At 42.2% G+C, this 118,950-nt stretch overlaps 2 protein-coding genes across 2 annotated transcripts in view; both read left to right on the forward strand.

Moving 5' to 3' along the window:
• Positions 1-1,858, forward strand: part of PHB1 (prohibitin 1) — a 9,067-nt gene extending 7,209 nt beyond the window's left edge. The window contains exons 6-7 of the mRNA XM_090291367.1: positions 93-188; positions 1,501-1,858. Coding sequence (XP_090147493.1) covers positions 93-188; positions 1,501-1,713 — 309 coding nt within the window. The 3' untranslated portion in view covers positions 1,714-1,858. The remainder of the gene's footprint in view (positions 1-92; positions 189-1,500) is intronic.
• A 29,292-nt stretch (positions 1,859-31,150) lies between these two features.
• On the forward strand, positions 31,151-111,175 carry ZNF652 (zinc finger protein 652). The gene is made up of 6 exons (XM_090291314.1): positions 31,151-31,271; positions 89,303-90,457; positions 93,164-93,311; positions 93,674-93,789; positions 94,230-94,374; positions 105,222-111,175. The coding sequence occupies exons 2-6, from the start codon at positions 89,558-89,560 to the stop codon at positions 105,731-105,733; spliced, it is 1,821 nt and encodes a 606-aa protein (XP_090147440.1). The 5' UTR covers positions 31,151-31,271; positions 89,303-89,557; the 3' UTR covers positions 105,734-111,175.
• The last annotated feature ends 7,775 nt before the right edge of the window (positions 111,176-118,950 follow it).

Consider the following 118,950-nt stretch of genomic DNA (forward strand, 5'->3'; position numbering starts at 1 on the left):
CGGCCTCGTCCTTCCAGCGGCTGTGGGGGCCGTGCAGCCACGCTGTCTAAGCAATTACACTGCCTCATCTTGCGCTCCCTCCTTCCCTTTAGACTCATCTGACCTTCGGGAAGGAGTTCACAGAAGCGGTAGAAGCCAAACAGGTGGCCCAGCAGGAAGCAGAGAGGGCCAGATTTGTGGTGGAAAAGGTGAGCGTTCAACCAGATGGCAAGAGCCCCTCTTCCCTTTCTCCTGGGCTCAGGCTCCCCATTTGCTGGGTGGCCTGGAAATTCATCATCTGTCATCTCTTCTTCCGGGATCATTGGAAGGGGGTTGATGGGATTGTACTGCTGCAATTGGTTCCAGAGCCCTTGGGGGCTAGTCAGGGATATGTGAAGTTACATTCCTAAATCACTGAAGGCTCATTTTCCCCCCACTTCCCCAAGATCAAAAACACTCCTACAAATAAAAGCGTTTCTCCTAGAATATTTTCAGCTTCACTTAGGAGTCATTTTTAACCATAGTTACACAGTGAACGCTGACAGCAAAAAGGATCAGATGTTGCGCCAGATGCGCTATCGTCACTGGATTTTTTCAAACATTAAATCCATCCAGATGTGTCAGAGTGTGATGGGGCACAATATATCTCATAACAGCCCAGTCTTCCTGGTCTCTGTGAAGTGCATTTATTTCTTGGTATCCCCTTCATCCCACCACTACTTCTCTTGAGTTAGTATTCTAATCCAAGACCCCTTAGTCCTTAAAATCAGGAAAAGAGGGATATATGTGTGGCCAGCATTTAATTTTAGGGACTGGTAACTGTACAACCAGGAACTTATTTTGCTTTATATAAACTCCAACCCCTGGAGCCTGGAACACGTCCAGGACTGTGTCTGGGGATACTAGGTGCTCAATAAACATTTGTTGAGTGAACAGTCACAGAGCTTAGCAGCTTCAAAATTGTATTAATTTTATTGGCTTGTTACTGTACTCCTCCCACACTTGTGAAGGTCATGCATTACAGATAGATGTTGTCCTATTGATACGAGTGTGGAAAGCCTAGAAGATCTTGTTCTGGGTGCCTGGGTTCCTCGCTGGCAACCACTGTATCTCACAGACAACTCGAGGGAGTGTCACCCACTTTGACTTGAGACTAGAGGGAGAGATGAGTCTGAGGATTGATTCCACCTTTCTCGCCTGTTTTTCTTGGCCTGGGAAGCTCCTGGCTCAGAGTAGGGTGGCCAGACTAGGTTGCTATTAATATTAATGGAGACTTTAAAACAAGACAGCTATTTTGCAGCCGGCAGAATGTATCCCTGCTGTGATGAGGAGTGGGTGGTGCAGGACAGGAGTGGATTGGGTGGATGGACAGTGCTCGTTGACCCCATCCAGAGGAGGAGGCAAATTCCCAGAGTTCCTTCCTGAACCAATGAAGGTTCCTAACCTGGACCTTTGAGGCTGTTGCCTGCCTCCAGTGCCCTGAGGTGTGATCTTGGTCTCTCTCCACCTCTGATGTCTTAGGCCGAGCAGCAGAAGAAGGCGGCCATCATCTCTGCTGAGGGCGATTCCAAGGCTGCAGAGCTGATCGCCAACTCACTTGCTAGTGCAGGCGACGGCCTGATTGAGCTGCGCAAACTGGAAGCCGCAGAGGACATCGCGTACCAGCTCTCTCGCTCTCGGAACATCACCTACCTGCCCACTGGGCAGTCAGTGCTCCTCCAGCTGCCCCAGTGAGGCCTGTCCCCCCGCCCCTCCTCAGGCCATGGGAGCCACAGCTGCAAGGGTTCTTAACATCGCCTTCCTTCTGTCCCCACCCCACAATCACTGTGCAATTTCATGATTGGCTTAAAGTGAAGGAAATAAAAGTAAAATTACTTCAGATCACTAATTACTCTTATCAGATGAAACTCTTCATTCTTTTCATTTCCATCCACTTTTTTACCCACCTCCCTACCAAAAATTGCGAAGTGCCTACGCACCAGCTTGACTGGTCTTTGGGGCCTCGGCGCTGGTAATTGGCAGAAGGAAGGCAGGGTCGTGTGTGTGATCGGCTGGGGAGCACAGCTGTAGGCCTGAGTAGGAGCCTCCAGCCCTACATTTATTCAAGATGTGAAGAAGATGGCACACAGCTCAACCGAGAACACAGGCCACCATTTCTGCCAGCAGTTCTTGCACAGACCCAGCTGAAGAGAGGGGCTGTGAGGGCCAGAGAGGAAGTGGTCGGTCTTACCATAAGGCTGATTCTAACTGGGGCCAGCAGATGCAGGTGTGTACAAACGGCATAGCTTGAAGAATCTGCCCCTGTGAAGGTGGGTGGGCTAGATTTGCTGCCCCCCAAGGGTCCTAAAACTGGAATGGACTTGGATAGTGAGAGGAGGCCTGGACGGAGATGTGAGTCCTGTGAAGACTTCCTCTCCACCCCCCACCTTGGTGTCTCTCAGAATACTCAGCGGAATTCCATCTTGAAGGATTGCATCCTGCCGGGGCTAAACACGCCTGCCAAGGACGTGCATCCTGCGTTCCTGGCTCTCCTCTGAGACTGCCCTTCTGGAGGGCTCTGCGCCTGTGCTTTGAAGGAAGCGACCATGGGAAGAAAAATGTGTGTAAACTGCTGTCAATAAATGACACCCAGACCTTCCAGCTCAGTCTCCTGGGTTTGTTTCCTTGTGGGAGCCATGGGATCTGAACAGAGCGTTCTAGCAGTTTTTGCGTGCACATTTGTATTGCCAGCTGGGACAAAATCTCCAGCAAGGCAGAAAATGCTTGAGTTTCAGAACGCACATTGTGCTGTGCTCCAGATGCATCCGCAGTGAGAGGTGAACCGCAGCGGCATTAGGTGAGGTTTGTCATGAGATGGGTTCTCAGTAGGTGCCGGGCTGTGAAGGGCCGTTACCTCTCTGTGGCTTTCGTACCACTACTGACCGAGAGTCATAAAACTGACAGGGGAGTGACTGACGTAAGATACGTGTGTGTGACAGCCCCCAGCGTCCTCTAGTTTGATTTTTATATACATGAGATGGCTTAGGGTGCTCTGCTGTGGATCTATATTGCTTATTCTTTGCTTTGATGTAAAAATGACTTGACATCTGAGAGGGCCAAGCTTGTGCATTTGGGGTGGTGGGGAGGGAAAGCAGAACTAGGACTGAGGTGAGCCATGCCGATCACCCACCTCGGGTCCCTTCAGGAACAAAGCAGAATCGATGTGCAGTGAGCGCTCACACTGACTGCATTAACTTCTGCTCTCAGTTGAATCCCTGGGCCCAGCACCTGACCAAGGTGAGAGGTCTCTGACCTCAATTCTGCGTTTCCTCTCCCAAGTGATAGGGCCAGCTGTCAGCTGAGAAAGGCAGGGACAATGCACAGATTTGGGGTGGGTCTGGGGACTGAGTTCTCCCATCCCTGCACCCCGCTCTCTTCCCGGGGCCTCTCAGCAGGGATAGAAGCCCTTCCCATACCCCCCCACCCCCCCAACACACACACACAAGTGTTCACTGGGCTCCTGACCCTCGACTGAACCTCAAACCTCCCACCAAAGCTTCATTCTTCTAGATACTCCCACCAGCCTCCTATCGAGCCCAGCTCCCTACCACCTCCTGGCATCATTTTTCTCAGGATCTCTCTTTTGTGTTTTTGCCATAAGAATAGCAAGGCCTGCAAATGATGAGGTGCCTGGACTCAAAACGCATTTAAGACTGGAGCAGAAAGAGCGTAATTCCTAAATAGGTTCCAGGCCAGCTTCCACTCTGCAGCTCTTCTTTCCTGCTGTTTCCAGCTTTGGACACTCTTTGGAGGGAGGGCAGGAGGCTCCTCGCTTCCCCAGGACCATTTTAAAGAGCAATTGTGTTTCTTGCATTTGACTGGGAGATTGGATTTCATGCTCCAGGTGTCCGCAAGGGAGCCCTTCACAGCTTCTAACTTCCTTCTAGAAGCCTCAGGTCAGTCCTTTTGCAGGCAGGCCGGGCTCCTGCTGGTTTTGCTGTTAGTCTCCCTGCCATGGCTTGTGCCAGTGGCGGCCTGGGGGCCTCCTCTGCCTTGACTTCCGCAAAGTTGTAATCCTTTTCACAAATGTACAAGGGCTGGTAACTGGCTGCCTGGCCCCAGAGTTCCCTAATGGCCTCTGGGTTTCTCCAGAAGCGGCCACAATGGGCCTTTTTTTATCAGCTCGGGATTCTCTGGGCTGTGGATCAAAAGCCATGTTCTGTCCTGGCCAGGGACAGGGCAGAGCAGGGAGTGTCTTCCTCTCTCCTTCATTCAGGCTGAATGGTTCCCTTGTTCAGGCATCAAGGGGTCACTTACTAAGAAGGCAGTGGACCCTGGACAGGGAGGGGAGAGAAAACCCTCAAACAGTCACCTTTCTCCTGCCTTCTAGTTTTACACAAATTCTGCCAGTGTGGACCAATGAGGGAGAAGTTGCATTATGGTCATAGCCAGGTGGGTTATCTGAAAGAGGGAGACAACGGAGTGTTAGTCAAATCCTGATGTAGCAAATGCTATTCTAATAGGACATTCCAGCAATCAGCAGGGATATGCAGATAGGACCTCTCTTGACCTTCGCCATCCTCCAGTAATTGTGGATAAAACCTGGGTGAGACGTTGCAGGAGGTTCTAGCTGGTTTCTCCACCTTTCCTTGGCCTGTGCATCCTGCTGCAAGCTTTGTTTTCCTAAAGCAGGTCACGTTCTCTCCCTCCTGAACCCTCTTCTGTCGATCCTCCTTGCTTGCTTAGTAAAGTACAAATGTCTTGTCCTGGCACTTGAGACCCCCTATGTTCTGGCCACTAACTTTCTAGTCCCACTTCACATCTTACTGCTTGGCTTCACAAGCCTTTGTGATGGCTCCCACAGCGTGGGGACTGTTGTTTGAAAATGCAGGTGGAAAGGGGCTGTGGCTACTGGCACTAGGTAAGAGGGGGAGGCTACAAGACCCCCTTTGTGTGGCCCAGACTCATACAAGAAAAAATTACTCCAGAAGTGATGCCAATCACACTCCTGCTGAAAAGATGCACCGAGATGAGTTCCTTGCTGCTGTCTGCACACCCCTCGTGCTCTCACTGCCCCCGCCTCCCTTGCTGTCACTCCATCCTGAACAGCCCTTCCGCCATGCTTCACAGTCAGATGTCCCCTATCCTTTGACCCCTAGCTCAAATTCTTTCTCGTCCACAAAACTTCCACTGCTGTCCCCTGCTCCCATCAATTACCTCTCACGTGCCTGACCTCCTTGTCCACATTCCCATGAGGCATTTAGCACATTCTTCATTGGGTTCCTTCATCTGCTCTACATTCTGGAGTGCAAGGCGCTTACATGATTTGGTGTTCATTTCCCTTCCCTCTGCTTCCCCTTAACAAGCCAAACACGCCTGGCTCTTGATGGGAATTACTGGACGTGTATCGAATGGATGGACAGTGAGGGACTGAGGTTAGAAATGCGGCTGGAAGTCAAGGCGCTTGTGCTCTGCCACGCCATTACATTAAGTTACCTCAGGCTACACCGAATCGGGGTTCTCTAGGCCCAGCAGGCCAGCCCTCTACTAGTGTCCTGCCCCAACCCTGTTCTCGTCACTCTCTCTTCATATGGCCTCTGTGTGTGGACTGTCCCCTCACTGTCACCTGCCCACAGCTCGCTCCTGCTTCAGTCTGGAACATCACTCATCTCCTCCCCACCCTTTTTAAAAAATTATTTTTCAGGGATACCTCACATACCATATTAGGTTAGCTTCACGTGTACAACATAGCAATTAAACATTTATATACCTTACAAAGTGATCACCCCGATAAGTCTAGCGCCCATCTGGCACCACACAGAGTTATTACAATCTCCCCTCCCTTTTTCAATCCCTGTCCCTCTCCCCATCCCAAGCCCAACATAGAATCCCCCTTCTCCAGGAATTTACCTTTGGCTGAACTCTTCCTAGCTTTTCTTGCGTATGTCTCCCTTTACAAAAAGGACATTGGCTCTGGGTCCGGCAACACTGGGGCTGAGAAGTGAACAAAAAAGGAGTGCTGAGGCCTGGCCCGGCCGGCGGAGGCTGGGCAGCTTTGGCAAGGCCCAGAGGCACTGGCTGCAGAAGGGATAGAAATGTACCGGGCTTGGGGAAACCAGTTTATAGTTGAAAGAGAATGCCTTTGCATAGGACACTGGGTGGTTAGGGAGGAGGGTGCCTTTCCAGCACCTTCCTGTTGAGCTGCCTCGGAACAGGGGTGAAGCTGCAAGTACACAGCTACTCTGGGGGAGCTTAAAGCTGCTGTCATCTTTGGAGGACAGGAGAGACCCCCGGACTAGCCAGAAAAGCCGTGACTGAGGAAAGGCTTGGACTGTAAGTTTGGCTGAGTGAGCTGCAAACATATCCCACTACTTTTTTTTTTAAACCTTCACCTGAGGATATACTTATTGATTTTAGAGAGAGAGGAAGAGAGAGAGAAAGAGAGAGAAACATCAGTCGGTTGCCTCCCGTACACGCTCCAACCAGGGATTGTACCTGCAACCTAGTCATGTGCCCTGACTGGGGATCAGACTCGCAGCTGTACCAGACAACACTCCAACCAACTGAGCCACCCGGCCAGGGCTCCTACCACTTGTTTTTATATAGCTCACAAGCTAACAATGGTTGTTACCCTTTTAAATGATTGGGGAAAAAAATTTTTTTAAAGAATAATATTTCATGACCCATGAAAATTATATGAAATTCAAACTTCAGTGCCCATAAGTAAAGTTTGTTGGAACAGAGCCATGCCCTATGCATTACAGCAGCAGAGTTGACTACAGAGACCATGTGGCCTGCAAAGCCCAGTGTTTACTACCTGTGCCTTCATGGGAAAGTTTGCAGACCCCTGACTCAGGGGACTAGATAGCCTTGCAGAAGAAGGGGAAGAGCCCTGGACTTTGGAAGTCTCTAACACCAAAGAGGGCTGGAAGCTTTAAGTCAGATACTGTGTAATCGTCACCAGAGTCCTTGATTGTGTCCGGGCTGCAGTGATCTGGGAAGCAGGGCCCCACTGAGGCCCTGCATTTATAACAGATTTATATGACAGCTGCCATCCTCAGTGGCTTGCACATGTTTCTGAGCTAGGCAGAAGGTGGAGATCGAGGTAGTAAACAGGTGGGAATTAGGAAGGAAGGACCCTGTAGTCCCCTCGGGTCTGAGGGTCTTCAGGCCTCGGGTAAGACCACTCCCCACACCACCCCCACTCCTCTGCCCTCCAGGAAGAGTTGGTGCTGGACTGCCCTTCCAAAGCCAGGGGAGCCCACAGCAAGAAAGTGGGCCCAGTGCAGTGATGACTCCCTGAAACCAGGGCCTCTGGGAGCTTGAGCCCCTGGGCTGAGGAGTCTCTTGGTTACAACTGCATCTACCCTGGAGATGGATGGAGACCCCAGAAGAACCTATAGATGCTCCTCATTGTGGGTTGTGCTAAGTCTGATCTGTACCAAGCATTTGAGAACAGACGAGCTTGCCATCTTTGGCTAGCTGCTGCTGCTTTTCCTTGCTCGCCTGTGCCAGCCTCTCCGTGTGAGATGCCACTTCCCTCTTCTGTCCCCTCCTCCAGATCCTGCCCAACACTCACTTCCTTCAGGACTCCTTTCCTGTCTAACCCCACCCCCACTGAACGCACAGCAGCACAGAGCTGAGCAGCAGGCTTTCAGATCCTTAGGAAAAACCCCTTCATTTGGGTAAGGAGGGCGAGGAGACGTGCCCAACGTCCCCCAGGAAGCGGGTGGCAACACCAGGGGTGGCATCCTGGTCTCCAGCCTCTGTTGTGCTGCTTCCGTCCCATCTCCGGCTCCTGACTGCTTTATATCTAGGGCTCCTTGTCCTGTAAATCCCTCCTTTGCACACACAGGTGGGCAGGTGCCTGCGTGATCTTCAGTCCTTCTTGAGCAGCCTTTTGTCCCCAGCTAGACTGTAACAGGCAGGTCGGTCACGCCAGTGAATCCCAGGACTCCTCGCTGACTCTGGGGGGCTTCAAGTTGCGCTGGACCTCCCAGATTTCTTGCTCCACAAGGCAGCTCAGTTTAGTGGGAACGATGTGGGTTCTAGAATTAGAAAGACTTGGATTTGGATTCTGACTCTGCCCCCTGCTACCACTGGCTTAGAAGACCTTGAATTACTTAAATATTTCAAACATCTTTTTTTCCTTCTTCTCAAAAAACAAAACAAAACAAAACCTAGGGATACAAATAACCATATTGCCATGTTGTTGAGAAGTGAATGAGATGACAGATATGAAAGTGCTTACACAGGACTTAGCACTTAGGTGCTGCAAATATTCTCACCCACCTCCCTATTATGTCCCAGAAGCTGCCTGCCTCTCCCCAGCGTCAGGGGCCAGGATCTCCTGAAAAGCAGTTAGCATCTGTGTACCCTTAACACCAGGCCAGCTATTGAGAAGGGGCATAGGGACCATCATGCATCCAAACCTGGTTTGATTCAAACAAGAAGATGCAGGAGGGGTGGTGCTCCGGGGTCGCCCTCCTCAGGACCCAGGATGTCTTGAGGTAGGTAGCTTGACCTGGCACCCAGTAAGCTGTGTTGGGTCATTATTTGAGGTCGAGGGTACAGATTGGCTAGACAAATTCCAAAGTGTTTTTTATTCGTACAAGAGATGCGTGCTTTAGCTTTTGTTATGTCACTATTTACACAAGTCCCTTTACATCTCTAGGTCTCTGGTTCCCCATCCTTTCACAGAGCGGGTAAGTCTATCAGCTGTTTGCCAGTGGAGCCTGGAGGAGTCGGGGGTGGGCCCAGTGGGGAATCCCCCCTTCCCCTGCCACAGCCAGAGCAGTAGTGAGTTTATCAGTCTTACACAAGGACCTTAGTCACAGCTGTCATTTGAAGGAAGGGTTCCCTGGCTGCAAAAGTTTGGCATCCTCTGTCTTGAGAGCTGTTCTCAAAAGTTCCTTTTCTCTCTCAAGTCTGTTTCAGACCAAGCCCTGCAAGGCTGTGGCCTCTCTCCTCCACTAGATGGCAGCAACCCGCCCGCTGCTGCAGGTGCCAGGCTATGTCAACAAGTACAGGATGTTCGGACAAAAGATCCCAGAGAAGTGACAGGAGGGCATTAGCGCCAACTCTGAGGATCACAGGTCGAGGTGACCCTCTGCGGTGACTTTCTGATCTAGAACTCCTTGGGCATCTGTGGCTGTAAATACACCAACTGTCCTGTCCCAGGCACCAGCCAAAGTGGTGCTACCCGTCCTGCTGCCCAGGAGAGCGCCGCCCCGCTCAGCTTTAACTCTTCCTTAACCCAGGGTGCTGGATACCCAGCTTTGGCGACCTGAGGTCAGTGTGTGCAGCTCGCCCACTTGTTAATGAATTAATAAGACACAGAGGGGACTTCAGACTCTCCTCCTGAAGCCCCAGGAGTTTTCTTCTAATTTCTTAAAACACCCACAAGGAGCAAAATTAAATGTGAGAGGCTGACAAGCATTTGTGGGAGGCTTGACCTTGCATCTTGTGAATGGTCTTGATGAATGAACAGACCCAAGAGGACAAGTGTTGTGTACACATGTTGGTCCAGTCATTCATCCAGCAATTACAGAGTACCTACTGTGTGCAGTCCTGGGCTATATGCTTCAGGGGATTAGAAGATGAATCAAATGCAGGTCCTTTATAAAAAGACTGATAGAACTTAGTCCAAATGACAGGGGATCAGGCCATGCGTATTGAAGTACATTATGTTTTCCTTTTTCCTTCAGATTTCTGTTCCTTATTGTTTGGTTCAAATTGAAGCTTAAATGATGAGGCCATGCAATGGGGGAAGAAACAGAGCAAGGAGTGGTTGGAAGGAAACCAGAGGCAGCTCAAATGTTTGCCATTAGGAATCCACAAACTGGTGTGTAGATTTGGTTATTCTGTCTGTTCCCAATGTGTACAGATCTTAAAACCAAGCATTTTTCCCTCTTCTTCTATCAATTTTCCTGGAGAATATGTGATCCTCACTCTACCCTGCTTCATCTTGCAAACACCCACTGCCTGATTCTTTAAATTGCCTTAAAAATAATACTTAGTGATCAAATACCTTTTTCTCTTGTAAATAATAGAGACATGTGAATAGAACAGAATGAACAATAATGTCATTGCTCACAGGTGATATTTTAAAAATATATAAATATCACTAAAAAATGCAAACAGTACAAAAAGATAAATAATGCAAAGTGAAAGCCTTCTTGCCACTTTTCTCCAAAAAGTTCCTCTGCCCCAAATTAACCACTGTTAGGTTGCTTAAATTTCCTTCCAGGAGAAAGTCATGCACTCAGCAGTACATACAATGCTAAGCATCTATAAACGTGTTTTCTGCTGTTCTGATTATCAACACAAATGGGATCACATGTTCTGTGCCTTGCTGTATTCCCTGATCCAGATATCTTGGACATGTCACCACAGTGGAACATACAAACCCCCCCCCCCATTCTTGTTAATGGCTACATCCTCTTTTCTGCTATGGATCTGTCATATTTTGTTGTCACCAGTAGGCTTTTGCACACTTGGTGGTTTTCATGCACTTTGCTGTTGCAAACAAAACCACAACGCATGCTGCCCGATTGTTAAAAGGGCCCAGTGATCTCTGCATGAGATTTCCCTACAGCGCAAAATGGTTGGGCCCAGGGGTCTAGGAAATAACCTTTGGGGTGGTGAGATGGCAATGTTTGAGCCCCCAGAGCTGCACAGAAGCTTCCTTTTGTGAATGTGTGACTGACTTTTGGGGGGAAGTCGTTACTCCTCCTCCTGTCCCTGCCAAGCTGGCGTGGCTGCTACCAGGCTAGCCACCCAAGCATGGCTGCCCTGAGATGGAGTCCTGTGCCTCCTAGCTGGCTGAGGGCTTGCTGAGTTGGTGGACGGGCTCCCTGTGGCGCTTGCCTCAGACCAGCGTTGCTCTGATTAGCTAGTGTTCAGGGCTGCAGGGTGCCGCTCTGAGATTCACAAACAAACAGGAAGCCAGTCCACTTCCTCCTTGCTGAGGCTGGTCCTCCCATCCTTGTAGCCCAGATAGCCCAGGACTCACAAGGCGGCTTCCTGGCAGAGGTGGCAGGGGAATTCTGGGTCCCACAGTCAGGATAGGCTCCCCAGCTCTGTGTACCTATTTGCCCAGCAGGGACCGCCTTCCTTACAATCTAAGTTCAGTTCAGATCTCTCCCCTTGGGGAAACCTGTTCTGATAAACCCCACCCTGAGTGGAGCCCCATTTCTCCTTTGGTTCTGAGATGGGGTTCTGAACATGTAAGCAGCTCTCTGGGTGTTTGTGGTGGGAGACTGTTTTCTCCCTGAGCAGCATTGACATTTTCTTCTGCCTTTTCTCCTGCCTTTTCTCAGTACCCACCCAGCAGGTTGCTCTCCACTCCTGGGAACACCCGATAAATACTTGTACACTGAATGACTGACCAACTCCAAAAGGAGCGCCAGGCGACAAGGGAGATGGAACAGGGTTGCAGTCACAGCTCACGGTGGGGCCACAAAGCATTGCTATTTGGAACCATGGGGTAGCTGAACAAGGAGGGAGTGGCGGGGACAGTTATGGGTGTGAAGCAGAGGCGTGTCTGGGGTGGAGGCTGGAGATGAGAGTTACAAAATATTCTGTCTAGTCAACAAGTCCTGAAGGTCCCCTAGGCCCCATGGAAAATCAGGTTCTTGCTTTTCAATCAATAATCAGTTAGTTACTCTATACATTACCCAGGGGGTGCCCGTTTTTAAGGAATTAGATTTTTAAAAAACACAGCCAACATAGAAACAACGCTGAGTGTCTGTAACCTTGTGCGGTGACTCAGAGTGTGCAGCAGGAGACCTGGGCCTGGGGCGATCGTTAAGACTATCAATTACTTTAGAGAACGTGGCCCAGCAGCCTGCAGTGAGTCACTGTCAGTTGCTTGAAAAAAAAAAAAAAAAAAAAAAAAAACCCCACACAAAACCTCTTATATCAACTTGTTTAGTTGCCACTGTTCTCTCTTGAAAGAAAGCTGGGCAAAGAAACCAAACTTAAGAAAAAAATAGTCATAATTCCAGAACCCTAAAAGCCCAGTTATCTCTCCTTTGCAGTTGCCTGGGCCTCAAACAAAAGTTTCTCTGTTAAACACCTGGGTGCAGAGGAGCGTGAGCCTCGTGGGGTTGGCCACCAATAGGTGAGGGCAGAGCAGAGAACCACGGGGCCAGCCTGAAGGCTGAGGAGGCTGCATGGGAGCAGAAAGGGCCTCCTGGGAGCAGAGGCCTTGGGGAAGTTTAGGAGGGCAGGGAGGAGGTGCTGAGCTCTCGGAGCTGCATCTCCAAAGCTGAGGGAAGACAGTGCAGACCACCAGCAAACGGCAATTCTGTAAGGCCCCTAATGCTCCACAGGGCATCGATGACATGGGCTGCACCGGCGGACCGAGAGAGGAGCCTGGTGGCTGTTCCAGGGACGTGTGAGGTTCCAGAGCTCCTTGATCTCCACCTAGTTCCAGTCTCCATAGCATCACCCAGTGTGAGGGGGGGGGGGGGGTGGCAGGGGGGGGTGTTCAGCTCCCTATGTGCCCTGTGCAGTTTCCAGAGCTTCAGCCCACAGGAGCTGTAGGGTATGTACTCCAGAAGCAAGAAGGGACAGCTTAATAGAGACGGGGAAGGGTGAGGTCGAGGCTGGGCCCAGCAGGGAGACACAAATTGTGGCCTCCAAGGCTGGCCAGACGCTCCCAGCCCTCCCAGCGCACAAGCAGCCCCACCCAGTACTAACTGGACAGTGAGAGGTGAGTGGAGACCTCAGGTTAAAAATACCCAGTTTTGCTGTAAAGAGAAAGAACAGGAAGGAAGTGTGGGGAGGCAAAGGCAGAATAGACAAAAGCCCCAGAAAGGAGAATGAGGTGATAGTCATGGCCTGAAGCTGATCAGGTAGAACAGGTAGGGGATGTCCTCCAGGTGCCTGAGGGGCTGGTGGGCAGGGGATGGGGTCGTGGGCATGGTTCAGGCAGGCCCTCCCAGAGAAATAAATGACTTGGACCCCCTCAGACCAGAATTCTGGTCGCCTCAATGAACTTTGGCCCAGGAATGAAGTGGGCAGTCAGAGGGCCTCCCCCAAGGACAGTGGGGTACAGGTGACCGGAGGGGAGCCTGCCATGCCTGTCATTCTCTCAGTGGGGTGAAAGCCTCCTGAGCCAGCAGGCCCTCAGCCCTGGGCAGGGTGGAAAGATGTTTAGCTGGTCTCGGGAACAGTGGCCACACTTGTGATGGAAAGGGAGGACAGAGAGAAGGCTGAATGAGGTGGCATAGCACTGACTATGTCGTAGAGGTTACAATCAGGGCTCTGGGTCCAGGATGCAGAGTGTAACTCCTGACTGTCACTTCTAGCTGCATGACCTTGGACCATCACACAACTTCTGTGCTTCAGTTTCCTCATCTGTAAAATGGAGATGCCAGTAGTGCTGACCTCAGGGTGTTGTGGTGAGAATTAAGTAAGCTGACATATCCAATAGCTGTTTCCTAGACATTGCCTTTTAAGTGTTAGCTATTGGGGGTGGAACAGGGGTGATGGGTGGGAAGGAGGTTCCTAAAACCTTATCCCAATGGAACAACCCTTCACAGAGAGCCCGCCACCACGCCAGACTAGGAGGGCACAGAGAAAGGAGGCTGTAGAGAGAAACAAAACATGGACTCAAGTGTTTAGGAACCGATATCTTACGGAGGATACCAACAACTAAACAATCACATTTCAGCATAACATAAGAGAGTTTCATACCAAGTGCCAGGCTGCCGAGAGATGGAGTAACTTTCTCTGCCTTCAGTGTTTGAAGGTGCCAGGCAAACTGGTCTTGGGGTTAAGTCATATAATCCAGCAGGCCGAGAAGGGAAACCACGAAAAGCTATCCAAGTAAGAGGGAGCATGGTACTCAAGGTGGTGGCTCCTGGTGGTTGGCTGGGGGTGACCAGTTTGGAAGGGTGAGTAGGCCCGGCCTGGCAACACTCCGTCAAGAGTTCTGACCTTACCCTGTAGGCATGAGGCCAATAGAGAGACTAGGCAGGGGAGACCCAAATCAGACTTGCGTACTGGAAAGATTTATCTGGCAAAATGTGGAGGGGAAATGAGAGTGGAAGAGATTGGTGGCAGGGAGCCCACCTGGCTACATGGCCCAGCAACGGTCAGGGCCAGAGATGACAGGAGGACCCTTAGAAAGTGGACTAATTTGGAAAAATGACAAGGAGGAAGGTGCAAGACTGACTGTGGGTTCCAGTCTGGGTACATGAGCATGTAGTGGTGTCTAGATGGAAACAGGGAATGCAGGCGAGAAGGAGGCTTTGCAAGGTGGGTTTTAGAGGTGAGCTTGAGGTGGCTGAGACAGCCAGGAGGGCCCTGGAAATCTTAGAAATGGTAGGTGCAGTGACGGAAATAAGGGGCCGCTGCAGAGGACTCCCTTCCGGTGAGTCAAGAAAGCTTTCTATTATTTTAATACGTGGATGGACACCGAGTCGTGGGCCATGTGTGACCTGTAGTGTCTCCTGGGAGAGTCACTGAAGAGTAGCAGAGGAGCTGACCGGGCTCCCTCACACTTCTGGGTATGGCTAGGAAGCTGCAAAGTGTCACAGTGCGCATTGCCCGGTTAGATGACATAACGGACTATATTATCTGACTTGACCTAAATTCACCTTTACAAAATGAACAAGGGGGCTAAGAAGATCCCTGCATAGAAAACTGCAGCTGCGGGTCACCCAAATTAGGAGCATGAGCACACATGAAAATAGCAAAGCTGGTGCTTCTCACGTGAGCTCTTTGTCAGCCTCATCTTGAGGTTAAAGCAGTGAAAGTCTGATCAGATCTCACATGAAGACGGCCACAAACTTTTTTTGTAATTTGTAATGATCAAGACGACTATTTGAAATGTGAACTTGCACTTCTGTTGTTCTTTAAAATAAACCTCACCCTGAATATACATTGTGCTTGAGATACTAATGGCGTAGGCCATGGACACAATTTGTAAATAATTGAACGTATGTTAAGGGTACACGCTAAAAGGTTATTACCGATGAGATGTAACTGCTTAGTATGGGAGTTTTCATCTCACACAGGATTTGATTTGGGCAAAAATTCTTCAGTCACCGGTTCTGGGTCACAGGGAAGGAACTGGTTTTTACTTTATCAGTTCTACACATCTGAAATACCACATATTGCATTTACCTCGTAGAACAAAGGATGCTTGTATTTTAGAATGTGGCCTTAATGGCTCCCTTCTCTTTCGTCGCCTTGGTTCTTCCCTTCCTTCTGGAAATGAGGAAATGACTAGTTGAGCTCCCTGGAGAAAGGTATTGAGTAAATACAAGGCGTTACCGAAGTTATTGTTACTATTATTAAAAACATTATTAGGCAGCAGTGGTGAACGCTGCTCCAAGGGGTTCCCATAACCAACCACGTGAGTGGTTTCTAAGTACATCCAACCACCCATCTCTTACCCTACAGGAATCCAGGGGCCTTCTGGGGTATGGTTCCTATGGGCCATGGAGGCTGCTGGGGCTTAGACCAACTGAAGCCTCCAATGGGTGGGATTTCCATTCTCTGAGGAGGATAGAGCTCACCTCTGCTAGACAGAGCCCAAGGTCAGACTGGATCAGCCGGCTGGCTAAGAACATTCCACATGTCAGCCAGGAGCCAACGCCATGGAGCAAACTAACACCTTCCCCGGAGACTTGGTTACTTTCGCCCACTGCAGAGGAAGCTGGGGGGAACATACACACATAAACTTTTACATTAAAATAATTAATTTTACTTTTTCAAAGCACATTTATGTGGAGAAGTTAATAGGATGGGATGCTGATTTGCTACAATTTCGGTCCAATGCTTCTTTATTGAGCATGTGCCCTGTGTGCCAGGCGCCTTACTAGGCACCACAGGGACACCAAGATGAACAAGACCTCACAGCATGCTGGTGACGCAGCAGGCAGGTGTGCACATAACCACCGCACAGGGTGGGACAGGGGCTTGAGTGGTCCAGACAAAGAGAAGCCATCATTCTCAGGTGGCGGGGGGGGGGGGGGGGTCAGGCATACTCATGGAGGTGATGACCTCTGGCCTGGGCCTTGGAGGCTGGGAGAGTGTGGCCAGGTGGAGATGGAGGAAATGACGGTCCAGAAGCAGCCCCGGGATGGGAGAGCATGGGATGGAATACACATGGCCACCAGTGAGAAGGTGCTTCCAGAGGCATCTAGAAGGTGAAGAAGAGGAGCAGAGCTTGAAAGGTAGATTAGAACAGACTTTATACAGCCACATGCTGGGTTCTGAGGTCTGGAGTTTATCTTCAATGAGCGATGGGGAGCCTTGAAAAGTGTAGGGGCAGGTGAGGCAGTGAACCAGAGCAGTTAGAAACGAAACTTACTCAGGGTGCTATGATGAGTTAGTTTGTGGTCCAGCCAGGACCTGGCACAGGCAAAGCTCCTGGACCTCACACTGGCCAGACAGAGATGGGTCTGTGGGAAAGCGCTCCAGGCCAGGGGCGGGCAGCCTGCTTCTCTGGGAAAGCCAGGAGCCCGAGTCTTCAGGTTGTCAGAGTCCTACCTTGCTGTTGGCTCAGGCCTAGCTGAGCCAAATCTTCCCATGGAACCTAGGTGGTAGACAGACTGCAGTTCTGGAAGCCCAGATGGGTTGGGCTGGGAATGGCAGAGTGTGGGATCACAGCAATAAAAGGAAGGGAGAGGAGCCCTTGGAGAGTCCTGGGGGGTGAGGCGCAGGGCGTGGGGCCTTGCATTCCTGGATGGTTAAGACGCCGAGGCTGATGATTATCATTATTATTCCTGCTCTGGCTTCGCTGAGCTTTCATCCAGCAGGACCCTGCCTTGCTGGCCTGGCGTCACCAACTAGCAAGGCCTCCTGGGGTGGGGTGGGGTGGGGCGGGCGGCTCCTGGCAGCAAGGGAACACAACGTGACTGGGTGTCTTCCCCAGTTTGCTCAGGAGACTTCTGAGCACTGAGCAACTTCCTAACCCTGGAAGCACAGGCAGAATTTCTCAAGGGGGAAACTGAGGCACCAAGCCAGGGAATTATTTGATCAATGTCCTGTGAGAGAGATCCCCCTCCCTCCCCGGCCACCCCCTATTCACCAGGCCATGCTTATCCTTCCCCAATTGGGGCAGATCTTGTCGGCCTGGAGGGGAGCCAGGGAAGGTGTGGATTCTAGAAGAGAGAACTGGGCTGGGGCAGGAGAGCAGAGCTGGTACCCTCCTTGCCAGCCGCTGCGGGCACCATGAGGTCAGGTTTCTGGTTTTGCGTCTCTCTGGAGGGTCCTGCCTTCTGGGTGGATCTTCCCCAAGCTCCCGTGGGAGGCCAATGTCACAGACGTGCAAAGAGCCCAGCTTTCTTGTGTCAGAGGCCACACTCAGCATCCCAGAGAGAAAGAGCCCGGGTCTCATAAAGATGGGCCAGGCCCAGAGACAGAAGGCCAGACAAGGGCTCAGAGACAGGGAAAGGTGTGTGTGTGTGTATGTGTGTGTGCACAATTGCTAACACCAGGCTTCCAGCAATGACAGGTCTCTGCCTGCCAAGATGAGAGCAAAGAGAAATTCCAGAAGGAAAGGTGAATGACAACCTGCTGACTGGATGGGGGGCTCAGTGGAATCCTACAGAATGCATGGATCGTGTCTGGCAGTGGGAACCCCAAGGAGAAAGGAAGGAGTGGCCTGACCGGCTGCAGACTGAGACCCAGCCTGTAGGTGCTAGAGTCCTACCTGGCTGTCCACCTAGAGAAGAGCAATCTTTGGGAACGTCTTTTGGCAGGAAGCGGGGGTGGGACGTCACAGAAGAGTAGGCTGAGGAAGTTGGAGCGGACAAAGCAGTAAACAGAACTTCAGGGGCCTCCATAAGCTCTCACATCCTCAATAGCTCCCGGAGCTGGCCTACCAGCCAAGCCAGGCATTCATTTATCAAACGTTTATTAAGCAGCTACTATACGCAAGGCCCTCTGCTTGGAGCTGTGGGTATAGATACACAAGACATGGCCTCTGCTCTCAGGAGGAAAAGCAACTTTCCTTTTTTTTTTTTTGCTTCACCTTCACTCCACACAATACACCACCAGAATCCTGAGGTGTCTTCTTCCTCCCTGGCCCTGTTTGGCGGTGACTATACTGTCCCCTGCTTCGGTTCCCACCACCAACTCTGTAAATTCACACAGAAGCAACACGCCCTAGAATTCTTGTTGCTTTCCTGAAGTCCACCCAGCTGAAATATTCAGCCTTCAGCCTCTAAAGTCATCTCTTGAGCTTACCTCTGTGATCAGGCTACTCCAAGACACACCGTTCTTCAGTGGCCCCACCATCTTCTGAATCAAATACAGCCTGTAAGGCCCCTGCACGTTGGCCTTTGCTTACTGGTGACCTGAAGGACCTGCTGTGGCTCCATGTTGCTTATCAGATGGCATCTGAACTTTTGGGCTATTTTCCCAGGCCCTCCTGCTGCGTTTCTGGCTCTTACTATTGCTACCCAAAGTGTCCCTTCCCATCCCCAGCATACCAACGTTTTATAACGTAATTCTACATCTGAACAAGGGTTAAGATCTCTTTTAAGGGGATCACTTCCATGTTTATAGTTGATTTATTCAACAAGTATTTCATCAAGAGCTGCTGTGTACCAGGTCCTGTGACAGGTACTGAGTCTGCTCTGATGGTGACTAGAACAGACATGCCGCCTGCCCCAGGGCAGCCTGTGAACTAGCAGGCAGGACAGACACGAATAACAAAAATAGAATGAGGTGTATGGTCGGACTGGATGACCATCTGGGGTTCCTGAGAGTCTGGGCACTTCTGCTAAAGCCTCATAGATCTTTTTCACTTCCTGCCTTCATTCTTCACAGAGCAAAGTGTGCCTTGCCAGGGAGGAACAGAGAATGTTCCAACAGGATGTCCACCCAAAAGACACCAGCCCCCAATCTGTTCTCCCTGGATGAATTCGGCCTCCTAGGGAAGTGACACAGGAAGCAGGCACGGACTTAAGAGCCTGATAATTCCACATACAAACAAACCCTTTGGGCAATGATGTTGAGAAAGGGCACTTCACCGTTTCACTGTGTTGGAAACAACAGGTCTTGCAACCTTGCCAGAAGCAGCCACCATGTTGGGCATGAAATCCACTTCTCTGTCCTCTGATGGCATTGCCCATGACAGGTCCCTTGTCCTCCCATGTCTCCTTTTAAAACTCGTCCATGGATGAAGGCTCTAACACCTCATGCAATTGTTGGAGGCTGAGTCAATGTTTTAACCACTATAATTGTTAGAAAACTCCTCCAACTGTCTAACCAAGATGAGACACTGTGAATTCCACCCTCTTGCTCGTCCACCGCCGCCTGCAGAAAAATTATCAAGTATTCCCTACTCTGAATACTCCTGAAAGATTTCTATAAAGCTGAAATAAGAAAAGGCCTTTGGATCTGATGTCCCTCATTCTCTCTAAATGTCAACATACCATACGGAAATTTTTTTAGAGAATGTGATGCAGGAGAGGGAAGAAGACAGAGCTCCAACATGCTGGAATGCAGCTTCCTGGGGGTGACATTTGTGGTTGTGGAACTGGAATGGGTCCCAAGAATGCTGGGGGAGGGCTTGGGAGGGGAGCTGGTCTTCCAAAATGCAGAGGTAAAGTGTTCCTTTTTAGGTGTACCTGGTAAAAGTGAAAGTGGCTTGAGCTCTAAAATGAGAATGGCATTAGAGAAATAAAGTTTTCAAAGGTCACTGCCCTTTGAAAGTTTGTGGGAGTTTCCTATATCAAGGGGGAAATCACTGTATCAGACGGAATGAGTTTCTCTCTGCCTTTCTCTCTTCTTCCCTCCAGCCTCCTTTCTTCCCTTCCTTCCTTCCTTTTTTCCTTCCTCTCCTTTCCCCCCTCCAAAATCTAAAACAGCAAGTCCCTACAGAAGGATATCTTTGTGTCCCTGCTGTAAAGCCACCACTTGAACACCTTCCTTTTCTCCCTTCCAGCCTCAATTCTACCACCCTTACAAGTTGAGCTCAAGTCTAACATCTTCCATGTGCCCCTTCCCATCTGGTCAATCTCTGGTTGAACCCTCCTTTCCCTTAATTCCATTAAACTCTGTGGCTTGGTATGATTACACAGTGTCTCGTGTTCCCCAATGGGTTCATGTGTATGCACCTGGTCTCCTCAACCAGGCTGTAAACTTCCAGAGGGCTGAGCCATTCTCTATATTTTGGAGTCCCTGTGCACACTGGACACAGGGCTGAGGATATAATAGGCCTTTATAGAGACCTTTATTGGCCTTTCACTTCTCATTAAACATCAGAAGTGTAATAAACGTGAATAAGCCTTTATTTGTGTGGAGTAACCATCTTATACAACATCAGATAATTCCTACGAGAAAGAACCCTGTATCTGAGGTGTCTGTGGGAGAGCCCTCGGGGTGAGCTGGGAGCTTGGAAGGCACATCTGACTCAGTATCATGAAACTCGATTACATGAGTGCAGGGACTTGGTGGGGAGGGGCTCTTCCGTCAAGACGATCCCAACATCAGTGTGCACATTAGAGAGAAACTATGTGTCTGAAGTATGTGGAAAAGCTTCCCCTAAGATCTTCATCAACAACACCAAAGAATTCACCCTAAAGAGCAGTGTAGACGCAGGGATACAATGGGGTGTGAGGTGGGGACATGGCTCCTGTCTTTGTGAAGCACATGAAATATGTTCCCAGTTGAAAATTTGAGACTTGGAGAGGAAGCATTATATACCGTGGGTACAATTGGAATATTAGAGAACTCTGATTAGTGCTTTTTTTCTTTTTTGGACTTGAAATACTTCCATATTTGATCTCCTGTGTCATCAGCTCTCACTAGGGAAGGGAATGGGAGGGGAGGGGGGATTTCTCCAATGCTTCTTATGGATGGAGAAATGGGCTGGAGGAGCCGTGTCACTGGTGGAGGGCACACTGAAAATAAAGATAAGAACTCTCGTCTCTAGGGACCTTTATTTGATGTGCCAGGGACCATGTGTGCCAGGGAGACCAAAGTTCTTAATGGAGGTTCTGTGCCCGCAAATGGCTTATAGTTCAGGGAGGGAACAGATGTGTCCTTAAAATATGGAGCTGCTTTAACAGGAGTGCAAATGCAGTAGAAGCATGGGAAAGGAGCCCTAAGTTTCTCGGGAGAAAGCAGAAAAGGCTTCACAGAGGAGGTATTGTTTGAGCTGAGAGGTAAAAAGGATGAGGATTTTTGCCAGACAAACAAGTGAGGAGAGGGTGTTCAGGTGGAACAGCACATGAAAAAGCATGGAAATAAGAGAGGGTATGGCCTGATAAGGACCCTGGAGTTCAGTGGGTCAAGCATAGGGGGTGGGGCCACTTAGGCAGAGAGCATAGTCTTTTGCATGCATTGCAAAGCAGTCCAGACTTCCCTTTAGGCAATGGGGATTTAGTTTCCTAATGCTGCTGTAACATATTGCCACAAATTTAGTGGCTTAAAACAACACAGATTTATTCTCTTAGAGTTCTGGAGGTCAGAAGTTTCACTGAGCCAAAATCAAGGTGTTGGCAGGTTGCGTTTTTTCTGGAGACTCTAGGAAAGAGTCAATTCTTTGTCTATTCCAGTTTCTAAAGGCTGCCCACATTCCTTGGCTCCTGTCCTTCACCCAGTGTCAAAGCTAGCAATCATATTCTGATCTCTAATGTTCCTGCCTCCTTCCTCTAAGGACCTTTGTGATCACATATGACCCATCAGATAATCCAGGTAGAGTCTGAATCTCAAGATCCTTAATCCCATCTGCAAAGTCCCTTTTGCCATGTAAAGTAACACATTCACAGGTTCCAGGGATTAGGATATGAGCATCTTCAGGGTGGCCATTATTCTGCCTACCACAGGAGCCACTGAGAACTGTGCCTAGGAGAGCGGTGGGACAGAATTGGAATGTTAGGTAGTAGAGCATTTATGGTTAAAGGAGCAGGCTTAGGAGTCTGACTACCTGAGTTCAATCCTAAATCTGCCATGTAAGGGTTATGTGACCTTGTGTCATTTCCTACTTCAGTTTTCTCTGCCTTCGTTTTCTCACCTATAAAATGGGACCATCTACTTCAAAGGGTAGTTGTAAGGATTACCTGAGATAATAGAGGTGCAATACTTAGGACAGAAAGAGCACTCAATCAGTTGGTAATGTCTTGGTGCTCAGTACATGCTAAGAACAGTGACTTGATCAGGAAAAAGACATTTGCAGTCAATGTCATGCAAAGCAGAACCTAGCTTCTTAGAGGACCAATTTCCAAAGGGTCTTTCACACAGAAGGAAGGAGGTACTCACACCAGGGAATTCTCTGGCAGTGAGGAAACATGCACCCCTCTGAATGGCACCATAGTGCCCAGCAGAGCACTCACCTTCTTCCTCTCTGTTGGCATACAGAACTGAGGGACATGAGCTGCCCCCATCTATTCCCATCTGGTCTATAGTGGGATTGTCTAGGTGTTGGGTAAAAAGTAGCTGATGTTTTGTCTTAAGCTTTCTTCCCAGAGATCTCCGAAACAACTATTTAGTTGGACATGGAACCAATTAAAGACTTGGTGACATCTCACCCATGCACTTAGTGCGATGATGAGTGTGTTTACCGGAGGCTGTGGGCACCGGGGTCTGGTTTCTTGCTTCCCTAATACATCTAGGACCATCTTCTCTGTCGCCATTGAACCTGAAGCTATCAAAGTATTTCTCGCCTTCCTATTGCATTTTTACCTCAGGAGCTCCAAAGGAATAGACATGAATCTCCTAGTGGTTTACTTGAAAGTAGTGTTGCCAGATAAAATACAGAACATCGAGTTAAATTTGAATTTCAGATAAACAGTGAGTAACTCTAGTATGTTTCAAATGTCACGATATGTTTAGTACTACTTTGTTAACCAGATTATTTGATTAACCAGAACACTCCATTCCCCAGCTTCACCATGTAAACTTTACCGTATTTTCCCTGATGTAATCTACAAGGCAGATTGTTATTCAAGATCTGAAAACTCCAATACTTCTTACAGGCAACTTTCTTTGGATAGTAGTAACACAGGGAAGGCAGGCAGGCTCTGGTTCTAGAGAAGTAATGAAAGTCAGAAAAATGAGGTTCAGTCCCCTTATTTCACTGTCATGAATGGTGATGGCTCTTCAGTTGTGACATAGATTTTTCTGCTGCCCAGCTCTAAGATTCGAACAAGCGCAGGATTTCACCTGCCCCCTTCATTAATGGGGAGCATTAACCCTTCTACTCCCTGACCTAAGGACCACCAGGGTACCCATCTGTTTAAGTATATTGAAATTTTTTGTTAAAAAAAAAGGGGGGGGAGGGAGATGCTGGGTGGAGGGGAGTAAAGGGGAGAAAAGTGGAACTATTGTAAAATATAATCAATAAAGAAAAGCTGGGGAAAAAAAAGGTGCTATACAACAAATCAACAAACGACAAGTGCTGGAGAGGATGTGGAGAAACGGGAACCCTAGTTCACTGTTGGTGGGAATGCAGACTGGTGCAGCCACTATGGGAGACAGTATGGCGTTTCTTCAAAAACTAAAAATGGAACTGCCTTTTGATCCAGCAATTCCACTGCTAGGATTATACTCGAAGAATCCTGAAACACCAGTTCAAAAGAACCTGTGCACCCCTATGTTCATAGCAGCGCTGTTTACAATAGCCAAGTGCTGGAAACAACCTAAGTGCCCAGCTGTAGATGAGTGGATCAAAAAACTGTGGTACATTTACACGATGGAATACTACGTAGCAGAAAGAAAGAAGGAACTCCTGCCATTTGCGACAACATGGATGGAACTAGAGAGAATTATGATTAGCAAAATAAGCCAGGCAATGAAAGACAAATATCATATGATATCACCTGATACAGGAGACTAATGAATAACACAAACAAACAAGCAAAATTGAACCAAAAGCACAGAAACAAGGAGCGGACTAACAGTGACAAGGGGGGAGGGGAGAGGGAGAGAAGGGGGGTAAGAAGGGGAAGAGTCTAGTCAAAGAACATGTATAAATGACCCATGGACATGGACAACTGGGTGGGGACTGACTGTGGGAGAAGGGGGGGCAGGGTGCGGGGAAGCAATGGGGAAAGAAGTGGGACAACTGTAATAGAAAAACAAACACACACAAATTTTTAGTGGGGGGAAAAAGTGAAAGCAAAATAAATTAATAAATGAGCCAGCAAATTCCCCCACCCCCCTCAAGAAAAAAAAAGGGCTATACAATGCACCTTTGTCTTTGATCTTGACTAAGATAATGATGAAGATTTTCATCATGTTTAGGATGCAGATGACAGTGTGATTTTAGATTGAATGTGTAAAATTTGTAGTAACTACTGTTATAGGAAACACAAACGAAAGAAGAGGGGAAATCTGCAAGGCCAGTAACTGTTGGCACTAAGGTTCACTCAAGACTTCTCTCCTGGCCAGTGTGGCTCAGCTGGTTAGAGTGGTGTCTCATAAATGGCAAGGCTATGGGTTCGAGTCCCAGTCAGGGCAAATGCCTGGGTTGTGGGCTCAGTCCCTGGTCAGGGTGCATGCAGGAGGCAACCAATCGATGTTTCTGATCTTTCTGATTGATGTTTTGCTCTTGCATCAATGTTTCCCACCCTCTCTCTCTCTTCCTCTCTTCCCCACTCTCTAAAATCATTAAACTTGTGCTCGGGTGAGGATTAAAAAAAAAGACTTTGGCTCCCAGGCTCCATCCCTGTGACTCCCCCATTCTAGAATGACCCTCCTCTTTTTACTTCCCTGGAGCCCTCCCTCTAAATTTCCCTTGTTGGTCTGTGGAGGGTAGATAGAAACCTGAAGTCCATCAATCTACCTTGTTTGCAGGCCAAGGTTCAATCCTTCCAGTTAGAGCTCTGTGAAGATGGTCACTTCCAGGCCACTTCACGGTCATCTCCAGGCTACTCTTTGATGCAGCATATTGTTCAATCTGGTGCTCTCAGATGGGACTTGAGTTTTCACAAAGAAGTTGTGTATTTTATCTGAACTTACCCCTTTTAAGCACTATTTCAGACACTCTAAATGCAAAAGACTGTAACAGTTTATGAAGCCCAAAGGAACCCTTTATCACTCTGTAAGTGAACTAAACCGACCAGCCAATAGCAGCAGGTGGAACTGCACAAGGATTGCCTGTCCTTTTGCACTTCCACTACTTCTAGAAAAAGGTGGCCCTCAGGGGCCTGGGGAATTAATGACTTAATGCCTACAAAGCTCTAGAAACAACTTACTGCAGATAAGGTCTCATTATCGTTAATTGTTATTATTGTTGTTATTGTTCTTAAACCAACTCCTATGAAAAGCTGCCACAGCTCTGTTAATGACCTCAGGTCAGGGTTTAATTAATACCTTCTCTGAATGCCAGAGGCCCCAGGCACCATGTTGCCGCCCCCACATCCACATCCCATTTCCTTTGAGTTCCTCCCACAGGGTCCTATCTGCCCCTGAATCAGAAGATTCTCAGTTTCTACCTGAATGGCTCCATCATTCTTTCCTCCTGCTACCAGCTCTGGCTCCTCCTGTTCCAGACCCCAGCTCTGCACCTTCCTCCTCCATTTGCTCCCCCTCCCCCACCATCTCACTTCATTTGACTCTGCCTCCCGTTTTCTGCAGTTTCCTAGCCCCACCCAACACATCTTTTGGTGCTCAAACAGTTCTCAAAGCCAAGCCTTTTGGGGGGTCATGGAAGCTAAGAGAGGGTTCCTTGAACCCCACCCTTTTCCCTTTCAGTCCCCACTTCCTGTGCCACATCCCAGGTCTCCCATTCCCACCTTCGTGAGAACGTGGGGATTGTTCTTCAGGTGGTGAGGCCGGTTGGGTGGGTTGGCTGGCTTAGGGTTACGCAGTCTGGCACTAACACACAGCCCCGTGCAACTGCCTTCTTTAATTAATTAACTCCAATTTTTACAAAGCCATCTTTTCAATTGGACCTCAGCACATTCCTGTGGGGCCTATGTCGCATCAATTACAAACAACAATTAAAGTTGCTGCCTAATAGAATCTGTGAGCCTCTCTAAAAGTCAGACACAATGCGGGCCTGACTACCTTAGAGCACTCTGCTGTAGACAGACCCTGAGGTGGAATCCCCCAGGTAAGGAAGTGGGCTGCAAAGTTTCACTTGGACACAGGAGGATATTCACCTGCCGGGTCCCTGCCCTCAGCTGCCCACATCCTCTATGCCTTTGCTTTACTAGCCAGGAAGCTAAGCTGTTGCAGGTGGTGTGGTGGCCTCACTTCGCTAGTACCAATGTCCCTCAAATTCCAAAGTCTACCTCCTCACTGTCCTGACTGGCCATTTTATATGGATAAAGATGAATCTCAGGCCCTGTAACAATAGGATGGAGACCGAGTTGATTGCTTTTCTATCAATAGTGATGGTATATGCAGGGTTAACTGATGCTTTTGCAGTGGTTAGGAATTAGAAAAATTGTTGAAGATATTTCTTAATGGTCTGTGATTTCCACCTCATGTGACACTTGATAGGTGCTTCAGGAAAGCTGATAGAATGTTGAAGAGAAAGAGGGGAGAGGGCATACAGTGCAGCTACAAATATTTTCCAATGTGCAAAGCAAGCAGGCAGAGTTGGGACTGGCCTCAAACATTAGCCTCCTTAACATTGTCCTTTCTACCCAACTGGAATTAGAAAACATTTGTAAACCAGGAAAACATGGATTTCCTTATCTATTTAACTCATTTATTTATTGGCATGAGTTGACTAGGAATCGCTTTGTCCTTTTATGTTTGCTGGAATCATGGCTGTCTGTTGGAGTACAAACTTCCAGAGAGCAGAGACCACACCTGTTCAATTTGCCTTGTATGGTGTCCAGCAAAGGGCTGCAGTACAGTGTGACACAGAAGTCCTGGACTTGGACCCTGGAGATCCAGGTTTTAGTTCTGGCCGTGTGACCCTTAAAATCCGGAAGAGTCCAGACCTCACCCTGGCTGGTGTGGCTCAGTGGATTGAACACAGGCCTGTGGACCGAAAGGCTGCCAGTTCAATTTCCAGTTAGGGCACATGCCTGAGTTGCAGGCCAGGTACCCAGTTGGGGCGGGAGAGAGGCAACCAATCTCTCACACATCATGTTTCTCTCCCTCTTTTTCTCTTTCCTTTCCCCTCTCTCTAAAAATAAATAAATAAAATCTTCTAAAAACAAAATCTGGACTTCGTTTCATTCTGTGGAAAATAAATAGTGGGAGCAAACTTTTGTGCCCTTCCTACGTCCTAGAATTGAGGGAAGGATTAAATGAGGTAACATGGAAGAAAGAGTTGTAGAAATTGTCATATAAATAGGGTTTAAAAAAATTATAAGATGCATTTTGATGATAAGGATACCAGAATAATCAAAATCCCAACTCTGAGATGCTTCAAACAGTGAAGCTGATGTACGGAGACACAGCTATAGGGAGCTGTGAACCAAACGACAGGCCCAGGTCATGTTACAGCTAACACTGAGTTTGAGACTCCAGTGACACTGACTATCCCAATAGCCTCCCTAGGTCTGTCCCCAAGGTGAAACAGCTGCAGTCACGGAGCTGGCCTTTTAGTGCATCCTCTTTTTTTCTTCTAGGGCATTCTGGCATTTACTTCAACTTTTCACTAGAATTCAAGTGGGGGTGATGGGAGGTGAGGTGCACCGAGTGAAGGCTATATCCTCTAAGACGTATACATATGCATGCATGAGTGCCCGTATGCATCCAAGCCCCATGATAGAAAAGCCAGAAGTCCAGCTTTCTGAGCTGTCTCTAAACACTGTCACTTGGAGAAATGAGAAAAAGTGAATGAAAAAGCAGAGTCCAGAACAGCTTGATCCATTTTGTAAAAGGGGCAATTTCCTGTAAGAAGGGCTTAGAGATGAGAATTGAGTAGTAATTCTTAGGAAAGGAATGGAGTTATAAGATATTAATGAACATAGTCAGCTTTCTAGAGTAAAATCCTAGGTATCCAATCTGGAAGTCTCTAAGAGCCATATAATCCCCTCTTTTTACAAAGCTGAAAAGGTGAAGTGATTGAGCAAAGGTCACAACACTAAAGTATGGGAGCCGAAGAGACCATGACCAGGGCTCTGGCTCCGAGTCCGGTGTGCTTGGACAGGACTATATTAGTTCAAGCACAGGCAGGATGCCACAGCCACGGCCCCTATATAAGTACAGGTGGCAAGAACTGACTAGGGGTACATCCTTGGAAACTTGGGGAGCAAAGAAATGCAGTGAACAGGAAGCTTGTACCAAGCCATCCAGCTCACTCTACGGAAACCAGATTGCTCTGCTGCTGTTTAAATGAAATCTTTGAAGGTTTTCAGAACTGTCAAAGTGTATAGAACTTTTTATTAAAACTTTTTAATTAAAAAAAAATGGGTTCTGCTGGTTTCTGACCACTGCTTTAATAAGAATGTTAGTGAAGAACTCTACCCAAGGCCAGGAAACCAGAATGACAGAAGCCTGATCTTGCAATAATGCCAGGTGTAGGTGCTAAATGTTGTCTGCCGTGACTGCTAAGCTGCAGTGCCAGCAGGTGAGGAAGGGAGGCATTGAAACTAGTAGTCTAAGAGCAGATGCCCTCTTCTTTTGACATGTGAAGTGATGACACTGGTTGGCAGCCCCTTTCATTTGGTACATTCATGAAGCAGAGGAGTTAAGAGAGAGCAAGGGCCCTGGCTATGAGGCTTGGTTGGTTGGAGCGTTGTTCTGTACACCGAAAGGTTGCAGGTTCGATCCCCAGTTGGGGCACATACAGGAGGCAACTGATGTCTCTCTGTCTCTGTCTCTCTCTTCAGACTCTCTCTAAAATCAATAAGCATATCCTCAGGTGAAGGTTTTTTTTTAAAAAGAAAGAAGCTCAACCTATATTCACACTACAACTTAAAAAAAAGAGAGAGAGCGAGAGCAGAGGAACTGGGATTTCCTTACTAGCCCTGAGGTCCAAGGCCTTCCAAGTCACTAAGGTTTCAGATACACAGGGACAAGTCCCCAGGGTCTTGGAGAGGTAGAAGGGGGAAAAAAATTGAATAAAGAAAATGTAGATATAGAACTGAATATTAGAATCACTCTCCATCAAATGCTAAGGCTACCTGTTCTTACCCTACGGGAATATGTAGCAGTTTTTCAGAGTGGGCCTGTCAAACCCTCTGAAAGAACAGTACACTGGAAGTCGCAAACTGGATCTTGTTCTGACTCCATTGTTTACTGGACTGGGTGACTTTGGCTGAGCTATTAAACATTCCTTGGCCTGACTTTTCTTCACTGGGAATAATACCTGTCCTGCCTGCCTCACAGGGTTGCTGGAAGATCTGATGAGATAATGAACCTAACTTCCCTGAAAAAAACATAAAAGCACTTCTCAAACAGAAGGTAATAATGTTACCGTTTTGATTACTAGGAGCGCTTCAGAGGGTTGGCCTGTGGGTGGAGAGTTAGAGACTGGAAAGTCACCTTGTTTCTTTAGCTATCATTCTGCACCCCTCCTCTTCCAAGCAGGATAGCCCTGTGGGAAAGAGATCAAGTGTCCTAGAAGCCAAGCTAGACATCTGTCAGATGTTCTGGGCTCACCAGCCCCCACAGATGCCAAGTTCTTTCTTGCATTGGATCAAAGTCTTTCCTTTTACTACTCATGCTTATTTCTTCCTGTTCCGCTTGAAGATTTTCTCTACCTGCTGAAACATGGTATCATTTTTAGTGTTTATCCACTATTGAAGAACATGACCTAAAGTTGCCAAATTACCATCCCTGGCGTCTGAAGTCCAAGTGTAATAAAAACCAAGCATCTGTTTTTGGAGGGGACCTTGAATTCCCTTGTTTATAAAGTTTCGATCTCATCTCTAATATTGTCCCAGACTCAGGTCATTTTTACATCCTACAAAAAAATTTTTTTTTGGTAGAGAGTGCTATTTTGGGGAGAAGTGGCTGCATCTGTATTAAAAATGTGTAGAGAGGTCAGCCTTAGTGCAAGAACATTTGTTAAGTGTGCTTTTAATAACAGAAGGAGGATCAGGAGTTGCAATTAGGATAAGATTTGGAAAACATCAAGGAAGTTTGGATTATGGCAACACAAGGTCATCCAGATCCTTCAAGTTGCTGTCTTGGATCTTCTCCGCCCTTACCTCCTTCATTCCCTCTCTCGGTAGTCTAAACACTTTCAATTATGGACACCCTCTCTTGGCTCTGAACTTGGATAAATGCTACCTCGTTAGCTAAGAGTACCATTAATTATATTACTGATTAAAAGCTAATTAGTCATAATGCTGTAATACTTATAATGGAGGCTTCCTTTCTTGCAGCAGCTCTATGTCTCAAGCGAACACATCCCCTTCCCTATTCCTGGCCACAGAACAAGCGCCGGCTCTCAAATTGTTTTTCAGACCACTGTGGAAATCTCTAAATTTCTCCAGTTTTTATTAGCTGTCTCATTTATCTGGCCAATGGCCACACTGCTTATATTCTGCCTTCTTTATTTCTGTCCTCTGTCACTCACACAGCCCTCCTTTAACAAGGAGGCCACAGTCAAGATTTTTTTTTACTTTATTTCATGAACCAAAAGCTCTTTTACTTCTAAATCTCACTTGGGCCCACTTTTCTACTTCGGTCCCCCTTGCTTCACTTCACCTTTGCCTAATCCTAACCCGCCCCCTATTTCGTAGAGCCCCCACAACCCCTGCCCAAGTCTCCCTCCCACTCGACAGTTTGGCTTCCTTTCAGCAACCACGCCCCCAGACCCAGAGAGAGCGGTGCGCACGCGCAGTCCACGCCTTTACCTGTGCGCTCGGGAGTGGGCGGAGTGGGGGAGGGCGGGGGTGGAGCGGGACTCGGCGGTTATCTGGACGGCGGAGCGCTCACAAAGTGGCAGGAGGGAGAAAAGGTGCACTAGGGCCAGCCCCAGGGGCTGCGCATGCGCCCGCCGCGCCCAGTGGCCGGGATGCCAGGGGGGCGGGCGGAGGGAGGTGTCGGGATCCCTGTAGGGTGGGGGGGGCGGCGAGGGAAGGGGCCGCGGGCGCGCGCGCGCGCGCTCTCGTCGCCGCTCTCCCTTCCTCCCTGCCCCCTTCTCCGCACACACATCCACACGCGCACACCCCCTCCCCTGCCTCCCTCCCCGCGCGCCGCCCGCCCCGCCAGCCCCGCTCGCCCTCGCGCGCTCGGAAGGGAGTCGCGAGACGTCGGAGCGGCGGCCACGTAGCGCTGCGGCGGCGGCGGCGGCGGCAGCGGCAGCGGCCGAGGCCGGGTCTGCGGAGCGGCCCTGAGGACAGACGTTGGGCGGGGGGGGAGGGGCCGGCCCGGCCGGCGGCTGTTACTCGAGCACCGCGGCTACAGGCCCCCAGCCGCAGGATGGACCGCCGAGGCAGCGGTCGGGGCGGCGGAGGCGGAGGCGGCGGCGGCCGGCCCGGGTGAGTAGGGGCCCCAGCCCCCCCACGCACACACCACATCGCGGCTTCACCTCTTGAATCCGCCCGCTTGGCCAGCGGGGGCTCTGAGCGCCGGGTTAACCCTTCGCAGAGGCAACTGCGTGCACTAGGCCGGAGCAGCCCCCATCCTGCCGGGAGGCCCGGAGAGCTGCGCTCTTCTGGCTCCGCGCTTGGGCCGAAGGCGCCTGCTACTGCCCCTCCGCTCCCTCCCTCCCGGACCCAGGTTGGGCTGCAGTTTTACAGTCTGCTGGCCCCGAGGCCCGAGGGGAGGCTGGGTCTTCACGGGTTAGCGGGCCAAGGGGAGGTTCGCACTAGTCTTCCTGCGAACGTTCTCCTGCCCAGCAGCTGGTGGCTTGCACCCACTGCCTCCCCCGCCCTGCGGTTGCGCCCAAACCTCCAACCCCCAGGGAGGATTGTGCCGCCCAAGATAAAATGCATCTAGTATACAGCCGCCCAACACTCACCCCAGAGGGTAATGCAGACCTTTCTCCAACCCCCACTTCTTCCTCCCCTCCAATCAGGCTCTACTAAAGACTCTTAGATTGGAGACATTGAAGGTAGTGACACCCCTGTTACATGGGCACATAGCATGTTCATTGTCGAAGGATGTCTCCTGTAGAAATGAAAAATGCCCCTGCCTCACCCTCCAATTCTGCCTTGACAATTTAAGATCCCATATGCTCTTTGAAGGGGGCCAGTCTTTGATCACATCTAGTGCATCCCTCCCCCACAACACACACGCACCACACTCTTCCTGATTGCCGAGCAGCCACTGTCATCGGGATCCATTGTCAGGAATGGCTTGTGCCAGTCAAAGGAATGTGCTTTTGCCTTTGGAGAAGGGTGATTTCCTCCACCATGTTCCTGCCTGAGTCTGTCTTTGATTGTCCCCATGCTCCAGCATCATTATTATAGTGTTTCGCTTATATGCATCTCCCGTAGACCCTCAGTGATATCTGAGTGATGCTTTTTCCCGGTGAATCAGATACATATAGTGTGTGGGAATTTCTTTTATGTTGTTGTAATGTTTAACATCTACCATTAAGGCATAGTAAGTAAGTAAGGTAATATTTTGTGAAGAATGTGTATTTTTTTCCCCAGAGATGACCAGGCCGGTATTGTTCTGGGAATGGTAACTAGCACATGCTTTGTTGACAACATGTGTGTGCTTAGGGAATGAAAAGCTGCTGTGGTTGGCATGTGTGAGTGTGTTGTGCTGAATGCAGGTGATGTTCCCATGTAAAGCTGATTTGAGAGTGGTGAGCTGCACTGTGATCCTCAGAGCTGGCAGGCGGCTTGGTTGTTTGTATCAGGACTCTGCACATGTATTCAGATAGATACTACTTCTAGTATAATTTTGTTTAGGAATGTTTACTGCTGAGTTTTAGTGAACCTGAAAATGTCTGTTTCAGTGGTTCTTAACCTTTCTTTGGGACCATCGAAGCCTTTGGGGCCCTCTTAATGAAATAGATAATTTTGCATGTAATTACAGTCATCTTGAAGCTGGTCCTGGGACCTCAGGTTAAGATCTGTATTATGCAAAAGTGAAAGGAATTTGAGTTTTGTGCGTTTTTTTTTGTTTGTTTGTTTTTCTCAAGGTTTGGCATTACTTTGGTCCCGAGCAATAAGCAACAAAGCAGATTATACACTCGTATGTGTCTTTCCATGTATTGTGAGAGTTTCAGAAAAAGTTAAAACTGGAGTCAAAATAATTTGTCTAAATTTGACCAGCTGATAATGTATGTTCCTTGCCCTTTAACTGAAAGTAGCAGATTTCAACAGTGAGGTCAGTGGTCTGTTTTATGATGCCTGTCCATAATCTTTCTGTGTTGGTTGAGGTTGATCTGATCTCTTCAAAGAAGGCTCTATCATTCCTATAATAGAGCACCTGCTCCATGAAGATGTTTTCAACTTTATTAAATATGATTTTATGTCTTTATGCAGGGTGACATTGCCATCAGAATCATTCGTTTTTAAATTTTGTTTTAATGGAAGGATTTTAATTGTAGTTAGGGAGCTCAGCCTCCATGTTTAAAATAATAGAACTAGGGATGAATGTTTTGATCATTCTATCAATAAGCAAGGGACAAATGTCAACTACTCTTGCTTAAATCACTCTGTACCGAGACTCTGCATTTTGAGCCAAGACATTTATTCTAGCTTTGTGATAGTGTTGTGATGGACAATAACGTTATAAAAGCAGTCTCCAGCTCTCGAGGAGCTTATAATTCTGACAATATTTTTCACTTAAAGAATCATTTTCGCCCTAACTGGTGTGGCTCAGTGGGTTGAGTATCATCACAAAAGCAAAAGGTAGCTGGTTGGATTCCTGGTCAGGGCACATGCCTGGGTTGCAGATTTGGTCCCTGGTTGGGGTGTGGTTGGGTGCATATGAGGAGCAGCCGATCGATGTTTCTCTCCCTGTCTTCCTCCCTTCCCCTCTCTCTAAAAATAAGTAAACAACCTTTTAAAAAATCCTTTGAGACCTTAATATTTTTTGTACTTCAGGGGTTCTGAGAAGCTAAGGAATTCATGTTATGAACAGCTTTTTGCAAGGAAACAGAGCCTTGGAATTTTGCATAGAAACTGTTCCACATACCTGAAAAGTAGCATTTATTCTAATAATTATGCAGTGTACCCTAAGAAGTTTGAAAGCATGCTGAGATTGCAAATATCGCATTTTTTATTACCTAATAAACATGCTTGAAGTGGCTTATATTACAGGTTTTAATTTTTGTTCATGTCATGCGTCAAGTTTTACTGTCAGAAGTTATTTGTCTATCCCAAACCCAAACCATTTCAAAGTTGCAAATATGTCACTTTTCTTTGTCAGCATAGTATAGTGACAGCTCATTAAAATCTCTGGACTCAGTGCTTCCTTGATTTTTAATATGGCAGAACCTCTTCTAACCAGTCACTTACCTAGTTAAACACTCACACACCACCGAGCAGCTGATCACATAACACGTATAGCTGTGAGAACAGCATTCTCTCTGCCAGAATCCGAGCTGGGAAGCTGGGAAACAATTGCATAGCAGTGCAACACTTAAGGAGTAGTGGTGCCAGCAGCTCCCTCATTAATACAAACAGCTTGCTTTAGTTTCTTCAACACTTTTCTTCAGACACCCTTCCCTTAGGAGGTTTCAGATCAGCAGCTCCTACTGAAGGGAAACAGCACCTACGTTCTGCAACTGTGGCCTCAAGATCTGATTCGTGACACCCAGAGCTGTTTTCATTTCTGCTCTAAGTATGGGAAATAATCTTGTAGTGTGGTAAGAAAATACTTTTCAAGCCTGTAGAAAAAAAAGTTGATTAGTAATGCTACTGATGTGATTTTGTTTTTCGTGTCTGAAGCCTATAGAAGAAGTAAACTGTAAAAGTGAACTGTTAAAAAGCCCTTTTCTAAAGAGTTTTAGATAATTAGACAAAAAATGTGGATATACGCTCAATTTTCTTTTCCTTTGTTCTGAAGTCAGTTGAGAGACAGCCAACAATACAACAAAAATACCCTGTGGAATGTCTTGTATTTTGAAACATAGCCTTTAGAACTGGTTATCCTAAAGGAGATGACTGCATTTCCGTGCTGGGTCTTGTGCTATGCTTTTAGGTATGATAATTTTCTCATCTATTTGTCATCGTTTCTGTCAGTTAGCACTTGAATTTACTTGGATGGAGGTGAACAGGTGTTGTAGTTTGTGACTTCCGCTGAAAGAGGAGCAAGGAGATGCTTCTTTGGAGCCAGGCAGAACTGGGTGTGAATCGCAGCTCCACCATTTACTGGCTTTATGGCCTTGGGCAAGTCACCTTGACCTCTCAGGTCTGTGTCCTCATCAGCAGAACGGAATTTGTTATGAGGGTAAGAGAGAGGTAATGCATACAGACTTCTAGCAGAGTTCCTGGAACTCGTACTAAGGGAGTAATTCAGGACTCAATAAATGGTAGGACACGTTGATGCAGAGCGTAACTATGGATCATTTTGGCTTATAAGATTTAGAAGTCTGGTGCTTCAATCTGCATACTTTCATTTGTGCAGATTTGGGGTGAAAAAAATTGCAAATATTTATCTTGGAGCATACTTAAGCCTTGCAGGTGCAGTGCGCTTATTGGACCTTTGATTAGTTGCTCTATGACTGGCTGCACTTGGTGGAGACTATAAAACTTTGCTCCAAATTCTACAGTATTACCCACAGGCTGTGCTTGTTTTAAGCCTATTCAGAGTTTATATGGTAAAAGGGGTGTTTCAGGACATTAATGTATCTCAATGAGTTCTGTGTCCAGAATCGAATCACATGCAAAGCCTTGTGCAGATCTTCATGGTTAACACAAGCCATAAATTAGTGCTTGGTAGAATCAGTGAAGGCATCAGATGCTTAATTTAGTTAATCTATTTGTTTATCTTTGATTTTTACAAACACTTAATTATGAGCATTTTTCTCAAAGAATTCCTATTGCTCTTCTGAGGTTTTGATTATAAACTGTTATTAGTGGTAGCTCTAGGTTTGAGAGCCTTAGGCATTTCTGCTTTGGTGGGAGAAGGAAAGAGAAGTTAAGTCTCTTTACCTATCAATCTTATCAGCTCTCCACCTTTAGGCCTATTCCTACAGATTGTGTGTGTGGTTCCTAGCCTTGTTTTTAGCCAAAAAGGCCACTTTATGGTAAACTATGACATCATCTTTTTCTTTTTTTAAACAGTTTAAGAGATTGATTACTTTGAAAAGTAGATTCAAGGGCATAGTTAAGAGTTTTATTCAGTGCACAGAGCTTTAAAAATAGGATATCTTGGGTTCTATAGAAATAAATTATTCTGTCATTTTTGCAGAATATTATTGTGTTAAGTCTGTGAGCCCACAAGAGTTACCTAGAGACTTCTCAGGTAAATTAGACACATCAGTGATACAGCAAGATTTTCCTCAAGGGAGTCTGCTAATCCTTATTTTCATTTATTATTGAGCTACTTCTAGGGGTTTGCCCATCAGTGGAATCAGTCACTAGTATTGGATTGCTGATAAAGGACTGGCAAATAATGATCTTAGCCTCTCTCACCTTAGATTTTGCAGAACACTTAAAAAAATTTAATCTTGGCTAGAATGTTTAATAATAACAGCACTTATGCTGTGTGAACCCAGACTAGGTAAACAGATAAAATTTAGATGATTGAGCTACATATTTTTTCTCAACTAAAATACATTTTGTATGTAAACTTTTTCTTGGGAGGAAGGGTGCTATTTTTTTTTTTAAAGAATTTATTTATTTATTTTTTAGAAAGAGAAAAGGGGAGGGAGAAAGAGGGAGAGAAACATTGTTGTGTGAGAGCTACATCGATTGGTTGCCACTGGTATGCCCCCATCTGGGGACCTGGCCCACAACCCAGGCATGTGTCCTGACTGGGAATTGAACCTGTGACCTTTTGGTTTGCAGGCCACCGCTCAGTCCACTGAGCCACACCAGCCAGGGCAGGGGGCTATTTTTTTAACTATTATTTTTTCTGATTTATTTGAGTAAAGCGACCTAGTAGATAGCTAGATGCTTCTGTCAGCTTATTGATAAACCAATGAGTGTGTGGTGAGAAGGGATTGTTAGAAAAGAAGAGAAATGGAAATGTTGCAGAGAATGACTCTGTAGCCTGAGTTTTTGGTTCACTATGCATGTGGCATCAGAGGGTTATGACTCTTACCTGGATTTCATAAAGTTATATAGTGTTGGGTGATTCCTTTTTGTCTTTGATGTTAGTGAAAAATAGCCTTTAACCTATTTATACTATTCAGCTTTGAAAATTTGATCTAGTTTTTGGGATTCAATGGGATATAACTTCTTAATTACACTGTGTGACTTACAAAATGAGATTTATAACTAGAACCTCATGAACTGTTTTCACCCTTTTGAATGTATCATTTTTATGTATCTAAAGTAATATAAGTGACCTATGAACATTGAAACACGTTGTAAAGTGTGTGTGTTTGTTTTTTGAGAGGGTGGTGAGGAGCTTGTTGGTGATCTCCATTAAATGGATAAATCTTTTTTTTTTTTTCCCCCCAATTCCTCTTAAGAATAACCCAGAGGCTTGGAGACTTTTCCTATATTAACGTAGTATTAGAGCCAACTGGAGTTTGAATGTCCTCCTTGTAACAAGTCCTTGCTTCCTTCCTTCCTTCCTTCCTTCCTTCCTTACTCCCGCCCCCCTTGCATATAAAGTAACTTAAATTAATTCAGCAAAAGTTTGGAAAAAACTTAAGTGCCCATCAGTATAGAATTGGTTAAATAAATTAGGGTATATTCATGAAATAGAACAAATTTTATATAGCTGCAAAAAGAATGAAACTTCCTTTTTTCAATCCTCATCCGAGGACAGGCTTACTGATTTTTAGAGTGGGGAAGGGAAACATCGATGTGAGAGAGAAACATCAACCTATTGCCTCTCACTCACGCCCCAATGGGTACTGAACCAGAAACCCAGGCATGTGCCCTGAACCGTGACCCTTCAGTTTACTGGATGTCGCTCCAGCCAACTCAGCCACACTGGCTAGGGCTTAGGAAACTATGTATTGCTATGGAAAATCTCAAAACTGTATTGTTAATGAAAGTAACAAGGCATGTAACAGTAGATAGAAGGCATTACTGTTTGTATACAAGTTTGGGTGGGAGAGTGATTATATTTGGGGATTTCCTACATGTTATAAAATAACTCTAGAAAACTAATAGTCCATTTTATAAAAAAAACAGTATTGATTGTCAGTTGGGGAAGTGAACTGGATTACTGAGGGAACTGGATTGGAGGGAGATGCTTTGCTGTATTATTAATTTTTTAAGTAAAATTTTAATTGAAGTCAACAATAACAGAAAAGTAGGGAAATTATAGGTATATATAGAAAAATCATAGAATCTTTTCTGTGTAATCAGCAGATTACACAGATTATTCCTAGAACAAGAAATAGATTAGCATTCTAGAAGCCTCTCCTGTCCTCTCCCAGTGACTCCTCTCCCAAAGGTTGCCACTGTTCTGAGTTCTGTCATCAAATACTACTTTTGCTTGTTTTTTGAGTTTCATATAAGTGGAATACAATCTGTACTACTCACTTGTGTATGCCTTCCTTAGCTCAAAATTATGTTTATAAAATTACCCTTTGTGTAACAATAGTTTATTCTCATATTCCATTATATGCATATAATTATGATTTATTTGTACATTCTACCATTGATGGACATTCAGATGTTTCTGGTTTGGGCTAGTGTGGATAATGTTGCTCTATTTACTATGTATTCTACTGTAATTAAGACTTGAATTAATTCACATGAATGTATACCTATTAAATTTTTTTTTTTTAATTTTAGAAGTGTTACCCATTTGATCCATAGGAGAGTTGTAATGTCCTATTTTAAATTAAATATTAAGATATTTAATGGGGTAAAATAATTTCAAAACATTTTTTTTTTTTACATTCTGAAACACCTGGCTTGTATTTTCACAATATCGAGAGTTCCCAAGCCACTCTAAGAGAAAACTGTATTCTTTTTTCCTTAAATAAAGAAGCGTTAAGTATGATGGAAAATGTCTTAAAAACTACTACAACTCTTGAAAGATTTGTTTTTGTACTGCTGGTTTTACTTTCTCATTTCATAGTATTGAAGTCACAGTCCTTCCTGAATTGCTAATTATTAAAAATATGTTTTACTTAATGTAATTCTTATAACTGCTGAATATTTAAATTTTGGAAACCCAAGGTTTTAAACAAATAGCAACATGAAAAAGTTAAATATAGTTAACCTTGTTTTCAATATTTAGAAATTTAGTTGGTGGCATATAATTGTATGTACCCATGTACTTTATTACTTTATTTATTTATTTTTTATCCTCACTTGAGGACATTTTTTTCATTTCTTTTAGAGAGAGAGAGAGAGAGAGAGAGAGAGAAACATTGATTGGTTGCCTCCCATACGTGCCCTGACCAGAGATCGAACTCGCAAGCTTTTGTCTTACAGGATGACGCTCTAACCAACTAAGCACAAGCCAGGGCATGTACACTTCTGTGTACTTTAATAACTGCTGAGGCATCATCATTTCTATTAAAAACTGCATTTGATTATTTTTTCTCCAAATATGAAAATAATGATTAAAGTATAAACCTATAAAGCAGTGGTTCTCATCCAAGGGCAGTTTTGCCTCTGGAAGCCATTTGGTAATGTCTGGATACATCTTTGATTGTCACAAGTGGTGCTGGGCATGTGCTATTGGCATCTGGTGGGTAGAGGCCAGCTATGTTGCTAAATATCCTACAGTGCGCAGGACAGCCTCTAGCAGCAAAGAATTATCTGTTCTAAAATGTCAACTGTGCTGAGGTTGAGAAACCCAGGCATGTGCCCTTGTCACTGAACTGATGCTACTAGGCAGGTAGCAACTGTAGCACTTTGTTAGATTTAGTATATGAAACTCATGTTTAGTTTATCTAGTCTAGAGAAGAAATAAGCTAGGTAATTTTCTAAATAATAATAGAATTTTAAATATGAAGACTCATTTTAGTGTAAGTTTTAGTGGACAAGTCATCTTTTTCTTAATAGGCTATCTATAGTGTCCTAGTGGGTAAAGCCAGCCTATCTTGGAATATACCTGTTTTCTAAAAGGTTATTCACAAAGAGAAAATGAAAAGTCTTCATATGTATTCCACAGCAAAGACTTTTAGGGGTGTAATTTTTTTTCAAAAGCAGATACATGTTTACTTTTATGGCTGTTTGACAAAATATTTTTAAAGTTTATATCATATGGTAATTAAAAAAATTTAATATTGCTAAGAGAAAATGTTTAACCTAAATTTGGAAAATAGATATATAGTAGAAAAATTATCTAATTTCAAATGGTAGTTTCTTATCACGTTGTAATAAAGAATATTACACTTCTGCATCTATTCTAACTTGTAAGCTATTATCACAAAATCCAAAAGATTACTTTGCCTTCCAGTTTCTCCTCAACCTTTTTGTCACCTCAAATTGAGAGTTAGGTTTTTTTCTTTTCTTTAAAGATGGCTTATGTCTCTAAGGCCAGTTGGTAACACTGAGCACTAAGAGATATGTCCACAAATACCAACTGTTGTAGGCTTGGACTGTTCTAAATCTAGAACTGTTGTTTATTTATTTCTCTATAGCACTGTTTCTCAACCTTTTTGACTGTGATCCACAGTAAGAAGCATTGCGTGAGTGTCCATGTGTACTCAGTCACATTCATACCCCTAACCACACCTGAAACAAAAGTTTCATGGAACAGTGCTTCCCCTTACTATCTGTGAGGTGAGCTTTTTAAAAGTATTAGTCTATTTCATTTTTTTTAGTTGGGTTGGGATAGGCAACCTGAAAATCACTGGTCTATATAGTGCTTAACAAAAAGTTTTTTCTTGAAGTAGATGCTGAGCAAATTATTACTAGATTAAAAGGGGGTAGGCAGAAGTGATAAAATTGATGCTTAGAAGCATGAGGTTGAAGTAAAAAGCTAAGAAATGTGGAATAAAGAAAATCATATTTATGACCTTACTCCATATAGAGGGATAATTCTTTTTATTTATTTATTTACTTTTAGAAAGGGGGGAGGGAGGGAGAAAGAGGGAGAGAAACATGCGAGAGATACATCATTGGTTGCCTCTTGCACGCCCCCAACTGGAGACCTGGCCCGCAACCCTGACATGTGCCCTGACTGGGAATGGAACCAGTGACCTTTTGATTCACAGGCCGGAGCTCAATCCACTAAGCCACACCAGCCAGGGCTAGAAGGATAATTTTTGAAGAACTAAAACTCTGGAAGGGTTACGATTGAATCTTCATTTTGCCTAGCATTTAAGCTATAGTCTTTCTAAGAGGTAGTACACCTACTACGTATTGCTTCATATAGACATGTGCGCGCGCGCACACACACACACACACTGCCTACCTTTAGGCAGAACTGAGAGGATTAATAAATATGTAGAAAGAGATTTTTAAATCTCTATAGTATAACCTCTTTTATCACAGAGTCTGGTTTAAAGAATAATTTACTTGTATAGAATGGTTACAGAATAAAAACATAGCAATAACACAGTAGTGAATGTTTATTTCTTGGTGAAAATCAGACTATGGGCTTGGACTATGTTTCAGGGACCACTCTACCAGAAAAGCAATCATCAGAACCTGGTTCTTCAGAAGGACAAAATTTAAAAGTTCCTTGGTTCGAGTTGTCTTTCATTTCTGTACCCAAAATTATTATATTCTGCATATATGTCTGCATTTTTATTTATTTATTGAACAAGCCTTTATCATTTAATCCTCATATAACCCTTTGAGGTACATATTATTTTCCCATTTTGCCAGCAGGGAAATTGAGACAAAGTAAGGTTATGTAATTTGCCAAGCTGAATGTGTACTTTTCTTGGTGTGAGGTTTTGTAAGAAAAAACCATTAAATAATTTTATTTTGCTAATTGAAAAGTTTATTTCAAAAAACAGAATTACCCTGACTGATATATCTCAGTTGGTTGGGTGTTGTCCCACAAGGTGAAAGGTTGCCAGTTTGATTCTGGTCAGGGCACATGCCTGGGATGCAGGTTCAGTCCCTGGTTGGGGCATGTGTGAGAGAGGCAACCGATTGATGTTTCTCTGTCACATCGATGTTTCTCTCCCTCTTTCTCCCTCCCTCCCCTCTCTCTAAAAAATAAATAAAATCTTTTTAAAAAATTTTAAATTCATAACTATTCTGGCTTTTAGAAACCAGAGACTGAGTAGGTAATTTGTTTTAATTTTTAAATTAATGTACAGTAAAATTGACATTTTTATGTGCATATCAGTACATGTGTAGATTCATGTAACTACCACCAGTCAGGATACAGAACAGTTCCATCATTCAAAACCACTCCTCCTGTGGTTCCTTTGCATTCATACTCTTCCCCCCTCTACCCCTGGCAGCCATTGTCCACCACTATAATTTGGTCTTTTGGAGACTGTTATGTAAATGGCATCATACAGCATCTAATCTTTTGAGACTAAACCTCTTTTACTCATCACACTCCCTTTGAGATTCATCTAAGTTTTCATGTGTATCAGCAGCTTGTTCCTTTTTATTGCCAAGTAATATTCCATTGTGTGGCTGTACCACAGATTGCTTATCCATTCACCAGTTGAAGGATATTTGGATTATTTCCAGATTTTGGTGATTATGAACAGCGACACTATAAACATTTATGAGCAGAGTTTAGGGTGAATCTTAAGTTTTCATTTCTCTAGAGTAAATACTTAGGAGTGGAATTGCTGGCTTATAGGGTGTGCATGTTTATAAGGAACTGCCAGACCGTTTTCCAGAATGAGTGTGCTCTTTTGCATTACCACCAAAAACATGAAAGTTCCAGTTGTCGGCACTTGATATTGTCAATATTTTTAATAGGTAAATAAGAATAATTCAGTTTGAGCCTTATGACTAGAATCTGGGTGGTAGGCTCAGCTCTGCCATTGACTTAGCTGTTGACCTTAGAGGAGCCATTTCACTTTCCTGAGCCTCTTGTCCCCCCCACCCCCGCTTATATAATAGAGAAAATTGAATACATTGTAAGTTCTCTTTCAGTTCCCAAATTCATTGATAGGGAAAGAGCCTTGGCAAGAGGACAGATTTGTGTTTTCTCATGAAAAAAAAAAACAACAGACATTATTGACTGATCTTCTCAGCTGAAGTACAAACACTATATCAGTATATATAATTATACATAGAATCCATATGAGATCATTTGATTTATAACTATAGTTTTTCTTTTGGAGCTAAACATAATAATACTGTGATGGTATGTGTCATATCTGTAAGCTAAAATTATATAGCTGATGCCATAGTTAACATTGACCTATAGTCTGGCTAATGTCTGATGTTTTAATAACTATTTTTTCACTTTCTGGGGTTATAGTTTATAGTAAGTTTAATAGAAAATATTTTGCCTTTTTTTGTCATGAATAAGGGCTCACTTTTTAAAAAATTACATATTCCGGTACTTGTCCTTAATTTCTTATTTGATTGAATGTGAGACAAATTGCTTCTGTGTAGCACTTAAAAAGAATAACTTTATTATTTTTCTAAAAAACTACACATGTTTATTTAAAGCTATTTAAGGATTACAGAAAAGTGTAAAGAAAATAAAGTACCTCTTTTTTCACCTTTACCTCTCCCTATCCTGGGCCTGAGATTTCTCTCAATATGAGTGTACCTATGCATACAGCACAGGTATGTACACTGTCTTACCTTATGAGAGTGCATGATCCCATTCTCACATATTCTTAAGTCTTTTTTTAATGCATTTTTAAGTATATTTTATTGATTATATTGTTACAATAGTTCCAGTTTTTTCCCCTTTGCTTCCCTCCACCCAGCACCCCTCCTCCCCCAGCAGTACCCCCCCCCCCACAAGTCCATGCCCATGGGTCGTACATACAAGCTCTCTCACTTCTCCCTTTCATATATTCTTCTTCTTCTTCTAATAAATAAATAATTAATTATTTTAACAATAAAAAATAACAATCCCTCCCTCTCAGACTTAAGACCCTTTATAATCTTATAAAGAACAGTGGGTGAAGGTCTCGAGCTCCTCTAGCTGCTTCAAGCTGGACATTGTCGTCGTCCTACCTACCCTTGGGTCCAGAAATCCCTAATAAGAGTGGGGGCGTGGAGGGGAGGGTGGCCTTCCCACGTGGGAAAGGATCTTGCAGACTCCAGGTCAGCTGGCTATCCCCGGACAACAGCGTGCTTGGTTTAACAGGCTGGCATCCTTGTATTCTGGGGGCAACAGATTTGGCAACAGGGTTAAAAGGCATCATTCAGTCCATAACCACGAGATGACAAAAGGCAGGTATTAATTTTTCAATGTCCCACATTAGGGGGAAAAAGGGCTTCTTTGGAGGAAGATGTGCCAGGCACATCTCACCTGTCCAAAACCCTTTTGCCCATTATACTTAGTTTGGGCTGAGGGGAATATTTTAGGTTTCCCCCCTCCCAGACCTCTGGGCCCTTTCTGTCCAAGCCATTAGGATAGAAAAGAGAAACCAGTTTTAAAGTGAAGCCCACAGACCACCCCATTCTTCACCAACCCAGCCACTTAGTTCAGCCAAACCATTGAGTCTCAGGAGGCAGCGCTGCAGAGAGGATTAAGTGAGGCCTATACGTACAGACAATCACTCAGGTAATGAGATCATAGGCTTATGCCCGGTCATGTTGTGATGTAGCCGCCTTTTCTGTCTCTCTGTGGTTATAAGACTTCTCTCCAGCTAGTGTTCGGATGGTTATTCCAGATGATTTCTCCAAAATTAAGTTGTAAATCCAGACTGGTCCTGGGAGGATATTAGTGCAGCTTCCACTTACTCCTCTGCCATCTTGGATCTCTCCAGTCTTTTTTTTTTTTTTTTTTAATGTGGATATATTTCTCTGTCAGTTCATAAAAATCTATGTCATAATTTAGATGTCAGTGTCTATGTACCATTATTTATGTTTCAAGTGTTTTTTTTTATAATAAATAGTGCTAGATAATGTAATCTCTTTAAGGACTTGGAAGAAAAAGACAATTGTTTTACTATGTCATGTAAGATAAAATGAAAATGTTGCTTTCATAAAAAATGAAAGCATCCCTGGCTAGTGTGGCTCAGTGGCTTGAGTGCCGGCCTGCAAACCAAAGGGTCACTGGTTTGGTTCCCAGTCAGGGCACATGCCTGGGTTGTGGGCCACATCCCTGGTTGGGGGCACCTGAGAGGCAACCACACATTGATGTTTCTCTCCCTCTCTTTCTCTCTCCCTTCCCATCTCTCTAAAAGACAAATAAATAAAATCTTTTTTAAAAAAATCTCTCTCATGTAATTTCCTTTTTTGTTAAAGCCTTACATAACCATGTTAAAGTCTTACATAAGCAAAGAAACCAACATTGGTATATTACTCTCAACTTAACTCAAGATTTGATTCAGATTTCACTAGATTTTAACTAATATTCTTTCTCTATTTGAAAACATCTTAAACCAAGCTTTTAAACTCTACTTAAATAAACTTGAATACCTGCTCATAGATTAATTTTAGTCATATATATATAAGTACCATATGTAATGTATCTGGATCTCTGTATTTGTTTTAAACAAAGTTACCTTTGACATTAGTATGTCTGAAAGTTATCTTTTGACATTTCCAGACAGTTCTGCTTAAGGCCATTTTAGGCCAGCATTGAAGACATTTTTCCCTACCATTTTTGTATTCCATGCAGAAACATGATTTACAAGATCAATGAATGTAGCTCTTGCACAGTATTACCCTTTTCAATACAGTTAAAAGTCCCTATCATCAGGACCACGTGGAAAATAGCCACCTTTTGTTTACTAGAAAATTAACTTGTCTGTTAATTGAGAGTAAGAGTCAAGAGTCTACTGTGCCAGATGGTTTCTCTGTTTGCAGTGTCTTGAGGCAAAAATACTAAAACAGATAGGGTAGTACTAGGGTGTCTTTTACTCTTCATTTGCTAATGCAAAGAATCCTTTCTGAGGCAAACCTTGGCGTCCAAACTCACTATATTAATTTGAATCATTTCTTGAAACAGTTTAGGAAGAGGAGAAAGAAATTGCAACATCAAGTAGATATCGATTTTTAAAAACCACTTCTCTCCAGCCTAAATGGAATTCTTGAGTCTTCCTTCCCTTAGCACCCCCCCCCCTTTTTTTCTTTGAAGAAAAAAAACCTCTCAAGCATTCTAAGGAACAAAAACGGTGGTAAGGGAAAGCTTCAAGAAGACGCATTTGAGCTAGGTCTTGAAAGATGGCTAGGATTTTTTCATTGTTGGCAGGGGTGGGGGCGGTGGCGGTGTTCTAGGTAGAAGGAAAGAATGACATAATCGGAGGTTTGGTGGTGGAAAATGTCAAGGTGCATTTGGGCAACAGCATGAGGATGTTGGAAGCCTGGACTGACAAGTCAGATGGGCCCAGGTGCTGCAGGGCTTTTACTGCTTTGCTAAGGAGTTGTTTTTATTCCAAGGCTATAGAAACCAGTAAAGGGTTTGTAGATAGGGAGTTACATGATCCAAATTCTTTAGAAAAATGTAGTTTAGAAGATCTCTGTGTAAAGTGGTTTGAAAGAGGAAAGCAGAAAGACTCATAATCTGTATATGAAGTGATTATGATTAGGGCCTGAACTAGGAGGCATTAGCAATTGGGACAGAAAAGACAGGGCAATTTTTAAAAATAGGACTTGCTGGTTTATTAGGTATTGGGGTAAGGTAAAGGGAACAGCCAAAACTGAACATGAAGTTGGAAGAGCCTCAGTCAGAGACTATAGCTGCGTCATTTGGATCCTCCACAAACTTGACCATAAAGTAAGAACTCAAAATCAATAGCATCTTAGAACTGAGGAAAAGTATGTAGCATTCTTATTTTAGAAACAATAAAATGTGCGGCTTAGCTTTGAAGACACATGATATTTGCTGAGTCAGAATGGAGGGAGCAGATAAGGGAAGGAAGAAGGGGGGTTTTCTGTTTATTTTTTAAACTCCTCTAGGACATTTTTTTTTTCATTGCTTTGAGAGAAGGAAGCATCAATGTGAGAGAGAAGCATTGATGGATTGCCACCCTCACACACCTGGACCAGGGTTTGAACCCACAACCCAGGTATGTGCCTGTCGTGGACCTCTGACCAGCGGGGTCCACAGTGTTGTGGATGAAATGAATAAATGCACACAGACTGCAAGAATCCTGTGGAGAAAAGGGGACAAAACTGACCACTGTAAAGGAGAAAGCGTGGTTTGTCCCTGCCTGAAGAGGCTTTTATTAACTTTTTAGGTGGATTACTTCCAAGAAAGTTATAACTCATTGTGCCAATTATTGCCTTATATGATTATTACTTCTATATAACAGAGAAAAGAATGTTATACATGCATGGATGATAAGGATAACTGATCTAGCCACATCCTGTCCTTGAAAATCAGCCCAGAATAGACCCTAAGAAACTGCTTCAAGGTTACACGCTGAACATCTGTTGTTCTCAGCCCAGGATGAGGGGGTCCTTTAGCAGAAAGCAAGCTTTTAAGCTATTATAGAAAGGCAGGCCTGGTTCCCCATGGAAAACCGGTGTGTGGAGTGGGCCCTGTGTGCTGCGACACTCCCAGTGGTTTTCCAGCCTAGGGCTGAGCTACATTTGCCACCACCAAGCACCCCGGCTTCCCATACCTCCCGCCTTGTTTTTAGTTAAATCAGTCCCAGTAGTGAGACCTACAGAGCTTACTACTTGCTGATCCCTCTTATGACTCTGGGAGAATAATTTGAAAATGCAGCGAAGCATACAGAGTGCTGTTAAAACCAATAAACAACTAGCCGAGGAGCCAAATTCTTGGGTTAAACCCATCACACCAATATTTTGGGTTTAGCCAGCTGAGATTATCACAGAGGGTTTGAAAAATCTCTTGCTTAGTAAGCTGCTTAATGTCCATAAGTTGTTGATGGAGTTCAAATTGTAGCTGCTCAATTCGGCCTTTTTGGTTGGTGGGAAAGGTACCTCGTAAATGATGTTATATGTCAGCCCAAGAATGCTGACTAAGGTTCTATTTTAGTGGGGTGATACATAGTCTTGAGAATTTGGGGTCATAGGTGAGCTGTTGTCTAGTGACCAGGGCATTCTGTCTTTCTCCCAGCTACAGTATGGCCGATTCCGTGGCTGAGAGTTGGGTCAGGATTTCCTGATCAATACAGTCTGTTAACAGGATGTCATAGAGACGAGTCTGTTGTTTAACCAGTCGCTGTTCAGGGTCTTGAGTCTTCTAGGTCTTCAGTAAGACTTGGTTCCCTGGTTGGAGCAGGTGCAGAGGCTTTTTAGGTGGATAGAAAACCTGTAATGAACAAACGTGCAAGATGGTTAATTTACATAATAACTCATAAACTGGACTTTGAGTCTGTAAGACTGGAGATACCTAGTCATAGGGCTTTTTCCTGGAGTAATACTTCATCTTTGATGATGTTATAAACCTAGGACTTTTTGCGTGTAAAGCAGAGACAAGCCTATTTCTGTAAAATATCGGGAGAATTAAGGGGTTAAACAATGGCAGCTATTCCCTGGGAGGGAGTTAGTGTAGTGTTCCCCCGTTTCTGCTAGAAAAAGAAAAACAGTTTTATTTTTGGTGATTACTGCGTTCCTTTAGTGCAGTGGTTCTCAACCTTCCTAATGCTGCAGCCCTTTAATACAGTTCCTCATGTTGTGGTGACCCCCAACCATAAAATTATTTTTGTTGCTACTTCGTAAGTGTAATTTTGCTACTGTTATGAATCATAATGTAAATATCCGATATGCAGGATGTATTTTCATTGTTACAAATTGAACATAATTAAAGCATAGTGATTAATCACAAAAACTATGTAATTATATATGTGTTTTCCAATGATCTCAGGTGACCCCTGTGAAAGGGTTGTTCGACCACCAGAGTGGTTGTGACCCATAGGTTGAGAGTCGCTGCTTTAGTGCGTTTAAAAGTGGGCTCTTTTTATTATCTAGTGACTTTGACAGCTTCACAGAGGCTAGAGAAGAGGCAGGGGAGATAGCAAGCTTGGCACAGCTTGTTTTGGGGACTGCAGTTTTTAGTTCTAAAATTTAGTGTTTTAAAAACTTATATGCTTTTTCTTCTTATTTCTTTTCCAGTTTTTCCTGATTTTTTATAAACATAGTTTTTGCATCAGATATTGGGGCAGGACTAATTTTGCTTTTAGTATGTCGATTCAATTGAGGTATATTTTGTAAAAGTTTATCTGAAGGAAGATTGATTTCAAGTTTTTCAACATAATTAGCTATTGCACCTTGAAAATCTAGGGACTGGCTAATAAGCTGTTCTAAATAAACTTGAGTTAATGGTAAGTGAATAACTCCAGATCATAGCCAAATAATTGCTGAACTCTATCTCGACCTTTGATTATTAGCTGGAGACATAAGTAGATATAGTTTTTTGAGGTTGATGGGAAAGAAATAACTATTTAATCATAGTAAGCTGTGGCTGCAGCTGTCCAAGAAGTCCCATAGGGGAGCATAGCATAGCAAATTCTCAAATATAAAAAGAAATAAAGAGAAATATATGATGAACCTAATATATGCATCTCCCAGCTTCAACAATTTTAAGATAAGGGCCAATCTTGTCACATATATATACACCCTCACTACACTGCCCTCCCTCCAATTACTTTGAAGCAGTTCTAGACATCATGTTATTTATAATTATAAGAAGTCTTTTTTTTTTTTTTTTTTAAAGACAACTACAATACCATTATTACACTAAAGCACTTCCTGGATATCTTTAAGTGTTCAATCAGTGTTTATATTTCCCTGTTGACTTGTAATTGTTTTTCCAACATTCAGACACAACTAGAATGTCAAATCAGGGTCCGAAAAAGAGTGACTGGTTAATATATCTAAATCTACAGGTTTTCTTTTCTTTCTTCTTTCTCTATTTCTCTTTTTTTCTGTGCAGTTTTTGTTGAAGAATCCAGATCATTTGTTGTATAGTATACATTGTCTGGATTTTGCAGATTGCATCCATGCAATTTCATTTAACATGTTCCTCAATTCCTTTCACTTCCTATAAATTTGTTTTTAGATCAACAGACTTGATCAGATTAAGGTTTAATTTTTCTTGTGGGTGTTAGACAAGACTATTTAATAGGTAGTGGCATATAATTCTTCCAGGAGACATAGTCCTGGCTGTTTCCTTCTTGATACTCTTATCGGCCATCTTTGCCTGTATCTGTTAATTCTCTGGGGTTGCAAAATAATATCTAACGCCATAATTTTTTTTCTTTAATTATTAGCTGGACTACCTCTGTAAAAAGAACTTTCCCCTCAATGAGTATTTAGTTTCCTTAAGGTACAGATCTAATTGGAATGGCGAACTGAATGCTTGATTCTTGTCCTTCACTTAACTGGTCTTCAAAAGAATGAGTTGGTTCTTTTAGCATTCTTTAAGGTGACCAGTGGATTTAAACACATATGATGTATTTCAATTCACTGCTGTTATTAATCCTGCTCATACTCAATTACTGTGTCTTTGTCCATTAGGGGCTTATCAGTCTGACTCCTGAGTCTTTTTGACACAACCCTGATAGGCTCTGATAGCTTCCTTGCTTCTCAGTGTAACATGTAACAGGCAGTTCTAGACTCATCTTATACATTTCCTGTTCCATTTCCTTTTAGTGGAGAATATCTGGAAACCACAATATGTTCTCAGTACTGAGCTAGACAGAGGCTTGAATGTTGAGGTAGTACTTTAAAAAGAATTATGTGCCCTCAAGCTTATAGTCTTTAAAGATCTTTTTTTCTTATTCATTTAATTGTTTGTATACATTTTTATGTGATAAAACCAGATTTTGATTTCCTCTTGATTAAAGCAAATCTTTTATTTCATTGTATAATTAGTATATATCAAAATGAGATGAATGTCTAAAGTAAATTATTTTTTATAATTTAAGAAAATTTAATTTTCATTAAAAACAAGTAAAATGAGTTTAAAAAGATAAAACCTTAAATGAAAGACATTTTATAATCATGTAGCTCTATAGCGATAGTAGTTCGTTTTTGCGTAAATGGGTAACTATAATTTATTTTGTAGACTGGGAGATGTGTGAGAGGGACATTATCAGTTACTCTGGGAGAAATGGGTATAAACCATGACTTTGCCCAAAGTAGGGCATGTGGTCACCCTATTTAAAAACTAATTGGCAATATTGTAAGCCCCTGAGGCCAGGGATCATATCTGTCATGTTCACAGTTATGTCTGTGGCACTTCATGCATAATAGGTACTCAATAAATTTGTTGACTCTTACTAAAAGCTTAATGATATTTTGAGGCTTGGTATAGATTTTAAGTGTTTTTTTTTTTAATGCTTAATTACATTATGTTTATGATTTTTAAAAACCTTCATCCACATTTGCATCTAAATGATCTTATACATTGAATCTGAATGGATTTGATGAATTATTTATCTTTTAAGTTTAGGATTAGTTATTTTGTTTACTACAGAAATAATACATGTTCATTGTAAGCACATTAGAAAATCTAGATAACCTCCTACTATCAGCCCTCACCTACACTCCCCACACCCCACAAAGTTATCTGTGTTCCAGTTGGATTTTATTTTAAGGGAGAAAAGAGAGTTGCAGTTATATACTCAGCTAGATTTTGGTCTCTCAGAGTCCCTCTGACTCACTTTTCAGCCAGTGGGCCTTAGTTCTTAATTTCCTCCCTCTATGAAAAAGACTAATACTTACTTGATAGGAACTTTGTGATTCTTAGAGAGAGAGAGAAAGTGAGAGAGAGGGTGTGTGTGTGTGTGTGTGTGTGTTTTGCAGGGAGGAGCTGGGAAGGAAAGGAGTGATTAATTGATCTATGTTTCTATGATCAAAACTGTCTTTGGTTTCGCTAGCCACATGTCTTAGAGACATTGCCAAAGCGATGATAGAAAAAGTGTGAAAATTCTTTGACTTTAGTATTACAGTAAAAACCCACATTACTAATTAAAATCTTTTCTTCAACATAAGTAGGTGAAGGGGAATTAGACTTAGTCATACGTTCCCAGGCTACCGACTGGGCAACCTGTTTGGTCATGTTGGCTCAGTTATCTTAACCACTCATTGGATTCATGTTATGACAAAAGTTATTTACAAAACCAAACAAACAAAAAAAGCCCACGCAAACTAATATTTGGGTTTCTGACTAATTACATCTATTTATAGCATACATGTTGTAAAGACCTGTGATTTTCTTTAGATTAAGGAAAGCATTGTGGCTGGGGAGGAGGTATAAGGGGACTAAATGGTAATGGGAAAAAATACAATAAAGATTAAATCACAAAAAAAGAAAAGCATTGTAAAAACATATAAATTGGTCAGGAAAAAGTGAAACTTTCATTATTTTTAAACCCTAAACATCCCACCAAAAAACTAGAACTGATAAATGAATTCAGTAAAGTAGCAGGATACAAAATAAATATCCAGGAATCAGTTGCATTTTTATATGCCAGTAATGAACTATCAGAAAGGGAAACTAAGAAGACAATTCCATTTGCAATTGCATAAAAAAATATTCCTTAGTATAAATTTAACCAAGGATGTAAAAGACCTGTACTTGGAAAATTATAAGACACTGAATAAAGAAATTATAGAAGATGAAAATAAGTGGAAGCATATACTATGTTCATGGATAGGAAGAATTAACATAATTAAAATGTCCATACTATCCAGAGCAATCTACAGATTCATTGCAATTCCTATCAAGATACCAAAGGCATATTTCACAGAACTACAACAAATATTACAGAAATTTATATTCTGTAACCGTAGGAGACCCTGAATAGCCACAACAATCTTGAGAGAGAAGAACAAAGTTGGAATCATGCTGCCTGATACCAAACTGTACTACGAGCCAATAGTAATCAAAACAGCATGGTACTGGCATAAAAACAGACATGTAGATCAAAGGAACAGAATAGAAAGCCCAAAAATAAATCCATGCCTTTGGTCCATTAATATTTGACAAAGGAGGCAAGAACATATAATGGGGTAAAGATAGTCTGCTCAATAAATGTTGGGAAAGTTGAACAAATACATGCAAAAAGATAAAATTAGATCACCTTCTTAGACCATACACAAGAATAAACTCAAAATGAATTAAAGACTTAAATGTAAGACTCAATACCAAAAAAACAAACAATCCAATTAAAAAATGGGCAAAGGACCTGAATAGACACCTCTCCAAAGAGGACATACAGATGGCCGATAGACATATGAAAGGATGCTCAATGTCACTAATCATCAGAGAGATGCAAATTAAAACCACAATGAGATATAAACTCACACTTGTCAGAATGGCCATCATCAATAAATGAACAAACAAGTATTGGCAAGATGTGGAAAAAAGGAAACCTTTGTGTGCTATTGGTGGGAATGCAGGTTGGTAGGGCCACTGTGGAAAGCAGTATGGAGATAGATACTTCAAAAAGTTAAAAATGAATCTATTTGCCTTATGACCCAGTGATTCTTCTTCTGGGAGCATATCCAAAGAAACCCTGTAACACTGATTCGAAAGAATATATGCATCCCTATGTACATTGCAGCATTGTTTAAGATAGCCAAGATTTAGGGGTAGCCCAGGCACCCATCAGGAAATGAATGGATAAAGTTGTACATTTACACAACGAAGTGCTGCTTCGCCGTAAAGAAGAAGGAAATACTGCCTTTTGTGACAGTATGGATGGACTTGGAGAGTGTTGTGCTGGGTGAAGTAGGCCAGTCAGAGACAAGCAGTACATGGTTTTACTTATGTGTGGAATCTAATGAACAAAATATACAAAATAGAAACAGATTCATAGGTACAGAAAATAGACTGGCGCTGTTAGAGGGGAGAAGGGGTGGAGGGCTGGGTGAAAAATGAAGGGATTAAGCAAAAAACAAACCCATAGACACAACAGTATGGTGATTAACAGATGGAAAGGTGAATGGGGGGAGGTAGACGAGCGTAAGCAGGGGCAGTAAATGGTGATGGAAGGAGACTTGACTTTCTGTGGTGAACACAATACAATATACAGGTGATGTATTATAGAATTGTACACCTGAAACCTATATAGTTCTTTTTAAGTTTTTTTAAATTTATTTTTAGAGAGAGGGGAAGTGAGGGAGAAAGAGAGAGAAACATCAATATGTGGTTGCCTCTTGTGCGCTCCCAACTGGGTACCTGGCCTGAAACCCAGGCCTGTGCCCTGACTAGGAATCGAACCCATGACCCTTTGGTTCGCAGGCCAGCGCTCAACCACTGAGCCACACCAGCCAGGGCTGAAAACCTATATAGTTTTATTAACCAATGTCACCCTAATTAATTCAGTAAAAAAAAAAACTTTTAAGCATTGAGAAAATTTGTCTCCCCACGTAAACGTTTTCTCCATCTACTCGTTTGTCTGCAAGCCAGCAATTGGTTCACTTCCTCTTGGGCTCAGTGCCTTTTCTGTTAATAGGCTAATTTTTTAGACATTCCAGTGCAGAGAAAATATAAATGTCTAAAGTGTGTATTGTATTAATTAATTTATTTTATACCCTAAAAGTAACTTCTCTGGAGTTTATGGGAAGATAGTGTTTTGAAGCAAGTTGTTCATTCAGAAATATGGTTTCTTGGGATTTTTGTCTTACTGAAATAAGCACTGTCGTTCACAATTTAATATAGGAATGGATATTTTGGGAAAAGGTAATTAATCTGTGGGAAAAAAAACCCTCGTATATTTGAACATCTTCCCCTACTCAGGTTATGTTAATGACAAATTGTTGTGCTAGGAAGCAAATGGCCAGGAATGATTTTATGTGATGCCGAGGGTTTTTATTTCCACCTCACAAGCAGATTGTTAAATTGCCACATGTTCTTTAGTTTAGCCTATTTTAGTGTTATGTCACAATAATTAACAGACGCTTGTCAATATGATACATGTATTTGTGTGTGTGTGTGTTCATAAGGACAGTGCTTTTCTCCCCTTAAACTGAAGGGTTTAGATATGTAATAGCATGAAGATGTATGGATTTCCCCCCTTGGCTTTACCTGTTATCTGGCATTTAATGAAAAAATCTTGCTCAAAGGTTGCACATCCCTTGAGGGCAACAAACACAATACTCAAAATGAAACTAGGTTACTGTTTCTGCAACATGCTGTGGTTTGTATCAAAAGCTGTTTTGGTCTTGACTTTGAAATTATCCCTTTCTCTTTGAAGTGGTTATATTTTAATTTGGAGTGGTTTTAAATTTTAGAATTTCCTGAAGTGAACATAAAAATGTTTTAATATTTTCTTACGTGGTCATTGTATACTTCATTTTGTAATAGAAAGCTGTATCTCCAGACAACATATTTCTTCAGTAAGACCAAAGGGGAAAAATACTTCAGACTTCAGAACATATTGATAACTGGAAGTGTTGTAGGAGGTAGCTATATTATAGATATATATCTTTGGCTTTTAAAGTACCTGGGCTTTTATGGTTTAGTACTTTGAGTTTGTGTTTTAATATGGGAATCATCTTTATCATATAACTACTTTTTGTAATATATCTTTTTTCTTTTGGCTGGTATATTCTGAAATGATGTGGAGCTTAATATTGTGGCTTTACCATACCTTTTCTTCTATATACAGTTTTTTAAAGCTTAACGACTAACCTCCTACTATAATTCTAAAATGCTTTCTTGTAATGGGATTCTTTTATGGTAAGAAGTGTTCCTTCCCATCAGCATTTGCACATATTCAAGTCTCCCATTTTTAAAAGTCGACCCTGAATGGTGTAGCTCAGTGGGTTGAGCATTGTCCCACAAACCGCAGGTTGTGGGCCAGCTCCCTGGTTGGAGTGCGTGTGAGAGGCAGCCGATCAATTTGTTTCTCCGTCCCTTCCCCTCTCTCTAAAAATGAATAAATAAAATCTTTTTTTTTTTTAATCATACTCAGGCCTTTTCTCTGTTTCAGGTCCCATTCCACTTCTGTTCCTCATCTGCCATTCCCTCATCACCCTACAGCCTGCTGGTTGAATGGGCCTCGCCATAAGCAAGCGATAGCTCCAGGACTCAGCCGGAGTCTGGCGCTCTAACCATTATACTCACCCTGGACTGCAGTTTGTCCAGGCAGGAGGAGTCTTGTTCTTGTGGAAGGACAAGGGGGTCCTCCTGTTATGGAACGATTCAGTCAGTAAAGTCAGTGGTTACTTTTCTGTCTTAGTGTTTTAGCAGCTTTAGATACAGTTGACTAGTTCTTTCTTGAAAGAATTTTTTAAAAACTCTTAGCACTGCACTTTAATGTTTTCATTTTACCCCAAAGTTCATTCCTCCTCCTTTTTCTTGGCTCTTTCTCCCCTGCTCTTAGGATACCCCTAAAGCTTTCTTTTCTCTGTCCTGCCTTCCCAGCCCCCAAATTTAAATTCTTTCTATATCCAATTGACTACTTGATATCTCAACTTAGATGTCTGATTTGCATCTCAAACATGAGTGTAACTATGTAAATTAGGGTGCCTTGGGCTTCAAATGATAGAAAAAATAATTTGAAAATAAGAAAAATTTATCATTATAAGTAACAAGATACCTCAGTCTAGGATTGCTTTAAATCTGTGGTTTAGCAGCACCATCAGGACCACGTTCTTTCCGCCTTTCTGCTCTGCCATCTTGGACGTGTCTGCTTTGTCCTTTGGCCAGCTCCTGTCACAGATGCAGGATGGGTACCATGGTTCCAGGCATCCTGTCTAGGCAAGATGGCATACAGCAGAAGGTGGTGATTATTGCTTTCTTAATGCTTTTTAAGAGTTTGGAAATCTTTCTCAGAAGCCTGCCAGCTGACTTCCACTTAAATCTTACTGTCCAAAATGTGGTCATGGGCCCCCTTACAAACCAATCATTGGCAGTGGGTTTGTGGACATATAAACAATTTTCGTACAAAACCAGAACGGATTAAAGTATTATAGAGGCAGGAACAGTAGAGAGGAAAGTGCTAGGGGCTGGAGAGTTTCTGAAAGAGTAAGTGGATATTGAACTGAATATGGAGAGATTAATGAGATTCAGTTTTTAGGGAAGGAGGTAAGGGCTGAAGGGGCAGAATACATTCTGACTGGCCTAGAGAAATTGTATGGCATGCTCAGGAAACAGTGAGTAGACCCTAAGGCTGGTACGTAGGGTTTGCAAAGGGATGAGGAGGGGAATGACTTTAGAAGGGTAAAAGGAGTCTAATCTTGAAGATGGTCTGGACTTAATTTTTTGGCAATGGTTTTCATTGTAAAGGAGTCTTAGCAATATATAGCAGAAAACTTATCTAGACACTGTGCAAAAGCTGAAATTAGATACTGTCTCTGAATTGGAGGCTGATTGTTTTAACAGTAGTAAAAAAATAAGTGCCTTTTCATCTCACCCACCTGTGTTTTACTGTTAGATATAGGAATGGGAATTTAAATAGTCCAAATCATCTTTGATCCTTTTCTTTCTTTATCCTTGACATCTAGTGAGCAAATTCTGTTGATTTCCCCTTTTTTGTCTCTCTGCCTCCTTCGGTGATGCCTATATTTCTCAAAGTCAAAACCCTCTGTTTTCTGTCCCTACTCTTTACATTTAAAATTTTATCACCTATGAGTCCCCTGTAAAGTTCCTTTGGCCATGCCTGTGTCTTCATCACCCCCTGAATATAGTGCTATGCTTATTCATGGTGACAGTTTTACTCACATGGCCTTCTCGTCAACCTTTTAACTTCCTCTTTGCCTTTTCAGATCCCTCCCATTCCTCAGGACCTAGCTCAGATCTCATGCTCTGCACAACCTATCCACTCTATCTTTCTTGTCCTTTTAAATAATTCTATGGCACTTTTTAAAAAAATACCATTTGTTTTATTTGACAGTTATGACTTATTTGTGCATGCAGTGTGTGTGTAATTCTTGCTCCCGAAACAGATTTTAAGCTTGTGAAGGTTAGGGCCAATATAATAAATATTTGAAGATGTAAAGTAAACACCTTTTCCTTATATTAGACCACTTGGTAAATTGCATGTAGGTGATAGTCAAAGCTTGTGAAGGAAGAGTAGAGTGTGGATATTGGACAGAAAACTCGTAGCATATAAACCCCTTTGGCCTATAAACTTCACCTTTATAATCAGAAAAAAATTAAAAATCTATTTCTTTGAAGGAAAAAAAGGCAATCTGAACATTCACAAATAAACCACTGTGTTTGAGTAGCAGCAGTTTTAGCAGAGACCTATCACTTCCATGACTGATTGGTACACTAGATGTCTTGTGAAGGTTGATTAACTATAATTAATTATGTTAGGGTAACAACCCAAGCCCCAGTAATGAACCTCTTCGTGCTCGGCTGTAGTTCTCAGTAGGGAGGGAAGAGCCATTGTATTGGTTTACAACATCCAACATAAAACACGCCTGTGGTTGTGCTCTGCCACCTGCGGAGTAGTTGGGCACTTTTGCCTTGAATTCTCACACAGTCGTGGCACTGTTACCTGGTTCGGTTCACTCAGCCTACAACCTATGTTTGTTTTTTAAAAGGGGAGTGTTAAAAAAGCACAGGTAGTAGTAGATATGGCAGGTATCTGAGGTTTTGTGGATTTCTTTTACAAGAGGTTGGCAGATTTCCTTAAATCTTTCTGATGAAGGCAGAGGATTGAATAGAATCATCCAAGGAACAATGTTAAATGTGGTTAAATTTCTCCCCCCTGGGAAAGTGGTGGATCCGTGTTGTCTTTGGAAAAACTTATTTATACCATCGTTAAGTTGTGGTCTCAGTCCCATTTAGTGTCATATTTATTTCAAGACTGTAGATAGCCCTGGCTGGTGTGGCTCAGTGGATTGCGTGCGGGCCTGCGAACCAAAGAATTGCCAGTTCGGTTCTCAGTCAGGGCACATGCCAGGGTTGCAGGCCAGGTCCCCAGTTGGGGGTGCACAAGAGGCAACCACACATTGATGTTTCTCTCCCACTCTTTCTTCCACCCTTCCTCTCTCTCTCTCAAAATAAAAAAAAAATAAAATCTTAAAAAAAAAATACTGTAGATAATATAGCCCCTTTAACCCAGACATTCCCAACCTGAGATTCATAAGCTAAAATTCATGTTTGAAAAGTCAAATGGAAATTATGGCAAAACTGGACATTCTAATCAAAAAGTTATGATAGGCTGTTTTTTATATTCGGTTAGTAAAAAATAAAAATGTATGACCCGAATGCAAAGTTTTACAATTTTTTTTTAAAACAATGTTCCTTGGGAACATGGCTTGAGGGTGAGGTAAGTGGAGAAGTGAGTACATGATAGTTCTTAATGTTGAAAAGGGTGGGAAATTACTATGTGGCCATAGGCAGCCAGATGAATTAGGCAAGAGAATAGAAAGAAATAATCAGCACAAATAATAAATGGCAGTGGTAGAAGGGAATCCCTTAGGTGTATAGTAGAGAAAACTGGTGGCTCAAAGGTAAAGCCACCTGCCCAGCAATGTGGAAGAGCCCCAAGTAGAACCCGTCCAGATCCTCTCTCAGCGCTGGAAGTTCTGATCTTACACTCAGTCTCATTGCATCATGGCTGTTAGAGCCTAGTTTGTAGTTGATGGCCTATCCAATAAACCAGTAATGTTATTTTTATGTAAAATATCATTATTCCCAGATAATTTTATTGTTTAGACCACCTTTAGACTATAATAACCAAATAGTCTATTTCATTTTTTTAAATTTATTTTATTGAGCTATAATTCATCTACCGTATAATTTACCATTTTAAAGTGTTCAGTTCACTGTTTTTTCATATATTCAAAAGGCTTTGCAAGCATCATCAATATCTGTTTTCAAAACATTTCCATCACCCCCAAAAGAAGCCTGGAACCTATTAACAGTCATCCTTGTTCTTCCCTACTCCCAGCTCCTATCAGTCACAAATTTACTTTTTGTCTCCACAGATTTGCTTATTCTGATCCTTGCATATAAAGGGAATCATACAATGTATAGCCTTCTGTGTCTGGCTTCTTTCACTTAGCGTAACATTTTCATAATTCATCTATATTTTACCACATATCAGTGCTTCATTCCTTTTTATGACTAATAGTATTCCATTGCGTGGATATATATTTTATTTACGCATTCATCAGTTGGTGTGTTTTTGGATTGTTTCCACCTTTTGGTTATTATAAGTAATGTTGCTGTGAACATTTATAAACAAGTTTTTGTTTGAACATATATTTTCAGTTCTCTTGAGTACACATACCTAGAAGTGGAATTGCTGGGTCATATGGTGACTCTATGTTAAACATTTTGAGGAACTGCCAAACTGTTTTTAAAAGTGGCTGTTCCAGTTTATATTCCCATCAGTTGTATAAGAGGCTCACAATTTCTCCACATCCCAGTCAAGACTTGCTACTTTCCAATTTTTGATTATAGCCATCGTAGTAGGTATGAAGTAGTATCTTATTGTGGTTTCGATTTGCATTTTTCTAATGACAAAAGATACTGAGCTTTTTTTTTCTGTACATATTGGCCATTTGTATATCGTTTTTTGGAGAAATGTCTACTCAAATGCTTTGCCCATTTTAAAATCAGGCTTTTGTCTTTTATTGTTGAATTGTAGGAGATCTTTATATATTCTGGACACTAGACTCTTATAAGAGCTATGATTTGCTGATGTTTTTTCCCATTCTGTGGGTTGTCTCTTTAGTTTCTTCATAGTGTCCTTTGATACACAAGTTTTTAATTTGATGAAGTTCAGTTTTCTGTCTTTGGTTGTTAGGAGCCTAATATCATTGTTTAAACTTACTTTCCCTTCACAATCTTTTCCTTTCTCCCATCTTTACTACCTCATGTTCACTATGAAAAAATACATGTCCCAGATTCTAAAATTATATAAATCTCTGCTCTGCCATCCATAATCTATAACTTCTTTAAGAACAATCTCCTCAAATAGAAAGGAGAAAGGAGCTAGTACTGAAATCCACATATACTGGGAATTTTGCCAGATTAAATAGGTATGGGTACTGTTATTCTAGCTTTATAAGGAATACACTGAGATTAAGTGAGATTAAGTTCCTGTCCGTATTGGAGTTCATATTAAGGTCTTTTATTTCTACATTTAAAGATGTTCTTGCCCTGACTGGTGTGGCTCAATTGGTTGGGCATTGTTCTTAGAACTGGAGGGTTGCCGGTTCAGTTCCCAGTCAGGGCACATGCCTGGGTTGCAGGCCTGGTCCCCGATTGGGGTGTATGCAGTGGACAGCAAATCGGTGTTTCTCTCACACATCAATGTTTCTCTTCCTCTCTTCCTCCCTCTCTCCCCTTCTAAGAAAATGAATAAAATGTTTTAAAAAATTAAAAAAGATGTTCTTTTATTTAACTGTTAATTCATTAATGACTATAGAAGTGCTATAGAGAGATTAAAAGAAAAGGGGACAGAAAGAAGCAGAAAGGAAGTAAAGAAAAATTAAACTTACAAACATAATCTAAATGTAAATATGAAAAAGTTAAATCTGCTCTGTAATAGGAGTTCTTAGATTGGCTTTTTTGGACCCCTAGGGGATCTGTGGATGGGTTTCTGGAAATGAGCCAACTCTCCTTGAAATTGCATATAGAATTTTGTATGTTCATTTTTCTGGGAAAGAAGATTTGTAGTTTTCCAAAGATTTTCCAAAGTTTAAGAACTGTTACTAAGGAGAGGAACATACAGACTTATGGGAAAGAAAAGGTAGGTGGTATATTGGCAATTTGTCTTTTTTTATTGGCCATGTTTTGGGTACTTCATGGTTTGGGTTAAACCTTCCTATCTGGTTTCAAATATTTTTGTCTTAGACTATTTGTTTATACTTGTTGATTTAAGACTAGTCAGTTAAACTTTTTTCTAAGTGTTAATTTTTGAAGTGTCAAAAATTTTTTGTTAATGAGAATACAATAACAGTCCTTTGGTAGGTCAAATACATAAATTAAATTCCATCATTTCCTGATGTTGTTCACCATCTAAAATATTTGTAATATTAATTTTTGTAAAATATGTGGATGTAATAGGGCATTTCTCAATTATTTTCATTTTCTAAGTGAGTTTTTACACTTGATCTTAGCCAAAAGGCTGAGAAACCATCTAAATGAGTTTTTAATTCAAGTTCACAATGATCTAGGAGACTTCCGGCCAAGATGGAGGCCTACACTGACATGCTCTGTCTCCCTCCACAACTAAGAAGGAATATAACTACTGCAAAACCAGAAATAACCAGAAGTTCCAGAAAATAAATGGAAGTCCACCGTATGACGTTATAAAGAAGTGGTGCTTGTGAGGATGGGTAGGAAGGGCGAAGCCTGGGCACAGAGGTTAAGCTGTGCTGCCAGCGACAGCAGCGGTGATGGCGGTGGGACGGCAGTAAGCACAGACACCTGTATTTAAGAGGAGGTGAGAAGCTCCTGGGGAGCACCCCCAGCAGCAGACCAGACCCGTCAGCTTGAGATTCCAATGTTGAGGAAGGCAGACACCATTGCCTTGGACTGTGAGGCCTGGAGGGGGTGGGGACAGAGGAGGAAGCTCCCGGTCTCTCAGCAGAGAGTGAACAGCAAGAATCATCTTGTACCACCACCCCCACAGAAAACGCCACAGCGTAGTGAGAAGGGTCGCCAGGTTGTGATGCATGCACAGGACTCCACCCCCTATAGTGTAGGGGGTGTGACAGCCCCACCCAGGAAGCAATGGTAAACACAAAACTGTCAGGATGGCACAGATCATGATAGAGATCCCGGTAATGCAGCTGACCAGACAGCAAATATCTAATCTAACGAAGCAGCAGGTAGGAAATCTTTCTGAGACACAGTTCAGTAGCTTTGGTTATACAAATGCTTACAGACCTAACGGCAGACCTTAAACAAGACAGGAAAGGAATGAAAGCTAGTCTTGCTGAAATTAACAAAAACATACGAAACTAGTGGTGAGGGGAAAAAAAACAGGGATCAGATCAACAAATCGGAACATAGGGAAGGAACAAACAGTCAACCAGTGCAGAAAGAGGAAACGAAAAGTGAGGAAAATGAGAGGCTCAGAAACCTATGGGACAGCTGTAAGCAGGCCAACATCCGAATCACAGGGTTGCCAGAAGGTGAAGAAGAAGAACTAGAAATTGAAAAATTATGTGAAAAAATAATGAAATAGAACTTCTCTAACTTGGGGAAGGAAATAGAGTTACAGGTCCAGGAAGCACAGAGAGTTCCAAAAAAACTGGACCCAGGGAGAACCACACCAAGACACATTATGATCAAAATGTCAAAAATTAAGGATAAAGAGAGAATCTTAAAAGCAGCAAGAGAGAAGAGAATTATGTACAGAGGGGTTCCAATTAGACTGATTTCTCAAAGGAGACTCTGCAGGCAAGAAGGGACTGACAAGAAATAGTCAAAGTAATGAAAATCAAAAACCTACAGCCACGATTACTCTATTCAGCAAAACTGTCATTCAGAATAGAAGGGCAGAGAAAGTGCTTCCAGGACAAAGTAAAACTGAAGAAGTTCATTAGATCCAAATCACTGTTATATGAGCTGTTAAAGAGACTTGTTTAGGAGAAAGAGGATCAAAACTATGAACATTAAAATGAAAACTGTATCACAACAACCAACAACAGAAGCTAGGGAACTGAAACAAAGTCAGCCTAAGTAGACAATGAGAGTGGGAAAAGAATTATTGGTATGGGGAACATTATGGGGGAAGGTCAGCAGGGAGAGGGGAAGAGGGGAAAGGGAGGGAGATGGTACAAGAATTAAGAAGCATAGTAGGAGGGAGTGGAGTAGACAGGAAGATGTTGAGAAGAACTATATGCACCACCAATTGGCATGGACTAAGCGGGGTGGGGGGATGGTCACTGGGTGAAAGGAAACAAAGGGAAAAGAAATTGGGACAACTGTGAAAGCATAATCAATAAAGCATATTAAAAAAAAAGTTCACAATGATCTAGTCAAATTGACACTTAGGCCTCTCATAATGGCTTACATTATAAGTAGCCATAATGTGAATATCCATACCTGCTAAATATATTTCAGTTCTAACTTAAGGTGTTACTTGTAGGAGTTTAAGGAAAGGAAGATTCACAAGGCCTTGTAAGTCTCAGATTTTTCTTAATAAAGCTAATAGGCAAGATATCAATTAATTATTACCAAGGTACCCACCTTGACAACATTTTGAAAGTGGACTAGTGCATTAATATAATTGCATTCCATAAAACTACCTTTGGTCAGACTAGACTGAGACCTCCCAAGATTATGTATATTGTGGATATGGTCTTTGGTTGTTTTTAAGGGCACTGAATTTTATATGAGCATTCATGTAGCCAGGACTGTCAGATTTTAATGGAAAAGGTAACAGTAGTAGAAAACTCTTACCTTCTTTTGAAAACAACTCCTTTGTTGGAATTATATTCTCCTGTCTATTGATGCTGGAATTGCGATCATCAGGTCCTGAAGTGTAGCCTACTTAGTATTTGATTTCTTCTTTGGCCCTAGGGGGTTATTGGTGAAAGTAAAGCTTGCTTAAGCCAACTGTGTGATGAGTAATGCACATTAGTTTTATTGTCTTATATGGAAATGTGAGGCTGTTGATGCTGGAAAGCAATTAAATAGTACCTAGGAGGAGTACCTCTCCTTTGTCCTCTTCTACTAGCTTCTCTTGCGTATTAATGAGGAAACACAATGTCAGTGTCATTTAATTGCCTGTGTAAAAAACTACAGTGAAATTTTATTTTTATAAAAGCTTTGTCTAGAACGAAGGTGATAGGCATTTCTCAGTTCCATTTCTTACAGGTAATGGATTAGATGGACTGCTTAAGAATAATTTTTGACATTACATTTTATTAAATGAAATGGCATTAAATTAATTATATTTCTTCAGTGATGTAAAATATAGGCATCTGAGAACACTATATAATGTTTATCTAAAATATGGCCCAGTGATACATGTCATTTGAGCTTTTGTTGTAAAGTTGACTTTCACGTGTTGGTGTTGGTAGCTTTTCTATTGTATCCCAGGTTGATTTTGTGAGCATCTTTGGAAATGAAGGACCTTTAAGTATCCTACTGATTTATGATATAGAACCTTTTCCGCTGTAAATTTTGTGTCTGTAACTTTCACTTTACATACCAAGTTAAAATTTATTTAGATTTCATTCATTGAAAACTTAACAATTTTGTTGCAAGAAATTGAACTAAAATATAATTTAAACTTTTAATCTTTAGTTTGTCAGAGTTGTTACTGTGAAACACAGACTACAGGTAAATCAGATGGAAAGTTGAAATGTATCCATGAGAACTAATCCAACAGGGCAAATTCCACCAGCTAAGGATAAAATTTAGGCCTTTAAATACTAGCCTGGAATTTTATATATATTTTTGATGTTGTGCAGGTATGTTTTTGTTCAGGGCCTAAGTGCATCTTTTAAGATAATTGCTGTTCACCATTTAGCTCAATAGGAGACAGTGGGTAAAGTGAGTCTAGGACTGGAAAACCAGAATTCCAGCCCTTGCTTCATCCCTTACCAGCAGTGACAATGGGAAAGTTAGGAAGCTGAGCCTCAGCTGTGGAATAGGAACAACAGTCCAAGTCATTGTACGGCAATGATGCTTAAATGAGAGACACAAAAACCTATGTAGTTTCTTTCCTGTCTTTTTCATACAGTATTTCTTACGTGCAATTTGCTTACCTCCCTTTTCCATCCCTGACTTCTACTTCTTTCAAGACCAGCTCCAGCCTTATCTCATCTTTGAAACTTTCTTTGACACATTCACTACCTTTAACACCAGTTAAAGGCCTTTTCCACACTGCCATTGTACATTTTATGTGTAGGTGAGTGTGTTTACTTAAGAAGCACTTAGTAAGTGTGCTTATTGTTGCTAAGTACTTTGTAAACATATGTATAAGCCATTTAATCCCAATAACAATCCCATGATGTGAGAAACGCTCACAATAAAAACTGGGACACAGGACTTGAGCAGTAAAACGAGGCCTTTATTCACGAGTCTGCAGAGCCGGGCGCACCCTCATAGCCAGGAGAATGTGCGCCCCAAGTAGACAAAGGAACCTGGTTTTATAGTCTTAGCTTCCCCACCCTAGCGCAACTAGTTTCCCCTCCCCTCTCCTCCTTCCCCGTTTCTCCATGACTGGATACTCCGGAGGTACAATCTAACGCGTTCATCTAAATGCCCCTATTGTGATTTGTGAATATGCTAATGTTATCCACTCCCTTCTCAGAGATCCTTTAATTACATTTGCCCTTAAGACCCTTTAATTACATTTGCCTTTTGTTACCAATGACTTTGCTACTGGTTTGGGAGTCACTATGACCTTGTTTCTAACAATTTCCCCCCTGTCTCTTTTGGAAAATTGACTACTCAAACCATTCTATTTATTCCTCCAAATTTAAGGAGGATTTCTTGACTTTCTTCCTCATGGTTAGGATTCCCTTTGGTCTCTTGGAGGAGGAGATTATGAAAAGTTGCTGCATCTGTTTAGTTAGTGCAGTCTCAATTAGTCTTTGAACTAAACCTCTAATGCATGGAATACAGCAGCCTAAAGCTGTGAGGACACCTGTTACCACTATGAGGGATACCAGAGCTGATGAGATTATTCCTTTCCAGTTGCCAAACCAATTTTCTAACCATTCTGTTATGGGATTGTCAATACCTGAGTTTTCTGCTAGCTTATTTGCTAAGGTAGTTAGTCTCTGCAGAGCCTTAGTGATAGATTCATCAGGGGCTGTATTATTAGGGATAAAGGTGCAACACTGCCCCCCAAGCATTACACATACACCTCCCTTTTCTGCCAGCATCATATCCAGTGCCATCCTGTTCTCCCAAGCCACTCAACTGGTGGCATTTAATAAATAAATCAACAGAAGAGCACTGACTCAAACCCTGCTGCTATTTGATTTCTAGCTTTAAACTCATTTGGAACTCCTCTGGGGACCCCAATTGCGTCAATATAGATATGAGGATCAAAGGATCCACCAGGCACCACTGACCTCTTTTCCCTAACAGGGGCAGTCTAGTCTGGACCAGTTTTGGAAATGCTAGGGTAAATGGGATAGCCAATTGAACCAGGGCACAGGTTCCACTCCACCTGTCAGGTAGGATTTTCCAGAGACTCCTTTGCCCACAATACCACCAGACATCTGCTCTGGGGACTTGGAGGGGAATATAGTCGCCGGCCCCACTGTGAAGGTGGCTCGCATTTCTGGTATGAGTGCATGTTCGGAGTTCTTCTGCAGGGGTACCCGAATTCGCTTCCCACCTAGAGAGGCAAGAAGAGTCATTCATGGCCCCCACTGAGTATGAAGGGAGGGATTGAGTCCCATTACTCCTTATAGAGGAAAGAGGAGAGACAAGCTTCTGCAAGTCCCATTTCCCCATGCATTCTCATCCTGGTAGAGAGCGAGCATACAGGTCATTCCCGAGGGGTCAGAGTCCCAGCCTAGTGGAAATGGTACGACCTGTGCCTGGGGTCTCCCTGTGGTACAAGCATAACAGTTGCTTTTATTCAGGGAATTAACAGCAAATTTGACCCATTCTACCCAAGCATTTGCGTCTCCGTACCCAGTCTCTATCTCTAAGGTTTGTCTGAGATCTAATACCTTAAAAACTTTTACCTTGGCTGGATTATTCTGGAGTCTTTTCTGAGGTGTAGTTGAGAGAAGTTAGATTTTCTAGGGAAGGAGTAGTTGTCACTAAGTGAAGACCTAGCCACCCTACTGGATTTATGTCAGATACATTAGCTTTTAGGCCATAAACTCTGGCAGCCACATGGGGTTCCTGACTTAAGGTCTGTGGCTGGTTCAGTGTCAGAAGAAGAGGGTTGCACTGGAGAGGCTGGCAGTTTGGGGAAGGAGCTCCTTGGTGAAAGTTATTTTAAGCAAAAGAGAGACCAGTTTAAAGTGAAGCCCACTGACCAACCCATACTTCGCCAACCCAACCACTTAGTTCAGCCAAACTGTTGAGTCTCAGGGGGCGGCAGTGCAGATGGGCTTCTTAAGTGCAGCTTCTATGTACAGACAATCACTCAGGTAATGAGATTATAGACTTATATCCTATGAAAACAGAAAGAACACACACATGTTAATTCACACAACACAATTCACAAACCAATTTCTAAATTTGCAAGACTGTCTTATTGGGAAGACATCCAGTTGCAAGGCATTTGACATTCTTCTTGCCTGTAAATTAAGCATTATTGATAATGTCACAGACCTGGTTTAACTTTTGAATGAAAACAAACTTTTAATTAAAATAAACTTTATAGACACAGCTGCACTAGTTTATAGTTTACCACTGATCATTGTGATTTTCCTCAAATCACGATTTTTCTTCTTAAGATTACCCTCCTTGTTATTAAAGGGACTGCATTAAGTCCAATGTTAATTTAGCCTATTCATTTGCATAAATACAACAAGAGCAGCGATTGATATTATAAATTTTTTAAGTCTGCTTTGCTGGAACTCACACAAAGACTCTTCAGGTTGACCTTCAGTCTGCCCCCTGGGCAAGAAGCTGAGCCACACACCTGCCATCTGGCCTTGCCTGTAAAACCCATGCTTTCCCAAATCCTTTGGGTTTTCCATTGTGCCTTAAGTTTCTTCCTAGCCATTTATTAGGGAAGCAATCTTCGTTTTTTTTTCCCTAGAAAGATTGCCATGGACCACACAACCAGCCAAGGTGCCAGGCCTTTCCCTCATGGGCTTTCATTAGCCTAAGCATGCCTCCTTCAGGCATGACATTCCAGTCAAAGCCTCGGCTGACATAACCACCATTAGCAACTGTCTTTTTAGTTTTATGCAAAGAAACCTAATGTAATTACTTACTTCTTTAAATTGCCAAGTTCTGGAGGGATCAGGTAGGGAGAAAAATATACAGTGTGAAGGAAAATTCTTGTCCTTCTAATATTCCCTAAAATTGCACTTCCATGCCTTATACTTTCTTTTGTTCACTTTCCTACATGTGAAGTTTTTTAAATTTTCTCTGGGAAACCTCAATTTTCCTTTCAGATTATATGGCCAGTACCAATACAGAGAATTCCAGACCCTTCCTAGGCCTCAGAGAATTCTAGGTCTCCAACAGCTAAATGCCAAACCAATACAGGGAATTCCAAATGACCTTTCATAGGTCCCCAATGGCTTAATGCCAATACAGAGGTACAGTAACCATACAATTAGACCACAAGTAGTTGAGGTTTCCCTTTTCCCAGGTTTAAAAACTTTCACAACCTTTCTATACATTTTTATGACTTTCCACAGACTTTCTGCAACATTCACAAACTTTCCATATATTTACCATTCAGATTTAACCATAACCCATTTCCAATTCTTTTCCACACTGTAAAGGACTCTACCCAAACTCAGTATTTAGCAGCTAAAATTTCCCTAGATTTGTAGATATTCTGCAGTTTTCTGAAGCTTAGACCTTGCAAACACCTGTCATGCAGCAATGACTTGAATGTTTAGACATATACCATTTTGCAAACAAAGCACATCACCTTAAGAGCATATCTAACCCACCATTTTGCCCACTTCAAAGATGGCTGCAGCATTACATGCAGCATCTTTGAAGACAGTGGCACCCATAAGTACCACCCACAAGATGGTGGCAAACCCACGTGACTTATCCACCATGGTGGAGCACTCACGTGGCTTACCCTAAATGGCAGTATACCTATGAGGCTTAGTGTCCAAATCACAACCTTCATGCAGGCTCTGGAGGGAGAGACCCATTTCTCCTCCTGCAGAGGTGGAGTCATTGGCTTTGCAGTCACTTCAGAGGCCATAACCAAAAGGCGTGCTGAGAGGGAAGTCCCTTGAATCTGCAGACGGGTGGGCACTGCAGAAGCCACGCTCACCTGCAGAGGGGGCTGCACCCCAGGAGCCTCCGATGCTGCCGCAGGAACCGCCCCCACCTGGGGAGAGGGCTGTGCCGCGGGAGTGGCCCCTACCTGCGGAAGGGGTGGTGCCATGGGAGGCGCCTTTACCGGGGCGCAGTTTGGTGCCAAAACAGTTCCTTTGTCTCCCGGATTTAGAGAGTTAAAGAGGGCTACTTCCTCATTCTCCTCCTCTCTTCTAACATACACTTTCTGAGCTTCCATGAAGAGTTTTTCAGTTGCTTTAATTGGCCTATTCACTTACTTTTTGCAATTTCTTACAAATATTTGGCCAGTTTCTGTTACAATGGTGACTTTTAAGAGTCCCTGTCCCACAGCATTCTCTGGATTTAGACCAGAATACTTCATTTTGTCCCTGAGCTTCTGCAGGGATCTGATGGAGCTGTATTTCGAATGCCTTGGAGACATTCTGTGCATGGGGAATGGACTCCTTGATTTCCCTGATGACGAAGCTCCTAAGGTCTTTCATTTGAGCCCTAGCCTCCGGCCTGTTATCCCAATCAGGGTCTATACTGGGAAACTTCTGTTAGGCCGGGACAGTTTCCTGACCGGGGGGATGTTCCCTTTCCCATATCCTCATAGCAGCCCATCTGATCACTCCCTTCTCTTCCCCACTGAAGATATCTAGTATAGACATTAATTCTGTCCACATGTATATGCTGGGTCCGGGGAACTGATCTAATTATTCTGCCAGTCCAAGGGGGTCCTTTACCAAGCGCTTCATATTGCGTTTGAAGTTTCTAACTTCAGTGCTTGTTGAAGGAGCATTTGACATATCTAATATGTCCTGGACCCCTGGAGACTTCCCTAAAGGGAAACCGGCTGCTCTGAGGGAATGGGGAAGTTCTTTAGGTCTTGCTTACATTGTTTCAATTCCTTTCTTAATTTAGATAAGTTGCCACCAGCGCCGTAGGTGTCATGGGGACGGATACTGGTGGGGTATCTGCTAGGTGTTCCTGGCCTCTTCCGTCTGTACTGTCCGTCCACAGTGCCTCTGCCCAGTTGGCCGCCGGCTGGCCAGGGCTATAAGGCAGTGGGAGACAGGACAGAGGGTCCCAGGCCTTCTCTTTTTCTTTTTTACAGGGAAGAGACCTGCGGATCTGCTGGTAGGTGGTGATCAGCAGAGAGTATATTCCCTCTCTTCCTTAAAGGCTGATGCCTGGCCCTGGCTGTTGTGACCCAGTGGACCCAGCACCAGCCCACGAACCAAGTGTCGCCGGTTCAACTCTCAGTCAGGGCACATGACCAGGCCACACGCCAGATCCCCAACTGGGGGCACGAGCGAGAGGCAACCACACAGCGATGCCCCTCTCTTCTTTCTCCAAAAACAAACAAACAAACAAACAATCCAAAAAAGCTGAACACACATATAAGACCAGGGCTTGACAAACCCAACATTCATCAGACCCAAATCGGGGCTAGGAGACAGATTTCCCCTAAATGGGTTCCTTTGGCCAAAGGAAACAACAATAATTTACCATTGTCTGTTCTTCCTTATTTTTGGTCCCCACCCCTAGGCCTAAAATTTCCATTTCCCATCCTCAGCTGATTCCTGTGGCTGAATCCGGCTGTGTTCTCAACCTAACGGACCCAGCGGAGGGGCACTCCACACTCGCTTACTTGCACACAGACTGAGATGCTTCGTTCATCTCCGGCCGCTTCCCTCACAGGACAATGGACCCAGCGGAGGTGCACTCCGGCCGTTCCCTCACGGGAGAACGGACCCAGCGGAGGTGCACTCCGGCCATTTCCTCACAGGACAACGGACCCAGCGGAGGAGCACTCCAGCCGTTCCCTCACAGGAGAACGGACCCAGCGGAGGTGCACTCCGGCCGTTTCCTTCACGGGACAACGGACCCAGCGGAGGTGCATTCCGGCCGTTCCCTAACGGGAGAACGGACCCAGCGGAAGAGCACTCCGGCCGTTTCCCTCACGGGAGGACGGACCCAGCGGAGATGCACTCCTGCCGTTTCCCTCACGGGACAACGGACCCAGCGGAGGTGCACTCCGGCCGTCTCCCTCACGGGACAGCGGACCCAGCGGAGAGGCACTCCACACTCGTACCAGCCACACGCACAATCAGCTTCCCGAGGATGCCCAACCACCAAGGCAGTACTTAAGTCCAATTTTCCTACCTTGGCCCGTGCACGAGGTTGCCTGGTTGCCGCGGTGTTTGCTTTTGTTTCCCCCTGCGTCGATCCACTGCTGTCCCAACAAGAAGTCTCGGGTCGTTTCCGGACACTGAGGCGGGTGGGCCCTGGGTCAAGCGGGCCACCCAAAAGCGGGTAGGACGCGTCTCCCCACCTTGGCTCAGAGCCCTTCCCACATACAGGCGGAGGATCCCGGACGAGCCCCCAAATTGTGAGAAACGCTCACAATAAAAACTGGGACACAGGACTTGAGCAGTAAAACGAGGCCTTTATTCACGAGTCTGCAGAGCCGGGCGCACCCTCATAGCCAGGAGAATGTGCGCCCCAAGTAGACAAAGGAACCTGGTTTTATAGTCTTAGCTTCCCCACCCTAGCGCAACTAGTTTCCCCTCCCCTCTCCTCCTTCCCCGTTTCTCCATGACTGGATACTCCGGAGGTACAATCTAACGCGTTCATCTAAATGCCCCTATTGTGATTTGTGAATATGCTAATGTTATCCACTCCCTTCTCAGAGATCCTTTAATTACATTTGCCCTTAAGACCCTTTAATTACATTTGCCTTTTGTTACCAATGACTTTGCTACTGGTTTGGGAGTCACTATGACCTTGTTTCTAACACATGAAGTAGATACTATTATTACCTCTATTTTACAGATGCAGAATATGAGCCATAGTGAGGTTAAGTAACTTGCCCAAGGCCACCCAGCTAGTAAATGTGAGAGCCAGATTTTTAATGCAGGCATTCTGGCTTTGGAATTTGTGCTCTTAACCATTGTGCACTGCTGTCTTTTGTAATTGTCTTTACCATGAAAACTGTTGTGATTACTGGTTTTCATGTCTGTCTCCCCAGTTAGACCTGTGAACACCTTGTTGTTTCCAGCTCTTACAGTGCCTAACACACAGTAGGCACTTAATAAATGTTTAACAAATATATGCTAAATGTGCTTTATATAAAGTATAAAGCATCATATAAATGCACATTATTATCAGTACCACCATATGCATTTTGTAGATCAGAGTGTAGAATTTACCAAGCTTTTCAGATTTGCAGTTTGTTTTTCTTGGCTCCCAGTTTTCAGATTGGCAGACTGGGGTATATAAAATAGTAAAACTTAAGGGTTGATAGTAACCAAAAATTAGGTTAAAACTGAGCACTAGTTATTTATCCCATGATTAAGCCTGTTTCATTACACATTTTTTTTGCCATAATATTATGGCTTATTTTATATAAAAGAACAAGATCAGAGGGATCTAAATGATTGTTGCTACAGTTGTTGAAATTGCATAGCAGTTTAGCATTGTAAGTAGTTCAGATGTCTGTTGTACACCTTAAGTATGCTGAAAGGCTTTTATTCTTAGAGATTTCATTTTTTAAGATTTTGGTTTTTTTATATAGAGGAAAAGGGAGGGAGAAAAACATCGACGTGCGAGAGAGCTACATTGACTGGTTGCCTCTCTCACACACCCCCAACCAGGGACCTGGTCCACAGCCCAACATGTGCCCTAACTGGGAATCAAACCTGTGACCCTTTGATTTGCAGGCCAGCGCTCAATCCACTGAGCCAGGGCCCTTAGAGATTATTTTTAAGGAAAAGACAGGACATGGTCAGATTTCATTCATTTCGGGCGAGTATTAAGAAAAAAATAAAGCTCTTAGTGTGGGCATGAGTTTTAAATTCAATTTAATTACTAAGTAGGGAAATTAGTTATTTCATAAGGAACACATTCTTTTTAAAAGTTATTTAAAGTACAATTCTAATATTTAAAATTTTGTTTTAGTCAATAATGATTTGGGATTTAGTAATATAATGGTTTGCGCTTTTATTTGGTTTTTATCTTAATTCCTGGTATATCTTATTTTCCCACATTTTTTTTTTCTATTTAAACTTTCTTATTTTAAATCTATCTTGCTTAATTGGATATTTGTTTCATTATATATATGTATATTTCAGAGATATACTTTAAAATATAGGCCTGCAGTTGTTTGCCATTATATAATTTGACTCGTAAAGCACAACTCTGATTATATTAGTTTTTCCTGAAAAGCCTTTGATGGCAACTACTACATACTTTTTACAAACTCTTCATCTTACCCTTCAAGGTTGGCCACAATATAACAATATAGCCTTTTACCATCTCTCCCTTTCGTAAGCTCTATATTCTAGCACAAGTGAACAACTTAAATTGTCTCTTGTTCAGGAATATACCCCATTCTGATTTTCCTTCACTATAAATGACTTCTTGTGCCCTGAAGATTGGTCTTCATTGCTATCAATCCAAAACTTACATGCCTTTTAAGCTTTTCTGAAATGTACTATCCTTTGAAAAATTTTTCTCAACTTCGCCAACTGGATGTGATTTCTCCCTCCTCTAAACTTTCAGATCTCTCTCTCTCTTTTTTTTTTTTTAAGTATATTTTATTGATTATATTGTTACAATAGTTCCAATTTTTTCCCCTTTGCTCCCCTCTGCCCAGCACCCCCCTTCCCCAACAATCCCCTCTCCAAGTCCATGCCCATGGGTCGTACATACAAGTTCTCCTGCCTCACCCTTTCATATATCTTTTTTTTTTTTAACTCATATTAAGCATATAGTAGTTGTTACATAATTATTTGATTGTCCAAAGACTTTAAGATTAGTTGGTATTTGGCAAAAGTCACTAACATCCTTTCCTAATGAGAAAGAAGTGAGTTGCCTTCTGCACAAGCAACAAAGCTCTGAATAAAGTGCTAGACCATTTTACTATCACAGACCCAAATGTCATTCTGTCCATTCTTCCTAGCAGTTTTTTTGTTTTTTGTTTTTTGGAAGAATTTTGCCAGTATGCATTAATCTGTCCCACCTTGTTTCTTTCCCATTTTTTGGTAGTTTTAGTTTGGGCCTGATCTTCGTAGATATTATATGCTTTAATTAAAAAGTCTTCATTCCTCAGGACCAGGAGCTGGCAGTGCCTGGGTAGTTTGAGCTTTGGAAACAGGACACTGGAAGTGGTTCTGAAGTACAGTAAGCAGAGGTAGCATGGATATGCCTTACATGGTTGCCCTTAAAACTTGAAAAGACTTGTCCCAGATAGGAGAAGGGTGTGCAGGTACATACTCTAATAGGGGGAAAAAACTGTTGAATCGGTCAAAAATTAATTATTAAAACTTTTCAGGGAACAGAATAGAATTGTTTTCATTTTTCAACTAAATTTAAATAAACACTCTTGAAGATTGTGCAAACTTGTTTTTTAGTCCACTTGGGAAAAAAATGGCATTGAAAAAGGCACACTCTGTATTTTACTTTCTATAATACTCTGTCATATTTTCTAATTTTTTAAATTGTATTTTGAATGCCAGGACTGGTTGCTTCTTTAAAAAGCTGTGATGGCTCTGTCTTGTATACCAACATACACACATTTTTTCCTAAGTTGTGTACATTTATTATAGCAAGGCACTAAGGACAGACCCACTTTACCTTGGAATTTATTTTGTGAAACAGTAGAAAATTATATCTAAAAGCAGATGAACTTATGTTATTTTAATATCGTAAGAGATGAATTTAAACAGCTTTAAATATCAATGAGGGTTGCCCTGACAGATGTGGCTCAGTTGGTTGAGCATTATCCCGCAAAGCAAAAGGTCGCTGATTTGATCCCTGGTCAGGGCATATGCCTGGGTCCACAATTGAGGTGCGTGCGTGGGGCAACATTGGTGTTCCCTCTCTCTTTCTCCCTCCCTTCCCCTCTCTCTAAAAATAAAGTCTAAAATACATGTATCAATGAGGGTTATTGGCTTTTTCTATATGCTTTCAAGTTCTTAGAACTCAATATTTTCACATAGAGAGTCTTCTAAAAAACTAAGTTAAGATGATTTATACTGTAATGAGTAAGTTAGAACTTGGGATACACATTAAGAGTTGGATAATGGAACATAGAAGGTTCTAATTTCCCTAATGTGTTTTTTGGTTTTGTAATGGTTACTTTATTTTGCCCTTAGGAGATATTTTAGGTTTTCTGGAAAGAAAATAAAGATTAGCACCAAAACTCAGACAAAGGGAAAAGTGCCAAAATCAAATGTGGGCATAAGGGCCATGTGTGTTTTAAAATGAACAAGTAGACTGCATCTTCTATTGTGACAGTGTGATTTATTGATGTTCTGTGAGTTTTCCTGATTTTATTAGTGGTGAGATGTCACTTACAGGTTCATATGGGAATGCATATGTGCACATCATTTAAAATAGGATAAAACATTTTAATTCTAATTTTTAAAATAAAAAAATTTTATTTTCTAAGTTTTAAACATTATTTATTGATTTTAGAGAGGAAGGGGGAGAGAGAAACATTGATTTGTTGTTCCACTTATTTATGCATTCATTGGTTGATTCTTGTATGTGCTCTGACTGGGGATCAAACCTGCAACCTTGGCGTATAGGGACAATGCTTTGGCCAACTGAGCTACCTCGCCAGGGCTATTTTCTAAGTTATTACTAGAGAATTCACCTGTGATTTCAGCTCTTTGTCTTTCTGATTTTTTTTAACTTAGTAATTCAGCTAGCTATGTCTAGTTTAAGACTGAGACAATTGATATATATAATGTATATACATATACATATCTATAAAGAACTATATTAGTGTGGTTATACACCCCACAATCTATGTAACTTAAAACAATGAAGGATCTCTTTCGCACTATATGGCCATGATATATAGCAGAGCTCACCTGTTGATCTCACTCAGTGATCCAGGCTATGAACAACCATCTACTTGTACATGATTGGTCACCACGCTAGGTCCAGAGTGCTCTTATTAGCAGTTAAGTACTGTAGCTCAGAAGTAACTCACCTTGATTATTTTATAACAGGGTGGCCAAAACTAGTCATGTTTCACACAACTACAGGGCCAGGAAGCCCAGCACTGCCTGTGCCAGGGGGACAGAAAGCTGAAAATACTTGATAAATAGCACCATCCTTTTGGTCATCAGATATTCAGTCTGCTCTCTCTCACAGGCAAAACAGTCACTTTCTCCCCAGTGTAGGGCATCCCAAGGTCTTCCCCAGCCACGGCATCAAGCTCAAAGCCCAGGATCTCTGAGAAACGCAAGGGTATGATGATTGGTGGCCTTTTCATGAGGAGATGATGCCTGCAGTAGTCTCTACATCAGGTCCAGATGTTGTCCTTGATCCAGAGACCTATTGAAACAATTGACAAATGATTTGCTGTCCCACAAAGAATGTACAATTGTGACTAGCAACAGGAAAAAAATTTTTTAACTCCCAGGAGGAAAGATGGCGGCAGAGTAGCTAGCAGCCCTGTCTACTTGCTCCCATCAGAGACTGGACTTGGAGTAAAAAACACAGAGTGGAGAGTGAGTGAGAGCAGACAGGGATGAGACAGGGACTGTGCAGAAGTGGGCAAAAACCAGCAGCTGTGCTTCCCAAGCAGTACCACCAGGGCTGCCCAGCCAAGTGCTTCTGGCTGCCCCATCTAGGGACAGCTGTGGATCAGTTCAGCAGGCACAAGCTATCAGGGTGAAGAGGGAAGGGCAGGAATATATGGGCCCTAGAAACTGCTCCCGCCATAGGCTGAAGATTTCTAGAGGGAGCAAAGTCAGTTCTCCGCCACTGCTCAGTGTTACTGTATCACCTCAGGGGCACTTCCCAGCGCCAGCGCCATCAGGGAAAGATCCAGTGAGAAACTTTGTATGAAACTGTTGGAGGTAGGGAAGACAGAGGCCAGCCCTGACCGTGAGAGACTGTAATTTTTGGAAAGGGGGAGCGCACAGAGAATGAGGCCCCCAGGGACCGGTGCTACAGCGTGGGGTCCACACAGAGACTCCTTTGGAAGGAAAGCCGAGGCAAGAGCCGAGACTCAGTAGTGACCCTGAGCTCCCACACCTGCCTGAGGGCATAGTGGCTCTGCTAAACAAAAACGCAGAGAGCTGGAGTGCACCGCAGGACTGGTGGGAGGGACCCAGCCCAGCACAGCTCAGAGCAGAGGGCTGTTATAAGATGTGAGTTCAGCAGAGCTGCCAACGAGAGAACAGCAGCCTCAGCATCGAGCTAGATCTCCTCACAGCCAGGCAGCCAGAAAGAAAGTTATGATATCCATGGAATTTTGAACAGGGGCAGATCCAGAAAGAAAAGGAAGTGGTAATAACCAGATATTACTGAGATGCATTCCACCGTGATCTTCTTCATGAGTTATTTTCTCTCCTGCATAGCTTTTTAACATTCATTTCTTGTCCTCCCAGTTTGTGCATTTTAAATCTCTAGTTTTTATATTATAGTTTATTTCAAATCTCATATTTTCTTCTCCCTTCTCTTACCCCATTTTACCATCTGAGTTCTTCTTCTTATACTTGTTTTAAATTCTATCTTCTCTTGCTACGACTTGTTTCCATTCTGCACTCTTACTATTTCTCCTCTCTCCAGCCTCTCAAAACCATTTTTCTTGTCATTAGTCATCTCACATTCTTTTTCCTGTTCATAAAATACACTTATTCTCTCTCCACCTTGATGAGTCTTTGCTCATTGGTCGTGGATATGGTGGTAGTTCTGGCATTTCTGAAATTTTATTCATAGTTCTTCACTATTTTGGTATTTCAAATCTAAAATCTTTTCATCCCCCTCTCCTACTCCATCTGTACCTTCCTCCAGACCTTTTCTGTTTCATTTCAAATTTGAATTTTTTCCTGTCTTAACATGGTTTGCATTCCTCACTCTTAGTATACCTTCTCCCTATATCATCTCAAAATCACTTCCCTTTCCTCTAGATATCTCTAATCTTATCTTTCTTTCTTTCCTTTTATTTCCATCCCACCTATATTAACCTTAGTTCATTGGTTGTCGATAGTGCTGTGGAGAAACTTGTTCTCTAATTCGGTTCCTACTTTTTCTTCTTTTAGTTCTTTTGTTTTGTTTTTGTTCTCTCACTATATATTTTTATAACTTCTGTTTAAACCTAATACTATTTGCTTCCCCTCTCTTACTTCATTTTGCCTTCTTCCCTCCCTTTTTTATATACGATGTAAATTTTACTTTCTTTCATTGCCTTGTCCCTACTCACTACTCTTATTGCTCCTCCATCTCCCATCTCAAAAATCATTTTTCTTTCAGTTAGTCAACTCTTATCTGTTTTTCCTTTCTTATAATAGTCTTAATCTCTTTACATCTTTATTACTACTGGCTCATTTGCTCTTGATAGTGTGATTATGGGTGGGAGTTTTTGTGGGTGTGGGTTTCTTCTCTGTGTTCTGTGGTTTTGTTTTGGCAACACCTCTACAACAGTATACAAGATATGGTGGGCAGAGTGACTCTCAGTCAGCTAGCCAGAGGGAAGGACCCACCAAAGAGCAACATAACAACAACCAAAACCCAAGTACAAACAGACAGCCAAATAAACAGCATTAAGGGCATCCCAAGAGCATAAAGTTCAGGAGATCACTGAATCCCACAGGTCTCCTACTACAGAAAGTCACACCACAAAGACAGGAGGTCAAAGCAGATCAATCTAAGAAGCAGAAACAAACAAGAAGAGTCACCTAAAATGGGGAGACAAAAAAAACCCCATCGAAAGGAAAGGAGGAATTCCCAGAAAGAGTGCTAAATGAAATAGAGGCAATCAAACTGTCAGACATGGAATTCAAAATAACAGTTATAAGGAAGTTCAATGAGCTCAGTGAACTCAGAGAAAACCACAAAGAACTCCAAGCAAACTATAAGGAATTCCAGGGAAGCTACAAGGAGCTTATTGAGAACTACACCAGCATTAAAAAGGACATAGAAACTATCAAGAAGAGCCAGGAAGAAATGAAGAATACAATTTCTGAATTGAAGAACACAGTAGAAGGAATCAAAAGCAGGATAGATGAAGCAAAGGATTGGATCAGTGAGCTGGAGGACAATGTAGAAAAAAATTCCCAGACAGTGCAACAAAATGAAAAAGAACTGAAAAATATTGAAGAGGGTTTAAGAGAGCTGCAGGACAGCATGAAACATAATGATATCCGTATCATAGGGATACCAAAAGAAGAAGAGGAGGAGCAAGGGATAGAAAACCTGTTTGAAAAAGTAATGACAGAAAACTCCCGAACATGTTGAGAGAAAAAGTCATGCACGTCCAGGAAGCACAGAGGGTCCCAATGAAGATGAACCCAAAGAGGCCCACTCCAAGACACATCATAATTAAAATGGCAACATCCAAAGACAAAGAGAGAATCCTAAAGGCAGCAAGAGAGAAACAGATAATAATATACAAGGGATCCCCAATAAGGCTATCAGCTGATTTCTCAACAGAAACACTACAAGCCAGAAAGGAATGGCAAGGAAAAAAAAACATTCCAGACAATGAAAAGCAAAAGCGTACACCAAGACTACTCTACCCAGCAAGGCTCTCATTCAAAATGAAAGGTGAAATATAAGGAGTTTCCCAGACAAAAGAAGTCTAAAAGAATACAACTCCACCAAACCAGCATTGCAAGAGATTGCTAAAGGGACTGCTTTAAGAAGATGAAGAGAAAAAGAGGGAGAGGAATACAGGTACAAATATTTCAAAAATTTATATGAAACCAAAAACAACCCCAAATAGACTCAGCAACCTTGAGAAAGAAGAACACAGTAGGAGGAACCACAATACCTGATATCTAACTATATTACAAGGCCACTGTAATCAAAACAGTCTGGTGCGGCATAAGGACAGACATAGATCAATGGAGCAGAATAGAGAACCCAGAAGTAAACCCATTTCTCTATGGTCAATTAATATTTGACAAAGGGGACAGGAGCATAAAATGGAGTAAAAAGAGCCTCTTCAACAAATGGTGTTGGGAGAGCTGGACAGGCATATGCAAAAAAATGAAACTAGACCACCAACTTACACCACACACCAGAATAAACTCAAGATGGGTAAAAGACTTAAATGTAAGCCATGACACCATAAAAGTCCTGGAGAAAAACATAGGCAGGAAAATTTCAGATATCCCACATAGTAGTATTTTCACCAATATATCTCCTAAGGCAAGGGAAATAAAGGAAACAATAAACAAATGGGACTACATCAAACTAAAGAGTTTCTGCTCAGCTAAATAAAATATCAGCAAAATGAAAAGGGAACAACCGTATGGGAAAACATATTTGCCAACGATACTTCAGACAAGGGTTTGATCTCCAAAATATATAAAGAACATATACTACTCAACATCAGAAAGACAGACAATACAATTAAAAATGGGCAAAGGACCTGAACAGATACTTCTCCAAGGAGGATATACAGAGGGCCCATAGGCATATGAAAGAATGCTCAACATCCCTAGCCATCTGAGAGATGCAATTAAAACCACAATGAGATATTACCTCACACAATCAGAATGGCCATCATTAACAAATCAACAAACAACAAGTACTGGCGAGGATGTGGAGAAAAGGGAACCCTAGTGCACTGTTGGTGGGAATGCAGACGGGTGTAGCCACTGTGGAAAACACTATGGGATTTCCTCAAAAAAATTAAAATAGAACTGCCTTTTCATCAGTGATTCCACTGCTGGGATTATACCCAAAGAATCCTGAAACACCAATTCAGAAGGATCTATGGACCCTTATGTTTATAGCAGCACTGTTTACAATAGCCAAGTGCTGGAAACAGCCTAAGTGCCCATCAGTGGATGAGGGGATCAAAAAACTGTGCTATATTTACATAATGAAATACTACACAGCAGAAAGAAGGAACTCTTACCTTCTGTGACAGCATGGATGGAACAGGAGAGTATTATGCTTAGTGAAATAGCCCAGGCAGCAAAAGACAAATACCATATGCTGTCCCCTAATACAGGAACCTAAGGAACAAAACAAACAAATGAGCAAAATAGAACCAGAGGCATGGAAACAAGGAACAGACTGGCAGTGACCAGAGTGGAGAGGGGAGAGGATGAGGGGGAAGGGTCTAGTCATGGAACTAGTATAAATGACCCATGGACATGGACAACAGGGTGGGGATTGACTGTGGGAGGGGGGGTGAGCGGGAAAGGGGAGAGCAATGGGGGAAAAAGCGGACAACTGTAATAGGACAACAATAAAAAAAGAAAAAAAAAATTTAAACCCTCCCATTTGAAAGAGGGAGGACTAATGGGAGACATATAGCAGTCAGTGGACTGTAGCAAATTCTGAAATCCCTCTGAGTAGTCATTGAGAGGGCCCCTCTGGGGATGGGGCATGTTCTTGAACAGACCCTGATTTGGCTTCCTTAGCAGCAGCTCTCACTTGTCTATTTTCTTTTACTCCCTACCTTCATCCTCTTGGGCCTTCTTTATTTTCCCATTATCTTCCTTAGCTATAGCTGAAATGGGCAATGGGGAATGTGTCCCCTTGGGATGAATAGCTTTCTTAGCCCACTTCCTGCCCAAAGATGCTTGGGTCCAAAGACCACTTTAAGTATTGAACAGTCACAACCTCTTTTAGCTCAGGCTGGTGGTTCTTTTGGTATTATTCATTCTCTAAAACCTAGTTGGCTTTTTATTCTTTGTTTCTAGTTAGCTCCGTGTACCCTAGCTGCATCCACAGTTCATTTCTAACCATATTTCTTAGATTTGCTCATAGCTCTGCCTTCTTGATCCCATACTTCTTCCTTGACTTATTTTGAGTACAGTACAGATATTTCTGCTATAATTTCATATATACTTTCCTGAATTCTTCAAAATAGTATGCTAAAATAAACAGGGCTTATGGATTGAGGCAGACTACTCAAAATCTGTGAAACACTGTGTAATCAGTGCACTAATAAAAACAATAATAATTACACTAAAAAAGCATATTAAATCTCCACTGGCCTATGCACCCAGCATCAGTCAGTTGAATCTTTACAGTCTTAATCCCCTGGGTGGTTGTTTCCTCCTCTAAGATATGGGGCCTTAAGGACATTAGCTTACAATAAAGACCAGTTTCTTACAATAAAAAGTTTGATCTGTAGTATGATGTGGGCTTCAGCAATCAAAAACTTCTTTTTTTGTATTTAGAAATTTATTTCAAAGTCTATAGAAGCCAAATACTGATAAAAACATGAAAAATATGTATGTAGAAAAAATACAAATGTGCACATAGAACAACCCCCTACAGAGGCATCATAGCTGAAGGTAGAATTACAGCATCTAAGGGACAAAGAGAAACCAGCAAGGCAACTGGTTTTTTTCCTTGTAGCCTTTCCTTCAAATAGTTATTTCTTTTAAATCGTTAAGAGCTTCTAACTTGAGTAAAGCTTTTAGATGAAACTGTTAACGAAGTTTGATTTTCTTGGTGAGAGATGTAAGATTCTCGAAATGTAAATTCACTTTCATAGTGTCTTTGATCTTATTAACCTTCCAACTGAGTATCTATTTCATCCTCCTGTGATTCCATTTTGCTGTCTCCAAATATACATTTCCAAGTTATTACAAAAAAAAAAAAAAAAAAATTTTGTTTTACTTGGCAAAGTACTCCATTTAATGTGGTGCATATTTGGCACCTAATTTTTTCTTGGGTCCCTTTTTGCCTCTCAGCATTTAACCTCACTTCCTTTCTCTCCCTGTTCAAGACTATACTGTATTTCCCTCTTACTGTTGTTACCTGTCACGGGAATGGCTGTGTAGATGCCTGTTGCGACATAGTCCGGCCCCTCTAGCTGCCTCTTGCGATAGCAGCTGCCTCTCGTGATAGTTACTGGCCAAGTAGGTGCCCCTTAAAATAGTGGCTGCCTCTCGCGATAGTGTCTTTCATGAGAGTAGCTGCCTCTGGCAGTAGTGGCAGCCTGTAGCAATAGTACCTGCTTATCATGATAATGTCTTACTGGTGCGACAGCTCTCGTGACAGAGCTGCCTGTTGTGACAGTAGAGGCCTGTCGCAGTAGTGGTGACCTGTTGCCATAGTGGCTTCCTCTCACATCAGTGGCCACCTGTCATGATGGCAGCTTCCTCCCATGACTGTGTCTGCCTGTCCCAATAGTGGCTGCCTGTTGTGATAACAGTGTGCTATTGCAATAGAGACTGGCTTTTGAGACAGTAGCTGCCTGTCACGATGGTAGAGGCCTGTAGCCAAAAACTTTTTTTAAAAACAGGAGAAAAGAGACTTCCAGACAAGATGGAGGCGTAGGTAGACACGCTTCTCCTCCTTGCACAACCGTAAGAATAATTATATCTACCTCAAAACAAAAAACAATCAGAACTTCCAGAAAATTGAACTGCATGAAAGTCCAACAAACAAAGTTATAAAGAAGTAGTACTCATACAGGTAGATAGGAGGGGCAGAGGTGTGGAGCAGGGGTGGAGAGGACATGGAATGGCGGTTGCGGCAAGGCAGTGGCTGCAGCTAGCTGGCGGAAAGCTCAGTCACATTATAAAAGCCAGGAGGGACACCTGAGGAATGATCCAGCCCTGTACCAGACCATGCAGCTCATGGTTCCAGCGCCAGGAAAGCAGAGCCTCATTTTTCTGGCTGTGAAAACCAGTGGGGGTTGGGGTGGTGGAAGAAACTGCCAGTCTCTGAGGAGAGTCCATTTAGAGGGCCCCCACAGTCCTAGAACGCAGTCTGAGAACCATCACCAGGGCAACAGCTAGAGGGTACTGTCAGTCACATACAGGAAGTGGGTGAAATAACTGGGAAAGGGGTGAGTGCCAAGCAAGCGGCATTGTTCCCTCTCTGACTCCTCCCCCACATACAACACTGCAAGGCTGTGAAACTGCCCCCCAGCACTGACAGATACCTAAGGTTCCTCCCCTTGCAGCATAAACAGGTGCCTTAGCTCTATCTAATACACAGAGGCAAACACAGGAAGACTATCAAGTTGGGACAGGTTAGTATGGCCCAAAGGAGGAGTAGATCAAGGCTCCAGAGGGAGAACTAAATGAGGAGGAGATAGCCAACCTAACAGATGCAGAGTTCGAAACACTGGTAATAATGATAATCACAGAAATTATTGAGTATGGCAAACACATAAGGAAAGGAGCGAAGGCTATACTAAGTGAAATGAAGAAAAATCCACATGAAACCAATAGTGAAGAGAAGGAAGCTGGGGTTCAAATCAAAAATTTAAAACATAAGAAAGAAACAGTCACCCAGTACAGAATGAAAAAACGAAGAGAGGCTTAGGAATCTCTGGGACAACTTAAACATACCAACATCTGAATCATAGAGGTGCCAGAAGAAGAAGAGGAAGAGCAAGACATTGAACTTATTTGGAAAAATAATGAAGGAAAACTTACCTGTTTTGGCTATTGAAATACACATATAAGTCCAGGAAGCATAGAGAGTCCCAAACGAACTAGACCCAAAGAAGACCACACCAAGACACATCATAATTAAAATGCTAAAGGTTAAAGATAAAGAGAGAACCTTAAAAGCAACAGGAGAAAAGATGAGGGTTACCTCCAAAGGAGTTCCCGTAAGACTTGTCAGCTGATTTCTGAAAAGAAACTTTGCAGGCAAGAAGTATTGAAAGTGATGATAGGGGAGATCAATAGGGGGAAATAGGACAACTGTAATAGAACAACAATTTAAAAAATGGGAAAAAGTCTTAAAAAAAAAAAAAAGAAAGTGATGAAAGGCAAGGACCTACAACCAAGATGACTCTATCCAGCAAAGTGATCATTTAGAATGGAAGGGCAGATAAAGTGCTTCCCAGACAAGGTAAAGCTAAAGGCGTTCATTATCACCAAGCCCTTATTATATGAAATGTTAAAGGGACACATTTAAGAAAAAGAAGATGATCAAAACTATGACCATTAAAATGACAACAAACTCACAGCTATCAACAACTGAATCTAGAAAACAAAAACAAACTAAGCAAACAACTAGAACAGAAACAGAACCACAGATATGGAGATCATATGGAGGATTGTCAGTGGAGAGGGGGAAGGGGGAGAAAGGGGAGAAAGGGTGCAGGGATTAAGAAGCATAATTGGTTGGTACAAAATAGACAGGGGATGTTAAGAATAGTATAGGAAATGGAAAATCCAAAGAACTTATATGCACAACCCATGGACATGAACTAAGGTGGGAAGGGGGTGGGGGGTGGTTACTGGAGGGAAGGGAGATACCAGGCAGAGGGGGGCAAAGGGGAAAAAATTGGGACAACTGTAACAGCATAATCAATAAATTATACAAACAAACAAACAAGAGAAGAGTCTTGGCTGGTGTGGCTCGGTTGGGTGTCGTCCTGCAAACCGAAAGGTCAAGAGTTTGATTTCTGGTTGGGACACATGCCTAGGTTGCAGTTTTGGTCCCCAGTGGGGGCGTGTCCAAGAGGCAGCCGATCCATGTTTCTCACATTGATGTTTCTCTCCCTTCCCCTCTCTAGAATCAGTAAAAAATTTTAATGTACTTGGGAGAGGATTAAAAAAATACATTAAAAAATAAATAAAAACAGGCGGAGAAATGTACCCTCAGCTTCACCAGACATAAAGTAGAAAGTATAGTGATCCATGAAGCAGCTGACAACTCACATTAAAGGAAGGTACAGGAGGATATTTATAGCTTTATTCTTAAGGTCTTCATATATTGCTAGAGCCTTTTTTTTACCCCCCCTAATTTTGAGAAAGTTTCTCCTGATCATTTCAAAACATTAATTTGCAGGGGGAAATCTTGTGTTAACCAACATGACTTCTGAGTTATTCTGATATCATTTCTATTTTTAATAATAGCATTTGAACTAATTCACGTTAGAGAAAAAGGCTTTGTAACAAAACAATAAGACTGCTTTAGTGAGAGAAACTCATTTTTAGTCTCATTTTAGAAAAGCTATTTTATTGGACCCAACCTCATCAGTTGGGGAGTTTTATTAATGCTTGTGAAGACCAAATATTTGATTTGATTCTTTCCTCCTGAATGAATTCTAATCAGCATCTGTGTATCAAAGACCTTAGTTTTATTTTAAGCACTTGCTTCTTCTAACCCTACAAACTGCTGATTTCCTGGACTCATTTTATTCCTGTTTATAAACCTTTTTTTTTTCTGAATTCATCCTTTGCATGTAATAATTTGTTAAATACAGACAGCAGTAACCAGCACTATATTTTAATAGTCTAATAGTCCATTTTTCCACTAGAGCTTTAAGGTCTGTGGCATATTATCTATCTTAGGAGATAATTTGGTGATAGTTTCACCAGTAACTTCACCACTGCATGATGTGAGTTACTCTCCTTTTAGCCTCCAGTAACAGTTTCTTTGCCTTCTTCTACCCAGCTCCTAAGCCTTTTTTGTATATTTTAGGTTTTTGATGAAGCAGCACCCCACTTCTGGATTCTATCCGGGTAGTCCAGATTATGCTGCAGAAATAAACAACACAAGATCTCAATGGCTTTTAAACACACTCTGTGTAAAAGTAATTTTTAAAAAAATCCACTGCACTGTGCACATATCCTGTGATAGCAGTGGCACCAGTCATCACCTTGAAGATTGCTGGTCCCTGTGGCAGAGGGAGAGAGGTCTGGAGGGTCTCATATTAGTTAGAAAATGCCCTGGCCTTCTTGTGTCACATCTACTCAGGAGGTACTGGCCAGAACTAGTCGGAGGGCCCCACCCAACTCCAGGGGTGGGGGCAGGGTTAGAAAGTACACTTCTACCATGTGCCCAGAAATATTTGGGGAGAATGTATTAATGACTACCACAAAGGATTTCTCTTCTTTTTTTTTTTCTTTGTCTCCTTGAATTTTATTTATTTTCTATTAATAGCTTTTTCTGGTTAGTTGAACTTTACTGTCTCTCTTCCCTTGGTAATGTGAAATAATTAATGTGAGTAAGTTTATATAACAGTACTTGTAGTAGTTTACATTATTTCCATGGGTCAGAAGTTTTGGCACATGCAAAGTAAATCTACTAGGATTTTCCAACTTAAAATATGAGGTATGAGCCCTGGCTGGTGTGGCTCAGTGGACTGAGTGCTGGCCTGTGAACTGAAAGGTCACCAGTTCGATTTCCAGTCAGGGCACATGTCTGGGTTGCAGGCCAGGTCCCCAGTTGGAGGTGTGTGAGAGGCAACCAGTTGATGTTTCTCTCATACATCAGTGTTTCTCTCCCTTTCTCCTTCCCTTATCACCTCTTTCTAAAAATAAATTTTTAAAAAATCTTTAAAATATGAGGCATGAAACTGTTTGTTGCAAAAAAATATTGTGCTTACAGGAATAATTGATTTTCAGTTATTATTTGGAGTGTCATTTGTCATCGTAGAGCTAGACCATGAGCTTTGGAGTCAGTCAGGCCTGGGGTTAAACATTGCTTTTGTCATTGAATAAATATGTGATTTTAGATAAATTAGCTTCCCAGAGACATAATTTTATCATTAATAAACTTTTTAAAAGTATAAATATAGCACTTATCACCACTCCTTTCTGAAATTCCACTAAAATGAAAGTAAAATAATTTTTAAAAGAATAAACCCATAAGAAAAAGGAAAAAGAAAAGAGAAGAATAATTTAAAAATCAACCCCAAAGTTTTGTGGTGGTTATTAAGTAGAAATAGTAGATAATAAGCACCTTTACAGTGCATGTGCTCATAGCAGGCATTCAGTAAAGACTAGTTTTCTTCCTTTTGTCAACTAGACAGGCTATGTGTTTGCAGTAATATTCATATGATTCAGAGGTTAGGTAGTTGGCTAAACAGCAATGTGAGGTATTTCACAAAGCAAATTATGTGCCTTTCTGATCTTTTTTTTTTTAATTGATGGTTTTATTTTTCTTGGAACCATATCAACCTGATGGTTACTGTTTCTTAGAATTTCGATTTCTGTGCAACTGACGCGTGAAAAATCACCCAGTTGTTTAGTGGATCTAGTGAGCTCTGCATAGAATAAATTCGAAAATACTTGGTAACTTTGAACTTACTCTGATAAATTTGAAAACAATAGTATCTTTAGTAATATCTATACCTAGATTAAAACTATTTAAAGCCAGGGACATTTCCTGTCACCAATAGTTGTGACAATTAACTTTTTTATTTTCCTGGTCCTCAGTGCCTAACCTACTACCACCTTTATTTTGTGGGTTTTCACTGTGTTGCAGAGTGGTGTCTGAAAAGAAAGCCAGCCAGTGTAAAGGGCTTGTGTGTTTCATGTACAAGGCGTATAATAAATAAGACTATAAACTCCTTGTGGACAGAGACCATATATTTTGCCATTTCAGTGTGTCCCCTAGCATCTAGGATAATGAACGCTATGCAATAGTAGCTATTCATTTAGACATCAAATATATAGTGAACACCCACCAAGTACTGGGCACTGTGCTAAGCTCGGAGGATATCTCAGTAAAGGGATAGTGACTTCTGCTATCTTAAAATTTACTTAGAATCTAATTCTAACTAAATGTTTGTTGAATTCATGTAACTCAGTAAAACAGTGGCCCACACAGCACCATTTAAGCAAGATAAAGAATTGTATGTACAAAGAGTTGAATCATTTTAAGCTGTGTTTGTTGTATGGTGTAAGTGCATGCTATACGAAGGAAATAGTGGTATCTGACCTTTTTTCTTCTTTCCTCTTCTTTGTAGATAAGATGCTCTAAGTCACTTGCAGCCGTCTTCAAAAGAAAAATCACTAGTGCTCCGCTCTTGCCATAATACCAAACCTTTGACTGATGCTTTGGTGCTGCAACACTGGAAGAATTGCATACAGGTTCCCGAATACCTTTTTTGTCATTTGAGTGAGTCTTTGTGGATGGAAAAAGATTTGAGTCTTCATAAATACCCTGTTTTAAAGCTACTTCTTTATAGTCTGAACTGCTTAATAAATTGGGCCACTTACCAATGAGCCACACAGCCAGTTCCTGTCAAGAGCTGGTTGAAAACTGTGCTGTGCATGTAGCAGGAATGGCACAAGAAGATAGCCGTCGGGGTCAAGTGCCATCTACCTTTTATCATGGTGCCAACCAAGAACTTGACCTGTCCACCAAAGTGTACAAAAGGGAATCAGGAAGTCCTTATTCTGCGTTAGTGGACACCAAGATGAGCAAACCGCATCTCCACGAAACAGAGGAACAACCATATTTCAGGGAGACAAGAGCCGTGTCTGACGTGCATGCTGTGAAAGAAGACCGGGAGAATTCTGATGACACGGAGGAGGAGGAGGAGGAGGTCTCTTACAAAAGGGAGCAGATCATAGTGGAGGTAAACCTTAATAATCAAACATTAAATGTATCTAAAGGGGAAAAGGGTGTCTCTTCTCAGTCCAAAGAGACTCCTGTTCTTAAGACAAGCAGTGAGGAGGAAGAGGAAGAGAGTGAGGAAGAGGCCACAGATGACAGCAGTGACTATGGAGAGAATGAAAGGCAGAAGAAAAAGGAGAAGACTGTGGAGCAGGTCAGCGTTGCACAAAGGAGAACGAGGAGAGCTGCTTCTGTTGCCGCAGCTGCCACGTCCCCTGCTCCCAGAACTACAAGAGGTCGTAGGAAGAGTGTAGAGCCACCTAAGCGTAAGAAGCGGGCTGCAAAGGAGCCCAAAGCACCAGTCCAGAAAGCTAAGTGTGAAGAGAAAGAGACTCTGACCTGTGAGAAGTGCCCCAGGGTGTTTAATACTCGCTGGTACCTGGAAAAGCACATGAACGTTACTCACAGGCGCATGCAGATTTGTGATAAATGTGGCAAGAAGTTTGTCCTGGAAAGTGAGCTGTCCCTTCACCAGCAAACAGACTGTGAAAAAAATATTCAGGTAGGTTTCATCACCGAGAGGGCAAACTTTCCAGAATAGAACCTGACTGTTCAGACTCACCTGGTATCTGCCCAAGAGAATAAATACAATAGAGGCCGAAGGGACAGATTTCACCAATTTATCTCTTTAAAACCTCCTGCTTTGGTCTTTTCAAAACCCAGGCTTAACATTTTATTTCAAAAGCATTAAATTTAACTGACACTGGACTAGTGGGAACCCAGGTTCACTGGAAGGGGGATCTGTTATAGGTGATTGCCCAGGAGGTAAAGTCAACACCGACCTCGCACTGAGATTCACAGTTGTAGGACATGCATTGTAATTCATTCTGGTATCTTCTCTGTCAAGGTGGGAAATACTGAGCAAAGTTCAGGAATAGAGAGCGGTCCCTTTCTAGGCTTAAAAGGATTCCAGATTCTAGTGCCAAAACCATAATGACTCAGACCGGTGGAAATGGAAGATCTCCAGGAGTGAGTTTGCTTTTACCAGTGGAGAGATGACAACACTAAATTTGTCAAGAGGCTGAGCCCATGGGAATGTGCAAACATTAAACAGAGGCTGAGCTGGTTGAAAATGTTGCCCACCTGGCAGTGAGTTTATGTAATGCTACCGTATTGTATCATTAAGGTAACACAACATGGTATTCAAACCAGGCTGGTGCCTTGAAAGGACTATATTGTGATAGGTTAAGAAGTGTGCTAATTATATTATGTTGAGTGAATTATATTGCTGTGTTGAGCCATATTGGTTTGCATATGAGAATGCATATTAATGAATACTTATGAAAGGTAAGTCTATTAACGCCTCCATAAAATATGGAAAATAGACATATTTTATACCGTATTTAAGCTAAATTTCTTATAAAAGATTCAACTGTTTTGTTTCCTGGAGTGCCCCTTATTTTTCACATTTCCTCTTGCTTTTAATCAACCACTGAGATCATTGCTTTTCTTTAAAGACAGTTTTTAAATGTAAATTACATCTGCTAAAAATTCACTGCTTTTGGATTCGTCAGTTGTGATTTGATCTCCCACATGCTGGGTAATTAAAAGAAAACTTGAGTCATTACGCCCCCCGTACCTTCCACGACTCCCAGTGCCTTGCTTGGTGATGAGTTGGTGGCAACAGTTCGGGCCAAAGGGCGTGTGATGCAGTGCTGCACCCTAGGGGGCAAACTCGGTTCTGTGTGATTCCTGAAGACCTTTATATAGTTTTGTTTTGTTTTTTTAACTTAAATTTATTAAGTTACAGAAAAGAAAACATTGAATCTTTTTTGTGTGTGACTTTCCTCACTTCCTCACCATAATACATTTCAACATGGGTTTAGGTTTTTGGATGCTGCTAAATAAACTACCGGCCTTAAGAACACTGCTTTGTTATTAAGTATGGATCCTAATAATCATGATGGCCTAGTAACAAGTAAAAATTAAAACCTTGCCATTCAAAATGGTTTATAGAAGTTGTCTGTCCTTTTCTCAAGCACTGTGCAGCCTTAGGCTTACCTTTAACTGCTTACCTTTAACTCTTGAGTCCTTGTTTCCTAAAGTAACAGTAATGTTAAGAGATCTTTATTTACAGTGATACCAGCTTGTTCCCCAAGTGTCCCAGAGTCTGATGGTTACCTAGACTTTCTAGTATTGTTTTTGCTTTAACCAGAGCATTTTATTTTCATAAGACTTTATGCCTGATTCTAGACTATTAGTGATCCATAATTTAAGGAACTAAGCAATGTTGCATGTGTTTCCTGTAGGTTAGCGATTTTCAACCTTTTTCATCTCGTGGCACACATAAGCTAATCACTAAAATTCTGCAGCACACCAAAATATATATTTTTTGCTGATCTAACAAAAAAAATAGGTATAATTTTGATTCATCCACACTGGATGGCTGTTGTTGTGTTGCTTTTGTCATTTTTTAAAATTTGACAACCTACAGGGAAAGATATCAGTACCCCTGACTAAATAGTCAGGTATGGGCATATTTTAAAAATTCTTGCGGCACACTGGTTGAAAATCGCTGCTATAGGTACTTGTACGAGACATCTGGAGCTGGGCCAGAAGGGAAAAGGGAGAATGGTATTAACAGTTGAGAGGTTACATTAAATTCTGCCAGAGGGAACTATTTAATAGAGCAAATGAGATTTGGAAAAATACAATAAAATCTCAATAATTTGTGTTAATGAAGGCTCCAGATACACTCTCTAAGGAACACAAACATTGTTATACTTCTACAGATCTATAACTATTAACATGTATTTTGTTTTTTCTTATTTTTATTTATGCTAATTTTAAATTACTTTGTATTTTCTGGTAATCCCCTATTAGTGACCCACATGTAGGAAGCAGCTGCTTTTGTTACTTTATATATTAAAAAAAAACAAAAAAAAAACTTGGAGGTTTTTTTTTATAGGTGCAACACAAACTTGATAAAAGCAGTCAATTCTTTGATATTAGTGGAACTTCCCACTTTTTCTTGTCTTATTTTTTGCCATTGATTTTACACTCCCAGTGTGTCTCTAAAAGATGCATCTTGGAAAATAGAACACACCAATATTGGTGTTGGAACATGGACTCCATGGAAGAATAGCATTTGTTTGGATTCTGGTCTTGTGCCGTGAATCTAAAGCACACCCATGTCATCTGCCAGTGGGCAGGTATGGCTTTCTGCAAGCCCTTATAAATAAAGATTATTTTTATTTATCCTGCTCAGTGTGTTTCCTGTAACAAATCATTCAAGAAACTCTGGTCCCTTCATGAACATATCAAGATTGTCCATGGATATGCAGAAAAGAAATTTTCCTGTGAAATTTGTGAGAAGAAATTCTATACCATGGCTCATGTGCGGAAACACATGGTTGGTAAGTTTTGTCTGCTTTTCTCTCACACCTATAATTTTCCCGTGCTCTTTGGTGTGTGTTATGCTCTGGATTGGGCAGTTTATGAGAAACTGCCTTACTGTAGCCATTTTTGACATGTTGAAACTAAATGCAACATGTCTTCAGTAAGCATGACCAAATTGGATGGTACAGTCTTCCACACCCAGGTGTCTTTTCAACGTTGCTTTTTATTTCTCTTCAGAACATTACTATTAAAGCCTCACAAATTTGAGTGTAGAAAATAAATTAAGATGGCATGATGACCTTACAGTAGGACACCAATCTTTTTCAGTTTGAGCTTTTGGGTGAACTTATTTTGAATATAAGTACATTCTGTGTTGCAGCACACACAAAAGACATGCCTTTTACATGTGAAACCTGTGGAAAGTCATTCAAACGCAGTATGTCACTCAAGGTGCACTCTTTGCAGCATTCTGGAGAGAAGCCCTTCAGGTGTGAGGTAAGGAGTGTGCTTCCACCAGCCCCGGGCCTAACTGCTAGCCTTTTTCTGTGGTGAAGCAGTGGGGGGGTGCTGAGGAGACAGGCGCCAGGCTGCGTTCCCAAGGGGCCTCCAGGCTCTCGTCCGGAGCGGGTGTTTGTTATCTCACTGCTCAGTAGAGAAATATCTTTTTAAACACGTTGTTAACTCCCTTGGAGTAAGTTAAATTTGGGAATAACGCATGTAATTTAGAGAAGTTGGGTATACTTCTGTGGTCATTATATGAAAGTTCTCCCTTGTATTAATAACCCAGCTGCAGAATTATAGCAGAGCCAAACAGTCGACAAAAACAGGTTCAGTTCTGAGTAGGAAAAGTTAACCTGTTCCCAGAGACTGTATAAGGTGGGCTCAAATAAAGTGTTACACTTGGCAGTCAAAAATCTCCACTGTGTTCAATACAGAACTGTGACGAAAGGTTTCAGTACAAGTACCAGCTCCGCTCCCACATGAGCATCCACATTGGGCACAAACAGTTCATGTGCCAGTGGTGTGGCAAGGATTTCAACATGAAGCAGTACTTCGATGAACACATGAAAACACACACTGGTAAGAACGTCTTGGGAAAGGTACAGCTGTGTCTTAAGTACTCATTGATGACTGCCTGTGAGTGTGTTTATTTCAAAATCTAAACCACCAATTTTCATTCTAAGTGGAAATTTCACTTTAAATATACCTGAAATATAAAAATTAATTTATGGTACTGAATAATTAGGCTTTCATACTCTTAAAAAGGATTATTTGTTAGTGCCTTTTGACTGTGAGTTCCTTCAAGGGAATGGATTCTTTACTTGGGGCATGTAGTCTACTGAAATGGTACGAAACTTGTTTTGTGTATATTTTTTCTAAGGAAAGGGTTCTGGACCTTTAAAAACTGGAGGACACTAACTGTTTCAAGTAGAATACCCTCTCAGTACTCTTTAAAAGTTTGATTGGTTTAATTTACCAAAATGTACTACTATTCAGGAACAGATCCATCCAATGAGGTTAAATAACATTATACCCACATTGTGTTTTTAGGGGTATATGCTCCATAGCATGGATTTGAATCTTGTAAGCATTTGACTATCCACCTTCCAGGGAACTGGCTAAAATAATAGCTTCCCTTGAAAACACTGTCTTTGTATCTCAGTCTTAACTTCATATTCTGGGATTAGCTGCCTTTGAAGAAATTGAACAATATTAAACATTTTTCAGGTTTTTAAATAAAATCTAATCATAAGATTCTAGGTTCTTGTAGTCTACAGAAGCAATTTTCAATCGGTGTGCCACAAGAATTTTTAAAACATGTAATACTGACTACTTAGGGGCACTAACCTCTTTTCCCTTAGACTGTCAAATTTTTAAAAAATGACAACAACCAATACAACAATAGCTGTTTGGTGAGAATGAATCAAAATTATTCTTATTTTTTTGTCAGATCTGCAAAAAATACATTTTTTGGTGTGCTGCTGCAGAATTTTAGTAATTAGTTTATGTGTGCCATGAGATGAAAAAGGTTGAAAATCAGTGGTCTACAGAGTAACGGAGCTGGAAAGAACTACAAGAGATTATATTGCTTAGCCTGGTGTTCCTTTTGCTTAACTAGTGGTGAGGAATTTCTGCCCATGACTGAATCTCATTAGGTTCCATTTATTTCTCTGTTGAAGTCCCAAGAGAAATGCCGATTCAGAGCAGAGCACCCTCAGATTTTAAGAATTAGGCTATATGAAGAGTTTATTTAAGTAAATTACACCTCAAAAGGTAATGGTGATTTTGAAGCCTAAATGTATAGCAGAACATATAGAATATTTAACAAATTCTCTTAATTTGGTGGTTCTTGGATAGGCTCTAAGTTTGAAGTCACTTTTAGGGTTCAGGTTTTGCTACTCAGCAGAAACTGTGGAACTAGACAGAAAATATGTCTTGAAGGCAGCAGTTTTGTCGCATCCATGCACAGTGCTTAGCACGCAGTAGGTGCCCGGTAGACAACACAAGACTGGAAGACACCTAGCACTGCCCGAGTCTGTGCCTCTGCACCCCCTCCTCTTCTCCTCACATCTCCCTGTGATTGTTCTCCCCATTCTTTCCTCTCCTCCCCTGCATTTCTTTCTTTTTCTTCCTCCCGCTTTGTTCTTCTTTCTTTCTTCAGAGCCTTAAATGTCCATAATATGACAGTGTGTATTTTGTGATTAATGTATTTGTTGAATAAAATTTTATGTTAAGTATTCTTTGACCAGCTAGGCAAGCTGAACATTTCCTATTTCTTCTAAATTCTCTTAGATTTTTGTCCTTCTTATTAAAAGAGTAGTACATACTTATTAAACTACATTTGAAAATATGAAAATTGAAGACAAAATAAAAATGGACCATTATCACTAATGGATCACTACTGTTAATGTTTCGGTAAGCTCTGGCCTGGTAACTCAGTTGGTGAGAGCATCGTCCTGATATGCCAAGGCTGTGGTTTTCATTCCCGGTCAGGGTACATACAAGAATAACCAATGAATGCATAAATAAGTGGGCAACAAATCAATATTTCTCTCTCTCTTTCTCTCTCTCCCTTCCTTCCTACCTCCCTTTCTCTTAAAAAAAAAAATCAATAAATAAACATTTTGGCATATATTTCTAAAAATTCTTTTGTTTCTTGATATAGATATGGATAGATACCATGCATAAGTGTGTATGTGTTCATATATATAGTAATAAGACAAAATTTGGGTCTTCCCACTCTATTGTGACCTGCTTTTTATTTTACTGTATTGTGTCATTGATAGCAACATCATCTTAATGGTAATAATAGCCATCATTTATTATGCACATATATACCAGGCACTGTCTTAAATGCTTTACATATATTTTCTCATTTAATCAATATAATCATATTTTTACAACAATCCTACAAATTAAAGCATGTGCTACCTCCACTTTATTTAGCCAATTCCCTATTAGACATTTTAGGTTATTTGTTTCCAATTTTCCTACTGTTATAAATAAATAATACTGTGATGAACTGTATTACTTAGTTTTCTAGAAATGGGATCATGAGGGCAAAGGGATATGCACATTTTTTAAGACTTGATGGTATGTTACAAAGTAGCCGTGCACCAGCTGTGCATGAAAATACCAAGTTCCTCAACCCTTTCCAATGCTAAATAAATCCTTGCTGATTTGACAGGTGAGAAATGCTTTCTATTGTATTAACTTGCATTTATTTATTTTTTTTTTCTCTACATCTTTTATTTATTTATTTTTTTTAATTTTTTTATTTTGGTTTTTCAATTACAGCTGTCCCCTTTTCCCCCAATTTCTCTCCCCCACCCAACCCACCCCCTCTCCCACAATCATATCCCTCCCCGTTGTCCATGTCCATGAGTCTTTCATACAGGCTCTTTAATTAAACCCTTCCCTTACTTATCCCCCTTCTCTCCCTCTCCCCTCCCCCCTATTGACTGCTATTCTGCTCTTTGTTCTATTTAGTTCCTTTGTTTGTGTTGTTCTTTAGTTTCCTGTATTAGGTGATATCATATGGTATTTTTCTTTCTTTGCCTGGCTTATTTCACTAAGCATAATTCTCTCTAGTTCCATCCATGTTGTTGCAAATGGCAGGAGTTCCTTCTTTCTTTCTGCTACATAGTATTCCATTGTGTAAATGTACCACAGTTTTTTGATCCACTCATCTACAGATGGGCACTTAGGTTGTTTCCAGCACTTAGCTATTGTAAACAGTGCTGCAATGAACATAGGGGTGCATAAGTTCTTTTGAATTGGGGTTTCAAGATTCTTCGGGTATAATCCTAGTAGTGGAGTCGCTGGTTCAAAAGGCAGTTCCATTTTTAATCTTTTGAGGTAATTCCATACTGTTCTCCATAGTGGCTGCACCAGTCTGCATTCCCACCAACAGTGCAGTAGGGTTCCCGTTTCTCCACATCCTCGCCAGCACTTGTTGCTTGTTGATTTGTTGATGATGGCCATTCTGACTGGTGTAAAATGGTATCTCATTGTGGTTTTTATTTGCATCTCCCTGATGGCTAATGATGTTGAGCATTTTTTCATGTGTCTATGGACCTTCTGTATGTCCTCTTCGGAGAAGTGTTTGTTCAGGTCCCTTGCCCATTTTTTAATTGGGTTGTTTGTTTTCTTGATGTTGAGTCGTATCAGCTCTTTATATATTTTGGAAATCAGTCCCCTGTCTGTGATGTCATTGGCAAATATGTTTTCCCATATGGTTGGTTTCCTTTTCATCTTGCTGATGTTTTCTTTTGCTGAGCAGAAACTCTTCAGTTTGATGTAATCCCATTTATTTATTTTTTCCTTTATTTCTCTTGCTTTAGGAGATGTATCCGTGAAGAGATTGTTACGTGAGATATCTGATATTTTCTTGCCTATGTTTTCCTCTAGGACTTTTATGGTGTCACGGCTTACATTTAAGTCTTTGATCCATCTTGAGTTTATTTTCGTGTGTGGTGTTAGTTGGTGGTCTAGTTTCATTTTTTTGCAGGTCCCTATCCAGTTCTCCCAGCACCATTTGTTAAAGAGGCTCTTCTCACTCCATTTTATGTTCCTTCCTCCTTTATCAAAGATTAGTTGACCATAGAGGCCTGGGTTTATTTCTGGACTCTCTATTCTGTTCCACTGATCTATATGTCTGTTCTTATGCCAGTACCATACTGTTTTGATTACAGTGGCTTTGTAGTATTGTTTGATATCTGGTGTTGTGATTCCTCCTGCTGTGTTCTTCTGTCTCAAGATTGCTTTTGCTATTCGGGGTCTTTTTTGGTTCCATATGAATTTATGGAGTATTTGTTCTAGGTCTGTGAAATATGTCATTGGTATTTTAATAGGGATTGCATTGAATTTGTAAATTGCTTTGGGTAGTATGGCCATTTTGATGATGTTGATTCTTCCCATCCAAGAACATGGTATTTGCTTCCATTTATTTGTTTCTTCCTTAATTTCTTTCTTCAATGTTATGTAATTTTCAGAGTACAGGTCTTTTATCTCTTTGGTTAAGTTTACTCCTAGGTACTTTATTTTTCTTGTTGCTATAGTAAATGGTATTTTCTTTTTTGTCTCTGTCTCTGCTATTTTATTGTTGGTGTACAGAAATGCCTTAGATTTCTGTATATTTATTTTGTACCCTGCGATTTTGCCAAATTCACTTATTGAGTAGTCTTTTAGTGGAGTTCATAGGATTTTCTAGGTATACTATCATGTCATCTGCATATAATGAAAGTTTCACTTCCTCTTTCCCAATTTGGATGCCTTTTATTTCTTTTTCTTGTCTGATTGCTGTGGCTAGGACTTCCAACACTATGTTGAAAAGGAGTGGAGAGAGTGGACAACCTTGTCTAGTTCCTGAGTTCAGGGGGAATGCTTTCAGTTTTTGTCCATTGAGTATGATGTTGGCCTCAGGCTTCTCATATATAGCCTTTATTATGTTAAGATATGCTCCCTTTATTCCCATTTTGCTGAGTGTTTTCATCATAAATGGGTGTTGTACTTTATCAAATGCTTTTTCTGCATCTATTGATATGATCATGTGATTTTTGTCTTTCATTCTGTTTAGGTGATGTATTATATTTATTGATTTGCGAATATTAAACCATCCTTGCATCCCTGGAATGAAGCCCACTTGATCATGATGTATGATCTTTTTGATGTATTGCTGGATCCTGTTTGCCAATATTTTATTGAGGATTTTAGCATCGATGTTCATCAGTGATATTGGCCTATAGTTTTCTTTCTTTGTTGTGTCTTGACCTGGTTTGGGGATTAGGATAATACTGGCTCCATAGAAAGAGTTTGGGATTTTCCCCTCTTCTTGGATTTTTTGGAACAGTTTGAGGAGGATAGGAGTTAGTTCTTCCCTGAATGTTTTGTAGAATTCGCCTGTGAAGCCATCCGGTCCAGGGCTTTTGTGTGCCGGGAGATTTTGGATTACTGTTTCAATTTCCTTTTTTGTTATTGGTTTGTTGAGACTTTCCACTTCTTCTTGATTTAGTTTTGGAAGGTTGTATGTTTCTAGAAATTTGTCCATTTCTTCTAGATTGTCAAATTTCTTGTCATACAGTTGTCTGAAGTAATTTCTAACTATCATTTGTATTTCTGAGGTATCAGTCGTGATTTCTCCTCTTTCATTTCTGATTTTGTTTATTTGTGTCTTCTCTCTTTTTTTCTTGATTAGACTGGCTAGGGGCTTGTCGATTTTGTTGATTTTTTCGAAGAACCAGCTCCTAGTTTTGTTGATCTTTTGGATTGTTTGTTTAGTCTCTATGTCATTTAGTTCTGCTCTGATCTTGATGATTTCATTCCTTCTTCTTGCCCTAGGCTTTGTTTGTTGTTGTTGTTCTAGTTCTTGTAGCACTGTGGTTAGGTTTTTTATTTGAGATTCTTCTAGCCTTTTCAGATATGCCTGTATTGCTATAAACTTCCCTCTCAGGACTGCTTTTGCTGTGTCCCACAGGTTTTGGGTTGTTGTGTGCTCATTATCATTAGTTTCTAGAAATTTCTTGATTTCTTCTTTGATGTCATTGTTGACCCATTCGTTATTTAATAGCATGTTATTCAATCTCAATGAGTTTGGGTGTCTTTGATTTTTTTCTCTGAGGTTGATTTCTAGTTTCAGGGCATTAACTTGCATTTAATTGCTAAGTAAGAGTGAACATTTTTTCATATGCTCATTGGGTATCAGTATATTTTCTTTTCTGGGTTTCTTGTGCCTTTTCTCTAGTCAGCTTTCTCTTGCAGTGTTTGACTTTTTTTATTGTTTATAATAGCTCTTTATATATATTTATATATACTGGGCCATGTTTAACACTGATATTAAAATACTTTCCCCTGGTTCGTCATCTGCCTTTAATGTTTGTAATACTCAACTGGGAAAGTAGCTCTGTGGTGAAGTTAGACAAACCCGGCCTGCCACTCACTGGCAGTATGACCGGAAGGGGATTTAGGCAGCCTTTGTAGGTCTCTGGTTCCTTGGTGTTAAGTAAGGATGACAGTAGTGCCTGAGGAGATACAAGGAGAAGGGTTAGCTTTAAGAAAGGAAAGGGATAGCTCTCTTGTGCCTGGATGGAACCACATTTAGACTCTTTTCTGGTGGGGATTGAGATCATTGCAGGACCTGAGGTTTTTTGGGCTGTTTCTTTGCAGTTAAAGAGAAGTGAGGCAGATCTTATCTAGGGAAACTGACCCGCCCTCCAGCAAGGTTTCCCAGGATGATGTGCACAGGGGCCGAGTTCAGCATAGAATAATTGCTGATTCTTCTTGTACCAGGCACAGCACTAAGTGCCTAGGGACACAAGGTTGAATGAAGATTCAATTTCTGTTCTCAAGGAGTTTATAGTTCAGTGAGAGTGATGGTAATGATAATAATAATAATAATAGCAGTATTAAAATGCATTGAACGTCTGCTATGTGCCAGATACCATTCTAAGCAGTTTTATTGTATTTTTGTCTTATCACAATAACCTATTATTATTATCTTCATTTTTCAGATAAGGAAACTGAGGCTCAGAGATTAAATAATCTGTCCAAGGCAGTCTTGACTGCAGAGCCACATACTTAATGATTCTGATACAGATTTGACGTAGCAAGTAATAAAATGGAGAGATATACAGGACATCATGAGGGCAAAAAGCACCATCCCCAAGTCTGGTTTTCAGCTTCCAGAATTTGTCAGTGTACTCACGCAGGTCAAGAATTGATGTGTGCTAAATAGTTTTAATGATATATAAATAAGATTGCTAATTTATTTACAGTGAAAAGGCTGTCAGTGGTTTAGAACTACTGTATTGTGTACTTTGCTAAGCATATGCTTTATCTAAAGAATCAAAAGATTGTGAGGGACAGGGAATTAGAACAAAGAAAGATATTTGAATGATCTTAATGGTGAGTACCATACTTCATTGAATCAAAGAGGCCATCAGAGTTAAGACCAACTTCATTTATGTACCACAAGAAAGTCCTGCAATGACATGCCATGGATTGTAAGGTATATGTCAGTTTCAAAGATATTAATATGTGGGGGGAAATGTCTGTCCTAGAATTAACAAATATAGGAGTCTGCTAAGTGGGGCTACTATAATGAACAAGACTGAAACAATCTCTAGGTTTCCAGAACTTATAGTCAGATTGGGGTTATAGACAAGCAAGGCATAGCAGTGGTTTGGTGATGAAAGTGTAGTAAGTACATGGAACTAAATGAAGTTGGCTAGAGTTTGATGGATTGGGGGTGGGGGGCAGGGAGTATGATGAGACATGATACTGGAGAGCAGTACTCAGGAACCAGGTCTCTCTCTCAACACACACACACACACACACACCCATAATAAGCCATGTAAAAATGTTTGGACTTCATCCTAAGGACAGTGAGAAGTTCTGGAGTGCCTTTAAGCAGAGTGTGACAGCTATCTGAAAGCTACAGCGTGGAGAGTGGGTGAGAAGGTGGGGAGCAAGAATAGAGTCAGTGAAACCTGTCAGGTGGATGGATATTGGCAGTAACCTGGGTGAATGATTGATGATAAGGACTGCGGTAATAGCAGTGGATGAAATTAAAGTAATGAGGTAGAGTCAAATGAACTTGGAGATTGATTGGATATCAGTGGTGTGGGAAGAAAGAATCAAGTGTTCCATATTTGGGCCTTACATACCTTTTGTCAAGATAGAGAATAATGGACAGAGGAGCAGGTTTGCTAGATAGGATAATGAATTTTAATTTTTCACTTGTTAGTTGTGAGATCTCTATGGGATATTCAAGTGGAAATATCCAGAAGGCAGTTTGTAAAATGGGTTCAAAGCTCAGGAGGGTAGATTTCCAGTGCTGCTCAAAGATATTCATAATGAGCCACTGGAATACTTGTGTCTGTTGGCCAGATTGCTTTTTCCTTTGAACTGTGCAAGACAACCGGATTCTTGCTCTTTTCTATCTTCCCTGTAGATTCTCTTTTCATTTGTAATGTTCTTTTCTTCAGATTGTTACAATCCTGTTTGTTACAATCAGGTTGGCAGGACACAGCTGGGGACCTGGGCTGCAACCCAGGCATGTGCCCTGACTGGGAATCAAACCGGTGACCTTTCAGTTCACAGCCTGGCACTCAGTCCAGTGACCCATACCAGCCATGGCTCAAACAGGCTTCTTTTAATTCACTTTGTAGTACAAGTGAATCATGTTTATTTTAGAAAAACAGAACATACATATAAGTTTTAAAATACATAAGACATCTCTCATAATCCCATTTCCTAGAGATAATCACTGGTAACATTTGTTGCATTTCTCTCCATATTTTTTCTATATGTATTTTTTATTAAAAGTGAATAATAGCCCTGACTGATGTGGCTCAGTGTGTGGGCATTGTCTCACAAACCGAAGGGTTGCTGGTTCAGTCCCCAGTTGGGGCACATGCCTGGGTTGTGGGTTCGATCCCTGGTTGGGGGCATACAAGAGGAAACTGATCAGTGTTTCTCTAGTACATCAATGTTTCTCTCCCACTCTTCCTCCCTTCACCTCTTTTCTAAAAATAAATAAATAAAATCCTTGTAAAAATTAAATCGATAATGCATACTTTTCATAACTTGCTTATTACTTAGTATACTATAATCTTAATAGGTTATAGATTTTATGTTAATAATTACATTTCTGTACTTCTATAGTATTTTTTTAATGGTACTTTCCATCACGGGGGTCTATCATAACTGACTTAATAAATTCCATTTAACATAGAATTTGAAGTTTCCAAGGGGATTGAAGGAAATGGATTGAAAAGAATGAAATAAGCTGGGCTCAGAATTTATGCAGAAAGGTGACTAGGAATCACAGTGAAGAGCCTGGCAGTGGCAGTGATGAATAATGAAAAGCTGGAAGAAAAGAGAAATGTGACAGAAAATAGGTGGTTACAGAGAAAGCGGGTCCCTCCCGGCTGTTCAATCCGTGCTCAGGGAAGGAAGGACAGTGCTGGCTTTCGTGACAGGAAGGCAGCAGGGGGTGTCTTAAAAGGTGGAGAGATGAAATCAGGACTGCATGTGGGTAAAGAGGTGTTTGCTCCTAGTGCAGGAGGGTCCCAAAGTGGAGGAAAACTGTAAAAAATAGCTTTCCTTGCTGTATGCAGGAACGCACAAAGCCATGAGGTGTGAAGTGCTGTTGTTTGTGTGTGAAAACACCCAGCCCGGAGCCAGAATGCAGCTTTAAGCCCTAATTCTCCAGTAGCTATAGAACCTTGGGCAGGTTTCGCAATTGCCTTACCAGTGAAATAGGAATAATAAAAACCTGCGCCACAGCGTCTGTTGGTGTATCACTGTGAGGGTCGCCAAGGTCAATAGATGTGAAGTGAGAGCACGTGAGACTCAGTACACAAAAGCATTTATATAGAACAGAGAAAGGCCGCCTGTTGGAAAGAAAGGGAGCAATAATTGAAGAGGCAACAAACTCTTGTAGCAGGAGTTACTGTAAAGATTCAAGCTACATGCACTGAGCTCTGGTGAGGGAACTGATAAACACAAGCATGTCGTCACTGACGCACAGGTACCACAGGCACCCCACCCTGCCCTCAGCGTTCCATGTGACGTGATTAATGGCCTGGATAGCACGAAACTAAGCAGTAAGTCCAAAGGAAGGTCAGGAAGCTTAAAAATTAAGCTCTCAGAACCCAAACCTAATTTCTCCGGAAGTGGCCTTAGAACTATGGGACTTTTCTTCCTTTTTGACTCAGTGGCTCAGTGTTTCTCAGCCAGAAGCAGTAGCGCCCCCACCCCCAATTTTCCTCGTATCCATGGGTATTTGGAAATGGTGTGGGGACGTTTTTGATTGTCAGAATCTGTTGGGGGCACTTAGTAGGCTGACACTGGGCAGGCCGAGCGCTCTGAGGCAGTGCCAGTAGCTCTTCCAGTGAGGAACCTGTGGGGTGAGGTGCATGTCATGGGCTGGGTCTGGCCAGTGTTTTCCAAGTCCAGTGCCAGAGAGCAAGCCCCACGCTAAGGATTAAACGCGAGTGGACACCAAGAGCCTTATTTGCTCACAGGACATGGTCAGCAAAATCCTACTTTTGGTTGGAATGTCAGGCAGTGCGTACAGATGAACTTGCCTAAGTTTAGAGGCAGAGACTCGTGCATGGTGGTAGTTCCCTCGAGCACAGAAAAGCGCTGTGAACAGTCTTCCCGTAGGACGTGAAGGAGCACTACTGTAGATGCCTTTTTTTTTTTAACCAAGCCTGGTTGATAGGATGATAGGTTGTATGTAAGCTTTACTCGTACTTGCTCTTATTTGTTAAGTCCCAGCTTTGGGAGACTCGTGCCTGACTATTAGAATATAATATGCCGTAAGGGAGGGGAGTGGTAATCTTTTTTAATCTGAGGAATAACGTGAGCACATAATTACCGCCTCGTAGTTAATCATTTTTTTGTGTCTCCGTTCATCTCAGGAGAGAAACCCTTTATCTGTGAAATCTGTGGCAAAAGCTTCACCAGCCGCCCCAACATGAAGAGGCACCGCAGAACTCACACAGGCGAGAAGCCCTATCCATGTGACGTGTGTGGCCAGCGGTTCCGCTTCTCCAACATGCTTAAGGCCCACAAGGAGAAGTGCTTTCGGGTGACCAGCCCCGTGAACGTGCCACCTGCTGTCCAGATCCCGCTTACAACCTCCCCAGCCACCCCAGTTCCGTCTGTAGTGAACACGCCCACAACCCCAGCCCCTCCAATCAACATGAATCCTGTAAGCACTCTGCCCCCGCGGCCCATCCCCCACCCTTTCTCACACCTTCACATCCACCCACACCCTCACCACCCACACCACCTTCCCATCCCTCCCGTGCCTCACCTCCCTCCACCCCCAGCTCTCTTTAAGAGCGAGCCTTTAAATCACAGAGGCCAGGGTGAGGACAGCTTTCTGCGGCACCTGGCAGAGAAGAACAGTTCAGCACAGCATCATTAACATCCGTCTACTTAAGTGTGTTCTCCACGAGCTGTGTGCCCACGTGTGTTTGCAGAGGGGAAGCTGGTGAGCGGTTCTGTAGCTGTCAGACTCTCCTCAGCCCGCACCAAGAGCTTTGTCATTGTCTTTGGTGAATCACCACATTGAAGGGGATGAGCAAGACTACCCTGAGCTCACGGAGGGAACTGTCATCTAAACCAGGGGAACCACCAAACTAAAGCCCAATTTGCTTACATTTTCTGGTGACTTTTATAACTTTCAAATACTCAGACTTGTGGAATTTTATAATTTCATATCAGCTGATGAGGTATGCTTGCTTTTATATCCTGGACTTCTCCTCAAAGAGGGGACAGACCTGGTTTCCTTTGTACTAATCGGGAAGGCTGTGAGATTAATCCAGAGCATTAATTGTATCACTGTGTATTGTAATGAATTCTTTTCAGCTTTTGGTGCTGGCTACAGAGTTGAGCTAGCCATGTTTCACAGTATATCAAGCATTATAGAGAAAGATGGAAATTTTCTTCTTTGTGTAGCTCTCCTAACGCACTCTTTATTTTACTACAGAAATTATTTTAGAGTTTTTGTATAGACTTCTTTAGTAGTCTGTTTCTAAAATGAAATGTATTTCAATAAGCGGTGTAATTTTTTCAGTGTAGCTGGACCTATGTTGTAAAATAGAAAAAAAATTTTATAATCATCAAAATGTGATTCTTAAAGATACATATAACTTCTATAGTTCAAAGTTATTCTTACATCCGTACAACTCAAAGGTGCTTCAGAGATTAGATGTATCTGAGAGGGTCTCCAGACCAAGTCACTGCAAAAAGGAGGTTTTGCTTTCAGAACTCAGCATCAGTCCTGGATAGTTTTTTAATCTCTGCTTAACACTCAAGTGTCTTTTGGGCTCACTGACATGCTCCTGTCCTCCATGTTTCTTTTCGTTCACTTAGTGCATTAAATGGGATTTGCAGAGCGTTGGGCCTTTTCCAGGGAAGTCACCTGAAGCTTGCATGTTTAAATATCTGAGTAAAGCTGTTCACTGTCAAGAGGAGGAAGTGGTAGAGATTGTCTCATCTCGGTCACATCTGTTTCTCACTTCCCTTGGAACTGTGTCCATGTTCAGCCTCAATGGGATGACACATTGAAGTCTCATAATACACTTCTTGTTTTGAGGTTGCTTTATTTTTCTAAAATTGTTATGAAAAACAGTACACTAAAATCACAAACATGACGTTGCTGACAGTGGCTGAGAAATGTGGATGATAAAATACAAATTGCTTGAGTTCACAATGACTGTTACATCACTGATGGATCCACAACTTAGCGCTTATTCCAACATAGTTTAAATTTGTAGTGAGGGAAAGGAAACTATGTTTTGTTGCCCAGTCCTCTGCAAATAATTATGTGATAGCAGTGTTTATAGGTGATTAGGAGAGCAGCATCTCTAATATTGTGCCGTTAGGCAGGTTACTTTTTTAAGCTTTGAAAGAGCACAGTCAATTAGGAACTTATAGGAGAGGCTGAACTGAAAGGCTAACATATAAATGTATTGTGAACTGGTCAAATTTATCCAGGCTCAGTATAGCTAAAAATTTTGTATTCTTTCATCTCAGAGAACTGAGTTCCAAAGCGGGATATACTTACTTTCTCTCCATTTCTTAATTTTTAATTTTGAAATCTTTTCATTCTCTTTCCTCAGGCTCTTAAATCATTGCCTGAATCAGAACCCTGGCTTTTATTTATTTTTATTTTTAATATTAAGTATGCAGATATACTTTAAGCACCTTTCTGGCCAATTAGCTCTTTGGTAAGCAAAAATGAAACACTTTCCATTGAGGTTAAGTCCCAGTTTTTAAAATACTGTGTTCTCTATTAGCTTTCTGGTTTAATCGGTCCTTTTTTATTTTTTCCCTGATTATTGCCTTTGTCTTCTATAATGAACATAGAAAAATTTTGGAATGAGGCAGAAAAGTATCTCAAAACACACATTTCCCCCTGGTTTTGGATGTAATTTCTATAAAATGGTATTTTAAATATTTGTATACATTCTTTGAACACCCAGGTACCCAAACCAGTAAGAAAAGTTAATTCCCTCGTTATGACAGTTGTGTCTGGTGGCTGCCTCCTGCTACTGCCACACGCTCCTTTCAATTCCAGGACAGGTTTGTGGAGTCCACCTTTATGTAGACGTACCATATCATGGCCAAACCTATAATATTAAAATTATTTTTTAAAATGTAAATTGCAGCTTAGTCTATTGACTATGCCTTATTTTGTTCTAAATAAATTTATGGCATAGGGCAGCAATTCTGAATTATAGACTTGAGACCACTGAAGCAACCATTTTATGAGGTGTACTATAATTTTACACTGGAAAATTCAGGTAGTCATCTTTTATTTTTTATTTTTTTTAGTCAAGTGAATATAGCCATAAAAAAGTATCTGCTACATCAGAAAACCAGTATTAAGCAAATAATCACCACCACCCTTAACAGAAGCAAAAAAACAAAAACCATTGTCACACAATACCATAAGCTAATGGTATTGTGGAACAATCTGGAAACTTCAAGTTTTTTTCCTGTATAAGAATACCTTTTCTGACTTGGGATCTGTGGTCTTCAGGAGAATTGCCCAGAACATAATTGACTCATCAGTGTCGTGTTACATATGAATAATGAAATGCATTAAGAGTAGTTGCAACTTTAATGCTTCTGAATACGAGAACTGCAGGATTAAGCCTTAAACATACATGCACATCAGGTGTAGCTTGCTTGAGACTCAAACTCAGGGTTGAAAATTTGATTGGGGTCCTTTACTAAAGTAAAAATTGCATTACATGGTGTCTCCTCCCCCACATGTACAATTGCCCCATGACGTCTTTAAAACTTACTCCTATTTGCTATTTATGAAAAAGAACAGTGAAGGAGTTTGAGTTCTCAGCCATGTACTTAAATCCGTCTTTTCAAGACAGCAGTGGCCGCATCTCAGCATTATACAGAGGTCAAGTGGAGGCTGTTTCTCACTAGTTAATTTTATTGTATTCAGAGGCTTGTATCGTTGCTAGGGGTAAGACTTATACTTGAGGAAAATTCCCAAGGACTTCCTTGAGTTGACACTGCTTTTTTTTTTTCATTTTTCTATTCTTTTCTCATAGATTTATCATTCAAATATAAACACTTTCTTAGCCTTGATGAAAGGCTGCTTGCTGCTTTCTCAAATTAAGTCAGGTAAGCTACCAAGTTAGATTTGTAAATTTGAATGAAGAATATAAGATGAACAGTTTGAAGACATGTGGCTCCATCTCCTTGTATATTTGTGATTTGATTGTTATTTTTAGCAAGCAGGGAGGTCACCACATAAACCGTGACGGTAGTTCAAAGAAACCTTTGCAAATCAGGTACTGTTTTTTCAGTCTACCTTTTACATTAATGACTGAGCATGGACATTTCCACAGTTGTACCGTCTTTTTTTAAAACTACATTTGTTGGAACCACCTTTTCATTGTGGTTAGAGCTCCCTATAATTTGGTTGTCCCCAGTATACTAACTGAAGGCAAAACACTCTGAAGAGATTACTTGTGATATTTGAATTGTCTACTCTTCAAAAATTTTTCAGTTTTTATGTTTGTTGAGTGGATGTGTATGTTTAGTTTAATTTTGATTTCACTGGAAGTTTTAAGTTTTGAGAAAATCAAGCAGAAATAGAAATCCATTGCAGATGTATATATATTTACCCCATCTTGCAGATTTCAGTTAGTGGAACACAGATGGTGGTAGGTTTTATTGTAAGAAAAAAAAATAATGAAAGAAAACTAATGTTAGAGAACCTTTCTATTTAAGCTACTGTATAGAAGAGGCATCTTTTATTACATTGCTGATCCACATGATGAACATTTCAATGCTGTTCTAGACTGTGTGGGAAGTATTTTATGAAAAAAGGGTTAGGTTACAATTAAGAATTTTATCAGCTATGTACCATTACAAAAATAAATTCACTTGAAACTCTTCAGATTGTAAAATCGAGCAAGTAAATATTGGGTTTTCATTTTTCTTTGCCTAAACCAAGACAAGACATTTCCCAAAAGGTCATTTTTTCAGGAATGAGAGGTCATTAGTCATTAGAGATAGTGGCATTGTTATGCAATAATGATATCCTAGCTAACTTGCTTCTGTCATCTGTAGCATTTATAATTGGTAACGATGACCTTCCAACCCTGGACACTACCTCGTTAAAGCAAACCAGAGATCCTCTCTACACTTCTATGGAAGCCATAAAAGTTGCCATCAATTTATCCACTTTCATAATTCTATACTTTTATACTCTAGACTTTTTATAGACTTTATGATCAGATCTTTTTGTCTTAGAGGATAGGTTTTGCAAGATTCAAAGGAAAGTCAAACTCCTTGGTTGTCCCAACTTTGAAGGTTGAGGTTGAGTAAATTTGAATAAAGAACCAGATAATGTACCATTTATCAAATTCTTTTAAGTCACAACTATTTTGCAGAGTTGCCTATTTGGAAAACAAACCTCTCTTTCTTATTCCCTAAGTAGAAGCTATATTGTTGTAAGAAACTGCTTATAAAGTGGGTTTCTACCTTGTTACTCTGTGTATTACTCGATAAGACATGTGTTGTCACACTGTTCCTGGAGTTTGTTTCCGGACGACTGATGCGTGAATATACAGCCCTCTCTGACCCTCAGTTACCCCACCGCAGCTGCAGTCTCTCACTGTTCCTGAGTGCCTTCAGAATGCCAGCATCCTGGAACGGCCTTTTCCTGGTTTAACTCCTACCTCTAATCATTTCATTCTCCATGAGTATTGGAGTTCACCTTTATCCCGCCTGGTTTGGCTCTACGAAATAGCTAAAACCTTGGATGAGAATTTTGAACGTATTTTGGTTTTGTTTCCCCATGTCATGTTTAGATTGCATTTTTAACTTTTATTTATATTTTATTTCTTCACATATTACATCTTGAATGATTAAATATTTTATCCTTATCTTTTCATTTTCTTTCACCAGAAACTAGACATTCTTTTAAAATGAAAGGTCATCGAGCATCCCTTTTGAATACCGTTTTCTCATTGTAGTCTTTCTGAATGCTTCCCGTTTCTAAGGGACCCTGCCTGCTGCTGTGGCTGTGCCCTGTTCCTCTGTGCCCTCTCTCTCCCAGAAATATTTTGCAAGGTTGTACCCATAACTTTATTTTAATGAAATCATATAAAAGGGCTCTTTGGGTTTATCAAAAGTCCCGCATTGATTTTTGACCTGCCTCTCTCATCCCCGTCCTTCAAAAATGTTACTTTCTTTTCTACTTGTTCTCATCTAATTGATTTTTAAAATATGATTGATAGATAATATATGAAGGATGTAATAAAAGGGGGTTTGCAGTGTGTTCTCCATGTGACATGAGCACCTTATTAATAAAGCATTTTAGCAAGTGGCTGATCTTTCAATCTGTGCTGTGTACAGGTCTGTCGCTCCCTTTCAGTTCTCCCCCAAAACTGAAAACTTTAAAATGAGGAAATTGGATTGAGCGGGGTTTTTGTTTTTTTACATATGCTATGGGAATGAAAGCTATTAAATTGAGTGTTTTGGCCTTAGTCACGATCTTTCCTTTTGACTTAAAATGTCATGCCTCTTTCCTTCAAATGAGTAATACTAACGCTCAGGTTTTCAAGACTAAAACCACATGAATGGCACCCTAAGTAGGCAGTTGTTAGTAATTCTTAATCCTTCTGTCTAGCGACGGTGTGTTTTGGTGAGACAGTGCAAAACTGTGAGAATTGGTTTATGTCTGTTAATGAGTAAGTTCAAGGCTTTGGAAGTCCTCACTAGCTTGGAATGGGAAGACTAGTTTACAGAGTGCAAAAGGTCGATTTCTACAGAAATAAGTAATAAGGGTTTCTTTTTGTTTTAAATACCTCCTGCTTTAATTTGCCTTGATAGTCCCCTATTATCCACCTAGAACTTTGCCTCTTTTAGGCTTTAACTGGCTACCTGAAGTAACCATTTTAAGACGTGTGGCTTTTTTCTTCGGCATCACAGGCAGTACGAGTGGAGAGCCCTCTTGGGCTCACACTTGGAGGAGCCACGTCCCAGAGACAGAGTGTTGGTGTGTTTCATTTCTCCTATGGTAGGAAATGTTTGGTGCAAGTATCAAAGGGCCCTGGTCCCTGAGAAACGTCCACTCCGCTTCTTAGTTCCAGGTTCCTTTTCCACAATTGTAGTTTCTCTGGTGAGATTGGGGGTGTTACAGATTACTTGAAAACTATTTTGGGGATGTAGGAAAAGGGACAAGAAGAGCTAGAAGCTGAATTTTGCTTAACTTCAGAAGGAAATCTGATACTTGCATTGTTGGTTTTGACCAACCGAAGAACCTGTCTCTGTACCCGATGTGCCAAAGTCAAGTTGTTTCTTAATATCCAGCTCCTCTGAAGAACACAGCTTCCTCCCTACCTGTCTTTTGCGGGTGAAAGGGACCATGTGATCAGAAGGACAGAGATGCCTACTCCTAGCCCGCATAGGCCTTGAGGCTATTTAATTGCATTTTTGCAAGTTGGTGGGAAATGTTTTAGAATCTCTAACCCTCCCAGAAATATCTTGCCTGTGCTTGATGATTCAACTCATTAGATTTATCAAAACTAAAAAACAAAAACTGAGCATAATTTTGCTGTTTACTTATGAAGTATCCCCAAAGATATATATATATAGCCTCTGAAAATCAGATGAGTCCTTCAGATACGCATTTATCCATTTCTTGACATGAACTGTATGATTCTATTTCATCAGCAGTACCGGCTTTGTCCACAAGGGAGCAACAAAGTACTTCAGCTTCTTTATTCTAAGCCTTCTAAAGAACCCGCTTTTAAGTCTCCTATAGAATATCCTCTTTTGACTCATTGCTTATTTATAGATCTTGGTTTTTTAAGACATTTTCCCTTATTACTATGTCTAGTAGTTGCTCAGCCTTCATGATGCAAACAAAGGTTGATGTGCGGGTCAAGGGTCCTTGTAGATCAGGCATCTTAATTAGCCTTTTAAAATAATGGTGCCTAAGCCCTGGCCAGTGTGGCTCAGTTGGTTGGGCATCGTTCCGCAAAGTGAAAAAGGAGCTGGTTCGGTTCCTGGTCAGAGCACATGCCTGGGTTGTAGGTTCGGTTCCCAGTTGGGGCAGATAAGAGAGACAACCAACTGATGATGTTTCTCTCTCACATCAATGTCTCCCTTTCTTTCTCCCTCCCTTCCACTCAAGTAAATAAAATCTTTAATGCTGCCCAAGAGCGACCTTCCCACGGGAGATTTGTTCTGTCCTAAAGCAGGAAGGTGATCCTCCTTCTTCCAAGTCCCACCAGCAGCGCAGGACCAAGACATCCCTGAGAAAGACAAGAGCGGCGGGGTAACGAGTGTGAATGAGGAAATGCTTCTCGCTGGGTCTGCTCCAAATGAATGACTGTTTTACCAGGGAGCGGGTCCCAGGGTCAGGGAGGTGCCCGGAAGCAGCCGCTCCTCCCGGTTAGCAGTTTGTGTTCCCTCTGTTCCTTATCTTAGGGCTCCTCACCCTCGTCAGCTCTCTGACCACAGGTTGTGTCCCTTGCAGCACCCTCGACACAGTAAAAGCAGATCAGTGATCAGCGGTTTCCCCTGAGAGCAGGGGGCAGTTGCACCTGGCATGGCCTTCCTAACACATGTCTGTCTGTCTCCTTTCCCCCGGCCATGGCTGACCCTGAGCAATACAGGTAGATAGCAGTGTCCACTTGTAACTCCACCATATGACAAAAAAAAAACCTGAAGCTGTGATCGGTTTAGGTAACAGGTGGCCAGGTGTAACTTATTTGTTTTAATTTTGTTTTCCCTAACAGTACTGAGATCACTTGCACTTTTCCTCATTCCTTATAGAAAAGAATATCCAGTTTGCTTGCCAGAAATTGTGTAGTGTTAGGTTTACAAAGCTTGGTGTTGAATGTTGAACATTTGTCCAAAGGAGTTTGACAAAACAGAAGCTGCTTGGTCCCTGTTCTGCCTGCTAGGTCGTAAGGATTAAGGCCATGTGGCTGGGGTACTTGTGTCATGTCCAGAAGGGGGCAGTGTCCCTCTCCTACCTCTGCCAAGACGCAATTGAAGGTCAAGTTGACTCATGTAGAGCAGGTACTTCCTATGCTGCAAAGAAGTTTAGAAGATTGGGGATTTGACAGGTAGGTAGGAGAGGACTTCTGAAGACGAGAAAGATACTGGGGAGAGGCGAGCACGTTGGCCCCAGGGCACGGCAGTGAGGTAGAGCAGCGCTCTCCTCCAGACCCCCAGCCTGGCCTCGCTTCCCTGAGTTATCCTTTCCTCCAGCATCCTGTCAGATCCCTCAATGTACTGAGTTCCCCCTTGTGTTAACTATACCAATATTATTTTTTTAGCAATTGAAATGCACTTTTTTATTTCATTTCAATCATGATTTTAAGTATAAAAAATTTATAGACTGTTAAAACTACTTTTTTTGTGTGTATTTTTAACCACTTGATGTAGCATTGTCTATTTTATTCTTGTGAGACTCTGGTACAAGGTGTGCCACTTCATGATATTTCTGAGATGCTGGGCCTTTGGATGTGTACGGTAACCAACTTAATGTTCAAAGTAAAAAAAAAAAAAAAAAAGCTATATCCATTGTGTCTTTCTTCATTTCTTCCTCATCCTCCGTTGACATTTTGAGGTCTCCTTGTTCAATGAATTGTCTTTTTTCTATAAAATTACATTCCTTATGTGCTGTTATTGGTTGTCTCTAGTCCTGGTCACAGGCTGCACAGCCCACAGACCCTACAGACCTCTTGATGAAGGATAGCATGTCTTCAAGGCCACCAGCCAGTCAGACAGATCAGTTCTCTCCCTTCGGCGCTGCCTGGCTCCATGCTGATAGGTTTCGGTAACACAACTCTGTCCAGCTGAGCAATAATCTGAACATATCCTAGAAAACAGCATTTGAAAATAAAAATCATGATTGGGTTCAGAACCAGGTTGAAGAAATATAAGCACTGATGGAAACAGCTACAAAGTACATTCAGTGAAAAGCAGTGACTATCTGATACGGCGTGCAGGGTGAGGTTCCATTTTCCCGCTTGTTTATTCCACAAATGTTCACTGAGCCCCTAATACAGCCCGGGCACCGAGCTAGCCACTGGGGCTCAGCAGTGAGCCAGACAGCACCTGCTCTCAGGGAGCATATGTTCCAGTGGAGGAAACTGGAAGGTAAACATAACTATCTGCTATAATGTCAGATGGTGAGATCAGAGCTAGGCCTGCCCTCAGAGCTGCTGATAGCCAGCTGGAAGATCAACTACTTTCTGTTGCAAGACTTTCCAGCTCAGGATCCACCCTGTTTTGTTTCATCTAAGAATTCCAATGAGGGAGTAAAGCTTTCAGAAAGGAAATCATATTGTTCAAGATTCCCTTTGTTTCAAACCTCTTAGAACAGAACTAAACTGCTCAAATCATAGAATTACCATTCTTATTCCCCATCATCTTGTAACTCAGACTAGATACCGATGTTAACACATTATTTTATGAATATAAAGTAGATATTCCCCGAACCCCAGTATATACTAGCTTTCAAACTTTAACCATGACCCATAGTAAGATATGTGTTTTTCCATTACTTGGTTTTCCAATATACATATTTATGGGCTTATTTATGTACATAAATTGAAAAGTCAAGAAATACCTTTGTGTTACTTTTGATATTTCCTATTTTTTAAAAATGCTGATTATGAACTTAATTAATTTTAAAACCCACTACGAAGTTCTGCCTGAGTTCAGTTTTGTATGGAATCAGGTTATGTGAAGTGGCTCTTCCAACACCTGAAGCCTTACGTGCTTCTGCTGCTGACTGGGGCCTAGCTCTGCAGTTCCTTGCACTGATTAGCTGTTGCTCATTCCAATGCCTGCGGTGGGCACACTTCAGATCTCAAGCCCATCACAGCCCCTCCTCAGGGCCCTGTAACCTGCCTGTGCCAAAGTAGTAAGAGCTACTTCCTTGCAATTTATTTTTTTAATTGATTATTGTATTTTTTTTCCATTACCATTTATCCCCTTATACCTTCTTCCACCTCCACCCACCCCTCCCTCCTTGCAATTTAAACATAAACTCCCCTTCCAAGGTCTCCATAGTAAATAGTAATAATGATGATCCTCAATGAGTCACATCTTCTGTTCACACCCTTTTGTCCTGTGTCCTTCCCTCTCCCATTAAGTTCCTAATAGGTGTGGCCATTCTCAACTCCCTAGACTCTGGTCTTGTGGTTTCTTTGACTAAGTGAATGTGGCAGAAATAATGTGCCAGTTCTGGGGCCTATGCCTCAAGAGGTCTTGTAGCTTCTGCCTTTATTCTCCTGGAACATGGCTGCCAAGTGAAGAAGCTCAGGCTAGACAGACCACTGGATGATAAGGGACTGCATGGAGAGGTCGCAGCTGTCCTGCCAAAGCTGCGGATTTGTGGCTGAGGACATCTCAGACCCTTCAGCTCAGCTGACCTCCAACTAAATGCAAGCTTAGGAGCCCAGGGGAGACCAGCAGAGTAACTGCCCAGCCAGCCCAAAGAATTACTAGAAATAAATTAGTATTATTATAAGTCACTAAAGATTTGGGGTGGTTTGTTACAAAGCAATAGATAATTGGGAGCAGCCCTCAGATTTCGGTCTAACAGTTACTAAGCGTTTACACCTTTGCATAGTCCCTTATGCAAGAAGCTTAACTTTTAGGCCATAACTAACTAATAGTTTTAACTTAGTTGTTTCTAGGTCCTTGTGAGACAGGCTAGTCAGCCAGGACAAGCGGAACAGGGAAATTGAGACAGATGGTTAAGCAATCTGCCTCCATCTAGTAAGTCCTGTCTTCCCTAAACTGAGGACACTTAAGAGTCAATGGTTTGCACTTCTCCCCAACCAGCTTAACACATTGCGTACCGGGGGAATTTAAATGCCTTTTAGAAGTGATGAGAATTCTCGCCGCCCATACCCAATGTGCTAAATTACCCTCCTCGGGAAGATAGCCAAAATCCATGGCATTTGCCAACCATAACCAAGGACAGGTGCAGTTAAGGAAATCTCATTTTGACACATAGGCATAAAACTGACGACTGTTCTGTTGAGATCCGCCCCCCAACACCTCCCCTAAACTCCCAGCCTTTAAAACCCCTCAAAGGCTTTCCACCCCAGGAGCAATCCTGCATCTTTCCCTTTTCCCTCTCCCCCACAGGCATGCATCTCCTAAACTCAAAGGCACCCTGCAAGGCTTGCAACCAAGGAGCAATGACGGGTAGCAGTAGCTCATCCAGGGCTAACTCCCTGACCCTGTCCTCAAAGCCCCCTTTTCTGACTTCTTAGTGAGCTGAAGCAGTCCCACCAAGGCTCATTTCTTTCCTATAGTGTTTCCAGAAAGCGAAGGCAGCCCCGCATAGGCTCTCCTCTTGCTCCTACTCTCCCGAGCCCTTCCTGTTGCACTGTCCCCAGCTTTAATAAACATCCTCTACAGATCACCTGGACTCACGGTGTGAAATCTTTCCTGCACAAAGTGAACAACCCACACACAACCCACCGGCCCTAGGCAGACGCGCTCAGGGCCAGGTCCCCTTTCTGGTAACACCTGCTACCTCTATTTCCAATTCATACTTAGCACCTATGAACTGGAAAGGAAAGGGGTTCTCATGTCCACTGCTGATTTCACCAGTAACGCAACCATTTCAGAATCCCTCTCTGCCCTGTCTTCCGGCCTGCTCACTCTTCTGAGTTTCCCCCTTTATTCCTGAACTCCCTGAGTTAGGAAATGCCTGGTTTTAGATCTCTCTGACATGGCCCACAGTCCCAGCGCCTAAAGCACAGTCAAGCCCTTCAATGTTCTGCAACAGCTTTGAGCCTTCCCAAGATGTTGAAGGAGGCAGTACAAGAAAGGAGTTAGACACACGCAAGCTTGTTCACAGCCAAACCTGGGTTCAATCTTCCCTCTCCTACACAGTAATTTGTGTGGCTGTGAGCAAGTTCTTTAACCACTCTGAGCCTGTTTCCACATCTGCAAAAGAGGATATTAATAGCAACTCCCTAAGGTCACTGTGAAAATTAAATAAAGCAGTGCAGGTAAGATGCTCGGCGCAGTCTCTGTCAGACGGTGTTTGTGACAGGCAGCTTCGCAATGACCCGGAGATCTTCCCCTCCTGGTGTCCCTTCCTGTGCACCCTCTCCCCTTTTGTTGGGCTGGGTTCAGTCAGTGACTTGCTTCTAAGGAACAGACTATGACAGAAGTGATGTGCTGTCACTTCTAAGATAAGCTGGGTGTGGTCCCTCGCTCTCCGGTCTCCAGCTGCCACGTCACAGGTGCACTCAGGCAGCCTAAGGAGAACATGACCAGGAGCTGAAGCCCACCAGCAGCCATGTGAGTGAACTTGAACGTGGATTCTCTGAGGCCTGCCAACAGCCACACGGGTGAGCTTGGAGTGGGCTCTTCAGTCCCAGGAGAGTCCGAGGTGACTGTGGCCCAAACCAGTAGCTTATGACAACCTCGTGAGAGAACCTGAGCCAGAGACACTGTCTAAACCAAGCTCAGATTCATGACCAACAGAAATTATGGGATAATACTGTCCATGTTGTTCTCAGCTACTGAGTTTGGGGGTGACTATCATGCAGTCATAGACGATCAGTGCAGAGTAAAAATATAAGCTCCTAGGAGACACAGAAGGCAGCCATTATAAGGGTGCTGGGCGTGCTGTTGAATCTCACGGTCAGGGTGGAGGCGCTTACTCTCCCAGCTGCTCCAGCGTGTGCCCACAGCTCTCACCGGAGGCCCTTATCCAGGAATTGCTCTCAGCTGAACAGAACCACCTCCCCAAAGTCACTTCTCCTGCCCTCCCCAGGGGTGGCACACATCCAATGACTGGTTGGTGCAGAGGTATAACAACCAGGACCTATTGCCTCGAGGGGTGACGATTTTGAAGAGCCTCCCCCTCCTAAACGCACTGTGAAGTCAGCTGAGGTCTTTGACGTGATGCATCACATTTCACCTCCGAGCTCACCCTAACCCTGTCCTTGACCCCTGTTGGATCCTGCTTCCTTACAGACTCCAGGTGATTCTCAATGCTTGAGTCAGTTCCTAGGGAACTGACCTGATAATGCATTTGCTGCCAGGACTGGTTCGGGGAAGCAGATTCTAAGATGGGATTTTGGACCCCTGCTGGGCACTGGTGAT

The sequence above is a fragment of the Furipterus horrens genome, unplaced genomic scaffold (genome assembly GCF_987537825.1).
Source record: "Furipterus horrens unplaced genomic scaffold, mFurHor1.1.pri manual_scaffold_11, whole genome shotgun sequence".
NCBI lineage: Eukaryota > Metazoa > Chordata > Mammalia > Chiroptera > Furipteridae > Furipterus > Furipterus horrens.

Excerpts from the sequence above, each read along its gene's own strand:
- ZNF652 (XM_090291314.1), top strand. The coding sequence starts at position 89,558 with ATGAGCCACACAGCCAGTTCCTGTCAAGAGCTGGTTGAAAACTGTGCT. Across the intron at positions 93,312-93,673 it reads TGTGCGGAAACACATGGTTG|CACACACAAAAGACATGCCT; the intron begins GTAAGTTTTGTC and ends TCTGTGTTGCAG. Across the intron at positions 94,375-105,221 it reads ACACATGAAAACACACACTG|GAGAGAAACCCTTTATCTGT; the intron begins GTAAGAACGTCT and ends CGTTCATCTCAG.